The sequence below is a fragment of the Ochotona princeps genome, chromosome 16 (assembly GCF_030435755.1).
Source record: "Ochotona princeps isolate mOchPri1 chromosome 16, mOchPri1.hap1, whole genome shotgun sequence".
Classification (NCBI taxonomy): Eukaryota; Metazoa; Chordata; class Mammalia; order Lagomorpha; family Ochotonidae; genus Ochotona; species Ochotona princeps.
Genome location: NC_080847.1, coordinates 48,037,274 through 48,179,422, shown reverse-complemented (window position 1 = coordinate 48,179,422; position 142,149 = coordinate 48,037,274). Strand labels below are relative to the sequence as shown.

General features: G+C 45.2%; 6 protein-coding genes across 18 annotated transcripts; 3 read left to right on the top strand and 3 right to left on the bottom strand.

Moving 5' to 3' along the window:
- Positions 1-5,009: 5,009 nt before the first annotated feature.
- ZNF260 (zinc finger protein 260) lies at positions 5,010-7,319 on the bottom strand. Its single transcript, XM_058674414.1, has one exon. It carries the CDS (start codon positions 7,135-7,137, stop codon positions 5,899-5,901), a length of 1,239 nt encoding a protein of 412 aa, XP_058530397.1. The 5' UTR covers positions 7,138-7,319; the 3' UTR covers positions 5,010-5,898.
- Positions 7,320-35,670: 28,351 nt separating this feature from the next.
- Positions 35,671-52,470, top strand: ZNF382 (zinc finger protein 382). Of its 3 annotated transcripts, none has more exons than XM_036492502.2 (4): positions 35,671-35,864; positions 38,735-38,861; positions 39,178-39,270; positions 50,081-52,470. In XM_036492502.2, the coding sequence occupies exons 1-4, from the start codon at positions 35,691-35,693 to the stop codon at positions 51,493-51,495; spliced, it is 1,809 nt and encodes a 602-aa protein (XP_036348395.2). In that variant the 5' UTR covers positions 35,671-35,690; the 3' UTR covers positions 51,496-52,470. The 3 variants fall into 3 exon arrangements, with proteins under 3 accessions (XP_036348395.2, XP_012785245.2, XP_058530381.1); XM_012929791.2 differs by having other exon boundaries at positions 35,788-35,864; positions 38,710-38,861; XM_058674398.1 differs by lacking the exon at positions 35,671-35,864 and adding an exon at positions 36,102-36,198.
- Positions 52,471-53,203: 733 nt separating this feature from the next.
- On the bottom strand, positions 53,204-119,091 carry LOC101527925 (zinc finger protein OZF). Of its 4 annotated transcripts, XM_058674410.1 has the most exons (7): positions 68,865-68,940; positions 67,380-67,474; positions 66,598-66,724; positions 64,465-64,560; positions 62,370-63,461; positions 61,826-61,880; positions 53,204-54,590 (listed from the first exon to the last, which is right to left on the bottom strand). In XM_058674410.1, the coding sequence occupies exons 2-6, from the start codon at positions 67,440-67,442 to the stop codon at positions 61,855-61,857; spliced, it is 1,404 nt and encodes a 467-aa protein (XP_058530393.1). In that variant the 5' UTR covers positions 67,443-67,474; positions 68,865-68,940; the 3' UTR covers positions 53,204-54,590; positions 61,826-61,854. The 4 variants fall into 4 exon arrangements, with proteins under 4 accessions (XP_058530393.1, XP_058530396.1, XP_058530394.1 ...); XM_058674413.1 differs by lacking the exons at positions 53,204-54,590; positions 61,826-61,880; positions 62,370-63,461; ... (2 more) ...; positions 67,380-67,474; positions 68,865-68,940 and adding exons at positions 105,167-106,364; positions 109,235-109,318; positions 118,937-119,091; XM_058674411.1 differs by lacking the exons at positions 53,204-54,590; positions 61,826-61,880; positions 62,370-63,461; ... (2 more) ...; positions 67,380-67,474; positions 68,865-68,940 and adding exons at positions 105,167-106,364; positions 109,235-109,318; positions 118,608-118,681.
- ZNF567 (zinc finger protein 567) lies at positions 72,236-95,264 on the top strand. 7 transcript variants are annotated; one of them, XM_058674390.1, is made up of 7 exons: positions 72,236-72,348; positions 73,890-74,163; positions 79,540-79,612; positions 83,990-84,118; positions 88,320-88,452; positions 89,994-90,080; positions 93,534-95,264. In XM_058674390.1, exons 4-7 carry the CDS (start codon positions 84,107-84,109, stop codon positions 95,249-95,251), a joined length of 1,950 nt encoding a protein of 649 aa, XP_058530373.1. In that variant the 5' UTR covers positions 72,236-72,348; positions 73,890-74,163; positions 79,540-79,612; positions 83,990-84,106; the 3' UTR covers positions 95,252-95,264. The 7 variants fall into 7 exon arrangements, with proteins under 7 accessions (XP_058530373.1, XP_058530372.1, XP_058530376.1 ...); XM_058674389.1 differs by lacking the exon at positions 83,990-84,118 and having other exon boundaries at positions 73,890-74,082; XM_058674393.1 differs by lacking the exon at positions 83,990-84,118.
- Positions 119,092-128,345: 9,254 nt separating the features above from the next.
- On the top strand, positions 128,346-130,122 carry LOC101528179 (cytochrome c oxidase subunit 7A1, mitochondrial). 2 transcript variants are annotated; one of them, XM_058674342.1, is made up of 4 exons: positions 128,346-128,477; positions 129,016-129,149; positions 129,242-129,326; positions 130,003-130,122. In XM_058674342.1, exons 2-4 carry the CDS (start codon positions 129,063-129,065, stop codon positions 130,056-130,058), a joined length of 228 nt encoding a protein of 75 aa, XP_058530325.1. In that variant the 5' UTR covers positions 128,346-128,477; positions 129,016-129,062; the 3' UTR covers positions 130,059-130,122. The 2 variants fall into 2 exon arrangements, with proteins under 2 accessions (XP_058530325.1, XP_004595086.1); XM_004595029.3 differs by having other exon boundaries at positions 128,355-128,477; positions 129,063-129,149.
- Positions 130,123-130,768: 646 nt separating this feature from the next.
- CAPNS1 (calpain small subunit 1) lies at positions 130,769-138,593 on the bottom strand. Its single transcript, XM_004595030.4, has 11 exons — positions 138,441-138,593; positions 137,632-137,836; positions 136,948-136,981; positions 136,569-136,658; positions 136,340-136,397; positions 136,179-136,243; positions 134,875-134,943; positions 134,708-134,786; positions 134,490-134,606; positions 131,435-131,493; positions 130,769-131,300 (listed from the first exon to the last, which is right to left on the bottom strand). Exons 2-11 carry the CDS (start codon positions 137,817-137,819, stop codon positions 131,274-131,276), a joined length of 786 nt encoding a protein of 261 aa, XP_004595087.1. The 5' UTR covers positions 137,820-137,836; positions 138,441-138,593; the 3' UTR covers positions 130,769-131,273.
- Positions 138,594-142,149: the final 3,556 nt, after the last annotated feature.

Genomic DNA, 142,149 nt, shown 5'->3' with positions numbered 1-142,149 from the left:
TAAGATACACAGTATGTGGGGACTGGCATTGTGTCTGATCTGGTTAAGCCGCCACCTGCAATCTGATATGCCATATGCGCACTGGCTAAGCAGCGGTTCCACACCACCTGTTCCTTATCGTGATTTATAATGAAAGATGAACTGAGATTTTCAAATTTGAAAAAAATCACCAAGGGAAACTTCATTTATTACGAAATGTCAAAACACAATAAGCTTAGTAATAAATGTTTGCTAAGATGGTAATAGCATAGGAATAGCAGCAGTGAAACAATGAGAACATGAAAGTTTAATATAAGAGTTTCAGCTGATTGTCAAGCAATCATGTGGGTAAGAAATTATATGGCATAGCTGCCATTTGAATAGGAAAGGAATGATGTCAGTAAAACAGTAAGAGTACTAGAACACAGAAGCCTAAATTCGAAACATGTGCAAAGCTAGAAGATAGGTTGGTAGCCTCCAAACATAAAGGAAAGCTGATGTGGCTGGCTGCCTGGTTTGGTCAGATGAAGCTATTCAAATGTGTTAAGAAGCTGCATGCGGTGTGATTCTTAGCAATGTGTAAATATTACACATCAATATAAATGTGTTGCCTTGGGAGACATACTAGCTCCTCTGGGCTTTAAGCTGTCATCACCCACATCTCTCACAACTGTGCCCTGAAATGACGGTGGCCTTAGAAGACAGACTATTTTAAGATGTTCCAGATAAGAATATTCACTATTTCCCAGTGCAGAACTGAACCACACTCTCCCAAGCACAGTGCTAGGGACCTGGAAACTATGCTTCAGTGTCAGCAGGACTGACAGAAATGCTGTCAAGGTGTGTTTTTGCCCTGATAAATCAACGTGATGCTGTGGTAACGCTTTTTCTATTGTATTTGCCTGCACTCCACATCTGTGGCTGTTGATGGGCATGCAGAGCTGAGGTGATCCGAAGCCAGGATCCAGGAGACTTCTCCAGGTCTCCCACACGGGTGCAGGGTCCCAAAGCTTTGGGCCGTCCTCGACTGCTTTCCCAGGCCACAAGCAGGGAGCTGGATGAGAAGTGGAGCTGCTGGGATTAGAACCTGCACCCATATGGGATCAAGGTGTATGCAAGGCGAGGACTTTAGCTGCTAGGCTATAGCACCAGGCCCCAAAATCAAAAGATATTTGAAACCAACATGAAAATTTAGGAAAACTTACCACATTTTGGTTGCATAGAAATTTGACCTTTTCAGTGGGAATCTCATTAACAAAACTAGACCAATTCCTAATGTCTAATAAATGAAGACATCATCAAACGTGGCAAAAAGATATTTTTATAGGAAATGTAATATAAAATTCACAAAATAAAGTAGGTTTATACTTATTCAAGCATACATTCACATCATTTAATAAAATATATATAGCAAGGCTGCAGGAAGTAGTCCCTTGGAAATGACTGACAACATCTTAAAATTTTTGACACAGTAATCTCTTCCCTGTCATCTATCCCACAGAAACAAAAACATCCGTAACTTTAAGGGCCAATTACAAGTATTTTAATGTATATTTATGGTAGCAAGTGAGCAACGGATGAATCAAAAGGTGGTGACTAAATAAACGTACAATATACAGTATCATAGAACACCATACAGTAATTCCTTATTTTACTCCATTTGATCATTACAAACACTTCTGTTTCTGAGTGCAGGACCCTGGTCAGCACAAGGCACCAAAATATAGTTGGTCTCAAGTTCCGAGCTGTTCTGGTGACTGCTTCATGAGCAGAAAACACTGGAATTATGAAGAAGTCTCTATTGTGTTACCTCAGAAAATTACCCTCTTCCATTTTCATTCAGCTTTGAACAGCAACATTCAAAGATGCTAATATTAGGCAGTGCAGTAGTATCAATAGCATCTTATAACTGGGTTTAAAAGAACTAATACACTGATAATTTTTTTTTAAAGATTTTATTCATTTTTATTACAGCCAGATATACACAGAGGAGGAGAGACAGAGAGGAAGATCTTCCGTCCGATGTTTCACTCCCCAAGTGAGCCGCAACGGGCCGATGCGCGCCGATCCGAAGCCGGGAACCTGGAACCTCTTCCGGGTCTCCCACGCGGGTGCAGGGTCCCAATGCATTGGGCTGTCCTCAACTGCTTCCCCAGGCCACAAGCAGGGAGCCCGTCCTCCACTGCTTTCCCAGGCCACAAGCAGGGAGCTGGATGGGAAGTAGAGCTGCCGGGATTAGAACCGGCGCCCATATGGGATCCCGGGGCTTTCAAGGCGAGGACTTTAGCCGCTAGGCCACGCCGCCGGGCCCACTGATAATTAATTAGTGATAAGGGTCAGTGATAAAAATGAATATGTTATCACTATTCAAAAGCAATATTAATGGCACTCTATTAAAAAAAAGAAGGAAAATTACTCATTAAGATTTGTTGCACATAAACAGTGTGCAAGTCAAGATCGCCCTTTCTTTCCAGCACCATTTCCCATAAAGAAACAAACCAGAGAAGAGAGGGTATTATTTAGCGTATATGGTAGAATAGAGAAGAAAATTAGTTTGCAGGTTACAACTGAAACTAAAATCCAAAAGTTGATGTTTTACTCAGTAGCGTACAAAATACTTTTGAGAAACAGTGTTATCACTTAAAGCTAATAATACCAATGCTGATTATGTGGAATATTATTTCTGACTTCTGCAAAACTCTTCAGTTTAGCAAATATCTTCTGTGATCCAAACTGCTGCAAAATGATGCGTCCTAATGGAACATATGGGAGGAAATTGAAGCAATTGAATTTGTCTCTTCAACTTAAAACTAACATTTCGTATTTTATTGGTAAAGATATGATTTGTGGGATAGTCATCACTTGGTAACTATGGAAACACATACTAAATCCTATATTCAAAATCCTTCATATAATATGGCATAGTATTTGCCTATAATCTATGCAATATCGCCCATATACTTTATCTTTAAAATGTTTGTCAATATACTTTATCTTTAAAATGTTTGTCAATGGGCCCGGCGTCATAACCGAGTGGCTAAAGTCCTCGCCTTGAATGCGCCGGGATTCTGTATGGGCACCTGTTTTAATCCCTGCTGCTCCATGTCCCATCCAGCTCCCTACTTGTGGCCTGGGAAAGCAGCTGAGGATGGCCCAGGGCCTTGGGACCCTGCACCCGTGTGGGAGACCTGAAGGAAGAAGTTCCTGGCTCTTGGCTTCAGAACAGCTCAGCTCTGGCTGTGGTGGTCACTTGGGGACTGAATCAACAGACGGACGATCTTCCTCTCTGTCTTCTCTCTGTATATCTGACATTGCAATAAAAGTAAATAAACCTTAAAAAAAATGTTTGTTAATACCTGATACAATTTAAATGCCATGTAAATAGTTGTTATACTGTACTATTGAGGGAATAACCACAGGAGAAAAAAGGTCTGTACATGTTCATTACCGATGGCTAAATATTTTTAGTCATGACTGTCTGAATTTACAGATGCAGAATCTATGAATGAAGGGCTGTTTTCTGTAAAATATTAACATCTGACTGAGAATATAAACTGTCGTTTTGATGAAATCACGTAACATCCCGCTCCATCCCAGACATGACATGATCCAACAATCCGAGCCATATATGCTACCTGCCTGTATCACATGCAAGGTGCCTCATATACCTTGACAATCACCACAGTACTACACATTTGCTCTGTAGCCTTTATTTTACTTCATAACAGCCCCGAAGCACAAGGGCAGTTACATTAGCAGTTTGGGTCAAAGAACAGCTGTAAAGTGCTTCCTGTAAGTGAAAAGATAAAAGCTCCCAACTTAAGGAAAGGAAAAAAGAAATCATGCTAAGGTTGTTAAGATCTATGGTAAGCTATTGTTGTTAATAAGTGGGTAGGGGAATATATCATAGAAAAACATAGAGCATACGTGTTTATTTGTATAGGGTTCAGTACTACCTGCAGTTTCAGATTATCTACTGGTGGTCTTGAAACCTATCCCCAGTAAATAAGAGGCACCACTGTAATACATACTTGAGGTACAACCTCCTCCAATAGCTAGCTAACATTTATATCTACATACATGTAAGAAACAGCACTGAGAAGAGTAAATATTTAACCACATCCCAGAAACTAATATTTTGTGACACTAACTTGAAATCTTCCTTTTTAAAAAATTTTTTTATTGGCAAGTCAGATATAGAGAGGAGGAGAGAGAGGAAGAGCTTCCATCTGATGATTGACTTCCCAAGCAGCCGCAACAGCTGGAGCTGAGCCATTCCGAAGCCAGGAGCCTCCCCTGGGTCTCCCATGCAGGTGCAGGGTCCCAAAGCTTTGGGCCATCCTCCACTGCTTTCCCAGGCCACAAGCAGTGACCTGGGTGGGAAGCAGGGCTGCTGGGACTTGAACTGGTGTCCATATGGGATCCCGGCATGTGCAAGACAAGAACTTTAGCCATTAGGCTATGACGCTGGGCCCCAAACCTTCCTTTTTAATGAAAATATATTTAGAGATAAAGCTGAAGTATGCTTTAATTACCATGCTTGATGATATTGGCCAACCATCCACCTTCTTTCTATAGGCAATCACTTTAGGAATTGAGAGTGTGCCCCTCCAATTCATTCTTTGTAGTTTTACGTTAAAATGCATACCCATAGGCTGTTTCAATTGGCTAATTCTCCACATCCAAGTGCCAGGATCCCATATGGACACCAGTATGTCCCAGCTGCTCCACTTCCCTTCCAGCTCCCTGCTTGTGGCCCAAGAAAGCAGTAGAACACGGCCCAAAGCCTTGGGCCCCTGCACTCACATGGGAGACCCAGAAGAGGCTGCTGACTCCTTGCTTTGGATTGCTCAGTTCCAGTCATTTTGCCCATTTGAGAAATGGGTGGAAGATCATTGTTACTCCTCTCTGTAAAATCTGCCTTTCCAATAATAATAAATAAATATTTTTAAAATGCTTATCCATAATCAATGCTTAGTACTAGGATTGCTTAGTATTGATTTTGTTCAAATCCACACAGGTATCATTACAGTATATCTACCACTTCATGATTTGTCTCAACTCTATTTTTCATAATTTTTGCTGCTAATACAGATATTTGTTGTACCTAACTGATGGAGAAATATATAGGATTTTATTAATCTATTTCACAAAGAGATAGCCATTTGTTGCCACTTGTGGACTATGATATTTCATGCTGCAATAAAAAGGCTGTTACATGACTCCCTGCCTATGTGTCAGTTTCTTGGGTGAATGTATAAACATCAGTGACATTAATACGATATTCTGGAATCAATTTTCAAAATATTTTACTATACCAAGTTTTTTTTTATTTTAAATTCTATTAGCTTTAGCTCTGCATTCCAGCTTTCAGCATTCATTATATTCTTAACTGTCAGTATCTCAGGGTACAATCACAGCAGAGTCTACTCTCTATCCAGATGAGGAAAACTATACCGAGACTTTTTAATAATTATCCTTGATTTCCCCAAGTGGGAGGCCCCCACCATCACTCCCATTCATGCATAGTTCAGATTCAACATTCTACCTCAATCTCAATTTCCCAGGACTGCCTCAATTTTGATATATTTTTCAACAAGTTATACATGTAGCAAAACATAACAGAAATAACCATTTCCAATTCTTTCCTTTTTTTCTTAGATTTTTCTTAAAGAATCTGACAATCTTCCAGAACATGATGATTAATGTCCATGACTGGATCCTAACTTCATTGAGAACGTTCCTCCAAGTATACCATTTATATTTCTTGTCACAGTTTTGATGACATACTTTGATTATAGTGTAACACTTCTTATGAAACTTTACATTTTTAAAGTTTTCACCTGGCTGCTGAACAATGTTCCATATTCATTAAGTATATTCTGAAGGTCTTCATAAATCCATGGCACTTACAGACCTTTAATGGGTATGAATTCTCTGGTGTCTAATGTGATGTGACTTCTGGCTGAAAGCTTTGCCACATTCACTACACTGATAAGGCTTTTCACCAGTGTGGATTCTCATATGCAGGGCAAGTGTTGAGAACTGAGAAAATGCTTTTCCACATTCATTACAACCATAGGGTTTCTCACCTGTATGGCTTCTCATATGTACAGTAAGAGATGAACTTTGACAGAAGGCTTTCCCACATATCTTACATTCATAGGGCTTATCGCCTGTATGTATTCTCACATGTACAATAAGCGATGTGATTCGAGAGAAGGCTTTTCCGCATTTATTGCATTCATAGGGTTTCTCTCCTGTATGAATATTGTGATGTTTAATGAGATACTGCTTCTGTCTAAAGATTGTCCCACATTCATTACACTTATAGGGTTTCTCTCCAATATGAATTTTTTCATGTTCAGTGAGATTTGATTTGCCACTGAAGGCTTTCCCACATTCTTTACATGTATAGGGTTTCTCTCCAGTATGACTTCTCTGATGTCTAATGAGGCTGGACTTCTGGATGAAAGCTTTCCCGCATCCTTTGCATTCATAGGGCTTCTCTCCAGTATGGATTCTCTGATGGATAATGAGGTTTTCCTTCTGGCTAAACGCTTTTCCACACTCATTACACTTAAAGGGTTTCTTTCCACTGTGAATGTTCTGATGTTTTATGAGGTATTGCTTCTGGCTGAAGGCTCTTCCGCATTGACTGCATTCAAACGGCTTTTCTCCAGTATGAATTTTCTCGTGCTCAGAGAGATACGATTTGCCACTAAAGCTTTTGCCACATTCCTTACATGCATAGGGTTTGTTTCCCGGGTGGTGTCTTGGATGCCTAATGAGGGTTGGCCCCTGAACTGAAGCTTTCCCACATTCATAAGGTTTCTCACCAGTGTGAATTTTCTGATGAGAAAGGAGGTTTCCTTTCTGGCTGAAGGCTTTTTCACACTTACTACATTTGTAGGACTTCTCTCCTGTATGACTTCTCAAATGCAGAGTAAGGGATGAAACCCGAGAGAACACTTTACCACATTCAGTACATTCATGTGATGTCTCTCCACTATGCATGTTCATATGCTCTGTGAGGTTCCGCTTCAGGCTAAAGACTTCTCTGCATTTATCACACTCGAAGGGTTTCTCTGCAGTATGAAGCTCATCATGCGGAAGGAGAGCTGATTCATGCTGAAGGCTCTCCAACATTCCGATCATGTGTATGGATTTCCCTTCCAAGAGAGTTTCTTATTATTATACAAGGATGTTGTAAAGATGTTGGCTTTTCCACATTCATTTAATCCATGTATACTTTCTAATGTAAACTCTCGGGTATCTAATAATCTTGTATGATGTGAGACATTTCTTACATGGATTATCCTGAGATGAGGTCGTTTTGAAAACATACCATCTTCTTCTTGTTCCCAGTGGCTTTATTACACAGCCTCTCTTGCATTTCCATATAAATTATGTACAAATGCTGTTTCCAACTCTTTTAAACTTATCATGCAGAAGTACAGTCTTGAAGAATCAATGTCTGCTTAGAGGAAAAGCTTTCCTATTTCCTAGGTATTCACAGTTTTTCCCAGTCTGTATTTTCAGTGAGAAAGATGGTATTTAATTCACAACTGTTTCATGTTTCATCTTTTTCTGTTTATAAACTTCTCGGGCTTCTTCTAAAGGGAATAAAAAAAAGCCATCACTGAAAAACTTATTGACATGTAACAGCCTCCAGTGAAACAACTTACCATGAATTTTCCTACTCCTAGTAATCAGATTTCAGAAATGTAAAGACTCTGCAAGTGTAGTGTCTTGGTATAAAATAAACCTCAAATACAAATAACATTGAAAGGTATATTTAACTGCTTTTAAATACGACCACACAGAAATTTCATAAACCAGTAAAATAAGACAAAAATGAAAGAGGCAACAAATTGGATGACGACAAGGTAGATGAGAATACCCAAATGCTTTCATTATAAGCGATGAAGGGCATGAGCAAACGTTTACATACAGGGTAAGGGACAATCCCTTTCTGCTGTTGGATTCCAACAATGCTGATGGCTTCTCAGTACTAGGCAATAAGCTTCTTTTATAGAAAAACTCATGAACATGACACTATTCGTAAATAAGTAAATTAAGTCATATAAAAGAAACAACTATTGCTACATTGAAGGGCAGTGTTACAAACCCCAACCATGCACACTGGGGTTACAACACTCTTTGTTACACTTCAACAGTAATTAATTGTGTCCAATCATCCTGGCTATAGCATAACTATAAAAATTTTCATTGAGCAATAAATATGTCTCTTACCAAAACTTAGAAATACATTTTTAAAAAAATATTTATTTATTTGTATTGGAAAGACAGAAGGAAAGAGATACAGAAAGAAAGATCTTCCGTCCACTGATTCATTTCCCAGGTGCCCGCAACAGTCAGAGCTCAGCTGATCCATAGCCAAGAGCCAGAAGCTTCTTCTGGGTCTCCCATACAGGGGCAGGGTCCCAAGGCTTTGGGCCGTCCTCGACTGCTTTCCCAGGCCACAAGGAGGGAGCTAGATGGGAAATGGAGCAGCTGAGACACAAACTGGCACCCGTATGGGATCCCAGCACAGGCAAGATGAGGATTTAGCCACTAGGTTATCACACTAAGCCTAGAAATACATTTTTTTAAGAGTTCTATTCTTTTGAGAATAGTAATAAGTGAATGATATTATGAAAATATTTTTAAATGATAAAAATGGCATAAACACACACACACACACACACACAAAAGGCATACACATTACTGGAAAAGTTACTTTTGAGGGCTGGTGTTGTGGCTTTGTAGGATAAGCTACCTCCTGAAATGTTGCCATTCCACAGGAGTTTTGACTGGCTGTTCCACTGCTGATGCAGCTCCCTGCTAACAGCCTCAGAAAGCAGCAGAAGAGCTCTAGCTGCTAGAACCCCTGCCGCCTACATGGAAGATGTGGATGAAGCCCCTGGCTCCTGGTCTTGGCCTGGCACAGCATTGGGAAGTGAGTCAGCATATGGAAGATTCTCTCTTTGTTGCTCTTCCTTTCCAGTAAATACAACAAATTCATTTAAGGTTTGAAAATATCTGTTATATAAATAGGACATTGGGACAATGAATATGGAATACTAATGTGTAGTATAGTACAGTAGTGCTTCACAAACTAATGTATTGCTACTTATCGCTAGTTGTTGTAAGGGAGTTGTTGCTGTTTATTTATTTGAAAGATGGAGCGAGCCTGGGAAAGACAAATCTTTCACTGGTTGACTTGTCAAATGCTTACAACAGCCAGGCCCGAGCCAGGCTTATGCCAGTGGCGATGAACTCCATCCGAGTCTCCTCAGGTAGGTGGCAAGCCCGAACTGCTGGGCTATGTTTTGATGATTTGCCAGGTATGTTAGGCATAGAATCAAAAGCTGAGTAGCCAGCACTTGGGAACTCTCCTCTGGGATGTTGTCATCACAAATGCTAGCATAACCTTCTGTGCCACAACGCTGCCCGCTGCAGGAAGGTAGTTCCATGACGACTTCGAGTGAATATAAAATCCTCATTAACACCAGCTTCACTTTGCCCTTACTGTTCACTTTTATCAGGTCTGTTACACTGGAACCCAAGCTCTTCTCTTCTGCAGAGCCTTTTGTTTTTTGTTATTGTTTTAACTCGTTTTTCTTCTACCCACTAGCTGGAAACTGCCAGTACTGATCTTGAAAAACTTCTTCTTAATATTTTACCCTAATTTCCTTATAAGTCATTACAAGATAAGACTCTAGTAATACAGTTAATTTTATCAATTCCATCATTTCTATAATTAGAAAAATGCTTCAGCTCCTCTGAATAGTGTAAGCAAAACTTCACCCAAAATGACAAGAATGCTAATAATATCAACATAAAAGAAAAAAACTAGTAGACTTCATGCGGCCAAGTGCCTGGCCTTATATTTGAGACAACACAGAAGCACAAACATTTGGCCCAGCAGTTAAACTGCAGCTCGGCAGGCCCACATCCAATACTGGAACGCTTAGGTTGATCCTGGCTCTGCTCTCAAGTTTGTTTCCAGGAACTGTCCCCCAGGAGGCCAGCAGGTGACAATTTGAATAGTTTGGTTCCTGCTGCCATGGGGTAATATAGCTTGGGTCAGCGGCTGCAAGCTCACAACACTGGCCTAGCCCCAAACTAGCTGTTGAAGATACATGGAAAGAAAACCAGTGGAGGAGAGCTTTCTCTATGCTCTAAAGTTACAACAAAATGAAACAAAAACTATGTCCCATACTAGAGTTCTTGGGTTCAGCATCTGCCTCCAGCTCCTGACTGCAGTTTCCGGCCAATCAATGCAGAGTGGAGCCCTGTGCAGCCCGGATGCAGTTCCCTTCTGGAGAGAAAAGACTAAACAAGCAGATTTGGCAGCATTTTCTTATCTAACAAAAATCAAAGAACAAATAAAAGCTCCACAACAGGCAAACCACAGACAGAAAAGTGATAAAAATCATGTATGTACACAGAATTCTTGAAACTCAATAATGAAAATTAAAATTACAACTTTTCTAAAATGGGCAAAAACATGTGCAAATATTTTACAAAATAAGATGGAACAATAGCCATTAAGTGTATTAAAAAGAAGTTCATCTAAATAAATAATCATGAAAATGCATATAAAACTGCTATGAAGATGCAACATTGAAGTTAAAAGAATTGTCAAACTGGGCGCGGCATGGTAGCCTGGTGGCTAAGACCTTGCATTGCATCTGCCGAGATGATAAATGGGCGCTGGTTCTAATCCTGGCAGCTCCGCTTCACATCCAGCTCCCTGCCTGTTGTCTGGGAAGACAGTGGAGGATGGTTCAAAGTCTTGGGACCCTGCACCCACAAGGGAGATCCAGAAGAAGCTCCTGGCTCCTGGTTTCAGATCGGCTCAGCTCTGGCTGTTGTGGCCACTTGGGGAGTGAACCAGCAGACAGAATATATTTTTCTCTCTCCTCCACTCCGTAAATTTGCCTTTCCAATAAAAAAGGACTACAATAGGATCATGCTGACAGCTTTCAGGCCACACCTCCTGAATCAACAGATCTGAGGGTAATACCCATGGAATCTGTATTTAATATGATTTTGATGGAAACCTATGTCTATCAGCAAATAGTACATCAAAGTATCACCAACTAAACAAATGTATATATATATATATATATGTATGTATCTAAAACAGTATGCACCAGAAATGCTAAAAACAGAACACAGAATAAAAACAAAATAAAATAATGGCCATCCATGAGTCAAAATGTTAATAACTGAGAAGACAACCTCTGAACCAAAGAAAGCAAATCCTTAATATATAAGAATTTAAAATATTAATATACTAATATATAATGCAGAGCTAATCATTTTATTTTTTCTTTAAAATGGCTAATACTTCACCTTTTTAAATGCAAAAGAACATTCTCTAAAACAGCTCATGGAGCAGATGTATACTACAATGTAGACAGGAGTACATAAAATACTTTCTAACCCACCACACGCACACCAAAAAATAGAAATGACAAAACTCTTCAGCTTACTACTTTGAAACTCTGCTAATTCACAGCCTAAGAAAAGAGCACAATAAATTGAGAGTAGTCAAAAAACTATTTGTAAAAAGACAACAGCATAAAAAAAAAACTATTATCAGACCTGTGCCACAGATCTGAACTTCTGACATAAATATTTACATCATTTGAAAAAGAAATACTGGACCTAGCATGACAGCCAAGTGGTTGAAGTCCTTGCCTTGCATGTGCCAAAATCCCAGATGGGTACCAGTTCATGTCCCAGCTGCTCCACTTCCCATCCAACTCCCTGCCTGTGGCCTGAGAAAGCAGTCAAGGACGGCCCAAAGCCTTGGGACCCTGCACCTGCGTGGAAGACTCAGAAGAAGCTCCTGGCTCTTGGCTATGGATCAGCTCAGCTCTGGCTGCTGTTGCCACTTGGCGATGAATCAGCGGATGGAAGATCTTTGTGTGTCTCCTTCTCTCTGTAAATCTGACTTTTTAATAAAAACAAATAAATCTTCAAAAAAAAAGTGTCTTCTAAAAAAAGAAAGAAAAGGAAATGCTAAGTTTAGCAGTGGATTGAAGTACTTAAATAAGAAAGGTTAGGGCGGGTGTTTGCCTCCTGGTTAGGATGGCTAGGGCCCCCACTTCTCCAGCTGGGAGTTCCTGGCCTGGACACCCAGTTCTGGATATTGACTCCACACAGTCAGTGCAGGTCCTTGGGGGCAGCAGTGATGACTCTGGGGAGACGCGTTCCTATCACCCACACAGAGCTGGGTTGAATTCCTGGCTCCTGATCTCTGCCACCTGGGGACAGTTACAAGAACGTTGGGAGTGAATCAGTGAATACTACCTAACTATTCTGCGTTTCCAACAAATAAATTTTAGAATCCAGTTTTTAAGTAAAAAAAAAAAATAAATAAACAAAACAAAAATTTATAATAAGAAGAAATAAAATAAGGGGCTGGTACTAAGGCTCAATAAGCTAATCCTCTGACTACAAACGCCAGCAACCCATCTATCAATATCTTGGCTACTTCTCTTCCAAGCCAGCTCCCTGCTTGTGGCACGGGACAGAAGTACTGAATGGTCGGTCCAAAACCTTGAGACCCTGCACCCATGTGGGAAGCCTAGAGGAGGCTCCTGGCTCCTGATTTCGGACGAGCTCAGCTCTGGCCATTGTGGCCATTTGGGGAGTGAACAAGTAGAAGGAACATGCCTTTCTCTGTCTTTCCTTCTCTCTGCAAATCTGCCTCTCCGCCCCTCCCCACGCAAAGAAAAATCTTTAAAAAAAGAAAAAAAATCAATGTAAAAAATAAATTAATTAATAATTTCATTTTTAGGGAAAGAAAAGGAACTAAAGGACAAACAATACTCCAAAAGATTATCTTTAAATGGCCATAAATAGTAAGAACTGTGGCGAATATGTTCAACCCATACAAATAAATTAGAAAATGAAGCAGATAAGGCAACTTACTTGAAAATGAAAACTAGGAAAAGGAGAAAATCCTAAACAGAAAAAAAAGCTGAAAACTGTTATAACCCACCTATGTCTAACATATGAATGCTACTGAACTTCTTACAAAAGATTTTTACAATTTATCTGAAAAACCTAAAGAGAGAGAAAGGAAAAGAGAGTTTCAGGGGAAAGGCCACCCCAAAGACAGGAAACTAGGACTCCATTCAGGTCTCCTGTATGACTGCCCGGCGTTCAAGTGCTTGTCACAGCATCCAGCGCTTTTCCAGGCACGTGAACAGGGAGTTGGGTGGGATCATAGAGGCCAAGGCTTGAACTGACATTTGTCTCTTGGTTCATTCCCCAAGTGGCTGCAATGGCCAGGTGTGGACCAGGCTCAAGTCAGGAGCTTAGAGTTTCTTTTGGGGCTCCCATGTGGGTACAGGAACCTAAGCCTTTGGGTTACCTTCTGTTGCTTTCCCAGGTCCTAGCAGGGAGCTGGATTAGAAGCGAAACAGCCAGGACTTCGACAGGCACCCACATAGGATGCCGAGGTCTCAGGCAGCGGCTTTATTTGCTACACCACAAATACTACACCTGCTACTGAATTTTTTTTAATTTATTTCAGTTTTGTTGGAAAGTTAGAGACAGAGAAGAAGATCTTCCATCTGCTGGTTCACCTCGCAAGCAGCCCTCTTGTTTACTGATAAAAAAAAAAATCAGAAGTGTACAAAAGATAGTTTTAACATCAGTACCCGCTCCTAAAAAACAAATAACAGAGTGCCAAAAATAATCATTTTTAGCTTTCTACTAAATATAACATTAAGATTTAATAGTATTAATTCCTTTTAAAAGTAATAGAGGTCAACTAGTAGGAAGTCAATATTAACTTCTAGGCCTGCAATATTGTTAAAAAGCAGGAAGTGGGGAAATGAACTCTGATGGCTAGAGTTAAGATAAAATAAGACAAAAGGGATAATATTCAACTCTGAGGAAAAGAGCAAGGAAGTGAGGGAATGTTGATAGAAAGCTAAATTTAAAATGTGATTTGGGGGCAGGTGTATGGCCTGGTTGTTGACACGTGCATCCCATACCAGAACAAAGTCTGATTCCAAGCTCTGGCTCCTGCTTTCGGCTTCTTGCCGGTGCAGAGCACGGGAGGCAGCCGGTGGTGGCTCAAACATCTGGGTCTCTGCCGGCCCATACGGAGTTTCCAGCTCCAAGATCTGGCCTGGACTAGCCTGACCCCAACACTGCACAACATCTGCTCCCTTTCTTAAATAAGTAAACCAATAAACAGAAACTGTATATTTGCTTTTGAGCAATTACACCTTAAATTCTCATTTATTTATTCATTTTATAGATGTATTTGAAATGCAGAGAGAGAGACTGCTGAGATCTTTAGCCTGCTGGTTCATTGGCCAAATGCCCACAATAGCTGGGGCTGGGCTACCCAGGTACCCTGATACGTGATGCAGGCGTCTCAACCAATAAACACACTTACCCCTAAGATCTTTTTTTTTTTTTTTTTAAGATTTATTTTATTTTCATTACAAAGTCAGATATACTGAGAGGAGGAGAGATAGAGAGGAAGTGGAGCTGCCAGGATTAGAACCAGCAGCCATATGGGATCAAGGCGAGGACCTTAGCCACCAGGCCACGCTGCCGAGCCCACCCCTAAGATCTTAAAGAAAAGCATGATAGCTCCATTGGCTAATCGTCAGCATGCCATAAGCATCCTGGTTTAGCTCCCAGCTGCTCCATTTCCTGTCCAGGTCTCTGCCTAGGAAAGCAGAGGATGGGCCAAAACCCTGGGACCCTGCACCCACCCAGAAGTCCCAGAAGAGGTTTCCGGCTTTAGATAGACTCACTCCAGCCACTGTGGCCATTTGGGGAGTGAACCAGGGAGTAGAAGCTCTCATACTCAGTCTCTCCTCCTCTGTAATCTGCCTTTCCAATACAACTAAAGATTTATTCAGAGTTTAGAAACTTTCACTGAATCATTATAAGGAGACTTCATCTCACTGCTATCTGACAGGTTCTCTTTTATTCACCTGGAGAGAACTTTACATTTCTTTACCAGTCATCTATTGATCTAGTTTGAATGGGTGGCTTTGGATTTGTAAATGAAAACAGGATTTAGGTATGACAGTTGGGGTCAAAGTAGCAGCCCAGAATTCAGGCTGGGTCCTCAGAATCTTTAGAGGTGTTTAAAGGGTTAGAAATGGTATCTCTTGGAGATGTACCAGGAAGCTGGCCTGTGAAAAAGAACAATCACAATGACCCCTTGGTTTACACTTGTGACCAAGCAAAAAAGGATTTGTACTTTGTACCTCAAGCCAAACCAAATATGTTGTTTAATGACTAGATACACATACAAACACTCCAATTAAAAAAAACAAAAAACAAACAAACAAAAACCCTTCCATGCACTGTGAAAAATGGGAAACAGAGGGTATCTTATTTTCTTTTTTAAGATTTATTAATTTTAATTTTTATTGGAAAGTCAGATTGACAGAGAGGAAGATCTTCCGTCCAGTGATCCCCTCCCCAAGTGGCTGCAACACCCAGAGCTGCGCTGATCCGAAGCCAGGAGCCAGGAGCCTCCCCCAGGGTATCTCACGTGGCTGCAGGGTCCCAAGGCTTTGGGCCATCCTCCACTGCTTTCCCAGGCCACAAGCAGGGAGCTGGATGGGAAGTGGAATTGCCAGGACACAAACCGGCGCGCATATGGGATCCCAGCAGATGCAAGACAAGGGCTTTAGCCACTAGGCTATGGCACCAGGCCATACCTTAGTTCCTGAATTTAGATTACCTGGAGACATGATGAGAGCGGGCAGAGTTCTAGCGTAGGTTCTTTTGAGCAGGTTGCCACTTGTGAGCTTGCTACTAACTAAAGTCAGACTTCTGAACATCATTTCCCATGCTAACATGTTTTTTCAAAAATGTAGAGTCACTGATCTTAGAACGCACAAAATATATAGGATTATCTTCTGATAATATTCATAAATTAGAGTTCTTAAAACTCTCAGAGGGCAGGACCACTGTTGTGGCATACCAGGTAAAGCTGCCACCTGCGATGCTGCCATCCCACCTGAGGCCCAGGTTCACATCCTGCTGGTTCACTTCTGACCCCACTCTCCACTAATGTCCTGGTGAAAGGCTGTACAAGGTAGCCCATGTGTCTGGACCCTACCACCTATGGGGGAGAACCTAGATGAACTTCCTGCCTTGCATCTGACCCAGCACTGGTCACTGTAGCCACCTGAGGAGCAAACCATAGAGATGTCTCTCCCTCTCTGTCTCTCTCTGTAACTCTTTCAAGATAAATCTTTCTTTTTTTTTTAAAGATTTTATCTTTATTTCTATTGGAAAGGTGGATATACAGAGAGGAGGAGAGACAGAGAGGAAGATCTTCTGTCCGATGGCTCACTCCCCAAGTGAGTGCAACAGCTGGAGCTGAGCCAACCCGAAGCCAGGAGCCAGGATCCAGGATCCAGGAGCTCTTCCGGGTGTCCCATGTGGGTGCAGGGTCCCAAGGCTTTGGGCCATCCTCAACTGCTGTCTCAGGCCACAAACGGGGAGCTGGAAGGGAAGCGGGGCCACCGGGATTGGAACCAGTGACCATATGGCATCCCAGCAAGTGCAAGGCGACAACTTTAACCACTACACTATCGCTCCGGGCCCAAGATAAATCTTAAAGAAAAATTTTAGAGGCCTACAATCTTACCTAGGTTATATTACTCTAGGAGAAAATAAATACAGTAAGTGTTCTATACTGAAATGCTCATTGATTCATCAAGTAAATGGTTATCATTCATTCTGTGTAATGAAGAATACTTGGTTTCTCAGGAAGAATAGAAAGATTAGAAGCAGTTGTCTCATCCACTTTCCCCCATTTCTTGACCTTTTCCAACCTAATCGGTGGTTCACATGCACATGCGTCCTCATCAAAAATAAAACACATCTATTATGAAAATAAAAAGAAAATTTGGTTTCTATTTTATAATGTGATTTGACAGAGCAAAGAATCGAATTTAATCACAGGGGCTCCCTTACTTAGAGCATTAGAACCTGGCTGGACAAAGCTATGAACTGCTGACACAGGTAATACAGAGGGAGAATGAATAGAGGCAGAAGCAGTAAGAACAAGTTGTCAGTGCAACATGTTGGACATAAAAAGTCTGAAGTTCCTGTAGAACTTTCAGGAACAGTTGCTCCCTACACATCCAGAGATCAGGACCAGCCTCTAGTAGAAACAGAAATCTGTTAGCTGAAAGGGTTAATTGTAAAGGTGACTGTATTCCAGGAAATTTGGACTCTCCAGAGACTTGCCTGCACCCTGTTTCAAGAACACTCTGCTTCTTGAAACACCAGGAAGCAAACAGGAGCTAGGTAAGGTCCTGGAGTGTTTAAGTTTTGCAGGAGAGACAGCTACCTCCGAGGCATGCTGTTTTACTACTGTCTGCACTGAAGGAACAGGATCGGAATCCCAAGGCTATGCCTAGGAAATTTTTATTGCCTGCTTTGTTCTGTGTCCTGACAGAGCCCCTCATCACGTACTTGTCCACTGTCACATTAGCTATCCATTCTTACACAGATACTTGCTATAAACTCCTCATCCCATTTATCTTGTTCGACACGCTTCTTGTTCATGGCAAGAAGTTGCCGCCTGACTGAAGAATAAAAACATTTCACTCGTCTTGGAGTCTCGCTTGATTTCTTTGAGCCCCAACAGTTAGCCATCTGAGTCAGATGAAGTCATAGTAGAATGTTATTGCTTTTAAGTACTCAGAGGTGGAAACACATGTTCAAGGTCAGAAATGCAGGAATCAATGGCCAGGGACAACCAGAAATTAAAATTCCATCTTCTTTATACTTTACTATATCAAAATTATTAGTTCTGTATCAGTTTTTGTATCCTGGCACTTTACCCTTTCCTGTTACATAACAGCAGGTGGAGAACAAGGGTCATGCTACAGCACAGCATGTTATCTGCTGCCTACAACAGCAGCATCCCACATGTGTGCCAATCCAGGTCCCCACTGCTTCTTTTCCACATCAACTCCCTGCTAAAATGTTTGGGAAAGCAGTGGAAAATGGTCCATCTGCTTGGGCACCCATCATCATCAGGGAATATTTAGATGGAGTTCCAGCCCGGGCCACTGTGGCCAATTAGAGTGTCAACAAATGAGTGGAAGATACCTGTCTGCCTCTCTCTCGATCTGTAACTCTCCCTTTCAAGTAAATAATAAAAAACAAAAAAACAAAGTCTGGCCCAGCATGGTAGTCTAGTGGCTAAAGTTTTTGCCTTGCACATTGCCAGGATCCCATACAGGTGCCAGTTCTCATCCTGGCGGTTCTGCTTCCCATCCAGCTCCCTGCTTGTAGCCTGGGAAAGCAGTTGAGGATGGCCCAAAGCCGTGGTAGACCCAGAAGGGGATCCTGGCTTCAGACTGGCTCAGCTCAGGTTGCTGTGCCACTTGGGGAGTGAATCATTGGACAGAAGATCTTCCTCTCTGTCTCTCTTCCTCTCTGTATATCTGCTTTTCCAATAAAAATAAAATAAATCTTAAAAAAAAAGTGTGTGAGTCCAGCATAATTGCTAAATAACTAAATTTTTACCTCATTTGCCGGCATCCTATATGACATTGGTTTGTGTCCCGGCTGCTCCCTGATTGTGGCCTGTGAAAGCAGTACAGCATGTCCAAAGCCTTAGGACCCTAAAGCCAGGTGGGAGACCAGAAAGAAGCTCCTGGCTCCTGGCTTTAGATCAGCTCAGTTCAAGTGGGTATGGTTATCTGTGCAATATACTAGTGGATGGAAAATCTTTCTGTCTTTCCTTGTTTCTGTGTATCTTATCTTCCTTTCTAATAAAAATGAGTAAGTCCTTTTAAAAAATAGGTGTGACAAAACAGTGCCATTCTACATCTAAATAAAAATCGTTTCACTACTTTACAAAACACATTTCGTTGAGAGAAAATCCAGACAAATTAGGAATCTGATTGTCATGGTCAACAACAAGGGTGTTTTGACTTCTGCCAAAGCTAGGCCAATCAGCTGCCCAATTTTGCCTGCCCTACTGGAAACTAACTCTTACAGCTGCTCAAGACTTCTCAAAGCAGCTCAACCCGTTTCTCTAAATTATTAAGAAAAATCAATAGCTATGGTAGATCTAGGCAGCCAATAACAAGTTTTGTCTGAAATAATTTCTGCTAAAAAAAAAGTCAGGATCATTTTCTCCTGTCATGGGTCTGCTTTTACATAAAAGTCACTGTTGCAATCACTTGTCCACTCACTTCCTCAGCTTTTTGTATTTTCCAGAAAAGCACATCCTTCCTACGATTAGGTTAAAAGTGAGAAAAATGAAGCAATGAGGTTATGACTTCCTGGGGCCAACTGCCTATGCTCTCAAACTTGCCACCAGTTTCTCACCCACTGCACACCCTAATACCCCTGAACCCATCGGCCACCCACCCACGACCCCACTCGGCTCCTCTAACATCCCTTCACCCCTCCACACGAGCTCCGAACAGTATACATCATGGGGCGATTCCTCTACGTCAGCCTCCCCAGCCCAGTCGTCGGCGCCACAGGTTCTCCCCCACAGACTCGAGGGCCGCGTCCCGGGGCCCAGAACTCCAGCTCCGCAGAGCCAAAGGAAAACTCACCATCAGACAAAGACGACCATGGCGAGACGGACCATCTGCGCCTGCGCAGTCCTCTGGAGGTCTGTCGTTCCCAGAGGTCTCCTGGGCGCCGCCACGTTTGGGCTCGGCCGATCAAAGCCAGACTTCCAAATTATTATTTTTCTTTTGGTGGTGACTATGGACTACGTTTCCCAGAAGGTTTAGTGGTTCTTGTCAGACTTTCGCGTTTTTCTCTTCTAGAAGTTGTGGGAACGCTTCCCTGTTGGGGACGGGAGTGTGCGTAGGGAACTTGGAACTTTCCGTGTTTACCTTATGGAGAGGGGTTGTATGTGCCAGAAGGTCTAATAAGGTGGGATGGATGCTGGGCCACTTTCCCCAGGTGACTCCCTGGAGCTTTGAGGAAAGTGAAGCGAGGCCGGAGGGCGGGACACTGCGTCAGAGCGGCTGCTCGCGGGCACCGTGCAGGGGCTGCGGCACTGAACTACATTTCCCAGAAGGTATCGGGCGCTCGGCGTCAGCCCTCAAGGAAAGCGATTCTGGAGAGAGCTGTCCTGGGCTGGAGTGCTGGTCTCGGAGCCTTATGGTCCAGCGACTGCAGACTGACACAATCCAGGGAGGATGGAGGTGAAGAGTTCAGAGCCAGGGGCGAGGACTGAGACTTCAGAGTTAAATCTCTTTGGACAAAGCAGGCTGAGAAAGCACGGTTTTGAAATTGTGATCGTGTGCTTGTTAAATCCCAGCGTTGTGTGTGTGTGTGATTGTGACACCTGGCGTGTGGATGTGGGGAGCGTCAAGTTGTGTGCTGCAAACCCCTGTGTGATTGTTAACGTGTGACCAGGTGCGACACCGTGAGTGTGGTTGAGCTGTTACTGTGTGTGACTGTGTACGCCTGAGAAGGATGTGATTGCTCATCGTGCGACCGTGCCTCTGCTGTGCCTGGTGAAGGGCGCTTGTTGACAGTCCCTGAAGGAACTGCGACTGTGTGCAGAGCCATACGGAGCCTGGAAGGAGGGTGCTTGAAACCGGGTTCAGTGGTTGCTGTATACCCACAGCAGCACTGTGTGGCTGTGGACTTGAAGAGACTGGGACTGGGTTATCAGTAACTATGTGTCCTATGTAGCCACTTCTAGAGGTATGAACTTAATGGCATCAGCCCTGGTCCAGCCTCACGCATTAGGAGCATTTGGGGAATAAACCAGTATTTGGGAGATTCTCTCCCCACCCTGTCCTTTCTCCCCTCCTCCCGCTCCATCCTGCTTCTGCCTCTCCAGCTGGAATAATGAGTACAATTGTGATATACAAGAAACATAATGGTGGCCTAGATGTGCTTATTGGTCGTAGACATGTGGAGAAATAGCTAAACTGTAAATACGATCACAGGTAAAAATATTAGAAATTGCTAGTTAGATGAAATAAATGAAATATGACACAGGTTTCTGAGTTTAATGCTTCAGATAGAGTTGATCTACAAGCAAAGCCTGGGGAGACCACCTTCCCAGCAGAGGACTGGTGGCGTGGCAGACGCCTCTGGTTTCTGTACTGAAGTGGCTAGACAAAGTAACTTCCTACTGTCAGCCAGTTTTGAGTTTGAATCCTTCTAATGATAATCATATGAACTATTAGTTCATTAAAAAAAGATTTATTTATTTTTATCGGAAAGCCAGATATAGAGAGAAGAGAGGAGACAGGGAAGATGTTCTGTCTGATGATTCACTCCCCAAGTGGCTGGAACGGCCAGAGCCGAGCCAGGAGCCAGGAGCCAGCAGTCTCTTCAAGGTTTCCCATGTCGGTGCAGGGTCCCAAGGCCTTGGGCTGTCCTCGACTGCTTTCCCAGGCCACAAGCAGGGAGCTGGATGGGAAGTGGATCAGCTGGGATTAGAACCCGCGCCCTATGGGATCCTGGCGCATGCAAGGCAAACACTTTAGCCACTAGGCTACCGTGCTGGACCCCTATTAGTTCATGTTTATACTCGTTCATGAAAACATTAAAGGATCTTGGGGCATAACAGACTAATGTCTCTTCTCAGGATTAATTGGACAGACAACGAGAAGATGCCTAACAAAGATGTGATTTTATTAATCTACACCATGCCATCATCCACACATTCAGGAATACACACTTTATTTAAGAATACACAGACTTGGGCCCAGCGCCATGGCCTAGCAGTTAAAGTCTTCACCTTGAACGTGCCGGGATCCCATATGGGCGCCGGTTCTAATCCTGGCAGCTCCACTGCCCTTTCAGCTCACTGCTTGTGGCCTGGGAAAGCAGTCAAGGACGGCCCAAAGCCTTGGGACCCTGCACCCTCATGGGACACCTGGAGGAGGTTCCTGCCTCCCAGCTTCGGATCAGCTCAGTTCTGACTGTTGCAGTCACTTGGGGAGTGAATCTGTGGATGGAAGATCTTCCTCTGTCTCTCTTCCTTTCTGTATATCTGTTTTTGCAATAAAAATAAATCTTTAAAAAAATACACAGACTTTTATACCCAAAAAGAACCTATGTGTCACACAAAAGCTTTCATTCATCCTTATGAAGCTAGCAGTTCTTAAAATAGTTTTTCTTATGTTAACTAAAACTGAAAAAAGTAAGAGAGAAGACATTAAGACAGCGTCTTGGTAAGTTTTAGTTCATTATTTACAGCTCAAAGAAAACAAGAAGAAAAGATAGTATTGAGGCCAGCGACACTCTCTTCTGTGGTTTTTAACCAGAGGAAGGCACAAAGGAATGATAGATAGTACCAAGGGATTCAGTCTTCTGTTTGGTGTTCCAAGGTTAAGTCACAACCCATGTATTCCTGTCCTGTGAAGTTCCCTCGTCCACAACACACTCAGCTCCTTCACTCTGAAAAAGATGGGCCCAGATCTGGCTAAATCAAAGAATTCTACAAGACATTTAAAGGAACCTCCTCCAGGTCTCCCACGCGGGTGCAGGGTCCCAAAGCATTAGGGCCGTCCTCGACTGCTTTCCCAGGCCACAAGCAGGGAGCTGGATGGGAAGTGGAGCAGCCAGGATATAAATTGGCACCCATATGGGATCCTGGCATATGGAAACCAAGGATTTTAGCCACTAGGCAATCTCACCAGGCCCTCAACATTCAGGTTATAAAAAGATTCAGTAAACTATATAAAAAGCAAAAAGCAAAAAACAGAAATTACTCAAAACTTTATCAGGAAAATTTAAGAGAGTATCACAATTAAAAACAACTATTCCTTATGCAACAAGGTGGAGGAATCCACCATGGTGGGAGGGTTTGGGGAGGGGTGGGGAGAACCCAAGTATCTATGTAACTGTGTCACATAATACAATGTAATTACTGAAGTTAAATAATAAATAATTAAAAAAAAAAAAACAACTATTCCTGGAACTGAAAACAACATGAAAAATGAATAATACAATAAACGGCATCAATAGCAGAACTGTTCAAGAATAATCAGAATCAGTGGGCCCGGCACAATAGCATGGTGGCTAAATTTTCCCCTTGCATGCACTGGGATCCCATAGGGGCACTATTTCGAGCCAGGCTGCTCCATTTACCATCCAGCTGATTGCTTGTGGCATTGGGAAGCAGGAGAGGACAGGCCAAAGCCATTTGGACTTGGCTTCCTACCACATAAATACCCTCCCAACAGTCTGTAATGTAGGTCCCTCCAGCAGAAATTGATCGCCACTCAGGTTCTGCATGTTGGTTGCTATTAATTCCATCTCTTTCTTTTTTCCTAGGCTCTGTTTGTCCCTGCACCCATGTGGGAGACCTAGAAGAAGCTCGAGACTCTGGATTGGCTCAGCATTAGCCATTGCAACCACTTGGGAGTGAATCAATGGGTGGACAAGCTTTCTCCCTGTCTCTCCTCTCTATATAAATCTGACTTTCCAATAAAAATAAATAAATCTTTAAAAAAGAATAATACAACAAATGATATCAACAAGCTGTTGAAGAATATTTAATGGAAAAATTATCAGTGAAATGCAAAAGAAACATGTTATTTGAAAAGAGAATACAGGAGAGGGAAAGAAAGGAATCAAGAAAATATATAGAATGCATAGAGTATTACCAAATGTAATTGGTAGAAAAGAGGGTTTTAGAATGAAAAATAAAAGTATAAATTTTAAGAAAAAAAAAGGAAAAAACTTTCCAGACCTGGAGAAAGTAGAATCTGTGTGAAGGTAAAATTCACTGATGGGACCCAGTCAGGATAACACCTCCCACTACATGTAATATACAATATTCATATGACAAGACATTGGGAGGATTCTATACAGCAATAAGAGTTTTAATATACTTGTAGTTGGATGATGCATTCAAAATGCAGAAGAAGAAAGAGAAAAGCAGCCAAGAATACTGTACCCAACAAAGCTTTTCTTCAAAATGGTGGGACAAGGGCATGGTGCAATGGCCTAGCGGCTAAAGTCCTCGCCTTGAACGTGCCGGGATCCCATATGGGTGCCGGTTCTAATCCCGGCAGCCCTGCTTCCCATCCAGCTCCCTGCTTGTGTCCTGGGAAAGCAGTCAAGGACAGCCGAAAGCCTTAGGACCCTGCACCCGCGTGGGAGACCTGGAGGAAGTTCCTGGTTATCGGGTATATGGTTATCTGGGAGACCTGGAGGAAGTTCCTGGTTATCGGAGGGAAGAGCTTCCTCTCTGTCTCTCTTCCTCTCTGTATATCTGACTTTGTAATAAAAATGCATTTTTAATTAAAAAATAAAATTATTACCTTTAACATCCATATTGCTAATACTTAAAATTCTAGATTTTCTGCTCATTATCAGTTCTACAATCCAAACTTCCATATTTTTAGGTATTTGTCACAGTACCATCCTACTCCACAGTACCTACACCTGTCTTACGCTGCCTAGGAGGCTGTAAAGCCAGGTTTCCATGGCTTAAACGAAACCATTGTTCTTCCATAGTACTGGAGGCTGTGGAGACTATCATCAAGATGCTGACAGACTGAATTTCTGTCAGTTTCTTTCCTTGTATCCTTGTATCCTTGACATGGTAAGTGAACAAGAGACAGAGAAAATCTGCTTTTCTTCCTCTAAGATCAGCATTCCTACCAGATTAGGACCAAAGCCTTACATCATCTTTCTTTTTATAAAGATACTTATTTATTTGCTAGAAATGGAAAGTTACAGAGAAACAGAGATCTTTCATCTACCGGTTCACTCCTCAAATGTTCACAACAATCAGGGCTAGACCAGGCAAAAGCCATGTACAAAAGGACTTCTTCTGGGTCTCCCGCATGGATGTGGGGCCCCAAGCACCCAGGCCATCTTCTGCTGCTTTCCCAGGCACTTAGCAGAGAGCTGGATGGCAAATGGAGCTGCTGGTACTCCAATCAGTGCCTATATAGGATGGTGGTGCTTCAGCTGGCTGCTTAATCCACTGTGCCACAATCTGGTCTCCTTATATCATTTAAATTTGGTTACTACCTAAAAGTTCTATCTCCAAATACAATCACATCAAAGGTTATAACATTAATTTTAGGAAGGTCAATCAGTCACAACTACAGATTTGCTGCATATTCCTGATACACATTTCTTAGACTATAACAGTAATTACCATTAAATATATTCTTTTGCTGGGAGAAACTGATGCAGCACAGTGATAAGCTGGAATCCTTAATTGGGAAAAGAAAAAGTTTCCAAGTAAACTAGGAAACCTAGCAAGGATAAAAGGGTAAGTTAAGTGGGAAAAAAAGGTTACATTAAAATAATAGTAAATATGTAAGAACAAATAAAAATTATATTGTGACTTGCTGGGGTAATGGTTTGTGAAAATGTCATGAGTTCATAACAATATTTGAAGGAAAATGTTAATGTAAGACATAAACATAGCTGTAATCAAAGGAAAATTTAATAAGGAAAAGCTTTACCTATCACTTATTAACAATTTCAAAAACTAAGTACCAAGACACTTAGGGTTATTTGTTTCTGTCATTCATTTTGTCATTTGTACATATGCTTTAGGTAGCTCACTGTTTTAATTTCTTTAAACTGCAAAGACAAAAAAAATAACAGAAAGATATATCACAAAGTAGCCATGCAGGACTAACTGCAAAAGAAAAAGCAGCAGCACTGATAGTAACTCAGAATAAGGAGGTAGAAATAAAAGGGGTTGTCACTTGGTGCAACAGTTCGGGCTGCAACCTTGATGCCAGCATCCAATACCAGAGAGTCAGTTTGTGGATGCTGTTTCCCATCCAATTTCTTGCTACCACAGCTGGGAAACAAGTCCAAGATGAACTAAGCATGTGGACTTCGATTCCGTTCAGCCCTGGTCATTGTGGCCATTAGGGGAGTGAACCAGAGGACAGAGGATCTCGTACTTTGTTTTTCCCTCTCTCTGTCACTCTGCCTTTCAAATAAATATCATGTTTAGTGGTTGGTGCCATGGTGTACTAGGTTAAGCCTCTGCCTGTGGTGCTGCCATCCCACATGAGCACTAGTTTGGGTCCCGGATGCTCCACTTCCCATCCAGTTCCCTGATAATGCACCTGGGAAAGCAAGAGAGAATTGTCCAAATGCTTGGGTGCCTGCACCCACATCAGAGACCCAAAAGAAACTCTTGGCTTTGGAATGGCTCAGCTCTGGCCACTGTGGCCATTTAGGAAGCGACTAACCAATTGAAGATCCTTCTTTCTTTCCTCTATAACTCTTTCAAATAAAAAGGAATACATCTTTTTAAAATGTATAAAAATAGGACCCCACACAAACAGCTAGTGGCTAATCATTGACTTGCATCCACTAGATTCCATATTCCAGATGCTCCACTTCCCTCCCACTCTCTGCTTGTCGCCTGGGAAACCAGGCCCAAAGCCTGGAGACCCTACATCCACGTGGGAGACCCAGAAGAGGCTCCTGGCTTCTGGATTTGGATCAGCTCAGCTCTGACTGTTACAGCCACTTGCGGAATGAACCAGCGGATGGAACATCTTTCTGTCTCTTTGCCACTCTGTAAATCTGATCTGCCTTACCAAGAAAAATAAGTAAATCTTTAAAAAAATATGATCAATATCAACAGTTTGGTTATGGTTTTTCCTTTTCTTCCTATAGTAAAAGCCAAATAATATAAATACATGTCTCATCCTTTAGAGATAACCATACATCATTTCATATTTCATAAATAGGTTTTTTGAGGACTGGTATTGTGGAATAGCAAGTTGAACTTCAGCCTGCAAAGTCAGTACCTCGTTTGAACACCAGTTTGAGTCTCAGCTGATTTACATCTGATCCAATTTCATGCCAATGCACTTGGAAAAGCAGCAGATGATGTCCCAAGTGTTGGGGCCTTGCCACCTTCATCAGAACCAAGAGGCACCTACTGGCTCCTGGCCTCAACCTAGCCCAACCCCAGGAGGTGTAACCATTTGGAGCGTGATCAAGCACCAGTTCATATCCTGGCTGTTCCACATGCCATCTAGCTCCCTGCTTGTGGCCCGGGAAAGCAGTCAAGGATGGCCCAAAGCTTTGTAACCCTGCACCCACATGGGAGATCCAGAGGAAAGTTCCTGGCTCCTGGCTTCGGACTGGTGCAGCACCGGCCATTGCGGTCACTTGGGGAGTGAATCATCGGATGGAAGATCTTCCTCCTTTTGTCTCTCCTCCTCTCTGTATATCTGACTTTGCAATAAAAATAAATTAATTAAAAAAATGATCTTGTAAACTTCTGTGGAGTAAACCAGCATTATTTGAAATCTTTGTTTTTCAAATACAAATTGAATAAATAAATAAAAGGTAATATTAACACTATGCCAAGTAGCAAGACACAAAGGGCAGAGTTTTCAAAAGCAAACCTTTCAGCCGTTCTCTCTCAGTGGAGTACAGATGCTGCATGCCATCATGATGTGGCACAGTATGGTACGCATGGACCTTGCCACTCAGGAGGCTTAGCTGGACCTCAGTGGCCGCAGTTTCTCCCAGGACTCATTCACGTGACCACGGCTGATCATTCACAGGAATGACCTTAGCTTTTAACCTTCTAAACATCAATCAGTTATCCCAAGACCCAAATCCTTACTCCCCCACACAAAAAATGATTGTGTTAGACTACCCAGTATTTACCTGAAGTACACAAAGGTACTTATCAGGCAGGACATTTTAAAAGGTTAAAGATCAGCTCCTAGAAACGAAGGGCAAAGGCCGGATCTTTCTCTGGGTGTAGTTAATTCTCTACTACACAAGAATAAATATTGAGAAAATTCTACAATAAGTAAAAGAATTAACATATACGGGTATCAGAAAAGCTCAGAAACTCAGTGAGTGAATTAGAAATAAGTTTGTCAAAAGTAAAGACAAAAAGCAAATAAGAATAATAATCAATGAAACAACTTCTACTCAAAAGAAAGCAAATTTGAAAAGATAACCAACCTTCAAAACAATAAAGATGTGAGCGGGGCAGTAGGATGGTTCAACTGGCTACTCCTCCACCTCCAAGAGCTGGCACCCCATATAGGCATCAGTTTGTGTCCCAGCTGCTCCATTTCCCATCCAGATCCCTGCTTGTGACCTGGGAAAGTAATGGAGGATGACCCAGACTCTTGGGATCCTGTAATCACATGGAAGACCCGGAAGAAGATCCTGGCTCCCTTCTTTAGACTGCCTTGGCTCCAGCCATTGCGGCCATTTGGGGAATGAACCAAAGGATGTAAGATCTTTCTCTCTGACTCTCAAATGATTTACAAAAAAAAAGAGAGAGATGAGCAATGAAGAGGACTATGTGTCTTCCACTAGAATGTAGAGTTCTAAAATAAAGAGCATGAATGACTGTACTGTACATGCCTACCATGAAAATGGTTTGTTAGTACTAATCAGAGCCTTGTATGTTTTTTTTCATTAAAACTCCAAAATAAATAGACATGAAAAGAGAAGGTGTTTGGTGAAAAACCTCCATACCCTATACCTAGCCTTAGTTTGAAAAAAAATTTTATTTTAACTTATTTATTGGGCCCAGCACAGTAGCCCAGTGGTTAAAGTCCTCGCCTTGCATCCAAGGAACCCATATGGGTGCCAATCCGTGTCCTGGTCGTCCCACTTCCCATCCAGCTCCCTGGCTGTGGTCTGGGAAAGCAGTCAAGAATGGGCCAATGTGGGGGATTTGGAAGAAGCTCCTGGCTTTGGATCGGAGTAGCTCCAGTTGTTGCAAGCACTTGGGTAGTGGAACAGCAGACGGAAGATGTCTCTCTGTCTCTTCTTCTCTCTGTAAAATCTGACTTTTAAATAAGAATAAATCTACAAAAATTATTTTATTGGAAAGGTAGATCATATATACAGAGAGGAGAGTCAAGAGAGAAAGACCTTCCATCTGAAGGTCACCGAGTTGCGACAACACCGGAGATGAGGCGGTCCAAAGGAGGAGCCAGGAGCTTCCTCCATTCCTCCCAGGCAGATACAGGGCCTGAAGGCCTTGAGCCGTCCTCTGCCGCTTCCCAGGCTACAAACCAGGAGCTGGATGGGAAGCAGAGCATCTGGGACATGAACTGGTACCTGTACGGGATACTGATGCTTACGGGAAGAGGATTGGCCATTTGAGCCAATGCAATGGTCCCTAATAATCTTAAAGCATAAAATGCATACAAAAAAAGACTTTGGAATAACCCAAAAATTTAATATTTCTGGGTTCTGACACTATAACTATGTTTCTATTTGACAAATCAACTAAGGTTACTGATTTTTTTCCCATAAGACTTCATCAATTTAACCATCAGAAATTTATAGTAAAACCTACAAATATTTGAAGTACTTTTATAGAGTTAGGATAGAAAGCTATCTTCTGGGCCCGGCATGATAGCGTAAAGGCTAAACTCCTCGCCTTGAACGTGCCGGGGTCCCATATGGGCGCCAGTTCTAATCCCGGCGGCCCTGCTTCCCATCCAGCTCCCTGGCTGTGACCTGGGAAAACAGTCGAGGACGGCCCAAAGCTTTGGGACCCTGCACCCGTGTGGGAGACCCGGAGGAGGTTCCTAGCTACGGATCGGCTCAGCTCCAGCTGTTGCGGTCACTTGGCGAGTGAATCATCAGACAAAAGATCTGTCTGTCTCTCCTCCTCTCTGTATATCTGCTTTTCCAATAAAAACAAATAGATCTTTTTTTAAAAAGAAAGCTATCTTCTACTTATCACAAAAATTATGAACCAAAATTGTGACAAAATGGGTCCTGCACAGAAGCCTAGTAGCTAAATCCTCGCTTTGCATGATCTGGGATCCCATAAGGGCACCAGTTCATGTCCTGGCTGCTCCACTTCCCATTCAGCTCCCTGTTTATGGCCTAGGAAAGCAGGAGCTGAGCCAGTCTGCAGCCAGGAGCCCAGAGCTTCTTTCGGGTCTCCCACATGGGTTCAGAGTCCCTTAGGCCATCCTCTACTGCTTTCCCAGGCAACAATCAAGGAGCTGGATGGGAAGCAGGGCTGCTGGGATTAGAACCGGTGGCCATATGGGATCCTGGCAGATGCAAGGCGAGGATTTAGCTGCTAGGCTACTGTGCTGGGCCCACTGAATGACAAATTAATGCATCAGCTTAGAGATAACCCTTCAAAATCTATTAATAGGGCGCGGCGCGATAGCATAGTGGCTAAAGTCCTCGCCTTGCATGCGCCGGGATCCCATATGGGCGCTGGATCTAATCCCGGCAACCCTGCTTCCCATCCAGCTCCTTGCTTGTGGCCGGGGACAACAGTTGAGGATGGCCCAAAGCCCTGGGACCCTGCACCCATGTGGGATACCTGGAAGAGGTTCCTGACGCCTGGCTTGGTATATTTAGCCTTAGAAGTTTTGATAAAAAGAGAGCCACTTATGTGGGAAGCTGGGAAGAAGCTCCTGACTCCCAGCTTCAGATCAGCTCAGCTCTGGCCATTGGTCATTTGGGGCGTGAACCAACACAAGGAAAATCTCTCCCTCTCTTCTCTCTATATAAAAAATCTGCCTTTCAAGTAAAAATAACTCTTTCAAAGAAAAGAAAATTACAAAAAAAAAATAACCCTAACACTGCTAAACCTCACACAAGAACAGTTTGACATCACATAAAAATCCTAAGGGATCTTTGGGGAAAAAAACAAAACCTGTCCTTGACAGATCTCTCTGCACCGCTCCCAATAACATTCTTCTTCCTAATGGCCTCCAACGAAGAAGAACTGCTAGTTCCTAAAGGCAAGTCAGACCATCTCCTACACTGCTATTGTTTCACCATGTCTCCGAACACATAAAGTTTTTAAAATGTGTAATTCCAGTAAGCACACCTCTTCCCTCCCAAGTCACCCTGTAAAAGGTAAGGCAGCGGCCTCCTTGTAGTACTTTCAGGCTGTATAAGTGAACCCAAGGTAACTGAAAGAATGGCCGAGTGGTTTATTTGAAAGTGAATTTCAAGAAGGGTCTTTGATGTAGTTCTAGGAGAGAGGGTGATCCATCCTCCTGTCACTATGTCATTCGCAGGGAAACAAACACCTGGAGACTAGGAAAATGCGTCAGACCCACGTGGCGGGACATTCCAGATGAAGTTAGCCTACATCTTGAAGAAACATTAATGCATTTCATAAAGCAAAGAAAATAACTCCAAGTGACCTCTAGTTTGGTTTAAGCTGTGCAACTGCAATGCTTTCACTGCCCAGGGCCCTTCTCTTGGAACACCACAAAACATGGAGGAAGGAGGAGGGAATCATTTCCAGGCCTTTCTACCCAGGCAGCTAAATAAGGACATGTTCCTCACCTCCAGCCAGCCCCTATCACCATGTTAGATACCCCCAGAAGGAAGGATGAGAAATACTGGAATACTGCCAGCTCTTCCTGTTACCATAGTTTAAAAAACAGTGAGTAACTAACGCCTGGACCCCACATCTGTGTTCAGTCCACAGAGTTTCCTGTGCGCAGAGCTGTGACAATGCGGTGGATCAGCCCCCAAGATTTTAAAGAGGGATCTCTAAGTGAAAGATTTTCAACCCTGCAATATCCTGTCTTCCCAGGATTCCCTCCTTGGCAACAATTTCAGGTCTAAAATCCAAGGCTGTGCTTTTTAAAAAATTCAGTTGGAAACTTAAATCCAGGTCTACAATACCCAATGTGTTTGACAGCCATTTGACTGTACTCTCTGCAGTGTGGCTAGAGGTAAAAAAAAAAAAAAAAAAAAAATCCCCAGGGGTCAGCATGGTGGCTCAACAGATCAATCTTCCACCTGCAAGTGCCAGGATCCCATTTGAGAACCTGTTCATATCCAAGTTGCTCTATTTCCCATCCAGCTCCCTGCTTGTAGCCTAGGAAAAGAGTAGAGGATAGCCTGACTTAGGAACTTGCACTTGTGTGGGAGACCCAGAAGCTGCTCCTGGCTTCAGATCAGCTCAGCTCCGGCTGTTGTGGCCACTGGGCCAGTGCAGTGAACCAGCAGATGGAAAATCTTTGTCTCTGTCTCTCCTTCTCTCTGCACATCTGCCTTTCCAATAAAAAGATGTAAATTTTTAAAAATTCCAATGTAGCATGCTGCAAGTGACCAGAAAACCTAATAATAATATTGGTCTGGAGACAGGCTACACTGCACCCCGCTGGAAAGTATTAAGCACTGATGAGGGGACACTAAATACAAAGTATATTCATGAAGGCAACAGGAGGCCAAGCTCCACAACAGGAGGCCTCAGGGTCTGCCACAGTGAGATGGAGCCACATACATCCCTCAGGCCCCAAACTGCAAAAACCAAACAAGGAGTTAGAACAGCAGCAGCTACAAACGGCACTAGGGCAATTCGGATTCCTGCATGGTAGCTGACAGACACATCGGTCGCTGTGTCACAGCACAGCTCACCTCACAACCTCACAACCCTGCAACCCAGGGTCGGTAAGCAGGGCCCCCCCCCCCCCAGCCCGGTCAGCCGCACGGACACACTCACACTGCCACACGGCACCGAGGCACCCACGGACACACTCACACTGCCACACGGCACCGAGGCACCCACGGACACACTCACACTGCCACACGGCACCGAGGCACCCACGGACACACTCACACTGCCACACGGCGCCGAGGCACCCACGGACACACTCACACTCCCACACGGCACCGAGGCACCCACGGACACACTCACACCCCCACACCGTCACCGAGGCACCCACGGACACACTCACACTCACACTCCGAGGCACCCACGGACACTCACACCCCCACACCGAGGCACCCACGGACACACTCACACTCCCACACCGAGGCACCCACGGACACTCACACCCCCACACCGAGGCACCCACGGACACACTCACACTCCCACACCGTCACCGAGGCACCCACGGACACACTCACACCCCCACACCGTCACCGAGGCACCCACGGACACACTCACACTCACACTCCGAGGCACCCACGGACACTCACACCCCCACACCGAGGCACCCACGGACACACTCACACCCCCACACCGAGGCACCCACGGACACACTCACACCCCCACACCGAGGCACCCACGGACACACTCACACTCCCACACCGAGGCACCCACGGACACTCACACTCCCACACCGAGGCTCCCACAGACACTGTCATCCTCCTCAGGAGGTCACTCAGTGGGCCTGGCCCCATCCGCTTCCCAGGAACTCAGGGTCCCTGGGCGCGGGCTGCCTCTAGCACCCTGACCCACGTCACCTCAACACCGGAAACGATGTTGGTCGCAGAGTCTGCAGGGAACGGTCCAGAGGCCGAAGTTCGGCGGCCTGAGGGAGATGAAATCCGAGCCCCAAGCAGCCGGGGGAACAGCCGGCCGACGACCCCGCCGCGCCTAACGGGCAGCCGCGGAGACTCCTGGGAACTCGGGGCCGCTAGCCAGCGCGCAGGCGCACACGACTAAACCTGGCCCGAGGGTAAGCCTGGTGGGTTTTAGGGTCTCGGAGGAGGCGGTGGAGGAACTGGTCAGCTCCGACCTGGGACAGCAGATTAAGATAAGGGAACCGGACTGCAATGCCAGGCAAAAAAGAATCCGGAGTCTGAACTGAGCTTGGTGATATCGGTGGCGGGAACCGGGACCGCCGGGTACAGAAGCTCACGCAGCTCGGTGACGAGCGGGGCCTCCTCGGGCGTGGTCCGTGGGCATGACCCTGAGGGTGACCGCGAGTGTGACCCGCAGCGAGCTCCGCCGAGGGGGCCTGGGCCTCTTTTGACCGGGAGGACGCGCCATCGCAGGGAGCAGGGCTGCGGGCGCTGCAGGGTGTGCGGCCCCGGTGGTCACCTGCCGCGTCGTGGGCGCGTGCCGCTCGTGGGGTGCTTCGTGTCGCGTGGCCGCGGGAAGGTGCCTCTGCGTGTATCTATGTTTAGGTGAAGTGTGAGTCTTTTGGGGGCCTGTTTTGGAAAATTCCAAGTTGGACGCTGTTTATGAATGCGAGGGGACTTTGCCTGGGGTTGTGCAATGTGCCTGCAGCCTGTCCAGCGTTGCATGCAACGTGCGCGCTGTGAGTTGGGGGTTTGCTAAAGAGTGTTTGATTCGATATGAACGTGAATGAGTTGTTCCCTCTGTTATTCCTGATGGTTTTGTCATCCTGCTAAAGTGAATACTGGAATGACTTAGGAATTAGGTATGACCATGTCTGGTTGGTTATGTAAAATTTGATCTTCTGAATGGGGGGCATTTAACCTGCTTCCATGAACTTGTAATTAAATAGCAAATTTGCAAGTAAGATAGAGATGTAAGTATTGGAAAGGAAAAGCCAGGGTTTTTCGGGAACACCATATTAACTGGAACTAGTGTGTTGGACTCACTGGGGTTCCGTGGTAAACATGGAGGAATAAAGTTTGTAGGTGTAGCTGCCATTTTCAGTACTGTCAGGGATGAGACTAGCTGCTTCCAGATAAAATCAGTGGCAGCTCGTAGCTTCTACAGGCATACTAGTCAAAGTACTTGGTACACTTTTAAGGATAAAGTAGTCTCATTTCGGTGAGTAAAACATTTTTCCCCCCAGCTAAAATACTCATCGCAGCAAGCACTACTTTACATTTAGCAGAATATCCTCTCTCAATCCTACCGAGTGCAGGGGACCCAGTCAGTTTCCATTCATACCTAGATTCCTGTAAACTTCTATTCCATACTTCACCTTAAATTAGTTATCAGTAATTTAATCATAAATAATGCTTAATTTCAGTAATTGTGCTGCTTAATTATTGTGACAGGTAAGTAAGAGATGGAGTAGAAAATTAAGAACTCCAGACATTCTGCAACATATATGGAAACGTACTACAGGATAAGGATGGCATTTCCTATAAAATCAGGATATACAGATGATACAATATGTGTTGCTGATAAACAATTTATAGGGGAGAAATCTTGACAAGGCCATATCACACTAATAGTCATATCAGAAACAGAAGAAAAAATATCTGCAAATTGAAATAGAGAAATGATTAATTTCCTAAGTTGAAAAACAAGATAATGTCAACTACTTAAGAAAACAGACATGGTACAAAGTCTTTTCAGTGTTAGTGAAAAGAAATAAGGAATATCTCTAAAGTTATTAAGGGCTTATTCTTTCTTAAAATAAGAAATGTGTATATTAAGACTACAATGCAGATCTAATAGGTAAAGGTTGTATTCATCAGGACATGGGAATGTATTCACATGAGTGTAAATTGCCAGGAAGTCCACAAAGAGCAATTTGGAAATACAGAAGCTATGCTCTGTGGGAGATGGTACAACTGCAGTGAAGAAAACACAATGTTTCCTCTCTGCACACCACAGCAGGGTCCCCCAATCCATCCTACCTTACCTAGAGACATTCCTTGCATTGGGGAGTGAGCAGGGTTTGTTCATTTTCCCATTAACTTGGATTTCTGAAGATTAGGCAGGGTTGGTGAGTGCTGAACAGTGAAAATTATTCTGGGAGATCTAAGTAGAGTTGGCTTCTTTTTAAAAACATTTATTTATTTTTATTGGAAAGACAGATATACAGAGAGGAGGAGAGACAGAGGAAGATCTTCCATCCAATGGTTCACTCCCCAAGTGGCCACAACAGCTGGAGCTGAGCCAATCCAAAGCCAGGAGCAAGGAGCTTCTTCCGGGTCTCCCACACGAGTGCAGGGTCCCAAAACATTGGGCCATCCTCGACTGCTTTCCCAGGCCACAAGCAGGGAGCTGGATGGGAAGTGGGGCCACCAGGACACGAACTGGCGCCCATATGGGATTCCGGTGCATCAAGGCGAGGACTTTAGCCACTATGCTGTTGTGCCAGGCCCTAGAGTTAGTTTCTTACATTCTTCCTTCTTTGTTTTTTTTAAGACTCTTCCCTTCTCTCAAAGAAGAACTCAGAAGAGAAGGGACTTCCCTTACAGGTCTCCAAGCCATGCCTCTGGTGAGAAGATGTTTCCTTTCTTTTTATCCTTTCTTTCAAGGTATGTGAGCATTTGTATTCCTGTCCTTCAATCTGTTTATAACAGGATTTGCTTCCCTGAAGCTGGTCTCCTTTAAGGGCCCAGCATAGAGTTGGGTGAGCACAGGGTGTGGGGTGCAACATCTGCGGAGTACTCTTAGGGTTGCTCCGCACTAAATGTTGTACCCTGGTACCTCACTGTTCCTAACTTTGTTCCTGGTTTGTGCATCTGGAGGCATTTCTGGAGTGTACCTTGTGCTTGGTGCATCATTCATCTTCCTCAGTCTTCTCATGAAAAGGCAGCTGGAACAAAATGGTAATATCTTGATTTAAACGGGAATAGGGTGTTTGAGTGAATGCACCTTGTTCAGCACACATTTGGGATTAACTGACCAGTCAAGCAGCAGTCATGGAAATACTTCAACTCCACTAACCTAGGCTTTGCAATAATACAATAGGAAGTAGAATTAGTAGATCATATTATTTGTTTATTAGAAGATGTCCTGTTTTGTTTTCAGCATAAAGATTTGGCTGCAAACTTGTAAAGAAGACTGACATTAAAAAAAAAAATTTTTTTTTTAAGAAGACTGACATCTTATGTTTCCTTTCTAATTTTCCTGTTTTATCCATGCCTGCTAGCAATTCCTGCAAATCATGGCTTACCAGTAAAAACTTTTCCAGTATTCCAATGCTATAATAGATGTGTCCTTTTTGGTTTAATTTTTATATGCCAGTGCAGGATATTCTGATCTTGAAATAATCTACCTTATATTAAAAGTGGTCCTATTTTCATATCTTTCAGAAAATTCCTCTTGAACTACCAAACTTGAAGCTATTGATTTTTTCTGAATACTAACTCAGTCTCTTCATGGTCTTCTCTATGTACAATGTTTGTTCTGAAGGCCACATGTATCTGATTCTAGTGACTCTCAAATATTGCTGTCCTTTCTAGACTTCCGTCCAATGTCTTAGAACCATACATGAAACCTGCGTTAGCTGTCTCGACCTGTGTGTTCTATACATTTCCAAGGTTGACCTCATTACCAGTTTTGGTCCAACCTGATCTTTCTTCTGTTTCCCATTTCCCTTTTATAGTTTCACTGACCATGCACTTGCTTAGATAAATAACCCAAATGCCAGGGTGAGTATTCAACCTAGCAATTAAAATGCCCACATGCCATATTGGATCATCTAAATCCCAACTCCTCTCCTAATGCTAATTCCCTGCTAATGAGCCCTGGGAGGCAGTGGGTGATGGCTCAAGTGGCACACAGTATTGGGATTCAGCCACCCTTGAGGGAAGTCCGGATCCAACCTTTGCTGTTGCAGACATTTAGAATGTGGACTGACAGTTGGGAGCTCTCTCTACACTTCTCAAATCAATGAATATCTTAGAAAATAGTGACTCCCTATAACCATGCCTCTCCTTTTTGTCCGCACAACCAATTTATACCTAATTCTGTTGCAGAACTTTAAATACAAACTAGCTGTCCACTGTCAGCTCCGTAATACTACCTTCATCTAGAAGGCAGCTTGAACAGTGATTACACAATTGTCTTTCCCATTGAACAAACATTAAGCTTCCCCTAGTTTTCTTGATTTTTTTTTTTTTTAATTGCAAAGTCAGATACACAGAGAGGAGGAGAGACAGAGAGGAAGATCTTCCATCTTTTGATTCACTCCCCAAGCGGCCGCAATGGCTGGAGCTGAGCCAATCCGAAGCCAGGAACCAGGAACTTCCTCTTCTGGGTCTCCCAAGAGGGTGCAGGGTCCCAAGACTTTGGTCCATCGTTGACTGCTTTCCCAGGCCACAAGCAGGGAGCTGGATGGGTAATGGAGCCACTGGGATTAGAACCGACACCCATTTAGGATCCTTGTGTGTGCAAGGTGAGGACTTTAGCCACTAGGCTACGGCAACAGGCCCAATTTTCTTGATTTTTTTTTTTCTTTTAAGATTTTATTATTTCAGGCCCGGCTCAGTGGCCTAGGGGCTAAAGTCCTCGCCTTGAATGTGTCAGAATCCCATATGGGATCCGCTTGGGGAGTGAACCATCGGACGGAAGATCTTCCTCCCTGTCTCTCCTCCTCTGTATATCTGTCTTTCCAATAAAAATAAATAAATCTTTTAAAAAGAAGATTTTATTATTTTTATTGGAAAGGCAAATCAGATTTAAAGAGAGAAGGAAAGACAGAAAGATCTTCCATTTGCTGGTTCACTCCAGATGACCAGAATGGCCAGAGGTGAGCCAATCCAAAAACAGAAGCCAGGAGCTTTTTCTGGGAGTCCCATGTAGGTGCAGGGTCCCAAGACTTTGGTCCAACCTCTACTGCTTTCACAGGCAATAAGCAAAGAGCTGAATGGGAAGTGGAGCAACCTGACACGAACCAGTAGCCATATGGGATACTCGGGCTTGCAAGTGGAGGATTAGCCTGTTGAGCCACTGCACTGGCCTCTACTTTTCCTTCTTTAAGCCCAAAGACTGTTTCCTAACTTACTGTACTTTTTGCTAGTTCTTGATTTATTAACTGTGGATTTTTAAAAAGTTGAAGCCTTATATTCCTACTCAAATAAAATTTCATTGTGAATATAAAACTGCTTTATAAGCAAAGCTTTATAATTTTGATTTACCAAGCAACTAGATACAGTCAGGAGACAGTGTGATCTTGCTATTTATTTTCAGCATGAGATAATAAATAGTGAAGAATGCATTTTCAGAGAAAATCTTCCACAGCATGAAACACAGACTAAGAAAACCAGTCTGACTACTGAAGATGGTCAGAGCTAGATCTCCATTATCGAGTTCTCACCCATGTCCGATCACTTTAGGATGAACTAGAGTATGCCCTTACAGGGGTCGGTGTCATTCAAGGACGTCAGTGTGGACTTCAGCCAGGAGGAGTGGCAACAGCTGGACCCCACTCAGAAGGCCCTCTACAGGGATGTGATGTTGGAAAACTACTGGCATTTCATCTCTGTGGGTAAGAAATACTTCTTGAACATGTCTGTATCATGCTTCTGCCTTGGAGGATTCCTCAAACATGTAGCACTTTGAGTGGCTGGAGTTAGAGATGATGAATCCCCCATGGCCACGAACCATCTGTTGCTGCTTTCCCAGTAGCCTTAGCAGGGAGCCGAGAGGAAATGGAGCAGCAGCTGGGAATTGAATGGGCACCCATCAGGGATGCCTGCATCACAAGTAGTCATTTAATTTGCTACACCAACAACGCTGGCCCCAGCAGTGTGTTCATTTCAATAGTTTTGAAGCTGAGACCAAGTGTAATTTTCTGTTATCAGGGTTTTACGTGACTGAGCCTGATATGATCAGCAAGTTGGGACAAGGAGAAAAGCTGTGGGATGAGAGAATCTTCCCAAGCCAGAGCCACCCAGGTGAGTCTGCACAGATAACGTCCAGTGACCCTTCAATCTTGGGTAGCTAAATCTTAAATATTTCTAGGGATCAATTTGTTTTTAAGTTGTGGTAAAGCATATATTTGTTACTATTGCAAACATTTTTAAAAACAGGGTTCAGTGGCATTGAATAATTCACGTTGTAGGACTGCTGTCACCTGTTTCGCAACTTTGAAAGCATTTCACAGTAACTTGCTTTACTCACACACCTTAGTCCCTACCAACCATTATTCTACTTTGTCTCTGTCCTTTTGACTGCTGTTAAGTATCCCTTGCATGTGGGGGACTATCTTTTTTTTTTTTTTCAAAGTTTTAGTTATTTTCGTTGAAAGACAGATTTTCAGAAAGAAGGAGAGGCAGAAAGGAATATCTTCTATCTGCTGGTTCACTCCCCAAATAGCTGCAATGTCCACAACTGAGCCAGTCTGGAGCCAGGAGTCAGGAACTTCTTCTGAGTCTCCCATGTGGGTGCAGGGTTCCAAAGCTTTGGGTCATCCTGTGCTGCTTTTGGGAAACTATCTTATTTCCAAAAATAGAATGTCTTTCCTTTTTTTAAGATTAATTCACAGCCCTCTGTATGTGTATATTTATATACATACAAGTATCATGAGTTATGTAAGTATCACATAGAAGCATATATAGAAATTATACTTTGCTTATCTGTTCATCCATTGGTGGACACATAACATGGGCTACCCTAATCATTTGACTACTAGAAAGAATATTACTATGAGCAGGAATGTACAAATATCGGTTTGAAGCCCTGCTTTCAACTCTTTTAGGTATACACCAAGAAGTAGAACTGCTGGATCATATAGTAATTGTATATTTAGTTACTGAGGAATCACCATAGTTTTTTACTTAGCAGTTGCACCATTTTCCCATAATAGTGTAGGAGTCTAACTGCTGCACATTTTCACCAACACCTGTCATCATCATCATCATCATCATCATCATCATCATTATTACTAGTAGTAGTATTAGTAGTAGCCAGGCTAGCCGTGCTGGGAACATCCTTTTCAGATCCTGAAATCTGTACATAGAACTGGTTGCCATTTATGCCTGTGAAATCTAAATGACAGCTTTGTATCTCAATTCCTGTGTTAACTTCTTCTGTATTTGCCTTGTGCTTATAAAGATATTGGCTGCTATTACCTTGCCAAGCATCTCTTACACACTTGGTCGGTATCACTCACAGAGATTCTAAGTGTAAAGTCCTTAGAGTAGAACAGAAGTATAAACTCCTGTATCCTTACACACAAGTCAAACCCAAGAATGCTTCCATGAACCCATTTAGTTGCTTCACACCTCTCCCAAGTCAGTCTCCATCTGTGATCATCATGGCTGTGATTTTTGCCAGTGTAGGTTAATTTCTTCTATTCTAGACCTTCCACATGTCTGCTTTCTTTCCCTGAACTTAATGTCTAGAGATTTACACACGTGCTTGCATGAATAAGTAGTTATTTTAATTGTGGAATAATATCCAGTTGTATGAATTCACTACTCTCTTTTTGTACCTTTGTTTGGTAGACATTTGATATGTTTCCAGTTTGGGGCTTATAATGAATTAAAGTCTATAAACACTCTCATAAGGATCTTCTTGGAGATATGTTTATATCTCCTCCATAAATACCTGGTGATGATATTGCTAACTTATAAGGCAGGTTTTGGGGGTCCCTCTTGGGGGGACTTAGACTCGAGGTGTGATGATAATGCCAAGAAGAATCAGGACACAGGGGATGCAAAGGCAAGCTGAACCAGTGCACACTTTATTGAGTTTTTCTGGGCATCTTTATACTAAGATTTTTGCAGGGCAAGCAGACAGGTAAAAGTTACTAGTTAACTAAATAGCATACAAGTCACTCTAAAGACAGATCACAAGGAATTTGGGAGACCATCACCAGGCTTCAGGCAACAGTATAGCAAACGTGAGTTACAGAAACCAATACTGGTAAACAAACAGATCTAATAAGAAAAGGAACGTAACAAACTTGTACTCAGATACATTTAGGCCACAAGCACTAAAGGAAGACAAGAGAGAGTGAGGTGCCTCCCACACCCCCAGTCATGCTTTGCCAGGAAGGCTGCCCACAGTCCCAGGAGGAAGTTTGTTCTCCTGCAGCATTTCCAGTCTGCTGTGAGTGTCTGAGACCTTGGGTTCACAGTGTTTCATGGATATCCCCACAGGCATGTGTAGATTTCAAGCTGTGTTTTTTTTTTTTTTAGAAGCTTCCAGTTTTAAAACATTATTGCATCATTTCGGACTTTCACGCGTAGTATGTATGCCTCACATTCTCTTTTCCATTTATTGTTATTTTCTTTCACACCATTTTGATAGTGTATCTTTATGATTTTAATATATATTTCCTTAAGACAAATGATGCTAATGCTTGCTATATCAAAATTGTTCAACTGTTTTATCAATCTAACTGGGTATTACAATTTTTCTTTGAGTAGTCAGAAATCTTAATATATTAAAATAAAAATATTTGGTTCCATCTATGTGTACTTCAAATATGTCCCCTAGTCTGGTTTATTCATTTTAGTGTTATCTTTGGATGAGCAGAAGTTTTTTACCTTGATGAAGTCTGCATTTTATAATTTTTTTTCTTGTACAATTAGCTTGATGTCTCAAAGAAGTTTCTGTCTATTCTAGGTTGTGATGACAGCTCCCTGTATTTTCTTTTAACAATGCAATATGTATACATTTTGCTCTTATTATTACTTTGCTGTTTTACCTCTTGTTAAATTTTGTTTATGCCATGAAGTAGGATTTCAGAATTTATTTTCTTCCAAGAGAAAGAAATTTGTTCCATCACCATTTGTGGATTGCTTTAGTGATCATATATAAAAACTGCTTGAGGGTCATTTTTATCTTAATCTATTTTTGGAATCTCCATTCTTTCCATTGATGCATTTTAAGCCATACTGCTAATACCACCTGGTCTTTGATTTTTGTAATCTAATAATAAGTTCTGAAGTCTAAGCCAGTCTTTGAGTTTATTTTCAAAATTTGATTTGGCTATTCTAGATCATTTCATTTTCAAGTACATTTTATAATCAACGTCTTGAATTTTTTCAAAGAATATGCTGAAAGTTCTATTGGTAAAAGCTGACATTTTAGCAAATTTGAATCCATAACCATATAATAGCTTTTCATTTCAATCCACTTCTGTTATATTTGGCATCAGTATTTTATTATTCTCAGTATACAATTTCACAAATTGTTCATTATCTCTAAGCTTTTAATATTTTTGATACTATTGTATATGTTGACTTTTTAAAATTTTTTTGAGTTTGTTATTTATAACAATTATTGATCTGTATGTACTAACTGAATAATTCTGATTGTGCTAGGTTTTATTTTTAGGTATATTTCTTTAGATTATCTACATAAAAATATGTCTTCTGGGGGAAATTTTTCACTATACTTTTCCAAACTTTATTACTTTTACTTATTTCCTTAATATATTGCATAGGATCTACTTTAAAGTGTTAAATAGAAGTGGTGAGAGTTAATAGTCTTAGCTGTTCTCTACATTTGGAAGAAACAAATTCAAAATTTTTTCCTTATGTTTAGTACTAACTTGATTTTTCATCAATTCACTTTTTTAGATTCTGGATAGTCTTTCTTACATAGTTACAGTTTTTATTGAGAATGCTATGGATTTTTTGAATATTTATTTTTATTGGAAAGGCAGATTTACAGAGGTAAGAGACAGAAAGATCTCCAGCCTCTGGTTAACTCCCCAAGTGGCTGCAAGGCCCTGAGCTGAGCTGAGCCAATCTGAAGCCAGGAGCCAGGAACAACTTCTGGGTTTCCCATTCGGGTGCAGGGTCCTAAGACTTTGGGACATCCTCTACTGCTTTCCCAGGCCACAAAAAGGAAACTGGATGAGAAGTGGAACAGCTAGGATACGAAGCGGCCCCCATATGGGATCCCGGCACATACAAGGTGAGGACTTTAGCCATTAGGCAATGGTGCTGGGCCAGGGCATGGATTTTATTTACATATATATAAAACATATATGTTTTATTGTAAAACATGTGTTGTAATTTTTATGTATAAAGGCAGATATACAGAGAGAAGGAGAGAAAGCCATAAAAATCTTTTGTCCACTGGTTCATTCCTTAAGTGGCCACAACGGCAGGAATTCGAAGCCAGGAGCCAGGAGCCTCTTCTGGGTCTCCTGTGCAGGCATAGGGTCCCAAGACTTTGGGCCGTCCCCTGATGCTTTCCCAGGCCACAGGCAGGGAGCTGGATGGGAAGTGGAACTTCCAGGATTAGATGGCGCCCATATGGGATCCTGGCATATGCAAGGCAAGGACTTTAGACACTAGGCCACTGTGCCAGGCCCAATTTCTTTTATTTATATTTGAAAGGCAGAGTTACAAAAAGTAGGAGAAACAGAGAGAGAGCTTTCATCCACTGGTTTACTCCCCAAATGGCCATAGCATCCAAAGCTGAAATGATCCAGAGCCAGGAGCCAGGAGCATCTTCAGGTCTCCCACATAGGTGTAGGGACCAGAACCAACACTCATAAGGGATGCCAGCACTGCAGGCAGAGGATTAGCCTGGTGAGTGACCATGCTGGCTGAATAAATAAATCTTTATTTATTTTTTTTAAAGATTTATTTATTTTTTTTTTTTATTACAAAGTCAGATATACAGAGAGGAGGAGAGACAGAGAGGAAAATCTTCCGTCCGATCATTCACTCCCCAAGTGAGCCGCAACGGCCGGTGCTGAGCCGATCTGAAACCGGGAACCAGGAACCTCTTCCAGGTCTCCCACGCGGGTGCAGGAACCCAAAGCTTTGGGCCGTCCTCGACTGCTTTCCCAGGACACAAGCAGGGAGCTGGATGGGAAGTGGAGCTGCTGGGATTAGAACCGGCACCCATATGGGATCCTGGTGCGTTCAAGGCGAGGACTTTAGCCGCTAGGCCACAGCACCGGGCCCAATAAATAAATCTTTAAAAGCAAAGATGCCACTACAGATATTTACATCCCATAGCAGAATACCTAGGCCTATACCATGGCCATGCCTGCTATTCAGCCTCCTGGTAAAGTGTACACAGGGAGGCAGAAGTGATGGTTCCAGTAACTCGATCCTTGCCACCCACATGGGAGACCTGGATTGAGTCCCTGGGTCGTTACTTTGACCTGGCCTGCCCCTTGCTATTGTGGGCATTTGAATAGTGCACCAGCAGATGAGCTATCTGTAAGTGTTTGTGTATGTCTTCTTACATCATAATCATTAACATAAAGCACAGGACATTGTTCTGACACAGAATCTTTATTTTTTTAGGCAGGTTACTTGTAAAAAAACATTAAAAGATATTTGAATAAGATCAGGTCAGTATTTCAAAAAATGGTCATTGTGACCAAATTCTAGCATTCATGCTGGTATATTATTGATATCTTCATTTTCAAACCTCATAACAAATCCATTAGGTATTAGCCAAATAGGCTATTCAGGATAATAAATTAAGATACGCTCTTTCTTGCTGTATTTTCCCTGTGGAAACAGTTTTTTATATCCATCCAGGCACTGCTGTCATACAGAACTGCTCTCTCACTTAGTAAAAATCCATCCTTTATATTTTGAGTTATTTTGCATAACAAAAACACATTCCACTTTCCCTGCAAACTTTATAGATTCTTTTCCTTTTCACTCTTACTTCTTATAGTTTTAACTACATATATTGACAATAATTTTTGAGCATTTTTTAACAGTGAAACTACAAACATCATGGTGTGTAACAGCATGGTGGAGTAGACCAATACTTGTTATGGATTATCGTCTTGTAACTTTGTTTATTCATAATACACATTTTTAGTGTTTAACAGACCCCGACATATTTAACCTGCCTTATTTTTATAAGCCAGAAGTATGTAAACTTAAACTTCAAAAACCAAAGTTTCAGTAGTTTACCTTCTATATAAATTATAAACAAATGTTTATCGCTTTGCATGACTCTGAGGTTTCAGGTTATGAAGAACATTTGGGGAACTATCTTTAGGCAGATAATTATGAAACAATTACTGTTCCAAATAAATTCATAAAGCTTTTTTCCCCCACTTATATCAACTTAACACAGATAGTCTTAATTATTTTATGATTACTCATGAAAATTTCATAAGATACTACATAAACCTTGCCATGATCTCAAACTATTAACTGTCTACTTCTAGAACATACAGTATTAACATTTACTCAGAAGATTTTAAATAAGATAATCAGTAAACATTGACTTCCAAAAACATAAGTTTTAGTTGGGAAAGCAGTAATGTTATCTGAAGCATTTTATATAAAATAGGAATGTTAAAATTTCAGGTTGCTAGAAGATTTCTTTTAGAAAAAAAATTGGCTGTTGGGCCTGTTCAGTGGCCGAGCAAAATAATTCCTACCCATCATGCTGGCATCCAGTGAGCACTGGCTTGTGTCCTGTCTGCTCCACTTTGGATCCAGTTCGCCCAGCTCATCGTCTGGGAAAGCAGCAGAGCATGGCTCAGGTGTTTGGGTCACTGCACCCCCGTGGGAGACCCAGAAGAGACTTCCACCTCCCTGCTTCGGATCAGCTCAGCTCTGGTCATTAAAGCCATTTGGGGAGTAAACCAGTGCATGGAAGGTCATCTCTCTGTGTCTCTCCTTAAAAATCTGCCTTTCAAAGAAGTCTATAAGGCAGAGAGACAGAGAGAGAAGTATCTTCCATCCAGTGATTCACTCTCCAAATGGTCCATCCAGGTCTGCCAACATGGATGGCAGCAACGCCACTACAGGAGCTGTCATCTGCTGCTTTGTCAGGTGCAACAGTGGGGAGCTGAGTGAGCAGCCCAGGCTCAGGCCTGGGAGTCAGCTACGGGATGCTGCTGTCACAGGCAACAGCTCAACCCGTCGCTCTAGAATGCCAGCTGAAAAGATTTCTGGAAATGGGGGCTTGGCATGATAACCTAGTGACTAAAGTCCGTGACTTACATGGGCCAGTATCCTATATGGGTGCCAGTTCATGTCCTGGCTCCACTTTGCATCTAACTCCCTGTTAGTGGCCTGGGAAAAAAGTAAAGGATGGCCTAAGGCCTTGGGACCCTGCACCTGTGTGGGAGACCTGGAAAAGGCTCCTGACTCCTGGCTTCAAATCAGCTCAGCGGGTTCTTCGGCAGCGTGGCCTAGTGGCTAAGGTCCTCGCTTTGATCCCATATGGCCGCTGGTTCTAATCCCGGCAGCTCCACTTCCTCTCTGTCTCTCCTCTTCTCAGTATATCTGACTTTGTAATAAAAATAAAATAAATCTTTTAAAAAAAAAAAAAAAAAAAATCAGCTCAGCGCACGCCATTGCAGCCACTTTGGAAGATCTGTCTCTCCTCTCTGTAAATCTTACTTTCCAATGGAAATAAATAAATCTCTAAAACAAAAACAAAGGTTTCCTGAAATGGATAATTATGACCATAATTATATGCCCACTTAAAACAAACCAGATAATAAAGGGTAGCATGTGAAGGCTCTATGGAAAAATGGACAGTCACATGTTCTTGGAAGTATTTGAGGTTCTTAGGAAAGTATTGTAACCTTACCAATACAGATTAGTTATCTGTTTTCTAGAACTGCACATAAGTGGAATTTTGCAATATATGTTCTTTTGCATAAAGGTTACATTCAGATTGTATGAAGTTTCTCCCTGTGATCACTGTGTATCAGTAGTATTCTTTTTATGACCAAGGTGTTGTTCCATTGCATAAATATATGTGGATCAGTATTACCTGTCTACCTTTTGAAAGACACATTGACTATCTCCAGCCAGTACAGGTCTATTAGAAAAAAAGAGGCAAATAATTGCTAAGACAAATTTATCTTTAAAACTGTCACATCAGATATGGGTGGCAGTAAGCTAACAATAGTAAAATATGGGCAAGCATTTATAATAAAATAGTATTTAAGGTCAATCAGTACCCTACATAAATTAAACAACAGCAGAGTTAACATATGTTGCTATATTTGAAAGAAAACTTGAATTCATCTTTTTTTTAAAAGACTTATTGAGAGGAGAGAGAGAGAGGAAAATCTTCCGTCCGATGATTCACTCCCCAAGTGACCGCAACGGCTAGTGCTGTGCCGATCCAAAGCCAGGAACCAGGAAATTCTTCCGGGTCTCCCATACGGGTGCAGGATCCCAAAGCATTGGGCCGTCCTCGACTGCTTTCCCAGGCCACAAGCAGGGAGCTGGATGGGAACTGGAACAACTGCAATTAAAACCAGCGTCCATATGGGATCCCGGCACATTCAAGGCGAGGTATTCAGCTGCTAGGCCACACCGCCTGGCCCGAATTCATCTTTTGTAAAGACAAAAAAATAATTTGGGCCTGTTAAGGTGGTTCAGTGGCGAAATCCTCCCCCTTCACATTCCAGGATCCTACCAGTTTGTGTCCTGGTTGTTCTATTTCACTTTGTGGCCTGGGAAAGTAGTTGATGGCCCAAAGCCTTGGAAACCTGCACCCAAATAGGAGACCCGGAAGAAGCTCCTGGCTCCTGGCTTTGGATCAGCCCAGCTTCCGGCCATCATGGCCACTTGGGGAGTGAACCATTGGACAGATGATCTTAATGTCTGCATATCTACCTTTACAATAAAAATAAGTAAATCCTTTAAAAAAAAAAAAAAAAGTGGGCCTACTAGCATGGTTACCTAGGGGCTAAAGTCCTTGCCTTGCACGCACAAGGATCCCATATGGGTGCCGGTTCTAATCCCAGCCGACCTGCTTCCCATCCAGCTCCCTGCTTGTGGCCTCGGAAAGCAACAGTTGAAGATGGCCCAAAGCCTTGGGACCCTGCACCCACGTGGGAGACCCGGAGGAGGCTCCTAGCTCCTGGCTTCGAATCAGCTCAGCTCTGGCCATTGCGACTGCTTTGGGAGTGAATCATCGGATGGAAGATCTTCCTCTGTGTCTCTCTTCCTCTATATATCTGACTTTCCGATTAAAAAAAAAAAAAAAAACAACAATTACCTTTAAAAAAGAAAGTAACTCAGCAAATTGGAAGGAAAAAAAAGATGGGACAGATAGTCATTCAATGTATAGAATTTCATTACTGTTTCTGGAAGAAGAAAATTTATAGTAGCAACACTCAAAATGTAACAGTGTTAATATTTATGTTTTAACTATACTTTGTCTTCTGGTTTATCTTATAATTCTGTTTTTTAAAGAATCTAAATCATTTTCTTTGAAAGTTGGTTTTACAGAGACAAGGAGGGAAAGAAAGGAAGATTTTCTGTCTGCTGATTCACTCCCCAAATGATCGCAACACCTGGAGCTAAGCCAATATGAAGCCAGGAGCTAGGAGCTTCTTCCAGGTCTCTCATGAGGGTGCAGGGTCCCACAGCTTTGAGCCATCCTCTACTGCTTTCCCAAGCAGGGAGGTATGATGGGAAGCGGAACAGCCAGGACATGAACTGGCACCCACATGGAGTCCCAGCAGGCAAAGCGAGGATGTAGCCACTAGGCTATTATGCCAGACCCTTATTTTATAATTCTTAATGAAAATTTCTTTTTCTGATTAACTGTTTTCCAGAGACAACAAATCATAGAATATGAATAGTTAAGAGCTAGAGTATAAGGCCAGGCCCGATAGCTTAGCAGCTAATGTCCTCACCTTGAAAGCCCTGGCATCCCATATGGGCTCCGGTTCTAATCCCGGCCCACCTGCTTCCCATCCAGCTCCTTGCCTGTGGCCTGAGAATGCAGTCAAGGACGGCCCAAAGCCTTGGGACCTTGCACCCGTGTGGGAGACCCGGAAGAGCCCCTGGATCCTGGCTTCAGATCGGCTCAGCTCCAGGAGTTGCGGCTGCTTGGGGAGTGCATCAATGGACGGAAGATCTTTCTCTGTGTCCCTCCTCCTCTCTGTATATCTGACTTTCCAATAAAAATAAATAAATCTTTAAAAAAAAAAAGAGCTAGAGTATAGATTAGTGTTTCTGTAAATACTATACAATTAGCTTTTTAAAATTCATTTGTGATAGTTGAGTCAAATAGGAATAAGAAAAAAATGAATCTTACAACATGGGCCTGGTGCAATGGCTCAGTTGGCTAATCATCTCCTTGAAGGCACCAGCATTCCATTTGGGTGCCAGTCTTATTCCAGTCTGTTCCACTGTTGATCCAGTTCCCTGCTTATGGCCTGGGAAAGCAGTGGAGGATGGCCCATAGCCTTGGGACCCTGCATCTGTTGGGGGGGACCCAGAGGAATTTGCTAGCTTCCAATTAGGTCAGCTATAGTTGTAGCAGCCATTTGGGGACTGAACCAGTGGATGGAAGATCTCTCTCTGCTTCCTCTTTCCAGTAAGAATAAATATTTAAAAAAGAACCTTACTATATTAGGAGATATACAGATTTTAGTCTGCCTAAATTTTCTTAGGCTTTTGCTTACTGTTTACACCCTTGAAATGGGCTTGTCTTTTTATCTCTATATTCTTACTTCTACAAATGATCCCCTTATTCATTATTTTCTGTCTTCATTTATCCTTGTGACTATTATCATTTTTTGTTGTAGTTTATTAAATGCAACAGGTCAAAAATTTGCGTGTTCTTTACTTACACCTATTTTTCTTTACTAACTATGTAGCAATATTTATTTATTTTTGTTTATGTAGTATGTTTTCCCTGACTCAAGGTAATTTATTCTGGACTTTCTGTAGAACACAACAGCAGGACAGATTGTTCCACCTTGGGTTGTTGGTGTAAACATCCAATCTAGAGCATGTATATGGAAATTTACAGTGCTGTTAATTTTATTTTTTCTAGAAAAAGATGGGAAAGCTGAAGATGTTTTAGTGAAGTTCAAAGAATACCGAGACAAACTGTCTAGATCGGTGATACTCATCAACCACAAAAGAATTAAGGAGAAAAATATTTGTGAGAAAATACTTACTGCAGGCAAAACCCATATTATTTCCAAAACACTTTGTGAATGTCTATCTGATAGAAAAGTTTTTAAAAATAATTCAGAATTAACTATTCGAAATATAAACCCAATTAGAGAGAAATCTGATGAGAGTAATGGATGGGAGAAATCACTCCTGAGTACTAAACATGAGCAAATGGCAGCTGTGGTGAGTCAGCACGGACAGACAGGAAGGGATCACAGTGGTCAACCAGAGCCTGTTCCCCAGCAGAAGGTTCCAACTTTAGAGCCACAGTTTAAACATAATGAGTGCGAAAAATCCTTCCTCATGAAAGAAATGCTACTTACACATACTAGAGTTCACAGAGGAGAAAGAACCTTTGAATACAATAAAGATGGAATTGCCTTCCTAGAAAAGCCAAATCTTGGCATCCATCCACACAATCTTACGGAAAAGAAGCCTTCTGCATATAACAAATATGGGAAATTCCTCTGCAGAAAACCCATTTTTATTATGCATCAAAGATCTCAAACAGAAGAGAAGCCTTTTCAATGTCCTTACTGTGGGAATAGCTTTAGAAGGAAATCATACCTCATAGAACATCAGCGAATTCACACAGGTGAGAAACCTTATGTTTGCAATCAGTGTGGAAAGGCCTTCCGTCAGAAGACTGCTCTCACTCTTCATGAAAAAACACATATAGAGGGGAAACCCTATGTTTGTATTGATTGTGGAAAGTCCTTCAGACAGAAGGCAACCCTCACTAGACATCACAAAACACACACAGGGGAGAAGGCCTATGAATGTACTCAGTGTGGAAGTGCCTTTAGAAAGAAGTCATACCTCATTGACCATCAGAGAACTCACACAGGGGAGAAACCTTATCAGTGTAATGAGTGTGGGAAGGCATTTATCCAGAAGACAACCCTCACTGTGCATCAGAGAACTCACACAGGAGAGAAACCCTATATTTGTAACGTATGTGGGAAGTCCTTCTGCCAAAAGACAACACTCACTCTCCATCAAAGAATTCACACAGGGGAGAAACCTTACATATGTAACGAATGTGGGAAGTCCTTCCGCCAGAAGGCAATTCTCACTGTTCATCACAGAATACACACAGGAGAGAAATCCAATGGATGTCCACAATGTGGGAAAGCCTTTAGTAGGAAATCAAACCTTATCCGTCATCAGAAGACTCACACAGGAGAGAAACCATATGAATGTAAAGAATGTGGAAAGTTCTTCAGCTGTAAGTCAAACCTCATTGTCCACCAGAAAACACACAAAGTAGAAGCCATGGGAATTCAATAAGTGATGTGATTGGGGGAGGATGCTTTTAAGAATTAACCTTGTACCAGATGTTGTCTGCAAGTGTAATAGTATTCAACAGTTTAAGGTATTACCTATTGTTTGCTACCCAATAAATACAGACACAAGCCACAGCTGCATTAGATAAAGGACAAAGTCATGAAAATGAAAACCCCAACTTTAATATTAAATTCAGCAAACTAAAATCTCCTGGGTCAAATTGCTAGACTTAAAAATTGCTTTTCCACTTCAATATGTATGTGTGCCAGTAATTGGCCAATTGGCAGCTGGTCCTGTATTACACTGTGACTAGAAGTGCTTTCAAGGAATATGTTAACTGTATTTCTTATTGCAAATATGTAAAAAACTTGGTTGTCAACTCCTCAAAATTAACCAACTCTGATTTCTAACATTAACTTTTAGATATGATAAATCTTCATATTAATTATGTGTCATGTATTCATTGATATGGCTTATTTCATTTGTCATTATTTCCCTAATCATCAGTGCATGTGGTCAGTGTTCATTTATTTTTAATCTGTCTAGAATCCCATTATTTGAATGTGTCACAATCTATCCACTCTACTACTATTGGACTTTTTACATTGTTTATGGCTTAGGATCATGAATATTGGTTCTGAGAACATATTTGTCTTTTGGTGTACATGTACCTACTTCTCTTGTTTATGGCTAGGGAGTGGAATTGCTGGATCTAAATGCAGATGTGTGTTTAGTCAGCTTTGGTATAGGCGGCAGAAAACCCAGAGCTTCCACCTGCATGAGATAATTTAGTCTATAGGGGAACAACTATGAATATTATCAGCATTTGCTCAAACCAGCAAATCAATGCTGAGGAAAGCTGTATCAATGGTATTATGAAAACTGGAGTTATGAATATAATACACTTATGAAGGGCTTGTAACCATAGCCCAAGCATTTTTTTTAAAGTTCTGAAATTTGATCCTGATAATCATGCAAATATTTAAGATTTTTTTATCAGAAAGATTTACAGAGAGAAGGAGAGACAAAGATCTCCCATCTCCTGGTTCACTCCCCAAATGGCCACACAACAACCGGAGCTGAGCTGATCTGAAGCCAGGAGCAGGTCTATCATGCGGGTTCAGGGTCCCAAGGCTTTGGGCCCTCCTGGACTGCTTTCCCAGGCCATAAGCAGGGAGCTGGATGGCAAGTGCAGCAGCTGGGATATGAACTGGCACCCATATGGGATCCTGGCATATGCAAAGCAAGGACTTTAGCCACAAGGCTGCCACACCAGGCCCAACCCCAATATTTTTTAAGATTTATTTTTTCACAGCAAATCTTCATATAGTATCACAAATAAAATAAATATATGGTTGCCATTTGCCACAGTTAATAGCTTTTTTAAAATCAGAAAGTCACACAAAGAGGCAGCCATTTGGCCTAGTGATTAAGAAAAAAGCACTAATAGATCAGGGTTTATGTATGACATGTAATCACCCATGTATATGACCCAGATGTTCTTCAGCAGTTAAATGGATATGCTGTGAAACATCCACACAAGGGGATACTCGTAAACAAAAGTAAAATTATGAACTTATACATGCAACAACACGAGTAAACTTCAAATGAGTTATGGTAAAGCAACCCAATAAAAAATTACATGTTAAATGATGCGGATATGACATCCTCAAAAGGGCAAAAAATTCAAGAACATATCAGTTGTTGCCTAGTGTTTGGAAGGGTGGGGAGCTCTGATTACACAGGGTGCATGAGGAAATTCTTTGAGGTATTGAAATCATTTTGTATCCTGCTTGTGGTCATAGATACAAGAATCTATGCATGTGTAAAACTAGAAGTATACATATACAGTAAATTGTAATGCTTGTAAACTTTTAAAAGATAAATAAAAACTCTAGGTTTGTTTTAATCTCCATTATCAGCAAGACCTCCTGATTTATGCCCCTTTGAAAATGTCTTTGGATTCACTTCTGAATTATATGTGCAGTAGCTCCTCCTCTCTTACCCCCAATGATACCTATTAGCCATGATCACATGGAGTACTTACTTGTTCCTCAATTTACCTCAACCTCAACACCAGTAACACATTACACTTCACTCATCTTTGTATCTTCCAAATGGTCAGCACCCACTGCAGCGTAGGGCTTCACAACTGGCTTGGAGAGCACATTCATGCCAGATACTGGAGTTAACTTGCTTTTTTAAAAGATTGTTTATTCAAAAGGAAGAGTTACAGAGGGAGAAAGGGGCAGAAAGATCTTCCATCTGCTAGTTCACTCCATACATGGGCTAGGCTTTCAGGAGCCTGGAATTTCCATGTAGGCTTCCCACATGTGTGGCAGCCATCTGCTAATTTCCGGGATGCCTTAGCAGGGAGATGAATCGGAAGTGAAGCAGCTGGGACTTGAACCAGTGCTGTGTGAGATGCTGTCTTTGCAGATGACAGCAAAACTTGTACTGTGACATTCACCTTGTTAATTTGCCTTTACCTCTTGATTCTCAAACAGCATTCTTAATGCAACATAGTGGTATAAGAAGACCTCTAAGTGTGTACATACTGCATTCTAGAGGATAGTACTCCTTCCTCCTAAATATGTTCTTTGAGGGTTCACGCTGGCTGTACTTTCAGAAGGCTATTCCAGTCCTTTACATAGGAAATCTCATGTGCTAACATCCGTTCATCTCATTGTCACTGGCCAATTTCTGCACTTGTTTTTTTGTTTTTATTTTTTGCTGCCAAGTAAAATGCTATGTCCTGTAAGATATCATATACTTGTTATTTGCATCCTGTAAGTACCCAGAAGTATGGTGCTTGCTGAGAACTTGTGAGCAGAAAAGGCAAACCCATTCACAGAATAGCTGTCTGCTCCTAAAGAAAACTTAAAAACAGAACAGGTCCAATCTGTTCAACTCAACTGACAATATGTGACTAACTGGTATTCTCAAAAATCACTGTCCACGGAAGCTCTGGTTACTCCTGCTGGAAGGTGGCACATTCAGAACCACTGGGAGCGACACCACCTTGGTAAGTCTGTGATAGTAACACCATTCATACTCTTCATCTTTGCAGCTGTAACCAATTTATGTGCCTGTGATGCCTGCACAAGAAGACAGATGATGAAGGCTCGTTAATAACAACTAAGTCATTTCACATACTTGAATTCTGAATAATCCTCATGGTTGATACTGTTTAAGACATTAGGACCCTAGGCAGTAACTCAGTGGCTAATATCCTCGCCTTGCATGCGCTAGGATCTCATATGGGTGCCAGTTCGAATCCCGGGCTGCTCCACTTCCCATTCAGCTCCCTGCTGGTGGCCTGGGAAAGCATCAGAGGACGGCCCAAAGCCTTGGGACCCTTCACCTGAGTGGGAGACCTGGAAGAGGCTCCAGGCTCCTGGTTTTGGGTCGGCCCTTCTCCAGCCGTTGCAACTGCCTGGGGAGTGAACCGCAATGGGCTGGTGCGTGCCGATCCAAAGCCAGGAACCTGGAACCTCTTCCCGGTCTCCCACGCGGGTGCAGGGTCCCAAGGATTTGGGGCATCCTCAACTGCTTTCCCAGGCTACAAGCAGGGAGCTGGATGGGAAGTGGAGCTGCCGGGATTAGAACCGGTGCCCATATAGGATCCCGGGGCGTTCAAGGTGAGGACTTTAGCCGCTAGGCCACGGTGCTGGGCCCAATAAAAATAAATCTTAAAAAAAAGATATTAGTGAGATAGGGCTCAGACAATGTCTCAGTGGCTAAATCCTCACCTTGAATGCAGAAAGATCTCGTATGGCACCGATCTGTAACCTGGCTGCTCCACTTCCCGTCTAGCTCCCTGCTTATGGCCCCTAAGCCTTGGAAACCTGCACTCGTGTGGGAGGCCTGGAGGAGGTAGCTGGATCCTGGCTTTGGATCAGCTCAGATTCAGATTCAGTCGTTGCGATTACTTGGGAATGAACCAGTGGATGGAAAATCTCTCCTCTGTAAATCTGCCTTTCCAATAAGAATAAATCCTTAGGGGCCCGGTGGCGTGGCCTAGCGGCTAAAGTCCTCCTGGCTTCAGATTGGCTCAACTCCAGTCACTGCGGCTCACTTGGGGAGTGAATCATCGGACGGAGGATCTTTCTCTCTCTCTCTCCTCCTCTCTGTATATCTGACTTTGTAATAAAAAATAAATCTTAAAAAAAAAAACAAGAATAAGTCCTTAAAAAAATTAATGAGAAAGGTAACACATGCTTATTTCTCACACATCCATCTATACGCTCTTACTCTATATGTTATCTGTCATTGTAACAGTTTTATTCTTTCAGCTTGACTACGTTGTGGTTCCTAGGTATGTAAAATCTGGTATTCTGGGTTCCGGTGTAGTAGCTTAGTGGCAAGTCCTTGCCTTGCATGCGCCGGATCCCATATGGGCACCAGTTCTAATCCCGGTGGCCCCACTTTCCATCCAGCTTTCTGCTTGTGGCCTGGGAAAGCAGTAGAGAATGGCCCAAAGCCTTGGGACCCTGCAACCATGCAGGAGATCTGGAAGAGGCTCCTGGCTTTGGATCGGCTCAGCTCTGACCATTGTAGCGGTTTGGGAAATGAATCAATGGATATAAGATCTTCCTCTGTCTCTCCTCCTCTCTATATATCTGACTTTACATAAAATTAATCTTTAAAAAAATGGTATTCTGCAGATAAGAATGAAGCCGATAAAAATCCGGTCCCAGTGTGGTAGCCTAGTGGTTAAATCCTTACCTTGCATGTGCCAGGATCCCATGTGGGCGCCAGCTGGTATCTTGACTGCTCTACTTCCCATCCAGCCTCCCGGCTTGTGGCCTGGGAAAGCAATAGAGGATGGTCCAAAGCCTTGGGCCCCTGCACCCATATGGGAGACCCAAAAGAAGCACCTGACTCCTGGCCAGCTCCAGCTGCTGTGGCCATTTGGGCAGTGAACCAACAGATGGAAGATCTTTCTGTCTCTCCATAATCTTACCTTCTAATAAAAGGGAATAAATCTTTAAAAAAAAAAATAAGGAAGGAAGGGAGAAAGAGAGGAAGATAAAGAATCTGCAGAGTAGCCCAGTATTGCTTGAAATTAGGAAACAGTTGATACAAGAGGTCAGGCCTGTGACTGCTGAGCCAAGATAGTCGGACAGTGAATTTCCTCCACTGAGAGAAATCAGTCTGGATGCACCCATATGTCAGGAGTAATCTGCTTTATTCAAAGTCCACTGATTTACATATTATTCAAGAAAAAAATATTTTCAGAAAACATTTAGAATAGCGCTTGACAAAACACGGCCACTGTGGTTTACACAAACTGACACATAAAAGTAAAAACCATAATGATGTATCAGCTCTCCAGGCACATGGCATAATGTCAGCTGCAGGGATTCTGAGACCCTTTCCCTCTGACAAGAGAGCGCTGATCCATTATACCCTCATACTACGCTGACTGGACCTAGGGAACAGCAGGTGATACTGGCGAGAAGTTCTTAGAGACTGGGAAATAAGTCTGGCACAAATTCAGGGACTTCTAGTGAAATTTCAGTGAGTCAGTGGTGCAGTGCATGTTGAAATTCTCTTTCTTCAGTGAAGGATAAGTTGCATCTAGCCCCTTCCACAATCAAAACAGAACCACAATACCTGGTAGGTCACTTTGGATGTCTGATACAGACTTCATTTGGGTGTGCTATTTCTGGCCCACTTAATTAATAATCTGAAAGCTGGTAATTCTGAGTGATGCTCTGAATAAACCTCTTCAACAGAGCTGGTTTGCTGTGAGAGCTGCTTTCCCACTTGGTCCATATGACTCCATGTAGCTGATGGTGCTAAACATAATTAGTGGCAGATTTTAATGCTGTTTGGAGTCTGTGGGAGGCTTCTGTAAGTCAATTGGCACATACTTTTCAGATTTTGGAGCCCAGTCATTCTATCCACTGAGGATTACTCTCCTTTTGAGAATTAGCATTTGGCTTGCTACTGTTTTTAGTAGAGTTTCAACACTTAAGCACAGGCCACAAGAAAGGCGACTTCCACTGTGTAAGGAACTAGCTATTGTCTCAAGGACATCAAGTTCAATAGCAGGACTCCAGCTTGAAATAGAGGTATGTAGAAGATGTGGCTCAGGGCTGTCACTGTGGCATAATAGGTTAAGCCTGTGATGCCAACATCCCTTATAGATACAGGTTAGCGTTTCAGCTGCTCCACTTGCAATGCAGATCCCTGTTAATGTTCCTGAAAGAACAACATAAAAGGACCCAAGTCCTTGGGACCCTGCACCCATAGGGAGACCCAAATGAAGCTCCTGGCTCCTGGCCATTTGGGGAGTGAACCAGCAGACAGATTTCTCTATCCCTCTCTGTAACTCTGCCTTTCAAGTAAGTAACTTTTAAGTTACTCTTACTTTTAGGTAAGTAAGACTAAATCTTTTTTTTTTTTTTAAGATTTATTTTACTTTTATTACAAAGTCAGATGTACTGAGAGGAGGAGAGATAGAGAGGAAGTGGAGCTGCCGGGATCAGAACCAGCGGCCATATGGGATCAAGGCGAGGACCTTAGCCACTAGGCCACGCTGCCGAGCCCAAGTAAGACTAAATCTTAATAAAAGATCCAGCTCAGGCAAATCTAAAGACACAAGTTTCTTACAGAAGTGAATCAAATAATGCATATTATATCTTCTCTCAGTTTACACCAATGGCTTCATGGGGAGGTCAGTTGCCTGAGAAAGTGAAAATAATGGCCTGGTTTCCAGAAGGTTCTGCACCGTATTCAGGAATCACCCAAAAGGAACAGCTAGGAGATCCAGATGGAAATCTGGATTCCTAGCTTTGGTCTGATTCAATCCTGACTTTTGTGGGTACTTGGAGTGAACCAGCAAATGGACTATCTCCCCCTGCCACATCCTGTATCACTCTGCATTTCAAGTAAAGGATAACAAACATTTTTTAAATGCCAACTATATTTTGCAAATGTATACATACAAAGGCCCTTCAAAAAGTATATGGCAAGTGTTATGAAAAAAAACCACAGATTTCAATTTTTTTCTGCACTGAAAAAAAAAATTTTTTTGTTGCCACTAAAGAGACATTTTAAAATTCCATCTCCTAAGAACTTTTGTAAAATATCCCTGGCATGGCGTGGCCTTCACAGAACACTGGAATGATTTTCTGAAACCTCAGTTGGTAGATCCAGGCTTCCAAATCTGCTCTCTATCAGCATACCATATATAGTACTATTTCTCCTGCAGTCAGGAAGCAAGGAGTGTAAATTGGAGTGATTAAAAAAAAAAAAAAAAAAAGAGCTATGCCACTGATGAATACTGAAAAGAGTAGGGAAAGTGAAAGGCAAATTTATTCAAAATATCTAAACTAGACAATTTCATATATACAAAATTGTATCAATAGTTTCAAGGGGATAAGGGGGAAAATATTTATCTAATGATATAAAAATAAGTAATTAAAATGTTTTAGAAATATATAATGGAGATAGCTGCATATTACATGTAATAAATGCCACTGAGTTTACATGCTAAAACATACAAAAATAAACACAATTTTAATACAACCACTAAAAACAGCTATTGTACATACACACTAGAAAAATCTAAAACAATTGTGGCACAGGTTAAAAAATGCAAAGTAAACAAGCATGTTACAGTAAGAGTACGATTACAAAAATTAAAGTGTTTCATTGAAAGAAATATTGTGCAATACTATAAAGGAGGAACAAGATCCAAATGCCCAAATTTCTAGAACTATTGATTGAAATAAGATTTTGGATTGTATGAAATGAACATTATGTAACATTTAAAAAATATTTTTAAAAATACACTTTTACAAAAAAAAAGGACAGACTCAGAGACAAGGAGAGAAAGAGATTGTTCATCCACCAGTTCACTCCCCAGATGGCCACTGTGGCCAGAGCTGAGCTGATCTGAAGTCAGAGAAAGGAGCTTCTTCTAGGGCTCCCACGTGTGTGTAGGGGCTCCAGGACTTGAACCATCCTCCACTGCCTTTCCAGTTCACATGCAGGGAGCTGGATCAGAAGTGGAGCAGCCAGGATACAAATCGGTGCCCATACACGATGCCAATGCTGCAGGTAGAGGATTAGCCTGTTACACCACAGTGCCAGCCCCCAGACTAGGTAAAGTTATAAAATCTACACATAAAATTTTGTTTCTGGCAATATAGTTGGATAAAATAACTCAAAGGCCTTTTATATTATAATAAGATTCAAGATACAATCAAGAATAAGGGCGTGGGAGAAGTGAGCAGATCATGAAGGAGACACATTAAATAGTTCACAGCTGAGAATTTTCTGTAACTAATGATTAAACTCTATATTCAGGAAGCAAAAAATCTATAGTATAAATACAGATGGATCTACCCTATAATACAGTATTAATGAAGCTAGTGGTTACTCTTTGGTCCAAAGCATTTACACATTTACCTGTAACACGCCCGGAACACTAAGGAAACTGCTAACAGTGGTTGGCTCTGGGAAGACAAAGTATGGACGAAAGCACAAAACATAAATAACCTCTTCTGCCACAGGGCCAAGGTCCAGGACTTGTTGCAAAGAGCACAGTTTTGGCTCAGTGAATAACACAGAAGTGGGGTCTGCCTAAAATTAACACAGTGGATAGCTGGGCCAAGTTTCTTCACAGAGATAGCAGCACACAGCAGAGCCTGCTACAAGGCCATCCTACTGCATGGAGGTTGGTGCTGCTGGCTGTTGCACATCGTTCCACTGTCAGGATGCTGATGAAAGCGAAAGCTCTACAGGAAGCTGACAAGAATGAAACACTCTACTGACAAGCTCAATGTTATGCAAGCCAGCAAGCAGCAATGTCTACAGAACCAGTTTCAGTAGTGCCTATCAGCACACAGAAAGGAGTCAAGGCAGAGGGAGGCAGTACAGGGAAAGCATGCAAAGTTTGAAAAGTCCTGTGATATTTAAAACATAGGTGAAAGTGAGGCCCAATTTAGGCCAATAACGAGACAGTGTCAGAAACTGAGGAGTGTTCTTATCACACTTTTGTCCAAGAATTTTACATGGAATATTCTTGGAAGAATACAAAAAGAAACTGGTATCTCTAGAGGAAAAGTAGCAATGGGAATAAATATTAAGGAATATTTAAATTTTTACTTTTTCCAGTAATTTATGTCTTACTATAAGTGCTTCTGTTTGTTGTTATCCTTCTAACAAAATAACTGAGGCAGACTAATTTTTATAAAAGAAAGATTCATTCAATCTTCAGTTTTGGAAGATCAATGGCACAGTACTGACACTGGCTAAAGTCTGGTGGGAGCTTTCTTGACTTCATTACCTCATGACAAATGGTAACGGCAGGAGTGTGTGTGAAAACACAAGAATGCACCTGGACACAGGAAATCAGAGAAAGACTGGGTGGGCCCAACTCAGGCTTTTAATACTGCTGTTGTTAGAACTAACCAGGGTCCCATAAGAAAGAACTTAATCGTTTTAAGGGCTAGCCCTCAACTGATTTAGGATCTCCCACCTGGTCCTACATTAAATATTGTATCACCTTCAAGTACCACCACTATAGGGACCAAGCTCCCAACACATGGAAATTGAGGAAGGCTAAACAACTTATAAACCCATAGTATTACTTAGATAAATATTTTAAAGTATTTTGTAGAAGATTGGGATAACATCAAAGCATACACAAATACTCCAGATACTCTAATCCTATATCGGGAATGACTAAATGTAAATAAAAATTAGCATGTGAGATAGTTTCAGATAAAAGAGCAGTAGAAAAAACTTGCACATCTACATTAAGAAATGGCTCAAAATACTAATATATAGCACAAGCATTAAGTATTCTGAAACTTTAAAAACCAGTTAGATCTTTAGGGCCTGGCGCGTTGCCTGGCACGTGCCAGAATCTCATATGGACACCAGTTCATGTGCTGGCGGCCCCATTTCCCATCTAGCTCCCTGCCTGTGGCCTGGAAAAGCAGTTGAGGACAGGCCAAAGCCTTGAGACCCTGCACCCGTGTGGGAGACCTGGCGGAGGTTCCTGCTCCTGGCTTCAGATTGGATCAGCTCAGGCTGTTGTGGTCACTTGGAGAGTGAGCCATCGGATGGAAGATCTTCCTCTCTATCTCTACTCCACTCTGTATATCTAACTTTCCAATAAAAATAAAATCTTAAAAAACAAAAAGAATGAGCTAGATCTTTATGTGCTGGCCTGGAATATCTCATGACTTCTCATAAGTGAAATGGACAAAATGCTATGAAATGTCATAACAGGGGGTAAAACCTCCTTCACACACATACTTCAAATACTTTATGTTTGCATGTTGTTTGACCACAATCATACATTGCTTACCTTCGAGGACTTGTGGGAGAGAACTGTTTTCATTTCTGCTGTACTTCACAGGTTTCTGTGCAAACATTATGTAATGTCAGCAAATTCATTTACAATGGTGATTAATATAATCAAACATTAAAATTGAAATTATTTTTACCCAGTAATTAATTTTTTCATTTTCTCATGTCAAAAAGATCATTTGATTTTCAACAGTTAATGAAACACAGAAATGAAATAATGTTTTATCAACTCTGAAAGAAATGAAATCTATCGTTCCAGGAATAATTTCATGATACTAGGCTAAGATGCAGAGAGGAGGAAACCTGACTTCTTACCAATATTAAGTGTCTGCCACAGATTAAAATATAAGCCATGACTAAATATCTTCCATATTCATAAGGCTTCTTTCCAGAATGGATTATCTGATGATGTGAATAACAGCTAAAGGCTTTCTCACATTCCTTACATTTGTAAGGCTTCTCAACTATATGCATACTCTAAGATTGAATAAAATATGAATGGAATCTAAAGGCCTTACCACATATCACATTAGGTTTCTCACCTGTATGAGTTCTCTGATGTCTTCGGAGGTGTGAGCATTGTCTAAAAGTCTTCCCACATTCCTTACACTCATATGGCTTCTCTCCGGTATGAATCCTCCGATGTAGGGTAAGTTGTAAGCCATCACAAAAGGCCTTTCCACATTCATTACATTCAAAAGGTTTCTTGCCAGAATGAATTTTTTGATGGTGAGAAAAGCTTGAGTGATAACTAAAGGTCTTTCCACATTCCCTACATTCATAGGGTTTCTCACCAGTATGAATTCTCTGATGAATGGTGAGGTATGAGCGATGCCTGAAAGTCTTTCCACATTCTTTACATTCAAAGGGTTTCTCACCAGAATGGAGTCGCAAATGTTCAGTAAGTTGAAAGCCACGAATAAAAGCTTTCCCACAATGCTTACATTCATAGGGTTTTTCACCAGTATGGAGTCTCTGATGTTGAGTAAGTTGTGATCTTTGTCGAAAAGCTTTCCCACATTCCTTACACTCATACGGTTTCTCACCAGTGTGAATTCTCTGGTGTAGAATAAGTTCTGAACTATAATTAAAGGCCTTTCCACATTCTTTACATTCATAGCGTTTTTCACCATTATGAACTTTCAGATGTTGTTTAAGTTGTGAACACTGAATAAAGGCCTTCCAACATTCTCTACAGTCATTGCTTTTGTCACCATTTTGAATCCTTTGTTGACTTGTAAGGAATGATTTATTAATAATTCCCATGCATTCCTGGCATGTAGAAAATTCTTCTTTACAATGATTTCCTTTATCGTTACCAAAGAATAAAGGGCAACTGAAGTTCTTCGTATGCTTTTTACACTCAGAGATTTCTTCTTTATTGTAAAATTCTTCAGTGAGTAAACTATGTTGTCTAAAAATAGGTATGTTTTCATGGTTGTCCGGAAAATGACTGAAATAGCCTTGTTGTCCCTGTTGTACAAAATGACATCTGCATTCCCAAATATCTTTAAGAATAGATGTCTCAGGGTTGTGGCTTTTAATTTGTTGCATGATAACCCACTTGGATGGCTCTGTTTCATAAACATTCTTTTCTGGCAATAATTTCATAGGCTCCTTGTTGAATGCCAAATCTGAAATATGAGAAATAAATTTAAATTAATAGTTTCTAAGAGTCTAGTTTCTAAAATACAATAATGATGAAACATGATGAAAAAATTTACATAAGAAATTAAATAATAATCTTCAGTTCTTAAATTTCTCATTGTTCTGTTTATTCCTATATTTCCTGCAATGATTTAATACATAGACATAGTTGGGCCTGGCACAGTGGCCTAGTGGCTAAAGTCCTCACCTTCAATGTGCCAGGACCCCATATGGGCGCCAGTTCTGATCCCGGCAGCTCCACTTCCCATCCAGCTCCCTGCTTGTGGCCTGGGAGGGCAGTCGAGGACGGCCCAAAGCTTTGGGACCCTGCACCCATGTGGGAGACCTGGAATAAGCTCCTGGTTCCTGGCTTCGGATCAGCTCAGCTCCAGCCACTGCGGCTGCTTGGGGAGTGAATCATCAGATGAAGAATCTTCCTCTCTGTCTCTCCTCCTCTCTGTATATCTGACTGTCCAATAAAAACAAATAAATCTTATAAAAATTTGAAGCTTTTGCTAGACAGAGACTATGTTTAAAAGGTAAAATGACAAATTACAGACTGGGAAAACATATTTGCAAATCACATTTCCAACAATGGCTTTATATCCAAAATAGACAATTAAATTGGAGAAAACTGAAAACACACACATGCACGTAAGTAAACACATATAACTAATGAAATAGTTAAGAGTAGGTTCTATGGATTATAGCAACATCAATTTTTTTTGCTCTGACATTGTAGTACATAGTTGTGTAGGGTATTAACATTGGGGGAAACCTCACAAAAACCTAAAGGGTCTCCCTATATATTTCTTTGCAATGTCCTGTGAATCGATAATTACTTCAAATAAAATTTAAATAATTAATTACATTCATGCTAAAGCAAAAGAATTGGCCACATGTATGAATTTTTAAAAAGATTAACAAACACCCTATTAAATGTGTTCTCTAATAAAACAGGTTCCTGCTTCTGGATTATGGCTCACTCACCTGGGCGCGGTCTTTCTGGCACAGCCCTCACATCAATCCACGGCTCCTTTCCTTGTTCCAATGAGGAGATCACAGGTGGCTTAGAAACAGAAAGCCCTAATTATAAGAAAGGCAATGGAGATGAGATGGAAATGAAAGTGCTCAAAACAGTGATTCAAAATTAATTTAAAAAACAACAGATCACATGTCAAAATGGCATTTGATAAAATCTACAGAGGAACTAAAGAAGGTATAAAATTTTTATACTGAGATGATTTCAGCATCACAAGAAATAAACAGGTGATGAAACGCTCCTTACATTTATGTTTTCTCTCTTGGATATGGTGCAAGAGTTTTCTGAGTTGTAACCAGATGTTTTTAATACTAAATGTAAAGTTCTTAGAACATTTGAAAAGAAGCACATTTGTTTTGTGAAATGGGACGGCATTCATTTGAGCTATAAATAGCAAATTATATTTCTTGATCCTTTTAACCATATATATTAATTAAAAAAGCAAAAACATCTGGAACCCGTGTGTTTAACTTCATCTATTCTAACGCTCTGGCAGGTTTAGCACACAGAAGTGAAACAACAGACAAAACCAGGTTTCTTTGACAATGTTATGCGTTAACACTGCAGAATTCCAGGAAGAAAGTATGGTAAGAAAGGACCAGATTTCATGCATGCACCAGTAGCTATGGTTGCTTAGCTCAGCCTGCCTCCCCCTAACCCAGCTCATATACAGGCCAATGCTTTCTGTAGCCCTGCCCAGCCTAGTGTGCCAGTTCTCACGCTGCTAGTGGGAGCTGCGGCCCAGCAGGAGAGCCCCCACAGTCCTTTACCAGGCTTGCATTCCACAATTCCCGGGTCTCACGTGTGCTGGTGGGTGTTGTGGCTCAGTCTGGCATGGCCTGCCTCACCTCAGCATCAACCAGAAGCTGCTGCTACCTGGCTTGGCCCAGTACGCCCCCAGTTCCAGCTCATGCTGGTGGGTGCTGCAGCCTAGCAAAGCCCAGCCAGCCTCCAGGTGCAGCCCTAATAAGAACTGGCTGGCATTGCGGCCCAACCCAGCCTGCCCACTTGTGCATGAATGAGCCAGAGGAAGTACAGGCTGGTTGGGCTTGGCTGCAACATCAGCTGGCAGGTGCTGGGACTGGAAGCAAGTCCTGTCAGATCATACTACAGGACCTCCTGGAAAGTGCAAAATCCAGGGTGGGAGTGGGCCCAGGAGGGAAACTGTGGATACCCCCCTAATAGGGTGCAGCTCCCACGGGCAGGCATGGCTAGATATGCAGTTGCACCTGCTGGCATGAGTGTGGGCTGGACAGTGGGGTCAGCTGGGTTGAACTAAGCTCCAATGACCATTGTGGTGTATGGTAACTGAATGAGATCTAGGCCAGACTAGCATATCAGCATGCACAGGAACTAGGGCTGGGGGTGGGCCTAGTGGGGGTTTCTAGGCGCCACTCTGACTAGGCTGCAGTTCCCACTGGTATATGTCAGGGAAGAGTGTGTGGTGGGTAGAGTTAGGCTGAGCCGCAGCATCCACTGGTTCTCATGTGACTTGGGACTAGGGACACAACTGATCAGGTGACTGCAACCAGAGTGTGTAGGCTGATATGGATGATGGACTGAGTTGGACCTCACACTCATTGACACACACAGGAGTCACTTCTGGGGTCACCTCTGGCAAGGTTTCTTTGGGAACTCCAAAAACTGGGTCACTGGACTCAGACTTCCAACCATGTGAAAATCACATGATATGTGGTCTGACTGTGGAGAGCATGTGTCAGAACTGGGTCTCCACGGTTGCTGAGGCCTGTGCAGTGGACAGCATGCCCAAATGTTTATGGGGGACATGACAACCAGTTTACCGAGGCCTGAAGATGATGTCTAGCACTATAGAGGGCAGAACAAATTGGACAGTTCTCCCAGACAAGAATCTGGGAGAATCTAGACTCTAAGGTAAACTATGTCAGCCAATTATTTATCTAAAATAAATAATTATTTTTTTTAAAAGACAGGACCAGAAGGACTTTCATCCAGCTATGCTTATTTTTGCACATAGAAAAAATTCAACAGAGGAGAAAATCCAAATTCTGAGAAGTAGATTCTGAGTTGTGAGAAGCATCTACATTCTGAGATAACTTTACCAAGTGAGACCAAGTTGCTATAGTTTTCCAACATCACATCTTTGTACAAATTCCTCTGTGAAGGATTCAGGCATTCCCATTCTTCCTGAGAGACATCTATGGCCACGTCTCTGAACATCACCAAACCCTAAAATGAAAAATCACAGTACTGTCTTAGAAATTAAAAAGAAACATGAAAGAAAGAAAGAAAAGATTAAAGAGAGTTGCTAAAGGATGGCACTGTAGACTCCAACCCAGGCACCCTGGCATGGTACGCTGGCACTCTAACCAGCTGCATAACTGTCAGACTAAATGTTCACCCCTCTGCCACATCGTATCCAACTTAAATTTCATGCTCAACTAGTTACTAAATTTTGTATTCACTCTCCATGAGTGTATAGATTAAACCTATGACAGAGATCTAAAAGAATCAGTGTGACTGGGGCTGGCGTGGTAGCCTAGTGCCTAAACTCCTTGCCTTGAATGCACTGGGATTCCATATGGATGCCAGTTCTAATCCCGACAGCCCCGCTTCCCATCCAGCTCCCTGCCTATGGCCTGGGAAAGCAGTTGAAGATAGCCCAAAGCCTTGGGACCCTGCACCCATGTGGGAGACCCAGAAGAGGTTCCCGGCTCCTGGCTTCGGATTGGCTATTGCGGCCACTTGGGGAATAAACCAGTGAATGGAAGAGCATATTCTCTGACTCCTCTCTGTAAATCCACCTCTCCAATAAAAACAAACATATATATATAGAATGTAAGTATTCATATATCAAATTAGAAAGAAGAAAACATCAACTTACATGGTCCATGGCTTGGCTTATTTTAAAATCAAATGTATTGTTTAATCCTCTTGTTGTTTCCATCTCAGAAGAAACTCAATCCACAAAAGGTGTTGCTGGGTGACAAAAGGTTCAGAGAGACATGAACTTTGAGCTCCCAAATGCTAGGTTAGCAAGTCATTTTCTTCTTTCAAACGCCCTACTTCCAACCCCCAAACATACAAACACAAGAGGAAGATTTTGTACAGATCCTAGTTCTCCGCCAAACCGTATGAGAACTGAGCTATAGCAGAATGAAGAAAAACAGGCTCATGCTCTCCAGTAGCCAGACTAACGCAACACTGATGAAGCAGACAGGGGCAAACTGCTCATAAATATCTTGAATAGACTATCACCACATTTAGAGAAAAATGGAAAGGAAATGAACATAATGAGAAGAAAAAAAATCAGGTAAATAGAAAGCAGACCCCCACACCCAATGCAGCGGCATTTTTCAAACTTCAAGGCTAAAACAACACAGATGAAAGAACGGAAATAAACATTTCCAAAACCAAATTAAAATACCTGAGGCTTTAAAGTACTCCCAAGAAGTAAAGAATTAAAAGTCTTTTAGTAAGAAATCACAGGTCGGCGCCACGGCCAATCTAGCTTAGCCCCCACCTGCTTTCTCCCACATGGATGCAGCTTCGAATCTTGGCTGCTCCACTTCTGACCCAGCTCCTTGCTAATGAGCCCGAGAAAGATGTGGAGGCCGGTCCAAGAGTTTGGGCTCCTACACCAGCATGGGGGGCTGGGAGGAGTCTCCCGGCTTCTGGCTTCCAGCAACTCAGCTACAGCCTATATGGCCACTTGGGTCATTACTGGAACCAGAGGATGGAATTCTCTCTCTCCCTCTCTGTTTTTCTCTCCTCCTCGTCGTCTGCTCTACAACTCTGCCTTCCAAATAATACTAATATTGATACTAAAAATAACTCTTTTCTAAAGAGCAAGTCACAAAATCTTGTTTATTATAGCCTAATCTTTGAAAAAGAATATTAAAAAGTACACATTACATGTGGCTTTTCTCGGGGCTTTGGTAATGTAGGGAGGATATCACTGTGGCTTTCATTGTGTGTGTGTGTGTGTGTGTGTGAGAGAGAGAGAGAATGAGTCTACAGCTGAGAGAGAGAAAGAAAATGAGTCAGAGAGAGAGAATGAGTCTCCAGCTGCCTAAATGCCTGGCTGTGTACGCCTCAGCAGAACCATCTGGGCTGTGACTTTCTTTCATTTAAGTAAACGGGGCTCACAAACCGGCACCGACCACGGTCAGAGCCCCAAACTCCATTCCCACAAACGGTCCCGCACACAATCACAGCGTCGCAAAGCTCAACAACCATGCTCCCAGCCGAGGCCACAACAGCCCCCCTCACAACAGCACCCCACGACTCTGAGGGCAGCTCTCGGCACTCGGAGGCCTAAAACCACAGCACTCCTACTCCAAAACCCTGGTACTGCAGCCCTCCTCACCTTCAGCATCCTCACGACGGCATCCCGCTCAAGCTCTGCCTCGGATTGCAGGCGAAGAGACGAGCTCCGAACCAGCCTCCTCCACCGGTCTCGTCACGCCCTCAACCAGCCTCTGCTGCCCACGGAGCAACTACCGGAAGTGGCTTTGGACACCAGTGCCCTCTGGGAAACGTAGTCCGAGTGGCACCTGGAAAGGCCTCTTCCCAGCATCCCTCAGCAGCAAGTGGTTTGCCCCAGAGTCGGCGATGCCACCTTGGGGATCGTCTGTGGAATCAGCAACTTCAATTCCTAAGGACGGATTTCAAAGCTGACGCAGTGGTGGCTCCTAGCCCCTCAAAGTGAACTGCCGTGTACCCTGAAGGGGATGGTGGTTGGCTGATGCGTAGGGATCTGAACTCCGTCTCTGAGTTTGTGACACCCACAGTGAGGGCTCTGGCTGTGAAGAAGTGTGAAATCAAACTGTTTGGAGACCATCGGGGGGAGTTGCGGAGCCGTCCGCCTGCGTGGGCTGAGCTGCTGCTCGGCCACACTCGTTCAGCCGTGTGAGGGGTTAGACATGATGCGGCTTAATACCATCCGAAACTGGGATCATACGTTTTTGCAGGAGCTTAGCAGGCGTAAGCAAGCTGCCTGTATGAGGATGGCTTTGACGGAGGCACATGAGTGCAAGCTGAGTTCAGAGCTTGGGAACTAAGAAGTGAATTGGAGCCAGAAGTATTGAGATGGATGTATGACAGATCCCGGGAGACGGTGTATCTATACACAGCAGCGGTGTGAAATCATTTTCTGTGTTTCACTGCAAATGAGACCAGAATAGACTTAGGTATAAACGCAGCAATAATAGCTTCTGGAAAACAACACATTGTGGTAAAGATCTTCTTGTTCAGGTATTGTGAGGTGCCTTGTGCTTCAAACCGTCACTGAGGGTGCTCCCTTCGACAGCACATATACTAAAATTAGAACAAAACTGTCACTGCTGGAGAATGCTGAGTGAACTCAAGAAAATGATAGGGCTGGGCCCAGCACCATAGCCTAGCAGTTAAAGGCCTTGCCTTGAATACCCAGGATCCCACATGGGCACTGATTCTAATCCCGGCAGCCTTGCTTCCCATCCAGCTGCCTGCTTGTGACCTGGGAAAGCAGCTGAGGACGGCCCAAAGCCTTGGGACCCTGCACCCCTGTGGGAGACCCAGAAGAGACTCTGGGCTCCTGGCTTTGGATTGGCTCAGCTATGGCTGTTGTACGGCCACTTGAGGAGTGAATCATTGGACAGAAGACCTTCCTCTCTGTCTCTGCTCCTCTCTGTATATCTGACTTTCCAATAAAAATAAATAATAAGAAAAAAATTAAAAGGCTACAATATCATTGACTACCACAAAAATTTGAAAAAGAGAAAAATGTCTGGAAAGTTAAAAATCTTATTAGCATTACCCTCTACTATGTAACACAAATTTGTAGATTAAAAAAAAAAGTAGCTAATTATGCTGGTGTTTGGAATTTGGGTGTTGGGCTGGCCTGAATGGTTCTCCTGATCTCATTCTTGTATTTGCTGTCAGCTGTTGAATAGGTACCACCTTGACTATCTGGCAGTTGTTGCTGTCAGTTGGTCCCCTCCCCCTCCAGCAGTCTTTGGTCTTCAAGCAAGCTGGCCTTAGCTCTCAGGAACACAAGGGAATTCATGCCGAAAGAAGATAGTAGTAAAAGCAGCAAGACCATATTCTATTCCTTTTTTAATGTTTTATTTCTTTTTAAAAAGATTTATCATTTATTTTGATTGGAAAGGCAGATATACAGAGAGGAGGAGAGACAGAGAGGAAGATCTTCTGTCCAATGATTCACTCCCCAAGTGACTGCAATGACTGGAGTTGAGCCAATCTGAAGCCAGGAGCTTCCTCTGGGTCTCCCACATGGGAGTGCGCAGGGTCCCAAGCTTTGGGCCGTCCTCGACTGCTTTCCCAGGCCACAAGCAGGGAGCTGGATGGGAAGTGGAGCTGCCGGGATAAGAACCAGCGCCCATATGGGATCCCGGGGCGTTCAAGGCGAGGACTTTAGCCGCTAGGCTACCGTGCCGGGCCCTGTATCCCATTATTTAGGGTACATCACAAGGCCCTACCTAACCAGCCATTGACTAGCATTTGAGGATAACAAATTTTCCCTTTTCTGAGAAACAACATAAAAGCTGACCCTGACCTTGGCTTTGTGATGTATTCAGTGCTTCCATTTTCTCAGGGCTCTTAGAGAAGAAACTTCAGGGAACGGGGAAAGGCAACGCGAAGTGTAAGAAATCATTTGGCGTGGAGATTGGGTAAATTGTAAGAAATTCCTCAACTCACAAATTCTCATAATCTACCACACACATACTTACAAGTAAAAGGGAGCTGGGTGTACTGCTGACCCTTCTTAGGAACAAGGGAAAAGAACAGGTCACTGATCGAGGGGACTAGAAACTTTCTTACATTGACAGCAGTTGCCTGGGGTGGCAGCTCTGGAGTACATCCAAGAATTCCCAAGGGAGATCCTGAGGCCAGAATACTTGTTACTGCTGCGGTCTTCCTGGGACTTTGGCTAAGGCCCAGTGCCAACTCGGAAAGTCTCATTCCAAAGACAGTTTTGGGCTTTTCCGCTTGTAACGCTGACTCCACCACTTCAAACACCTGAATTCCCTTTTGATTCTCATTGCTCCACGTGTGAGCTTCACATGGCAACAAAGCAGGAGAAAGAGAAAGAGGAGGAGACAGAATCTAAGAAGAAACACAGCCTACTGCTGGTACATAGACGGATGCTCACCCCAAGGGCGGACCTTCCACATGAAACCCCAGGGCAGAGGTGCCACGCCAGGCTTTGCTGTGTAACACGGACATCCAGGGGTGTCGTCTCAGGCAGCCAGACCCTTCGAGAGAGCCCCAAAAGAGCTCTCAGACCCTAAGCCCAGGGTTGCAGAAAGGAAGCTCTATCCTGTTATACAATGTCACTGAATTAAACTGAATTAAAAGTCTCTTCCACCTAGCAGAACAGTGCTGCTGTATCAACTCTACAGTGTCACACACCTCACAGTGAAGACCAGCCACCCCGAAGGGCTCTGCCTCTAAACAGGTACACACCCCGACCCGGTCTGCCATCGCGCACACACTCCTGCCTCGTCAGAGCCACCGAAGACTTCACACCTGACACCATAGACGCGCCTACAGATGTGGGCTTTGGGCTACACACGCCAGTCTCTTGTCTTGACAGCTGGGTACTTGCTCACCTGGAGCGCCTCCCCCGCCCAGACTCCAGTCAGGGAGTCAGTCACTCAGTCAAGTCTCTGCCGAATAAATTCCAAAGCGGCGCGGGGCGTTGTGGGAAGTGTAGTCCAAACGTCAGAAAAGCCCGGATATCAAGAAGCCCGACGCGTTGCCAAGGCTCCTGAGGCTCGCACCGCACGGAGTACTGGGAGGGACCGACCGCTCTCGAGTACGCAGGCGCAGGCTGCCGGTGGCCGCCGGTGAGGCTTTGGGGCCCTCCTGCTGGGCTGATGGTGGGACCCGCGGCGACGCGCGAGGACAGAGGCGGGATCCTGGGCTAGAGAGAGAAAGGAAGGAAAAGGGAAGCTAGGGCAGGGAAGGCAGCGAGCGTCCGGGCCCCAGAAAGGGCGGAGAGGGAGAGCAGCAGCTGGGAGCGCGGGCCGCGGAGGGCTGACGGGGGTCGGGAGTGCGGGTCAGTGGCCAGCGCCGCATGGGCAGGAAGGTTGTCTGTTCCCCGAGCGAGAGCCCAGCGCTGGGAGCCGGGCCTGGCACCCCACGGGCGATCCGTTCTGGAGCCTTTTTGTGCCAGTCCTGGCTTAGAGGGGGCGGGGGTGACGTTTTGTTACTCTTTATAACAGACAATAGCAAACTGATTGCTTTAGAAGTGATAGGACTTCTCTCTGTATATCTGACTTTACAATAAAAATAAATCTTTTTTTAAAAAAAGTGATAGGGTCTTCGTGTATGTGAGTTTTAAGTTAGGTGCAAGTTGATTTGTGTTGGGGACTGTAATGAGCTTTAAGAGAAGGGGGTTGTGAATAGAATTTTGTTACTTTGTGTAAAGTATGTTATGGGCTTTGGAGATTCTGCATGCTAGCAGGCCTGCATGATGAGTGACAGCTGAATAGGTTTTACTTTTGGAAGCTGTGTGAGCAATCCATAATGACTATGAACGTCACCCATCCATGATTGACACACAGTGCTTGAGAGGTGCTAACTAATTAACATACTCTTCGTGGGTTTTTTGTTTGTAAGATTTGTTTATTTTTATCGGAAAGGCAAGTGTACAGAGAGGAGGAGAGACAGAGAGGAAGATCTTCCATCGATGGTTCACTCCCCAAGCAAAGGTTGGAGCTGAGCCAGTCTGAAGCCAGGAGCCAGGAACTTTCCTCTGGGTCTCCCACACGGGTGCAGGATCCCCAAGCTTTGGGCCGTCCTCAGCTGCTTTCCCAGGCCACAGGCAGGGAGCTGGGTGGGAAGCAGGGCTGCCGGGATTAGAAATGGCGCCCATATAGGATTCTGAGGCATTCAAGGCGAGGACTTTAACCACTACCTCGCTGGGCCCTACTCTCCGTTTTTTATGCTAAATAGTTTGAGTATGACAGCTAAACAAGTAAAAAGAAAGTGCAAGTTTTGAAGTGGAAGAGGTAAAATAATTTTCACATGGGGAATCCATACTGACTGAGAAGTAACAGTTTGGAATGGATGGAACACCATTGAAAAGTGCAACAAAAACCTCCTGTAACTGCCACTACAGATTTTCTATTTGGGTGTTTTTTATTTAACATCCAACTGCTGTTGGATGAATTCCTGGGAGCCTTAATCATTTCACGCCAGTAGGAAAAACTTTTAAATCCATTGAACATTTAAGTTCACTATCATAACAGCCATTTAGATAAATGTCTGCAGTATAAATCAAGCTTGTTTTAAAAGCAAAAATGTCTCTCTCGTGAAGGGGCACATGATTAGTTTCCTCTCTAATTCCCCAACCTCTGTTTTGTCTTCTCTTTATTCTCTGTAGGTGGATTATCTCCAGCTCAGATGGACTGGGAGCTGAGAAAGGGAAGGCATGTCAGAACGCAGGGCCAGGTGGAGGCTGACATGACTGCTGTCATGATCAGGTAGTGTGCCTCCTCTGAGGCAGCCTGCCTGCTGCTGGAAAGCTCCAGCTGCCTCCTCACTTTTTCAAGGCATGTCATGGCACACACACTCTGGTGGGTCTTATTTTTCTACTTGGCTAGGATCCAAGAAAACTGAGGCAGCCTTCATCCATGGACTCCGAATCTAGTGCTCAGGTGAGAATTAGCTGTCACCTTATCCTCCCAAATCCTACAAATACGTACATTTTAGCCAAAAATTCATTCCAGCTTTTGGTTCCTGTTAGTATTCCTAGTGGTATTAAGGTAGAAGGGGATCCCCTCACCCCCTTTTAAGATTTATTTTTTCCTTGGAAAGGTAGAGATACAGAGAAAGATCTTCCATCTACTGGTTCACTCCCCAAATTGCTGTAATGACTGGGCCCAAGACCTTAAGCCATCCTCTGCCTGTATAGGATGGCACTGCTGCAGAGGATTAGTATGCTATGCTACCATCCTGGCCCCCTTTTATTTTTTAAGATTTATTTGTTTCAAAGGCAGAGTTACACAAAGCAAGAAATAGTGAGGTCTTGCATCTGCTGTTTCACTCCCTGAATGGCTACGACAGATGGAGCAGGGCCAGTGTGAAACCAGGAGCCAGGAGTTTCTTCCCGGTGTTCCACGTGGATACAGAGGCCCAAGGATTTGGCCCAATCTTTGCTGCTTTACCAGTCCCATCAGCAGGGATTCAGATTGGAAAGTGGAGCAGTACTCCATCCGGAGCCCATATAGGATGCCAACACTGCAGGCATTAACCCAGTCCATCCCAGTGCCAGCCCAAGGAGACCCTTCTTTAGGAGGAAAAGAGAAGGACCCACTGTCCTTTGTCCTGACGGTGCGGTTCTAAAACCAGTTTACTTCCCAAAGAGACACTGCGCTCCCTCCAGGTCTTCAGCTTTTTGAGGACAGAGTTGATTTAATGCTAGCAAAGCTGTGGCCAACGGCTTTACAAGATCCTATATCAGGGCCTGACGTGGTAACCTAGTGAATAAAGTCCTCACCTGGCATGTGCCAGGATCCCACATGGGCACCGGTTCTAATCTTGGCGGCCCCACTTTCATCCAACTCCCTGTTTGTGGCCTGGGAAAGCAATCGAGGATGGCCCAAAGCCTTGGGACCCTGCACCTGTGTGGGAGACCTGGAAGAAACTCCTGACTCCTGGGTTTGGATCAGCTCAGCTCTTGCTTTACGGCCATTTGGAGAGTAAACCAGCATGTAGATCTCTCTCTATCTCTCCTCTCTTTAAATCGGCCTTTCCAATAAAAAAAAAAAATAAATCTTAAGACTTATTTTAGAATGAGGGATTGTAAGAATTTTGTTTATTCAGGGCCCAGTGCTCAGTGGTTAAATCCTCACCTTACATGCATCGGGACTCCATGTGGGCACCAGTTTGTGTCCCGGCTGCTCCACTTCCCTTTTAGCTCCCTGCCTGTGGCCTGGGAAAGCAGTGGAAGATGGTCCAGAGCTTTGGGACCCTGCACCGTGTGGGAGATCCAGAAGAAGCTCCTGGCCCCTGGCTTCAGATCGTATGAACTCTGGCCATTGCAGCAACTTGGGGAGTAAACCAGCCGATGGAAGATTTTTCTCTGTCTCTTTCACTCTGTAAACCTGCCGTTCCAATAAAAATATATAAATCTTGGGCCCGGCGGTGTAGCCTAGCAGCTAGAGTCCTCGCCTTGAACACACCGGGATCCCGTGTGGGCGCCGGTTCTAATCCCGGCAGCTCCACTTCCCATCCGGCTCCCTGCTTGTGGCCTGGCAAAGCAGTCGAGGACGGCCCAATGCATTGGGACCTTGCACCCGCGTGGGAGACTTGGAGGAGGTTCCTGGTTCCCGGCTTCGGATCGGCCCATTGTGGCTCACTTGGAGAGTGAGTCGTCGGAGGGAGGATCTTCCTTTCTGTCTCTCCTCCTCTCTCTGTATATCTGACTTTGTAATAAAAAAATAAAAATAAAATCTTTTAAAAATATATATATATATAAATCTTTAAAAAATTTATTTCACTCAGCTAAGATCTTTAGTATGATAGTAGAGACTGAGGCAGAATTGTAAATTACTATCCCATTAAATATGAGTAATGATAGTAAAAACCCAGAAGTTTGCAGGGAAAATATTAATAAATCACAACGACTTCACATTGTGTGTGTGTGTGTGTGTCTGTGTTTACTCAGAACTTTTTGGGCTGGCACTGTGGTGTGGTGGATAAAGCATCAGGATTCCACATGGGTGCTGGTGCCAGCCACCTTGAATCAAGCTCCCTACTAATGCGCTTGGGAAGTGGTGGAGGAGGGCACAAGGTCTCCTGCACCCGTATTGGAGATGCGGAGAAAGCTTCTGGTTCCTGGCTTCAGACCAACCCTGTTCCATCCAGGCCACTGTAGCCATTTGAGGAATGAGTCAGTGGAAGGAAGATCTCTGTCTACTTTCTCTGTGTAACTCCACCATTCAAATATATTAAAAAAAAATAATGAACCAGTGCGTATATGGGTTGCTGGCACCTTAGGTGATACTTGTCCCCAAATAAATCTTTTTTTTTTAAAAGATTTATTTATTTTTATTACAGAGTTAGATATACAGAGAGGAGAGATAGAGAGGAAGATCTTCTGTCCGATGATTCACTCCCCAAGTGACTGCAATGGTTGGTGATGCGCCATTCTGCAGCCAGGAACCAGCAACCTCTTCCAGGTCTCCCACGTGGGTGCAGGGTCCCAAGGCTTTGGGCCGTCCTCGACTGCTTTCCCAGGCCACAGGCTGGGAGCTGGATGGGAAAGGGGCTGCTGGGATTAGAACTGGCGTCTACATGGGATCCTGGCGTGTTCAAGGCAAGGACTTTGGCCACTAGGCCACGCTGCTGGGCCCCAAATAAATCTTTAAAAAAAAAGTTTGCACAAAAAAACTTCACTTTCTATCAAAAAATATAAAAAATGAGGGCAGTGATGATCAACTGCATGATACATTGCCAGGGGCACATGAAAAAACAAACAAAAAAACCCCAAGGGTCTGACGTGGTAGCCTAGCGGCTAAAGTCCTTGCCTTGTGCACACCAGGATCCCATATGGCGCTGGTTCTAATCCCAGGTGCTCCACTTCCCATCCAGCTTCCAGCCTGTGGCCTGGGAAAGTAGTTGAGGACAACCCAAAGCCTTGGGACCCTACATCTGCATGGAAGACTTGGGAGGACGCTCCTGGCTCCTGGCTTCAGGTAAACTTAGCCCTGGCCATTCTAGCCTCTCCTTCTCTGTGTAAATCTGACTTTGCAATAAAAATAAATCTTAAAAAAAAAAAACAAGCTGTAGCAAAACTCGTTAACATTTTATGCTGTTCCATTCAATTTCAGTAATACATTTGAACTTAAAGTTCTTACAAGAAAAATTGGGGGAAATAACCCTTGTAAATGCTAAAATCTGTTCTAAATCTGTAATAACTGCAGGGTGATTGTGATAATTTACATCATGAAATGATCTATGAAGTCCAAATTTACTCAAATGTAAGAAGAAGGGGCTGGCATGGTGGCACAACAGGCTCATCTTGTGTGGTTGTCGATTTATTTTCTCACTGCACCACCTCCTTTCCAGCTCCCTGCTTATGGCCTGGGAAAGCAGTTGAGGACGGCCCAAAGCCTTGGGACCCTCCACCCATGTGGGAGACCTGGAAGAGGTTCCTGGCTCCTGGCTTCAGATTGGCTCAGCTCTGGCCATTGTGGTCACTTGGGGAGTGAATTGTGGACGGAAGATCTTCCTCTCTGTCTTTCCTCCTTTCTGTATATTTGACTTTGTAATAAAATTAAAATAAATCTTAAAAAAAAAAAACTAGAACCAAAATGTATACCATTTAAATAGGGCAAGCATGAAGAGATTAGAATTAATAGTATTTCTTGTGGTGACAGGTATTCTTATCTGTGAATGATAATAGTAAAAATAATGCACCACTAAAAATAATAATAGTATTATAGCGTTAGAGGAGGCAGCTTAGAAGTAATTAACAGTAGGATACTTCCCAAAGCAAAGATCGTTTTTGAGCCCAGCATGATGACTCAACTGGTTAATTCTCCACCTCCAAGTGCTAGCATCCCATATGGGTGCTGGTTCGTGGTTTGGGTTTTTTAAAGATTTATTTTTATTGCAAAGGTACACTTACAGAAAGAAGGGGAGATGTAAGGAATATCTTACATCCACTGGTTCACTCCCCAAATGGCTACAATGGCTAAAGCTGAGTTGATCCAAAGCCAGGAACCAGTACCCACATGGATCCGGCACTGGGAGGTGCAGGCTTGGAGGATGCACTTGGAGGTGTATCTGAGCCAACACACTGGCCCCGGGGGCACTGCTTCATGTCCCAGCTGCTCTATTTCCCATTCATCTCCTTGGTTATGACCTGGGAAAGTAGCAGAGTGGCCCAATGCCTTAAAACTCTGCACCCATGGGACCCTGGATCCAGAAGCTCCTGGCTTCAGATTGGCTCACCTCCAGCCATTGTGGCTATTTAGGGAGTGAACCCTCAGATGGAAGGTGTTGCTGTCTTTCCTTCTCTCTAAATCTGCCTTTCCAATAAAATAAAATCTTTAAGAAACAAGATGGTGCTTGAGGGGAAAGGATTTGGTCCCAGATACATCCTGCTGCTCCAGAAGCCTGTATCTCTGGCTTTGGGGAAAAAACGGGATTTTTTCCAGGTCATTCTCCCCTAACCCCTCATATTTATGGACGATATCCCAAGTACAGAAGAGCCCAGAAGTAGACCATTTTAATTGAGTTGTGTGTCATAAGATGTGTGTTCTCCCAGACAGGAAACGGTCAGCGTGGACCCACATATGCCTTACTAAGTAGGACACAATGATTAGTTATGTCTCGCTAGGGTACTGAAGATTTCTCTGCACTCCCCTCCTAAAACTGTTCTGCACCTCAACTGATGACAAAAGCCTTGTTAGATTTATAAGCCAGCTTAGACTATCCTAAAATCTGCCAAGTTCAGCAAAATTATGCTTCAACACTATAAACTGCTAAATACTAAAATGAAAATAGACATGAGATAGCTGAATAGTACCCTATAGCCACTTTAAGGTGTATAGCAGCTGGTTCTGTGTATAAACAAAAAATGAAATGTCAATGAAGTAGCCACAGGATATGGTTAAGAACTTGCATGGTTTTAACATATTGATTATTCAATACCATGTCAATTAATTCCAAAATATTGTAAATTGTTGTTGATGATGCGTTGGGGTTTTCAATTGACCGGGATGATATTCTGCCAACTCTAACTTTAGACCAGAGATGATCTCCCCAAGAAACAGTTGAATTTATCTGGACAATAAGATGCTGGACTCTATGCTTGGTATATGTTTGCAAAGAAAGAATCTGGACTTAATTTGATCTGTAATACTACAACAAGGTGGAGGAATCCACCATGGGGGAAGGGCACGGGGAGGGGTTGGGGGAATCGCAGGGCCTATGGAACTGTGTCACATAATGCAACGTAACTAATAAAAAAAAGATGTGTGTTCTCATGTGGATTTTTTCTTATCTTGGTTTTATATTCTTAGGAATCGCCCCTTTTCTAAAGAAGACAATAGGAAGACAGGTAATCTCTGGAAAAATCTCAAAACCATGGATCAGGTGAGGTAACTGTTCCTCTTTCCTTTCTGAAAGTCTACTTTTGTAAAAGGATATTTGGGGCATTTGATTTCTTATCCTCAGGTCTCTCACCAGTCTCCCAGCTAAAACCCTCCTCTGCCCAAATGGGACCAGACCAGTCTCTGTTTCCATTTTTTAGTTTTTTTTGCAAACATTATGTTAAGACAAAAATAAATGTACTTCCTTAAATTAAGTGGGAATATATTACTGTGTAACCCTGTCTTGTGTAGTTAAAAATAACATAAAGCTTTTTTTTAAAAAAAGATTTATTCATTTTATTACAGCCAGATATGCACAGAGGAGGAGAGACAGAGAGGAAGATCTTCCGTCCGATGATTCACTCCCCAAGTGAGCCGCAGCGGGCCGATGCTGCGCCGATCCGAAGCCGGGAACCTGGAACCTCTTCCGGGTCTCCCACGCGGGTGCAGGGTCCCAATGCATTGGGCCGTCCTCGACTGCTTTCCCAGGCCACAAGCAGGGAGCTGGATGGGAAGTGGAGCTGCCGGGATTAGAACCGGCGCCCATATGGGATCCTGGGGCTTTTAAGGTGAGGACTTTAGCTGCTAGGCCACGCCGCCGGGCCTGACATAAGGCTTTATGACAGCCACATTGTTACGTAATGGTGGAGGTGAATTGATAGGTTAATTTTAGTAAATTGCACGAAATTTGATTGAGACTTTGAGGACTGGGATGTGACTGGCAGCTTATACAAAGACCTGAGAATCCGGTTTCTCTTATCTGAAATTATTCCTAAAAATCTCAGCCGTTTAAAGCTATTTTTCTGGGATACTAATCATACAGATTTATATTTTTAATTTTTTTCTAGTTTTATATTTAGATATAGAAGAAATAAATGTACATACATAGACCACCATATGGAACTGTAACTCTGGAAATAATTCTGTTTTTGATTTCAAAGACATTACTGATTCTTTTTCCTTCAGAAAATCAGGCTCTATGTGAACCTGTTAAACTCCGGTGGTCTCCAGATACTGCGGTGATTCTTTTCTCTTTGTAGACTCTGTCCCCTGTTCATCCCATCATTACTTTAATGATGTACAAATACTTTGAAGCCTAAACTTCAGAGAATCAGAACCATATATCCAGCCTCCATATCGCATAGATACTTCATGTACACATGTGAGATTTACCTCATGATCCCTTTCTCGTCCTCCTGTCGTTGTGGGAGCCCCAGCCCTCACTCCTGCTCATTCATGAGTGAACACAGTGATGAGTCTTGCTCCTCATACCACAGTGCGCTCCACCCCCAACGATGCCGTTTGTTTGAAGCACTTCGCATGCGGACCTAAAGCTTCATTTCATTTCCAGTTCTTCAAGTGCTCCCTCTGCTGCTTGTTTATCTAGGCATTTCTTGTGCTTTATGGTTTTACTTTTCTTTGTTGCAAATATATAAACTTATATAAAATTTACTATCCTGAACCTGGCGCCATGGTCTAGTGCCTAATGTCCTTGCCTTGTATGTGCTGGGATCCCATATGGATGACAGTTAGTATCCCAGCTGCTCCACTTCCCTTCACCTTGGGACCCTGTACCTACGTAAGAGACCTGGAAGAAGCTCTTGGCTTCTGGCTTCAGACTGGCTCAGCAATGGTGGTTGCGCTCACTTGGGGAGTGAATCATTGGACAGAAGATCTTCCTCTCTGTCTCTCCTCCTCTCTGTATATCTGCCTTTCCAATAAAAATAAATAAATCTTTAAAAGAAACACTTATTTCAAATATGAAAAACAAAAAAGAAGAAAACCCTGTCATACTCTTTCAAATAAATATATATTTTAAATGTATATACTTTGTTTTTTTACTTGAGACAGAGAGAGAGCTCCTATCTGTTCGCTGTCCCAGATGGCCTGCAATCTAGGTAGTAAGGAACTCGACCACTCATGCCATCACTTGCTACCTCCCAGAGTCTGCACCAGTAAGAAGCTGGAGTCCTGAGCCATGCCAAGAATACACCTGCGGCGGGCGTCCCAGCTGCCGAGCTGCCGCCCAGCTGTTCTTTCGGTGTCGAGTCTGTTGTACTGCCCTTCTTCCACTCTCGTTGGTAGCTTGCATCTCTTAACTCTTCTCACTAGTCCTTTATCAATATTGTTGATCCTTTCAGATTACTAGCTTCTGATTTCATCTTACCTTTTTTATTACCTTGAAGGGAATTCGCTTCGTGTTTTGCATAAATGACAGCCTGCATCATTGATGCAAGGAATCTTTTTCGAATGTAAGCGTATGCTGCATTTCACAATGTGACACACCAGCTAAGTAGCCTCTAATAAATTCTCCTATGTTAAAATCCATCTTTTTGCATTTTTTCCTTCTCATTCAGAATTTTTTAGTGTGCCTTTTGGATTTTTTTTTGACCAGTTATTTCAAAGTCTGTTAAATTTCCAAATATTTGACAGTTTCTTCAGATAGCTTGCTGTTACTGATCTCTAGTTTAAGTGTTCTAAGCATACTGTATGTGACTTTAATCTTAAACCTGTGAGGACCGGCGCCATGGCCTAGTGGCTAAGGTCCTCACCTTGAAGGTGCCAGGATCCCATGTGGGCGCCGGTTCTAATCCCGGCAGCTCCACTTCCTCTCTATCTCCCCTCCTCTCTAGATAACTGACTTTGTAATAAAAATAAAATAAATCTTTAAAAATAAATAAATAAATAAATAAATAAATAAATAAAATCTTAAACCTATGGAGACTTCTTCTATAGCACGTAGAGTGTTTGAGCTTAGGGAATAACCTGTGTGCGTCTGAGTGAATTATATTCTGGGAACAAGTGTTTAGATTCGGGGGTAAGAAACCTGAATCCCATATTACAGTATCTGGGGTCCATTCCTGGCCCCAGCACCTGATTCCAGCTTCCTGCTGATAGAGACACTGGGCAGCAGCGTGACTGGCTACAAAACTGTTTTCCTGCTAGCCCTGGGAGACTTCATGTGTTCCCGCCCCCTTTGGCCCTCATGCGTTCCTGGCAGCTGTGGGTTTCTGCAGAATGAACCAGTTGATCAGCTTCTGCTCTTTCTATTTTTCTGCCTCTCACATAGTAAATTTTAAAAGTTATATTTGCAGTTTTCTTAAAAAGCATGTTCTAGTGTTCTTGGGTAGATTCTCAGTGAAATCAGCTTGCTTGGTTGTATTGGTTACATTTTCTGCATCCGACCAAGTTTCAATCTATATGTTATAGCAATTACTAAAAGAATACAGTTGTAATCTTCATTATTTTCATTATAAGTGCCATCTTTTCTATTTTTCATTTTAGTTCTCTCCAGTTTTTACTGACATATTTTGAAATTATGTTACATATTCATATTTGGGATTTTTGGTCCTGTCATAAAATGATCTCATTATGAAATGCTAACTTTAATCTCTGATAATAGTCTATATTCTGATCATATCCAGTTCTTCCAGATATTAGCCTTTTGGCTGGATAAAATTTTCTGAAATCTATTTTGTTAAATAATTCTTTTTTTTTGAGTTTTTTTTTTTTTAAGATTTATGCAGTTTATTACAAAGTCAGATATACAGAGAGGAGGAGAGACAGAGAGGAAGATCTTCCGTCCAATGATTCACTCCCCAAGTGAGCCGCTACGGCCGGTGCGCCAATCCGAAGCCGGGAACCAGGAACCTCTTCCGGGTCTCCCACGCAGGTGCAGGGTCCCAAGGCTTTGGGCCGTCCTTGGCTGCTTTCCCAGGCCACCAGCAGGGAGCTGGATGGGAAGTGGAGCTGCCGGGATTAGAACCGGCACCCATATGGGATCCGGGGGCGTTCAAGGCAAGGACTTTAGCTGCTAGGCCATGGCACCAGGCCTAATAATTCTTTTTATTGCTTTTTTTTTTAGTTAATTTATTTTTATTGGAAAGTCACATATACAAACAGGAGAGACAGAAAGGAAGATCTTCCATCCAGTGATTCACCCCCCAAGTGGCCACAAAAGCCACAGCTGAGCCCATCCAAAGCCAGGAGCCTCTTCCGGATCTCCCACATAGGTACAGTGGCCCAACGCTTTGAACCATCCTCTGCTGCTCTCTCAGGCCACAAGCAGGGAGCTGGATGGGACTGGAGCAGTCAGGGCACGAATCAGCACCCATATGGGATCCCAGCATGTTCAAGGCAAGGATTTAGCCACTGAGCCATTATCTCAGGCCCTGTAATATTTCAACTGGAAAGCCTCCCCTGTGGGTGATGGCAGAGGCCAAGCACCTGCTTTACTGTCTTGACTTCACCCATGCTTCTGGAATCTAGCCCTTGCCGAACTAGTTGTGGGTGTCATCCAAAGATAATGCCCAAAGTGTATTCAAAGTCCTTGGACTGCCCACCTGGCTTTCATTTTGATATTTTCCCCCTTCTCTTCCAGGTATTGTTGCCCTGCACTCTGTCCTTTGCTTCTTCAAACTAGTAAAACTCTTCAGTTTTCTCCTGAATTTCATTTGCCATACATGGTGTCTGCCTGGGACCTGCACACAGGCCAAGAATGTATACATTGGTAATTCTCTTTTGTTCTGTTCTTCCAAGTATAGACCCTGCCCTCTAGTACATGTCTGTTTAGGACACTTTGCAGCACCTTCAGAAAGTTGTGTTTTTTTTAAAGATTTATTTTTATTTTTATTACAAAGTCAGATATACAGAGAGGAGGAGAGACAGAGAGGAAGATCTTCCGTCCGATGATTCACTCCCCAAGTGACCACAACGCCCAGAGCTGATCCAATCCGAAGCCAGGAGCCAGGAACTTCTTCCAGGTCTCCCACGTGGGTGCAGGGTCCCAAAGCTTTGGGCCGTCCTCGACTGCTTTCCCAGGCCACAAGCAGGGAGCTGGATGGGAAGTGGAGCTGCCGGGATTAGAACCGGCGCCCATATGGGATCCAGGGCGTTCAAGGCAAGGACTTTAGCCGCTAGGCCATGCTGCCGGGCTCCAGAAAGTTGTTTTTGATGTTTTGTTGCAGTTAGTATTTGTTATTTACATGGACGTCAGTCTGGTAAGACCTGCTTAGCCATTTTGAAGCATTCTCTTATTTTATTTTTTTTTATATTTTGATTGGAAAGTCAGATATACAGAGAGAAAGATCTTCCATCTGTTCATTCACTCTCCAAGTGGCTGCAATGGCCAGAAGTGCATGAATCCGAAGCCAGGAGGCAGGAGCTTCTTCTGGGTTTCCCACGAGAATGCAGGGTCCCAAGGCATTGGGCCGTCCTCCACTGCTTTTCCAGGCCACAAGCAGGGAGCTATATCCTGGAAGCAGGGCTGCCAGAATACAGTCTGGCATCCATAAGGGATCCCGGTCCATGCAAGGCAAGGACTGCAGCCACTAGGCTGCTGTGCCAGACCCTGAAGCACTTTATTGTTTTTTTTTTCTGTTCTTATTTATTTTTTTTAAAGATTTATTTTATTTTTATTGCAAAGTCAGATATACAGAGAGGAATATCTTCCATCTGATGATTCACCCCCCAAGTGACCACAACGCCCGGAGCTGATCCAATCCGAAGCCAGGAACCAGGAATTTCTTCCAGGTCTCCCACGCGGGTGCAGGGTCCCAAAGCATTGGGCCGTCCTCGACTGCTTTCCCAGGCCACAAGCAGGGAGCTGGATGGGAAGTGGAGCAGCCGGTATTAGAACCAGAGCCCATATGAGATCCCTGTGCGTTCAAGGCAAGGACTTTAGCCACTAGGCCATGCCACCGGGCCCTTTTTCTGTTTTTAGAGGGAAGGGGAAAGCGCCTCCTGAGAGCAAACTGGGAAATGAGGTGCCACTTGAAAGGAGAGTGGGAGAGACACCCTCTTGAAGCATTCTTAAACTCTTTCCCCAGTAAAACAAAAGCTTCCTTTAAATGAGATACTGAGAGAAAGACTCTCACTCCCTAGTTTACTTTCCAGATGCCTGCAATGGTCAGAGCTGAGCCATGCCAAAACTGGGACTGAGGAATTCAACGCAGGTCCTCTGTGTGGGTGCCAGAGACCCAGTCACCCAGGCCATTACTTACTGCCTCCCAGGATGTACTTATCCGAAGTGCAGCCAGAGCTCAAACCCAGCACTCGGAGATGGGATCCAACCAGCAGCTTAGCCATTATGCCCAACACCTGCCCCCTTCATATTCTGGTCCACTTTAATGTATACAGTTTATGTTACAATAAGGTAACTATTTTAAATGTACAGTTCATTAGCTTTAAGAGGCATTTAATTCTGTGTAATCATAATAACCAAGAGTATAAATTTTCAGTACTCCAAAATTTTCCTAATATTCCCAATGCTTCACTCTTAATTGCCAGACTTCAGTAATCCTGTGTCGCCTTCTGTGACTATAGCTTAGTTTTCTGGCTTCTAGATTTTCATACAGCTAGAAGCATTAAATACAGTCTTAATTTATCCACAGGTTATGTGTTCTGAGACATCCCACCGGATGCCCAAAACTAGATAGTTCTGAACCATATATTAATTGCTATTTTATTTGTCTATATATACACACACACACATACACAAACACAATGTTGTTTCTGTCAGAAGCGCAAGCTAGCATGACTTTCTTTTAAAGCAATTTCATAGATTGAAAGATGCATTTGTACTTTAGATCTAGCAACCTTAGCTTTTTTTTTTTTTTTTTTTTTTTTTAAGATTTGCTTATTTATTTGAAAGAGTTACAGAGAAAAAGAGGGAGAGACACAGATCTACCATCTGGTGCTGGTTCACTCCCCAGATGATCACAACAGCAAGGGCTAGAGCGGACCACAGCAGAGCCAAGAGCTGCTTGCAGGCCTCTCATGTGGGTAGCAGGGGCCCAGTCACCCAGGCCATCTTCTGAGGACATTAGCAGGGAGCTGGATTAGAACTGGACCAGCTGGCCTGGCATGGTAGCTTAGTGGCTAAATCTTGGCCTTGTAACTACTGGGATCCCGTATGGGTGCTGGATTATGTCCCGGCAGCTCCACTTCCCTTCCAGCTCCCTGCTTGTGGCCTAGGAAAGCAGTGGAGGATAGCCCTAAGTCCTTGGGACCCTGCACCCCCGTGGGAGACCTGGAAGAGCTCCTGCTGCAGATGAGCTCAGCCCCAGCTGTTGTGGCCGCTTGGGGAGTGAACCAGCAGATGGAAAATCTTCCTCTCTGTCTCTCCTTATCTCTGTAAATCTGCCTTTCCAATAGAAATAAAAAAAAAAGGGGGTAACCAAGACATGAACCAGGACACATATGGGATGCCAGTATTACAAGTGGCACCTTCACTTGCTATACCACAATACCAGCCCCTTTTTTCTTTAAATTGGTAGTTTTCATCTTTTCTAAACAATATATTTCATGAATTTTCTTTGTCATTCATGAGTTGCCACTATTAAGTAAAATGAAGGTGCCTTGAACACAAGTAGTACAACATCAATAGAAGTAATCTGACAACCACGGCAGCTCCTAAGTGACTTAACAAGGAGATAGCATTTACCTCACGGGCATGCAATACAAAGGAGTGACTGACAGCCCACTGGAACAGGACTAATGAATTATTTCACCATAGTACTCACAAATTTCCATAATTTAAAATTCAGAAATTTGGGGAGCAGGAGTTAGGTATAACAGTTAAAAACATACTAGAGTGCTTAGGCTCCACTTCTGATTCTAGCTTCCTACAAATGTGTATCTTGAGAGAGAGCAGATGACGCCATGAAAAGTTAGACCCACACTGTCCACGTGGGAGATGTGGTTGTAGTTCCTGGTTCCTGGCTGTGCCTGTTCCAGCCTCTGCTGTTGTAGGCATAAGTGAGTGGATGAGTAGATAAAAGCTGTTTCTCCACTGTTTCTTTTTTCTCTCTTGTTTTAAAGTTTTATCTATCTTTATTGGAAAGGCTGATCATATTTACAGAGAGGAAAGACAGAAAGATCTTTCATACACTGATTCACTCCTCAAATGGTCACAACAGCTGGAGCTGAGCTGATCTGAAGCCGGGAGCCAGGAGCTTCATCCTGGTGTTCCACACAGGTGCAGGGTCCCAAGGCTTTGGGCCATCCTCGACTGCTTTCCCAGGCCACAAACAGGGAGCTGGATGGGAAGTGGTGCAGTTGGGACACAAACCTAGCACATATTCAATTCCTCTGCTTGCAGTATGAGGATTAGCCAGTTGAGCTTTGCACTGTCAACCCCAAGAATTATTATTATTATTATTTTAAATCATTTTCTTTGGATTTCTTATGCATTCAAGAGGCAGAGATAAAAGCAGCTCTGTCTTGGTTCATTCCCCAAAAGCACAAAATAACTGAGGGAAGGCCATGGCCGACTGAGACCAGGAGCCGGGAACATAATCAGATCTCCTGTGTGGGTAACAGAAAGCCAATCATTTGAATCATGACTGCTGCCTCCTCGCAGGAAGCTGGGCAAGAAATGAATCCTGGCATCTGGTCTTAGCAGGAAGCTGGACAGGAACTGGATATAGGATGTGGCTAACATAATTGGAAGGTTAAAATGAAATTCTTTGTTGCTACAATTTTGATACGATTCACTTTTTCATGTTCTCTTATTCTTGTTGTTCTCTTTAGATTTCTTTTGTTTTTTTTTTTTTCTTTTAAGGTTCATCTATTGAGTTTTTCCATGCAGTACAAATCATTAAACAGGAAAAATGATAATCTTTCATTTACAATTTCATATTAAAGCCATAAATGAGCAGAATAGAAAGTGTTCCCTACTATCTCATTGATCTGATGACATTAACAATCAGTTACAGGGATCCGTGTCATTTAAAGACGTGACTGTAGACTTTACTCAGGAAGAGTGGCAGCACCTAGATCCTGCTCAGAAGACCCTCTATATGGATGTGATGTTGGAAAATTATGGCCACCTCATTTCTGTGGGTAAGAATAGCCCCTTAACACCGTCAGTACCACTCATTTCCTCTCACAGTACCTAAGTGCGTAACCTTGAATTTTAGGGATATAGGACATGAATTCCTTTTGGAGCACAAAAGATTTTTGTGTCTCCTCTTCCCACATTGGGGTCTGTTAAACATCATCAGATGACCATCCACACATCCCTGGGTCCCGATATAATCTGACAACAAGGAACAGCCCGCTCCCGTTCCCTTAAAATGAACACAGAAAACAAAATCCTGAAACATTTGTCCCACCCAACTTCCTCCACAGCGAGACCCTTGCCCTGCTGCAGACTCACATGACCATACACCCCTCTCACTATATCGAATATACTGAAAAAAAAAAAAGAAAAAAGAAAGACTGTGTCTTTTTTTTTAAAAGATTTTTTTTTTTTTAATTACAAAGTCAGATATACAGAGAGGAAAGACAGAGAGGAAGATCTTCCGTTCGATGATTCACTCGCCAAGTGACCGCAACAGCCGATGCTGTGCTGATCTGAAGCCGGGTGCAGGGGCCCAAAGCTTTGGGCTGTCCTCAACTGCTTTCCCAGGCCACAAGCAGGGAGCTGGATGGGAAGTGGGGGCACCGGGATTAGAACCGATGCCCAAATGGGATACCGGCGCACTCAAGGCGAGGACTTTAGCCGCTAGGCCACACTGCTGGGCCCCGAAAGACCGTGTCTTAACTTCTCTTATGCAAGCTGTTCTCTTTATGTTACCAAAAACTCAGTACTGGGGCCCAAAGTGGTAGCCTAGTGGCTAAATCCTACCTTGCAACCACCAGGATCCCATATGGTCTCTGGTTCGTGTCCTGGCTCCTCCACTCCCCTTCCAGCACCCTGCTTGTGGCCTGGGAAAGCAATACAGGATGGTCCAAAGTGTTGGGACCCTGCACCCATGTGGGAGACCTAGAAGATGTTCCATGCTCCTGGCTTCTGGCTTTGGATCAGCTAAGCTCCAACTGTTGCAGCCACTTGTGGAGTGAGCCAGTATATGGAATATCTTTCTTTCTCTCCTTCTGTCTGTAAATATGCCTTTCCAATTAAAAATACATAAATAAATTTTTTTAGAAAAATTAGCATAGGGCCCGGTGGCGTGGCCTAGTGGCTAAAGGCCTCGCCTTGAAAGCACCGGGATCCCATATGGGCGCCGGTTCTAATCCTGGCAGCTCCACTTCCCATCCAGCTCCCTGCTGGTGGCCTGGGAAAGCAGTTGAGGACGGCCCAATGCATTGGGACCCTGCACCCGCGTGGGAGACCCGGAAGAGGTTCCAGGTTCCCGGCTTCGGATCGGCATAGCACCGGCCTGATGCAGCTCACTTGGGGAGTGAATCATTGGACGGAAGATCTTCCTCTCTGTCTCTCCTCCTCTCTATATCTGGCTGTAATAAAATGAATAAATCTTTAAAAAAAAAAAAAGAAAAATTAGCATAGTAGTTTGCAGTAACTAAACATAACTCCTTCGTCATTTTGTGAAGATGCTGAAGCAAACTAACTTCAGTCAAGTTTTATTTTCCCCCATCAGGGTGTCACATGACCAAGCCTGACGTGATCCTCAAGTTGGAACGAGGAGAAGAACCGTGGGCGTCTTTTGCAGGTCACACCTGCTTAGGTGAGTTTCTGGCTGCCCAGCAGACGATATCTAATGAATGCTTTGAAGAGGTCACGTTGAAGTTGGTACCTTTGAAATGTTTTAGGAGGGTCTATTTAAATCACCTTTATAACCACAAAACTTACAACTAGATTCACTCTCCCCATATACATCCTTTTCTAGTTTGCATAGTGTTGCCACAGTCTAAAAGTAGGCTTGAGGGCCCGGCGGCGTGGCCTAGCGGCTAAAGTCCTTGCCTTGAACGCGCCGGGATCCCATTATGGACGCCAGTTCTAATCCCGGCAGCTCCACTTCCCATCCAGCTCCCTGCTTGTGGCCTGGGAAAGCAGTCGAGGACGGCCCATGCATTGGGACACTGCACCCGCGTGGGAGACCTGGAAGAGGTTCCTGGTTCCTGGCTTTGGATCGGCATAGCACCGGCCCGTTGCGGCTCACTTGGGGAGTGAAACATCGGATGGAAGATCTTCCTCTCTGTCTCTCCTCCTCTCTGTATATCTGGCTTTCCAATAATAATAAATCTAAAAAAAAAAATTAAAAAAAACAGTAGGCTTGGGCCCGGCGGCGTGGCCTAGCAGCTAAAGTCCTTGCCTTGAAAGCCCCGGGATCCCATATGGGCGCCGGTTCTGGTCCCGGCGGCTCCACTTTCCATCCAGCTCCCTGCTTGTGGCCTGGGAAAGCAGTTGAGGACGGCCCAATGCCCAATGCATTGGGACCCTGCACCCACGTGGGAGACCTGGAGGAGGTTCCAGGTTCCCGTCTTCAGATCGGCACATCTCCGGCCCGTTGCGGCTCACTTGGGGAGTGAATCATCGGACGGAAGATCTTCCTCTCTGTCTCTCCTCCTCTCTGTATATCTAGCTAATGAAATGAAGAATAAATCTTTAAAAAAAAAAAAAGTAGGCTTGAGGAGCCAGGGTTGTGGGATGGCATCCTAAGCCACAATTTTTGATGCTGGCATCCCATGTGGGTGCCAGTTTGGCTCACAGCTGCTCCATTTCTGATCCAGTTCTTACAAATGACCTGGAAACTACCTCCTCACACACATACACACACCCTCTTGAGTAAGACTAATTTTGGGGCCCAGCGCATTAGACTAGTAGCTTAGGTCCTCCTCTTGCATGTCCAAGATCCCATATGAGTACCAGTTTGTATCCCCGCTGCTCTACTTTCCATCCAGCTCTCTGCTTGTTGCTTGGAAAAGCAGTAGAGGACAGCCCAAAGCCTTGGGATTCTGCACCTGTGTAGGAGACCCAGAAGAGGCTACTGGCTCCTGGCTCCAGGTCTGCTCAGCTCCAGCCATTGTGGCCACATAGCGTCTACTGATGGAAGATCTTCCTGTCTGTCCTCCTCTCTGTATATCTGACTTTCAAATAAAAATAAATAAATCATAAAAAATCAAGGCTAATTTGGGACTACTGCTATAATGTCACCATCATGCCATACGGGCGCCAGTTCTTGTCCTGGCTGTTCTACCTCAGATCAGCTCAGCTGATCTGTGGCCATCTGGGGAGTGAACCAGCAAGTGGAAGCTCTCTCTTTGTAAATCTGCCTTTCAAATCAAAGTAAGTTAAAAAAAAAAAACATGTAATTTGACGCCATCTAACATACACCTTATGCTTAAGGATTTGTTCCTCCAAAGATACTTTGTTTGAATTTTATTATGCTCAGTAGTTACTTCATTGTGACACTTATGTAGGGAAGATGTATTTTTCATCAATTCAGAAAACATATGATGATTAAGATCCTTTTAAATAAACCTGACTCGTGCTATGACCCTAAATATGCTGTTATAAATGGTTGGAATCGGGATCCCATATGGGTGTCAGTTCTAATCCCGGCAGCCCCACTTCCCATCCAGCTCCCTGCTCAGGTGCCTGACGTCAGATTGGCGCAGCTCTGGCTATTGTAGCCAGATTTATTTATTTTTATTATTGTGGTCGATTTATTTATTTTTATTGCAAAGTTAGATATACAGAGAGGAGGAGAAACAGAGAGGAAGATCTTCCGTCTGATGATTCACTCCCCAAGTGAGCACAATGGCTGGTGCTGCGCCGATCCAAAGTCAGGAGCCAGGAACCTCCTCCAAGTCTCCCACATGGGTGCAGGATCCCAAGGCTTTGGGCCGTCCTCAACTGCTTTCCCAGGCCACAAGCAGGGAGCTGGATAGGAAGGAGCTGCTGGAATTAGAACCGGCGTCCATAATGGGATCCCGGGGCTTTCAAGGCAAGGACTTTAGCCACTAGGCCATCACTCCGAGCTCAAAAATAATCTTAAAAAAAAAAAAAAAAAAGTTGGATTCTCTCCTGTGATACACACTAATAATGCAAACTCAGAAATATTCAAAGAAGAACTGTTACTTTCTCTGTTAAAGGACTGCTTCCAAGTCTGTATTTTTCAGGAAATATTTGGCAGTAGACAAGACTGTTAAAATTATTCTCTAGACCATAAAGATACTCAGTTTAGGGCCTGGTGCAGTAGCCTAGCGGCTAAAGTCCTTGCTTTGCATACACTGGGATCCCGTATTGGCACCGGACCATATCCCAGCAGCCCCACTTCCCATCCAGCTCCCTGCTTGTGGCCTGGGAAAACAGTTGAGGACAACCCAGAGCCTTGGGACCCTGCGCCTGTGTGGGAGACCTGGAGGAAGCTCCTGGCTCCTGACTTCGGATTGGCTCAACTTTGGCCATTATGGCCACTTTAGGTGTGAATCAGTGGATGGAAGATCTTCTTCTGTGTCTTTTCTCTCTGTATATCTGACTTTATAATAAAAATAAATTTTAAATATTTCAAAAATAATTTAAAAAACCTCAGAAAGTAAGTCAGGTAAAAGAGAAATAATTGAATAATTATAGTTGATGGTCATCAGAGTTTTGTTACTGAAGGATTGTAAAATAACTAATGTAGCACCAATCTGAAATAGCAACTGAATATGTTCTAGTCTGCTTAAAGATTCCTTCTGGAAGTATTTTCATAAGGATTCTCCACCTCATAAAGATTCCCAGCTGTTTCTAAATGTAGGAGAGTAATTTATACCAAAATAGATTAAGTTGGCAATAACAGCAACATGAAAACGGAAGGTGTGTTGAATGACTGAAAACCTTTTATCTCGGTAACCTAGGTGTTCTGTATACTTCAAAAGTAATCCTTCCTTTAATATTTTTTTCAGGAAAAAAACACTTCTGCAACCTTTTTGTCTCTTTTAAGATTTTACCTCTTTCTCCAAATCCACATGTAGAGCATCAATCCGTTTTCCACCTTCCTCTGCTTTAATTTCTACATGAAGTTCTGTTGCAAGGTGGAAAAGGGTTTTCAAGGTTCATTATTTATTTTTCACTTGCTTCCCACTGAAGCAACAGTGTTTGGTGTAAGCATAATGTTTATTTTCCAGGTAGGGAATAATTTGTTCCCAAGATTTGTATGATAATTCTAAACTTGTTATCAATTATTTCCTAGAAGAAAACTGGAAAACTGAAGACTTTTTAGAGGAATTCAAGGAACATAAACATTGTAGATCAATTGTATGCATCAATCGCAAGAAACTAATGAAAGAAAAGAATAATGCATATGAAAAACCAAAGTCAATTACTCTAGGCAAAAGCCCTGTTAATTCGAAATGTCTACCTCCTGAATGTGATCCTCATGGAAAGGTTCTGGAAAGTGTTCCAGAACTGATCATGAGTCATCTAAGTCCTGCAAGAAAGAGACCTATCACGTGTAATGGAAATGGGAAATTGCTCCTCAGTACCAAACAAGAGAAAACTCATGTTCAAGTCAAATCCCATCATCAAAGTGGCAGGACATTCTGTCCTAATGAAGTTCTTACACAGTATCAGAAGACAGGAACTTCAGCTCAGTCATTTGGATACGGTAGTGAGAAACCGTTCCTTAAAAGGGGAGGCTTAATTACACATAACAAGGCATACAGAGGGGAAAAATCACCTGCACACAGTAAAAAGAGAACAACAGTCAATATTGATAAAAAGCACACATGCTCTGAGTGTGGGAAATCCTTCTGCAGGAAGTCTGTGTTGATTCTGCATCAGGGGATTCACACAGAGGAGAAACCCTACCAGTGCCATCAGTGTGGAAATGCTTTTAGAAGGAAGTCCTATCTCATCGACCATCTGCGAACTCATACAGGAGAGAAACCCTTTGTGTGCAATGAATGTGGCAAGTCTTTCCGCTTAAAGACAGCCCTCACTGACCATCAGAGAACACACACAGGGGAGAAATCATACGAGTGTCCTCAGTGCAGGAACACCTTCAGACTGAAGTCACACCTCATTCGTCATCAGAGAACTCACACAGGAGAGAAACCATACGAATGTCATGACTGTGGGAAGTCCTTCCGTCAGAAGACAACACTGTCTCTACATCAGAGGATTCACACCGGAGAGAAACCCTATATGTGTAAAGAATGTGGCAAGTCTTTTCACCAAAAGGCAAACCTTACTGTCCACCAGAGAACTCACACAGGGGAGAAGCCATATATTTGTAATGAATGTGGGAAATCCTTCTCCCAAAAGACAACCCTAGCTCTTCATGAGAAAACCCATAATGAGGAGAAACCTTATGTTTGTAATGAATGTGGTAAATCTTTCCGCCAGAAAACAACCCTTGTAGCACATCAGAGAACACACACAGGAGAGAAATCTTACGAATGTCCTCACTGTGGGAAGGCCTTTAGAATGAAGTCATACCTCATTGATCACCACAGAACTCACACAGGAGAAAAGCCCTATGCGTGCAATGAATGTGGAAAGTCATTCAGTCAGAAAACAAATCTCAACCTACATCAAAGAATTCATACAGGAGAGAAACCTTATATCTGTAATGAATGTGGGAAGTCCTTTCGCCAGAAAGCAACCCTCACTGTACACCAGAAAATACATACAGGGCAGAAGTCCTATGAGTGTCTTCAGTGTGGGAAAGCGTTCAGTAGGAAGTCATATCTCATTCATCACCAAAGAACCCACACAGGAGAGAAACCATATAAATGCAATGAATGTGGAAAGTGCTTCCGCCAAAAGACAAATCTCATTGTACATCAGAGAACTCACACAGGTGAAAAGCCCTATGTTTGTAACGAGTGTGGAAAGTCTTTCAGTTATAAGAGAAATCTCATTGTCCACCAGAGAACTCACAAGACAGAAAACATGGAATTGCAATAAATGATGTGATTTACTTGTTATGTCTTCCCAAGTTATTGTTAACCTTCAGGTGTTTTTTTTTTAAGGAAGCATGTTTTACGTGTATATGTAATGTTAATCACAAATGTAATCATGATTACTAAAGTAACATACCACATGACTATTCTTTACCAACATATGAAATGGAGGGAATCATTGTTACAACATGAACTCTGTCAGCTATGGAGCTATGTTTTTTAAAGTTTTAGCTGATCTTGCTAACTCATACTTTTTTAAAAGACATATAGATGACAATTAAAAAATGGCTATACCTGTCAGTCTCCATAAGAGAAAGTTTCTCTGAGTTCTGTTTCTCATTGTACTCTGTGTAATAAGGAGTAATTAGTTTACAACTTCCCTGGCTTATGATGTCCTACCTTTTGCATGTTTTATATATAGACATACATCATGAATTGTGTCTTCAGTGTACATTTTAAAGACATGTACATTATTGCATGTGGCAGTAGTGTATTCATTTTAATTTTGTATGCTATTCCATTTTAAGAATATATTTCTATTTATCCTATTGCTGGATACTTGTATTTTTATAATTTTCTGTTACAATAAAAGTAATGCTATAAATATTTTTGATGTTTTAGTTTTTGTGTACTTATTTTTAATGTACACCTAACTCTGGATTTGTTCAGTCAAGGGCATACTTTAGTCATTTCAGCTATAGTAGTTACTGCCAAACAGCTTCTAAGTTTCTCAACATGAAACTGCTCCAAATATAATCAACATAGACAAGTCATTTGTAGTGATTCAGACTGGAAAATTCTAACTTTTTAAAAAAAGAAACCTAGGGCCCGGTGGCGTGGCCTAGCGGCTAAAGTCCTCGCCTTGAATGCCCCGGGATCCCATATGGGCGCTGGTTCTAATCCCGGCAGCTCCACTTCCCATCCAGCTCCCTGCTTGTAGCCTGGGAAAGCAGCTGAGGACGGCCCAATGCATTGGGACACTGCACCCGCGTGGGAGACCCGGAAGAGGTTCCTGGTTCCTGGCTTTGGATCGGCACAGCACCAGCCCGTTGCAGCTCACTTGGGGAGTGAATCATCAGACGGAAGATCCTCCTCTCTGTCTCTCCTCCTCTCTGTATATCTGACTTTGTAATAAAATAAATAAATCTTTAAAAAAAAAAACAAATAAAAAGAAAAAAAAAAGAAACCTAGTAATATTAATTATACAGAAGACTATCCAGAATATATGGACCCAATAAATATAAAAGCCTTTAGGTGTCACTTTATGTAGTCACACCTACGTAAAACCAGGTAATTCATATTGAAAGAAAACCCTATAGTCCTTATGATAGTATAAATACATTTAGCCATAGCCTGTATCTTACTCAAATATCAAAAGGAAAGGGATTGGGGCCTGGCACGGTGGCCTAGCAGTTAAAGTCCTTGCCTTAAATGCACCAGTATCCCATTTGGGTACCAGTTCTAATCCCGGCATCCCACATTCCATCTAGCTCCCTGCCTGTGGCCTGGAAAGGCATTCAAGGACAGCCCAAAGCCTTGGGACTCTGCACCAGCGTGGAAGACCTGAAGAAACTCTGGGTTCCTGGCTTCAGATCTGCTCAGCTCCAGCCATCGCTGTCACTTGGGGAGTGAATCATCAGATGGAAGATTTTCCTCTCTGTCTCTCTGTATATCTGAATTTGTAATAAAAATCTTTTTTTTAAAAAGACAGATGATTTCCACTTTAAAAAAAAATTACTTGGTTCCCTAGAAGGTAGGGAAACTGGGAGAGCATTTAAAGAAAGCTTTATAGACAATGGGTAAGCAGGCCCGGCGCAGTGGCCTAGCGGCTAAAGTCCTAGCCTTAAACGTGCCAGGATCCCATATGGGCGCCGGTTCTAATCCCGGCAGCTCCTCTTCCCATCCAGCTCCCTGCTTGTGGCCTGGGAAAGCAGTCGAAGACAGCCCAAAGCCTTAGAACCCTGCACCTGTGTGGGAGAGCTGGAGAAAAGTTCTTGGCTCCTGGCTTTGGATCGGCGCAGCTTCAGATCTTCCTCTCTGTCTCTCCTCTCTGTATATCTGACTAGCAATAAAAATAAATCTTAAAAAAGAAAAGAAAAGAAAAGAAAATGGGCAAGCCAGAGTAAGCAGGTAAGTAGGTTTGGAATCAGCTAGTTTGAAAAAAAAAAATCCCAGTAGGCTGTGGTATGGGTGCTGCCCTTAGATGTCTCGTAACTGACCAAAGGAAAGGTGGCCAGGGCTGCTGGGGAGGAGGGAAGAAGGGCTCTGGCATATGAAAAGTACATTATTTTTTATATTTATTTATTTTGTTTTGGAAAGTCAGATATAAAGAGAGAAGGAGAGACAGAAAGATCTTCCGCCTGATGGTTCACTCCCTAAGTGGCCTCAACCGCCAGAGCTGCACCAATCCAAAGCCAGGAGCCTCTTCCAGGTCTCCCACATGGGTGCGGATCCCAAGGCTTTGGACCATCCTCGACTGCTTTCCCAGGCACTACATGTGGAATCCATCATTGAGTTTGGTTTCCTGTACTAAATGTTCTTTTTATACTTGCTTGAATTCTAGCATTAACATTAATTTTTCCACCTAGTCTATACATGTTTTAAGAACCTGTGTAGGTATCTGGCTGCCAGTCCAACTGTCCAGTTTTCAGGTTTGGGCAGAAAACTCAAGTATCATCCTCCTTCGCAAGATTCTTCATGAAGAAGGGTTTAAGAGATTTCTAGGACTATTAATGCCTACTATCCTTGCATTATTGTCATCACTACGACTGCCACAGCTGCAGCGGCTGCATTCCATCCATCGGTACAAACAGCTCACGTCGTCCAGCAAGAGCATCAATATTCAGAAGCTTTGTGGAACTGATGACGAAAAATTGGTGGACAATTGTATACAGAACTCACAAATTTGGAATTGACCATGCTGCTCTTGTGAGATCAATTACAATCAAAGACTTTCGTTAAAGTGTGACTGGAATTGTACCTCCTTTTGTGTTACCCCCTACTCCTTGGAATCAAACTTTGTTCCCTTGAGATAGTGTAAAACATCATTTGTTGCGCCATGGAAATCTTTCTGGTCAACTGTTTGAATTAGAATGAGAAATTAGACCTATATTTTCAGAAAACTTACATGAGGTTTCAGGGTTAAGTCTTTTACCTGATTTTACTGGACATATGTCCTCTATTAGTTTTTACCAATGGCTATTTCATGGGAAACTAAGAAATATTCTGATTATACTAATATTATGTCTTTTTGCATTATGGCTCTGTTTATTCTAAAAAAAAAAAAGGATCCAAAAATACCAAGTAATAATGCAATGTTGTTATAGCGTCAGTATGTTCACGCTTCATAATTCACAAAATGGGGAAATGAAAGGGTTAATTGTAAAGGTGACTGTATTCCAGGAAATTTGGACTCTCCAGAGACTTGCCTGCACCCTGTTTCAAGAACACTCTGCTTCTTGAAACACCAGGAAGCAAACAGGAGCTAGGGAGGACCTTGGAGTGTTGAAGATTTGCAGGAGAGACAGCTACCTCCGAGGCATGCTGTTTTACTACTGTCTGCACTGAAGGAACAGGATCGGAATCCCAAGGCTATGCATTGGAAATTTCTACTACCTGCTTTCGCCACTTCATTTTATTCAAGGCACTTCTTACTCATGGCAAGAGCTGACTGCCCAGCTAGACATTAAAATCATTTCACTTGCCCTGGAATCTTTTTTTTTTTTTAAGATTTATTTATTTTTAGGCCCGGCGGCGTGGCCTAGCGGCTAAAGTCCTCGCCTTGAACGCCCGGGATCCCGGTTCTAATCCCGGCAGCTCCACTTCCCATCCAGCTCCCTGTTTGTGGCCTGGGAAAGCAGTCGAGGACGGCCCAAAGCTTTGGGACTCTGCACCCGCGTGGGAGACCCAGAAGAGGTTCCTGGCTCCCGGCTTCGGATTGGTGCAGCACCGGCTGTTGCACTCACTTGGGGAGTGAATCATCAGACGGAAGATCTCCCTCTCTCTCTCTCCTCCTCTCTGTATATCTGACTTTGTAATACAAATAAATCTAAAAAAAACCAGTAAATATATAGGCAAATGGAGACTGTATAGTGGGCTGTTGTCCTTGAATTGTTTCCTCATCCTTGGATCAGCGAGATTGACAGCATTTCAGAACTATCGAAACTACTGAGGCAGAATCCTTAAAACATGCTTCACATTGACAACCATGGAAGCTTGGGATGACACTGGGTGGCTAAAGCCCATCCTAGGGTAATGAGGCCACTGGGAGCAGGGTGTGGTGTCTCCAGTTACCTCCTCCATCCCCCACAAACAGCAAGAAGAAGAAAAAATTTGGAAACAGTGGTTTAACCCACTTTCCCCTATCCCTCATCCCTTCCAACCTAATCAATTAAGTAAAAATCAGCAAAAAAAAAAAAAAAAAAAAAAAAAAAAAAGAGGTTAACAAGAACCAACACAGTTTCTAGCAGTATGCCAGGACAGATCCCAACCAAAACCTGTCCTGGACCTGCACCCTTCAGGGTGTGGAAGCACTGTGGTGAAAACAGAGGGTACACCTGAAGAGAATCTGGGCAGGCCACCTCTATCCACCCCACACACACCAAAACAACACTCTGTACCCATCCCCTTCCTGCTGCTGCCACAGTCAGCACAACATCCCTCACAGACTCACGCTAAACCTCCACAGAAACACCCCGCCACACCCAACAGCGATCCTAGAAACCCTCCCACAGCCACCCACCTCACAGCCACACTCCTACCTGGCTTCCCACAAACAGCCACCACACCGCCACCGCCACGAGCTGCGCACGGACTGGTACGTCAGAATCACGCCCAGTGTGACGCAGTCAGAAGACGCGCACACGCATGCGTGCATACGCTTGCAGCTCGGACTCAGCCACACGGCGCTCCCCGCTTGGAGGTCCTCACCTGGTCCTGAGCCTGGGCCAGCCAACCATGACACCCTGCAGGCCGAGCTGCGTGGGCAGAGCATGCAGCCAGGTGCTCCTGGGCAAAGGCTTGCCTCAGCACAAGAGGCCCCTGGGAAAGGAACTCGGGGACCCCACAATTGTGGCCAGCACCACGGTGGATCACAAATATAAACTGAGTCAGTCAAGGTGCCCTCGACTGCGTGTCCTTAAGGGACTCTGGGAACACTCAACCCCACCACCACCAGAGTTCCACCAAAGCTTTGTCCTGGAGCATTTTCTGAGATTCCCTTGGGTGTCTCGACATTTTGTGTTAAATGTAATAAAACAATTTTTAAAATCTACTAAAATCTCCAGCAAAAAATGTACACACACAAAAAAATCAAACTAGTTTTTTGTTGTTGTTTTTTTGCAGGTGAGCACATGAACCAAGACAAGGTCAGCTCACAGCAGGTCAGGCTACCACACCTGCTGGCAAATCCTGAGGTGAGGCATGCCAGCGCACAGTGGGCTGCAGCTCCCAGCAGTACACGTGAGACCTGGGGGAGCAGTGCGGGCGTGGTAGAGGAACAGCACAGGCTTCCCTTTGGGCCACTGCCCCACTGCGAGCTTTAGAACTGGGACTGGGGGCAGAGCAGGTTGGGCATGCCTGCAACATCTGTTAGGTGCATGTCAACTAGGTTAGGGGCAGAGCCAGGCTGGGCTAACAGGCTGTATCCTTTGATGCATGCAAGAGCCAGAGTAAGTGCAGGTTGGTCGAGCTTAGCCACAGCATTGGCTATCAAGTGCTGGGGCTAAATGCTGTCAAGCTAGACCGCAAAACCACCGGGAGAATGCAAGACCCGGGTGTGGTGTGTGTTTGTGGGGGATCTGTGGAATGGCACAGGTAGGGGCTTTCGGGGACCTGGGGTCTCACATTCAGGATGGGTGGTCTGACTATGGAGTATATGTGTCAGAACAGGGCCTCCTTCAGTGGAAAAGACAGAGCAGTGGACAGCATGCCCAGATGCACATGAAGGATAGCCCATCAGCACCTGCAGAGAACATCTGGTATCAGCGAAGGAAGGACAGAACAAATTGGACAAATGATGACAGTAAATATCCGAGTGGAGGGAGACTCTAAGGTAAACTATGTCAGCCAATGGACAATGGAATGGTTTAATTCTTGGATCGGCAAAATCGATAGTTTCAAAACTATTGAAACTACTTGAGCAGAACGCTGAGAGTATGCTCCATGTGGGGGACACTGGATTGATTTGGTGGTCTTTCCCCATCCCCAGGTACTGGGGTGGTTGGGAGGCTCAGTGTGACTTATCCCTTTATCTCCAGATTCACCCAGATACAGGAATAAGAAATAGAAATTTTGGAAACAATGCTCTCACTCACTTTCCCCTAACCTGATAAAATATGTAAACATCATTAAAAATAATTTAAAAAAATGCATAAAAGTGAGGTTAAAGTAGATGAAGGTGGGTCCAGTGCAATAGCCTAGTGGCTAAATCCTTGCCTTGTAAGAGACAGGATCCTTTTTTTTTTTTTTTAAAGATTTATTTATTTTATTACAGCCAGATATACACAGAGTAGAGACAGAGGAAGATCTTCCGTCCGATGATTCACTCCCCAAGTGACCGCAACAGGCCGATGCGCGCCAATCCGAAGCCGGGAACCTGGAACCTCTTCCGGGTCTCCCACGCGGGTGCAGTGTCCCAATGCATTGGGCCATCCTCAACTGCTTTCCCAGGCTACAAGCAGGGAGCTGGATGGGAAGTGGAGCTGCCGGGATTAGAACCGGCGCCCATATGGGATCCCGGGGCATTCAAGGCGAGGACTTTAGCTGCTAGGCCACGCCGCTGGGCCCAAGAGACAGGATCCTAATGGGCACCAGTTCTAATCCTGGCAGCCCCATTTCCCATCCAGCTCTCTGTTCGTGGCCTGGGAAAGCAGTCAAAAACGACCCAAAGCCTTTGGACCCTGTACCCACGTGTGGGAGACAGATGAAGCTCCAGGCTCCTGGCCTCGGATTGGTACAGTTCTAGCCATTGCAACCACTTGGGGAATCAATAGACGGAGGATCTTCCTCTGTCTCTCCTCCTCTCTATATCTGACTTTGCAGAAAAACTAAATCTTAAAAAAAAAACAAAAAAAAAACCCAAAACCATTTAGCTCACATTTCAGATTCCCACATCTCATGCTGTAGTGTCTGGGTTTAATTCCAGCTCTGGCTCCTCATTCCAGCTTCTGCTTCTAGACCCTGGGAAGCTCAAGCTCCTGCCACCCACACAGAAGACCTGGCTGAAATTCTTGGCTTCGGGGCTGTTGCTGTGGTATAGCAGGTCACACTGCTTGGGGAGCCAACATCCTCTGAGTACAAGTTCAAGTATAAAGTGCTCCATTTCTATCCTGCTGACGCACCTGGAAAAACCAGCAAAAGATGACCCAAGCATGTGGGATCCTGCCACCCATGTGGGACACTAGGAGTACCTGGCTTGGCCCTGGCCAGTGCAGCCATTTGCAGTGAACCAACATGTGGAAAATATTTCTTTCCTTCTTTGCTTCTGCTTACAGGACCAGCCTATTAACCTGCCTCTGTATAAAATTTAATACCCAGGACAAAACTCAAAATTTACTGGACAAAGAACTAAAAAAATGTGATCCATTATCAACATATGCCAAAGATTACAGACCGTTTAACTATCAACAGAAAAAAAATTTAAGGTGTTTATCATCACTATGCCACGTTAGGCAAGTACGATCATGCCTGATTCTATGGAAATACGGAATCTCCTGAAATACACTATAAAAAGATGAGAATCTTTGGCTGGTGCAATGCCTCTATTGGCTAATACATTTCCAACAACCCTTATCCCACATGGGTGGCCAGTTTCTGTCCTGGCTGCTCCACTTCCCATTCAGCTTGTGGCCTGGGAAAGCACTGTGGGACGGCCCATGCCCTTCGCTCCCTGCACCCATGTGGGAGACCTGGAAGAAGCTCCTGATCAGCTCAGCTCAGGCCACTGGTACCATTTAGGAAGTGAACCAGCAGAATGAAGATCTCTCTGTAAATTTCCCTTTCCAATAAACGAAATTTTTGAAGATTTACTTATTTTTATTGGAAAGGCAGATATAGAGAGAGGAGAGACAGAAGGAAGATCTCCGTCCGATGATTCACTCCCTAAGTAGCCACAATGGCGGAGCCAATCTGAAACAAAGAGCCAGGAGCTTCTTCTGGGTCTCCCAAGCGGGAGCAGAGTCCCAAGGCTTTAGACCATCCTCAACTGCTTTCCCAGGCCATAAGCAGGGAGCTGGATGGGAAGCAGGGCAAGGGGGATTAGAACCGGAGTTCATGTGAGATCCCGCTGCGCTCAAGGTAAGGACTTCAGCCACTAGGCCACTGCACAGGGTCCCAATAAAAACAAACTTTAAAAAAGATTATGAGAATCTTATAAATGAAAAATATAAGATTTACTTTTTTTTTTAAATTAACATGGATTCAATAGTAAAACTGACATAATGGAGGAGTTACTTGAGGCGAGCAGTTTGGCATAGTGGGTAAATCATTTCGGATGCTGGAATCAAACAGCCACCGTACATTTAGCCCAGCTTCCTGCTAACACACCGAGGAAGGCAGAAGATAGTCAGCTTAAGTAATTAGACCTCTGCCATGTTCCTGGCTCCTGGTTTTCACCTGACCTAGAACTGGCAATTTGGTGAACATCTCTCTCTGCTTTCTAACCAATCAACAAATCTCAAGTTCACAACAACTTTTAAGCCAAAACGATGTGTTGCAAATATTACAAACATGAAGCTAAAGTACCTTTAGAATACCCCATGTTGAAATAAAAAAGAAAACAGATTTGGAGTATGCTGTCATTTTTCATTTTAATAAAATAGACAATTTCATATTACATAGAGAGCAAGTCAATTCACACATTATTGATAAAACTTTAGAAATATATTCTATAAAAAGTTTAGTATTGGGGAATTAACCCACCATAGCATGATTTCTACAGGTACAGTGTTCCCATTTTCACCCTCATTCTTTTTGAGAAATCTTAAAAATACAGAAAGGTACAAAAAATAAGACAAGATATCCATATACCACACTCCAGAATTAGCCAGGATTTTCGCTTCTTGCAGATCTTTAACAGAAATGCTTGTTTAAAAAGTCAAAGTCCCCTTTAACCACCCACCTCCCATACTCATCCCCTTCCCCTTTCCACTCTTCATAGGTGACTACTCTGAGGTCTGTATCCTTCCAATTTACTTCAAAAACAATTACACCCCTTATGTGTGTGTGTGTGTATATATGTATATATATGCATTACCAATGTAAATTTCTGTTTTATCAGGATAGTTTTAATCCAAATTTACAAAGGCATTGTATTATATGTAACCCACTACAACTTTCCTCCCTCAATAACTTTTAAAATGCTCATGTTTATGTATGTTAATATTGCGTTGCATTTTACAAATATATATGTACACAATATTACCTTCCAAGAATTTCCTGCTCTGTCCCCAAAAGGCATTTAAGTTATTTCTAATTTTTGGCGATGATAAATCAAGCCACAGTAAATAATTTGGTACATATTTTCTCAGCATACATACAAGCAGAATTGTGAAGTCTTTTTGGATTTCTTTTAAGCAATGTTTCCCTACTTGTAAGGTCACTATTATAGTTTTAGTACTTCAGTCAGTCCTCGTAGATGTTACTTCTATGTATAGTTCTGTTATTTTTTCCCATTAGAGAACAAATTACCTACAAATACTTTCCAAAATCACCTATTTTCTCATCCAACAATTTCAGTTCTAGAAGATTCCTTCTACTCTGCTGAATCAGTGCCACAAGAGTTTTATTTGTAGGTAATCATCTTTGTCTCTTCATTTCTTATGCTGGTGAAGAGCTCCAAATTGATGCTGATAACAAAGTAACAGGCAGCTGTAACAAGGCAGCTGGTTCCGCTCCCAACTTGAGTGGAAATGTCTGTTTCAGTATTACCTTTGCTATTTGCTGTAGCTTCTCTGTTGCTGGATACAGTATTTTTACTATGCAAATGTTCTTTGCTTCAGCATTAATTCTGCTATTATCCTCCAAGTTTTCCACACTGGTTAATTTCATCTCATTTGCAATGCAAATTCATGATCAAAGTATTTTCAATTTCAAGATATTTTACAGGATTTTTAATGTGTATGAATTTTCTGATGCCTAATGTGGTGTGACTTTTGACTGAAGGCTTTCCCACACTCACTGCACTGATAAGGCTTCTTACCTGTATGGATTCTCAAATGCAGAGCGAGGGTTGAGAACTGAGAGAAAGCTTTCCCACATTCATTGCAACCATAGGGTTTCTCTCCTGTATGGCTTCTCACATGTACAGTAAGAGATGAGCTCTGAGAGAAGGCTTTCCCACACACATTGCATTCATAAGGTTTATCACCTGAATGAATTCTCACGTGTACAATAAGCGATGTTCGCTGAGAGAAGGCTTTTCCACATTCATTACATTCGTAGGGTTTTTCTCCAGTGTGAATGTTTTGATGTTTTATGAGGTACTTCTTCTGGCCAAAAGCTGTTCCGCATTCGTTGCATTTAAAGGGCTTCTCTCCAATATGAATTTTCTCATGCTCGGTAAGGTTGGATTTGCCACTAAAGGTTTTCCCACACTCCTTACACACAAAGGGCTTTTCTCCCGTGTGAGTTCTCTGGTGTCTGATGAGGTTGGACTTCTGAATAAATGCTTTCCCACAGTCTTTACATTCAAACGGTTTCTCTCCAGTATGAATTTTCTGATGGGTAAGCAGGTTTTCCTTCTGGCTAAAGGATTTCCCACAATCATTACATTCGAAAAGCTTCTCTCCTGTATGGGTGTTCTGATGCTTAATGACATACTGCTTTTGGCTAAAGGCTTTCCCACATTCATTACATTCAAAAGGCTTCTCTCTGGTATGAAAATGCTCATGCTCAGTCAGAGTTGATTTGTGGCTGAAGACTTTCCCACATACCTTACAAGCAAAGGGGCTTGCCCCACTATAACCTCTCTGCTGACTGCTGTGTGACATCTGCATGGAAGCTTTCCCACATTCACAAGGTTTCTCGTCAATAATATTTCTTTGTTGAATCAAGGTTTACTTTTGGCAGAAGGTATTTCCACATTTCTTGTATTTATAAATCTTCTCCATGGATATGACCTAAAGGAAATGCATAGAAAAAATGTTGGAAAAAATTTTATCACATGCAATACATCTGAATTTGCCAACATGAAATGAAATTTTGCTACATTCACTGGTTATTCCTTGTTCAATGGGATTTTATCTAACTTAACACTTTTCTTCAATATTCCTTAGAAGCACAGAATTTATTTTCATGTTTTTTTTAAGTTCAATGAGACATAACATGTAAGGAATAATTTTTGAACATTCAGTATATTCATACAATTTCTCACCAGTACAAATGCTCTGGGATTACAGACACAAGATGCTTTAAACTGAAGGCATTTCCACAGATTTACACTTAAAGAGGATTTAACTATAAAAGGGTAAACTATGCTGGAGAATTTCTAAACACAATGGTGAAATCTCAAAACTAAGGACGTCTCAGAACTATCAAAACCACTTAAGTAACACCCTCACAACACCCTTCCACACACTGAGTGTCTAAGGTGTTATCAAATGTCCATCCCCCATGCTCAGGTGCTGATGTAATTGATAGCAAACAGGAAAGAAAAAAAAAAGAATTGAAACATTTGTCCCACCCACTTTTCTTCCACACTTCAATCGCACCCACTCTAATCATGACTGACATGGGTAAATAATTCTAAAATTAAAATGAAAAAGGTGGCACAATGACTGAGTGGCTAAATCCTTGCCTTGCACTTGCCCAAAACCCACATGAGCACTCCTTCGTCTCCCAGCTGCTCCACTTCCCACTTAGCTTCCTGCTCGTGGCCTGCAAAGGCAGTGGACAATGGCCCAACGCCTTCAGATCCTACACCAGAGTAGGAGACCTAGAAGCAGCTCTTGGCTCCTGGCTTTCGATCGGCTCAGCTCCCGCCATTATACCACTTGGGGAATGAACCAGTGGATAAAGATCTTTGTCTCTCCTTCTCTCTGTAAATCTGCCTTTCAAATAAAAAATAAATCTTTGGAGATCAATGCATACCTTCTAAGTCTTATTGCCTCTTTATCTCCTCATCATTTTCTAAGGCTTCACCTAAAATGGAATTTACACAATCATCATTTAAAGATATTAAAAGCACGAAAGTGCTCAGAACCATGGCTGATACTTGGTAAGCACTCAATATAAACAGAATTCCATGGTGCTTTTAGGAGATTACTAATAGCAATCTATCAGTATGGAAAAATATATATGACTAAGGTCCCCAACTACACTTTGGAGAAGGAGAACATTTTAACTAGTGGCTGACAAGGTATCCTTTCAGAGAGCCTTGACACCTGCTTCTTTAGCTTCCTACTAACACAGTCCTCGAAGACAGATGACAATGATGGTCCAACCGGTTGCGAGACCTAGATTGAGTTTCGCAGCCACAGCAGGGAATCAAATAAACCCTGCTAGGCTTTATGCAGCTCCTGCTAGTGAGTGCCAAGAGCTGGGTGCAAGCTGAGCTAAGCCAGGCCCAGGGCTGGCTGGCACACACATGAGGCAGGACAGGGTATCAGAGAGCAAATTCATATTCTGCCATAAAACGAGACTTTGAAAAGAAAGGAATTACATTTGGTTAATCTTCTTAAAGGTATCACATCATATATGGGCACGAGTTTGAGTCCTGGCTGCTCCACTTCCCATCCAGCTGGCCTGGAAAAGCAGCAGAGGACAGCCCAAAGCCTTGCGACCCTGCACCCGCATGGTGATAATGCACCTGGAAAACCAACAGGCGAGGACCCCTGTGGGATATCAGAGGGTATTCCTGGGGCCTTGGCAGCAGTCTGGCCCATCCCTGGTAACTGCGACCATCAGGGAGTGACCAGTGGACAGAAGATCAATCTTTGACCCTCCCCTCCGTGTTCCACGTTTCAGATACATAAATCGTTAAATAGACTCATTTCTTTAGAAAACAATGTACCTAACTTCAAATTTATTAGCATAACTGACAGCATTTCCAGTTAAATTGTAGCTGCATACTTTTGAATATATGTACTTGTGGTTTCTAGGTAAAGGCCTAGAAATGGTCTAAATATTCACCAACAGGAGATAAGTGAAGCTGATTATTTGCTGGCAGGAAATTTTCCAAGAGAAAAATTACATATGTCCTTTAAAGGAAAATGGAACATAACACACACATACTGGTTTATTCATAGAGCACCTCAAAAAGAATATATGTGAAATTTGAAAGTGAGCACGTTTAGGGTCTTAAACTAGAGATACTTCTTATTGCTTAGCATGCTGTCTAAAACGTTCACAGATTCATGAATTTTACCAAAATAGCAAAAACACACATGCACACACACAAGAAGTCTAACGGCAGCACTAATGTCAAACCACATCATGAAAGAAAGAGGCAAAGAGGCAGCAGGGAGGGAGGTGAAGGAGTGTGCCGATCTTGTGGCCTGGGAAAGCAGTCAAAGACGGCCCAAAGCTCTGGGACCCTGCAGCATGGGAGACCTGGAGGAAGTTCCAGGTTCCCGGCTTTGGATCGGTGCAGCACCGGCCGTTGCGGCTCACCTGGGGAGTGAATCATCGGGTGGAAGATCTTCCTCTCTGTCTCTCCTCCTCTCTGTATATCTAACTTTCCAATAAAAATAAATAAATCTTAAAAAAAAAAAAAAAAAAAACATAGAAACATCTTTCAAAGAAATTTAAGGTATTGATGTTAACTGCACAACTGTGTCCTGCCTGGCTGTAATTCACATACCTGGACACACCTGCTTCCCATTTTTCCCTATACCATCTAGTTTTTTTTTGTTGTTGTTTTTCAATTTGCACTTTTGATTTAATTCCATTTATTTTTCTTGCACTAACAGAGGATCAGGTACAATTAAGTCACCATACAGCCTACTCTGAGGGAAATTACCCAGCACTACAACGTTGATGCTGGTCCTACCTTGAAACCGAGGTTGCGTCCAAGGACCTCCCAGCCTTCTGGATGAGCAAGGTGCAGTTTCCAGGGATGCACAAAGAAGCGGCCCTGTGAAACAGAACAAAGGAATCACCTTTGGCTTTGGAGACTAGAGCACAAGCAAGCATGTGGGCTGAGACTAGCACTACCAAATCCTCAATTTCAAAATCTACTCATGAAACTGTTTAAAGGGGTTGGCATTTGGCCGGGCAGGAAATGCTACTCGAGGTGCCTGTGCTCAGGCGGCTGGGTCCCTGTTACCTATGTGGGAGCTCCTGGTGCTCGGGTTCAGCCCTGCCCAGCACCAGCTACTGCAGGAATCTGAGTAGGCCAGTGGATGAAAACTGTGTGTGCTTTAGGAGTTAAAGAAAAACCCATATTTAAAGTCTCTACATAAATAGAAATGGAGGAAGAGAGCAAGAACAAACCTCAGAGCTTCACTTACACAGGAAAACCTTTCACTGCTTGCATAACTGGTCACTATTTTTCTTCGGCACACATCCATAACAGGTTTCTGAATGGGTTTTGAACACATCCCTTATTCTTGGATGCATTCAATACATGTATCTGACTAAGCCATGTGACTACAGTGTCCAGGAGGCTGTTCTGACTGTAAGGAGCTTGGGAAGTAGCCGATAATGTTCCAAATGTCTGGGTTCCTGCCACCCCTGAGGGACACCTGTGTGGAACTCCACGCTTCAGTGGGCTCGTTTTGGCTATTGCAGGCATTTGCAGAGTGAGTCAGCAGATGGAACATCTCTCTGTCACTTGCCTTTTCAAATAAATTGATACATAAAAATTATTAAAACCTGTCAAAACTAAAGGCAGGAGGAAGGACTAGCCAATGCATCCACTGTACCTTTAATGAAACTGGTAGACAGGAAATGTTAGCTCTAAATTACAAGCAAGAGTGGCCCAGAACACCCACAATGGCAGAAGTGGTGCAGGAGCCCATGGAAGGAAGAGAGAAGTCCACCAGGTAACAGATCCCAAGAACAATTAGCAAATTTTCATTCCCTAATTACTAGGACCTGGTGCGACAGCTCAGTGGCTGAATCCTTGCCTTGCATCTGCGGGGATCCCATATGGGTGCTGGTTTGTATCCCAACTGTTTCACTTCCCATCCAGCTCCGTGCCTGTAGCCTGGAAAGGCAATAGCAGATAGTCCAAAGCCCTGCGACCCTGCACCTGTGTGCGTGGGAGACCTGGAAGAAGCTCCTGGCTTTGGATTGGCTCAGCTCTGGCCATTGTGGCCATTTTAGGAGTGAACCAGCAGACAGAAGATCTTTTTCTCTCTGTAAATCTGACTTTTCAATAAAAATAAATAAATGTTACCAAAAAATAAAGGGAATAGTTATAACCGAGTTTAAAAAATACAACAAAACCAGAGACAGAAACAAACAAACAAAAAACACAACACACTGCATTGTCTAATACAGAATCCTAAACAGGAATCCTTAACAGGATGCTGCAAAGCCTCAAAAGAACTGGGAACACTGGGAAAGAAGGGTTCCAAGAACTTGAAGAGATCAGAAGCCTAAAAGGGAACAAATGAAAAGCAGAACCTAGACTAAAGAGAAAAGGACTCCAGGAGGAAGCATAAAACACAAGCTTGAAAAGTGCTCTGCGGCCCGGCAGCGTTGGCCTAGCAGCTAAAGTCCTCGCCTTGAACACGCCAGGATCCCATATGGGTGCCGGTTCTAATCCTGGCAGCTCCACTTCCCATCCAGCTCCCTGCTTGTGGCCTGGGAAAGCTGTCGAGGATAGCCCAAAGCCTTGGGACTCTGCACGCACATGGGAGACCTGGAAGAAGTTCCTAGATCCTGGCTTTGGATTGGCATAGCACTGGCTGTTGTGCTCACTTGGGGAGTGAATCATCAGACGGACGATCTCTGTCTCTTCTCCTCCTTAGATATCTGACTTTCCAATAAAAATAAAACAAATCTTTAAAAAAAAAAAAAGAAAGAAGGAAAAGTGCTCTGTTATGTGACTCGGAGATGCCAATTGCAGCCCAACCCTGGGGAGCAGAGGGCTTTGCGAAAAGTCAGCTTCACCTAGGGCAGGCTCCGGAAACCCGGGGGTGGGGGGCAGAAGCCTGCCATGACAGCACCAACCAGGAGAGCCCTGCAAGCCCTCATGCGCAAAACACTATCTTTGTCTACAAACATACAACCCTGAACGCGCCTGATCTCGTCTGATCTCGGAACTAAGCAGGGTCGGGCCTGGTTAGCACTTGGATGGGCGACAAAACGCTATCCTTTTCCCTCTTGTCTAGGGAAATCTCTCACACAAACAAGAGTAACACAAAATAACTTGCTTGTCCATTCAGATAACTTATTAAAAATGATGGTGACTAGTATAATTTCCGAATAAATGTGCATCTTAGAACCTTCTAGGGTCCGGCAGCATGGCCTAGTGGCTAAAGTCTTCCCCTTGAACACCCGGGATCCCATATGGGCACCAGTTCTAATCCCGGCAGCCATGCTTTCCATCCAGCTCCCTGCTGGTGGCCTGGGAAAGCAGTTGAGGATGGCCCAGGCCTTGGGACCCTGCACCCGCGTGGGAGACCTGGAAGAAATTCCTGGTTCCCGGCTTTGGATCGGCGCGCACCAGCCATTGCGGCTCACTTGGGGAGTGAATCATCGGACGGAAGATCTTCCCGTCTCTCCTCTCTGTATATCTGACTTTGTGATAAAAAATAAATAAATCTTTAAAAAAAGAAAAAAGAAAAAAAAAAAGAACCTTCTAGTGCTACAGTAGCGAAAGACTTCTGTCCTTCACTGCTCAGTGAGCCCAGACAGGTTCAGGCAGACTTCTGTCAGCAGCCTGGTCTCCTGGAATTCACTTTTACAAGTTGCTAAATTTGGCATTTCTGATTCCCATTCTCAAATCCTTTTCAAGCCTATTTCCTGCTTGTCCCTGCAGATTTTTACTGAGAAATCTAAAATCAATTCTAGCAAATTCATCTAAAATATAGTCAATGCAGATTAAAACTGAACCACAATGTAACTAAATGAACTTAAAAACTTTAAAAAAGACAAAGAAAGTAAAGAAATGGCTGCCAATAAGGAGGGAATGAACAGGAAACAGAAACACGTCTTACTGGGAATCTTGGCTTTGTTCCAGTGAATTTTTTCTTGTCATTAAAGAACTGTTTATTTTTATTGAAGATGCAGATTTACATAGAGAGGAGAGACAGATCTTCCCTTTACTAGTTTCTCCCCAAGTGGCCACAACCGTTGGAGCTGAGACAACCCAAAGCCAAGAGCTAGGAGCTTCTTCTCTCACGTGGGAGGCTTTGGGCCGTCCTCTACAGTTTCCCAGGACACAAGCAGGGAGTTGGATGGGAAGTGGAGCAGTGGAGACAGGAATCAGCACCCATACAGATCAGGGGATGTACAAGCTGAGGATTTAGCCACTGAGCCATCGCAACATATCTCCCACCCTGCCAGTTTATCTTTCAACAACTGTAGCTATTAATCAAACTGCTTGTGATTAACCATGTTCTTTCCTGGCTGTTACATGCTGGGTACAGCACTGGCCTCAGTTTTAAAACTTTATACTTCTAGGACATGCGCTGTGGAATATAAGGCTAAGCTTCCACCTGTGGCACCTGCATCTCATAAGGGTGCTGGTTTGAATTCAGGATGCTCCACTTCCAACCCAGTTCTCTATTAACAGTCTGGGAAAGTAGCAGGGAACGGTCTAAGCGCTTGGGCCCCTACACCCACATGAGACCCCAAAGAAGCTCCTGGCTCTGTACAGGCCCAAATCCAGCTGCCATGGCTTTAGGAAATGAACTAATCATTCTCTCCCTTCTCTGTTACTTTTTCAAATAAAAATAAAGCTTAAAACAAACAAGCAAAAAAAAAAAAAAAAAAAAGCCAAAAAACCCTTTACACTTTCAAGGACCCAGTCAGTGGGCAAGCTCTTCTAAGTGTCTATAGATAGTCATAGTCTATACCTGATCACAAAATCCAGCACCTTAACTAATATAAAAACAGGGGAGGCATTTGTATTAAATTCTAAATAGACAGTGATGCCACTTGCCTCAATTACTATTTAATGCAGTTACAAATATCACCTCTCTTCTCCTTCTGGCTTCCCTCCCACCACTTCCTCCCCCCTTCCCCTTGCCTTCTCACCAGCCCGTCCAGTTCCTGCCCCGCTATAATTTAAAAAAATATATATATATATTGGGCCCGGCGGCGTGGCCTAGCGGCTAAAGTCCTTGCCTTGAACGCCCCGGGATCCCATATGGACACTGTTTCTATTCCCGGCAGCTCCACTTCCCATCCAGCTCCCTGCTGGTGGCCTGGGAAAGCAGTCGAGGACAGCCCAAGGCTTTGGGACCCTGCACCCGCGTGGGAGACCCGGAAGAGGTTCCAGGTTCCCGGCTTCAGATCGGCACAGCACTGGTCCATTGCGGCTCACTTGGGGAGTGAATCATCGGACGGAAGATCTTCCTCTCTGTCTCTCCTCCTCTCTGTATATCTGACTTTGTAATAAAATAAATAAATCTTTAAAATATATATATATATATATATCACAGCAAGTAGGGAATTAAAATTAACATAGAAATCAGTAGGCTTTACATATTTACACCAAAAATGTTAAAAACATCTGGAAATAAACTCAGTATGAACTAATTAAAACAAGCTATGATATTTTAAATACTCCAGAAAACCTAAAAGGAAATTAAAATTTATAGAATACTTTTCACATATAGGGATAAGAATATTTAACATCATAAAGCTATTCCTTTTTCCCATTTTTTTTTTAAGTTTAATGCAAAAACACAATCTCCCCTTGGGGGCCAACATTGCAGAGAAGCACATGACACTGTCTTCTGCGACACTGGCACCCACATGGATGCAGAGTCCCAGCTGTGGGCCCAGCACGATGGCTAGCAGCTGAATCCTTGCCTTGCACCCACCGGAATGCCATATGGGCACTGGTTCATGTTCCAGCTGCTCCACTTCCCATCCAGCTCATTGCCTGTCGCCTGGGAGGCCAGTGGAGGAAGGTCCTGGGTCTTGAGATCCTGTACCTTCGTGGGAGACTCACGTGGAGACTCCTGGCTCCAGAGTTGCCGTGGCCACATGGAGAGTGAACCAGTGGACAGATTCTTCTCTATAACTACGACTTTCAAATACATTAACTTAAAAAAGTCCTTAGAGGAAAAGAAAACTTACATGAAAAGGATATAAACAGTTCTCAGTTGCCCCTAAAAGCATAAAAAGCCACTCAACAGACCCACGGCTAAAGTCCTTGCCTTGAATGCACCAGGATCCCATGTGGGCGCCAATTCCAATCCCAGCGGCCACACTTCCCATCCAGCAACCTGCTTGTGACCTGGGAAAGCAGTCAAGGATGGCCCAAAGCCTTGGGACCCTTCACCCACTTAGGACACCCAGAAGAGGATTCTGGGTCCTGCCTTTGGATTGACTCAGCTCCAGCCATTGCGGTCACTTGTGGAGTGAACCATCAGATGTAAGATCTTCCTCTCTGTCTCTCCTCCTCTCTATATATCTGCCTTTCCAATAAAAAGAAATAAATCTTAAAAAGATACTCAACACCTCAATCGTAGTAAAGTAATGTCAATTAAACCTACAATGAAACACCAATTTTCATTTATGCCGTGGGCACAACAAAACCAAGACAATCCAAACTGTTCTATCTATGCAAAAAGGTCTCTTTGCACACTGTTGTAGGAGTCTAAGTACCTACCCACTGGGCAATTTCACAAGGAGCAAATCTACTTGTAGAGACAATGCTAAGCACAAAATGACATGGGTAAATGATGCTTTACTTGCACTAATGGCAAAAGATCAGAACTAACCCAAACGTCCAAAAGATGATCATGGTACAACCACCCAATAGCATTTTATTTACACGTCATTTGAGAAAAACTTTTTTTAATTAAAAAAAAAAAGCGCGGGCTCGGCAGCGTGGCCTAGTGGCTAAGGTCCTCGCCTTGATCCCATATGGCTGCTGGTTCTAATCCCGGCAGCTCCACTTCCTCTCTATCTCTCCTCCTCTCAGTATATCTGACTTCGTAATAAAAATGAAATAAATCTTAAAAAAAAAAAAAAAGCGCATCCTTTTCACTAAGATCAAGTGTTAAACAAAAAAACAAAGAGGTGTTAATAAGCTGCCTTATACATAAGGAACAGAACTGAAGAATAAACACTTACTAGTGGCTAAACAAAAAGTCCACTTAAAAGATAAGTGGCAAATTAAAGACAGAGGACAGAACAAGTCAGTCAACTCCCTCAGCCATATGCTCGCAGTGATAAACTGGGCGAACGGAGACTCTAAGATGGACTATGTCAATCAGTGGATTCTTCAGCAACCTCATCGTGCTTGAAGTGGTGAGACTGGCAGCAATTCATAACTGTTGAACTATCAAAACCACTTGAGCAAGACCCTCGGAGCACATCCCACATCAGAGACCTGGGATGAGTGGGAGACTGGCTGGGGCTTCTCCCTTTATCTCCCCCTTAATCCCAGATACATGACAAAAACAATGTGGAAATAATAGTCTTACCCACTTTCCTGTAGCCCTTGAACCTTTTTGCCCTAATTACATATGTAAAGAATGTCAAAAATAAAGAAAAAAAAAGATAAGTGGTGAACTAGAGCTGGCTCTAGAGTATCCACAGGCTAAAACCATGCACAAGTACTCAAAACAAACAAACAAAAAGAAAAAACCTAGTGTGTTTAACACACAGCTTATCTATACAACTTTAAAAGCTAACTAAAACAAAAAACAAAACAAAACAAAAAACGGGCCCGGTGGCTTGGCCTAGTGGCTAAAGTCCTTGCCTTGAACGCCCCGGGATCCCATATGGGCGCCGGTTCTAATCCCGGCAGCTCCATTTCCCATCCAGCTCCCTGCTTGTGACCTGGGAAAGCAGTTGAGGACGGCCCAAGGCTTTGGGACCCTGCACCCGCGTGGGAGACCCGGAAGAGGTTCCTGGTTCCCAGCTTCGGATCAGCGCACATCGGCCCGTTGCGGCTCACTTGGGGAGTGAATCATCGGATGGAAGATCTTCCTCTCTATCTCTCCTCCTCTGTGTATATCTGGCTGTAATAAAAAAAATGAATAAATCTTAAAAAAAAACAACAGAGAAGATAAAACTGCTAATATTTGAATTATCAACTCAACGTGAAAGGGATGGAAACACTAGGACCGCTTCTTTCCAGACGGGCACCCATTAGGCGTTCAGGTGTTCAGTCTCCAATTCAGCTCCTTGTTAATGACCCGGGAAAAGCAGCAGAGGATGGGCAGGTGTTTGGGACCCTGCACCCACATGGGAGACTCAAAAACTTGGCCTTTTGGGGAGCCCACTAACTGTGTTGGAAATAAATTAATAAGTAATTTAATAGAGGCCAGTGTACTTGCACAGCACACCAACCCTCTGCCGGTGATGCCTTGACAACTCAAGTCCCAGCTGCTCTACTTCCAACCCAGCTCCCAGGTAATGCACTGGGCAAGCAGCTTAGATGGCCCAGGTGCCTGGACCCCTAAACCCACATGGCAGATCTGGACAAAGTTCCTGAATCATGGCTTTGGTCTGGCCCATGCAACCATGTAGGGAGTAAAGCACTGGATGGAAGGTTCTCAATCTCTCCTCATAATTCTTTCAAGTAAGTAAAAAATAAACCTCAAATAAATATGAGTCTCTCCCTCTGTGTGCCGCACACACACTATAAATCCTCATCTCACACATTTCCCTTCTTAGCAAACCTTCTGCCCTTGAGCACACAACCCAAGTTACATCTTTGAATTCTTTACCTGGTAAGCTTTAAAAAAAAATGGATATGAAAAAAATCTTAAAATAAACAAACCATTCATTAAAAAGCTGATGGGGGGTCCTGTGTGGTAGCCTAGTGGCTAAAGTCCTCACACTGGGATCCCACATGGGTGCCAGTTCTAATCCCGGCAGCTCCACTTCCCATCCAGCTCCCTGCTTGTGGCCTGGGAAAGCAGTGGAGGACGGCCCAAAGCCTTGGGACCCTGCACCCGCGTGGGAGACCCGGAAGAGGTTCCAGGCTTCAGAGGGGCTCAGCTCCCGCTCTTGCAGCCACTTGGGGAGTGAAATCAGCAGAGGGCAGACCTTCCTATCTTCTCCTCTGTGTGCATCTGCCTTTCCAATAAAAATAAAAAAAAAATCTTAACAACGGATGGGGAATGGAGGCAATCAGAACACAGTATTTTGCTCAGAAGGAAAAACACAGTAATGCTGACAGACCAGCCACATAGTATCTCTTCATGTGATACAAAGTACCGTGGTCTCCAGGTCCCCTCACATCTTCACGTCCCCCCTCGCCTGGTAGTTGCACCATTACAAAGCTTCAAAAGTTTTGCACACTTGTCTACCTGCAGCTTCCCAAACGAAAGGCTAGCAACAGATGTTCCCATGTTAATCTGCTACCTTGTCACTTTACTTAACTCCTTCTTTACTTCAAGCTCCCTGAGAGAAGACTGAAGTTTTCAGAAAAACCAGCTGAGGAATTGGACATAGTTTTCTCCATTACTTCAGAAAATTCATGCAAATTGAGAACACCTCCACTTACTAAGGCATTGCGTCACCCAGGATGTCGTCCAGACTCACGGTTGAATGTTCCAACAACAAATTTTCTCCAAAAATATGAGGGTAACTGCTAACGTGGAACCCTCGACTCTCCCCTCCTTAATCCTGGGCTTCCAGGGTTGTACAACGACGTTTTAAAATACACTGTAAAGAAACCTATTTGCAAAAAAAAAAAAAAAACAGACACTAATCTAGGCCTTGGCCTAGCAAACCTTACTAAAATAACTCAAAAACGGAGTAAGAAGCTAGGGACATTAAGCAAGGTCCCCCATAACAACAACAAAAAATTTTTCTAATGCTCTTCTTCAAAAGAATTAAAGAAATTACGGGCAACTTGCATTCCACTCAAACTAAAAATGCGTCTCTAGGTAAAAAAAAAAAAAAAAAAAAAAAAACTTTTAAAAAATGATTCTCTCCCAATTTTCAAGTCAAACACGGGCTGCGGGAAGATGGCACCGTTATAACTGTCGCCACCTCAGGAGAGGAAGACGCTGCGCATCAATGCTAGACCCACTCTCACACACACACACTCCAGCACCCTCCGTCTCACACGTTTCAACCATCCCGAACAGCAGGTCAAACTTTGCGGTCAAACACACTCGACCCCTCCTCAGAGGCCTCCACGTCTGCCCCACCAGCAGGCCCCGGGCGCTGAACCCCACTCCCCAACCTCGCGCCGCGCCCGCAGAGATGGAGAAGCCTCCCCTTCCACCGCCCCCGGCCCGACCGACCCCAGAGGCCCAGAGCCCACCTCCTACTTTGGCGCCACGTGGACCCCGGCGCCGTACTGACCCGCGGACAAAGACCAAAATGTCCACTCGGTGCGCTACGCCTGCGCACTCGGAGGGCGAGAAGGCCCTCCCAGAAGTCCCCGCGACGCGGCCCGACTCGGGGACGGGGCCCAGGCCGAGGCTAGGACGTAGTTACCGCTATTTCCATCTCGGACTACATTTACCGACAGGCTTTGCTGCCCGATTAGCTGTCCTAACCCCACCACCGCCCCGCACACTAGGCTGCCTCCTCGTATAATGACGGGATTCGTAAGAGTATGCGGCCCTTCGCTGGTCTCAGACGGGCTTAAGCCTACCGGGAGTTTAGGAAGGCGGATCGCCTCTTTAATGGCTCTGGGCCTAACCCAGCCTCAGTTGTTAAGAAAAAAAAAAAAAAAAACACGCCATCTTGGCCGCGGTCGGCTGGCATGTGGACTACGTGTCCCAGAGACCACCGCGGCCGGCGCTGCTTCTGCGTGGACGTCGTGGCGAGCTTGTCAGCGCTGAAGGACCCGGACGCACCAGGGGAGGCTGAAGGTGAGGGGTCTGGGAGTTCGGGGCGGAGACGGGGCGTGTCCGGAGGCGGCAGCTGAGGATGCGCGGTTCTGCACGCGGCTGTGAGCGTGCGCTCCTGCCTGTCTGCAGGGTTTATACACGTGGTTGTTTGTGGGAGAGTGTGTGTTGTGCTTTGTGTCGGGGTGTGGGGTTCCTTTGACGGGGGCGAGGGGTGATGTGGCGTGTTTGTTCGTGCGCGCGCGTTTCTACACCCTGCTTCCTGAGGAGTGCGAGCACAGTTGGGACTGACTGGAGCTGGCATCTGTGTGGTTATGATGGCGACGCTCCGACGTGGAGTCCTGTGGGGTCGGTGACTGGTGATGCTGCGTGGGTACCCCGGTGTGTAAATTTGTGAGTGTGTGCGTGGGAGAGAGATGGTGAGGGACAGTGTGTGGTGCTGTGTTTGGAGGTGCGCGAGCAGAGCTGAGAGGCACTGTGTGTCTTCCTTGGTTTTTCATTCTTTACTGGTGTGGAAGCAATACCAAATAGGTAGCTAACTTTAGGGTCGTGACTTGGAAGCCGCCTTCCCACACCCTAAATCCTTCTGTCTGCCCATCTGTCAGTCAGAGGACTCCTTCTCATACCTGGCTTTGTAATAAAAAACTGGTGCCCGTATGGGATCCTGGTGCATGAGAGGACTTTAGCCGCTAGGTTATCACGCCGGGCCCACATTTTTAAGGGGAAAAGATAGGGGTAGAGACAGCACATTCCTTTTCAAAATAAAATAGATATAGATGAAATTCCACTTTTTTTAAAGATTTATTCAGTTTATTACAAAGTCAGATATACAGAGAGGAGGAGAGACAGAGAGGAAGATCTTCCGTCCGATGATTCACTCCCCAAGTGGGCCAGTGCGCGCCGATCCAAAGCCGGGAACCTGGAACCTCTTCCGGGTCTCCCACGCGGGTGCAGTGTCCCAATGCATTGAGCCGTCCTCAATTGCTTTCCCAGGCCACAAGCAGGAAGCTGGATGGGAAGTGGAGCTGCTGGGATTAGAACCGGCGCCCATATGGGATCCCGGGGCGTTCAAGGCGAGGACTTTAGCCGCTAGGCCACGCCGCCGGGCCCGAAATTCCACATTCTTAGGTTAACCTGCCTTAAAACTCTGGCAAAAGAAAATTTCACAAATCATTCCAAAGAGTTTGCATGTCGATGTGGACACATTGTTTTATATTATATCTCTGTTAGATTCACAAACAACATTAGTGACACAACAGTGTGCTGTGCTACCACACCTAGAGATTCCTCAGGGATCTCAAATGTTATTTACAACTAAAACCAGACTTGTGAGTTCATTCCTCCCATCTCACACCTCCAAAATTCTCCTCTTTCCTTTTTGTGTTCTCAAGGTTTATTTATTTTTATTTGAAAGGCAACTTTTACAGAGAAAAGGAGAGATAGAGACAAAGTCTTCCACCTGCTCGTTTATTCCCTAAGTAGCCAGAGTAGCCGGAGCTGAGCCAATCCGAAGCCAGGAGCTTCTCCTGAGTCTCCCACGTGGGTGCAGGGTCCCAGGGCTTTGGGCCGTCCTGTACTTCTTTCCCAGGTTCGTTAGCTAGGAGCTGGATGGGAAGTGGAGCCACTGACTGATGCTCTTAACGTGCTGCACCACAAGCCTGGAAACTGAAGATCACTCAAAAGCCTGGTGGGGGTCTTCAGAATGCCACCACACCATATCCACGAGCGATGAACCTGCGTTCATGAACTCCTGGCCATGACCCAAGCTGCCACAGGCACAGATTCTGATGCCTCAGGGAGGGCATAGAGTCACCTGCAGCTCACACGAATGCTTCACCAACCACTCCCCCAGGAATTTCAGAGGGCCTCTTCTGAAGAGGAAAGAAGTTGTTTTGCCTTGTGCTGGCCTAAAGTGCATGTTTTAGAGCTCTCCAAATGTCAGCGGGAGAAGAGAAAAAAAAATTGTGCATATTTTGGATCACTTGACAAGGATGGTTTTCCCCAACAGCAAACAGAAAGAAAGAGAGAAGAGCTCTGTAAAATTTAAAAGTTCTGGTTGGTGTGTTGCTAGCAACCTTTACTTAATGAGCTATAAAGATGAGGTAGGTCATCAATCAAAAACCTACAGAGACAGAGGCCAGAAAAGCAGCAGAAACAAATGAGCTAAGCACATGAATGAACCATGCCAGGGGGTGGGGTCTACCCGGAAGAATATGTCCCACCCACAAGGACACACTCAGCTCCAGCTCATGGTTGCCATACAGGGACAAACACCAGAAGTTATAACCCGTGATCCTGAGATCAGGGAGCCTGTTGGCGTAAGGGGCCCCTCCTGACCAGGTCGCCCTATCTGGTCTGCTCCACAGCAGGAGCTTCAGCCTGGTCCCAACAGCTAACTGCCCTATCATGTATCTGGTGGCACGGGGAGCAGGGTAAAAAGGGAGTGGAGCGGGATTTGACATAGATGAGAGCTGTCCTCAGGAGCCCCTTACGAGGTCAGCTCCCAGTCCAGCTACTGTGAGCCCAGTCCACCCCAGCCCAGGTTCTAAAGCGTATCAGTAGGTACAGTGGCTCAGTGGGGGTGACCCCTTGAACCTCTAGTAGGTTGCTCCGCAGACCCAACTCTCCTGGGCACCAGCAGGTGCAACAGTTCAACCTGGTCCTCCCGGAGATCCAACTCCTGGCCCTCATCGAGGCACCCCAGGAGTCCTACCAGGCCAGCCCCCAGACACGGCAGTGGTCTGTACCTCTTTATCTCTTTCTCTCTTTCTTTCTCCCTCCCTCCCTTCCTTCCTTCCTTCCTTCCTTCCTTCCTTCCTTCTTTCCTTTCTTTCAGTTCAAAATTATTTCCAAGTTATCATTACATGGCTTAGCATTAAATAAAGGAGAATGGGGTGCCTCCACTTTTTAAAAATATATATATATATTTATTTTTATTACAAAGTCAGATATACAGAGAGGAGGAGAGACAGAAAGGAAGATCTTCCATCCGATGATTCACTCCTCAAATGACCACAATGGCTGGTGCTGCGCCGATCCGAAGCCAGGAGCCAGGAACTTCCTCCAGGTCTCCCATACAGGTGCAGGGTCCCAAGGCTTTGGGCCATCCTCAACTGCTTTCCCAGGCCACCAGCAGGGAGCTGGATGGGAAGTGGAGCTGCCAGGATTAGAACTGGCGCCCATATGGGATCGTGGCGTGTTCAAGGCAAGGACTTTAGCCACTAGGCCACGGAGCCAGGCTCAGTGCTTTCACTTTCTTTCTTTTTTTTTTTTTTTAAGATTTATTTTTATTACAAAGTCAGATATACTGAGAGGAGGAGACAGAGAGGAAGTGGAGCTGACAGGATTAGAACCAGCGGCCACATGGGATCAAGGCGAGGACCTTAGCCACTAGGCCACGCCGCCAAGCCCAGTGCTTTCACTTTCAATCCAGTTTTTTGCTGATGTACACCTTGGAAGATAGTATGTGTTAGCTCATGTGTTTGGGTCCCTGAATCCCACATGGGAGACCCTGGTGGAGTTCTGGATTCCTGCCTTTGACCTGTCCCAGCAAGCATCTAGGGAGTGAACCAACAGATGAGCCCTCTCCTTTGCCATCCCCCTCCCCCTCCTCCTCCCCCTCTTCTCCTGGCTGGCTCTCTATTGTTCTTCCAAAGAATTAACAAATTCAGGTTGGAGGGGAAGCGGGTTTTTTTTTTTTTTTTCTGTTTTTGGGACGTGGTTTCGTATCTGCCACAAGGTGGCAGTAGGGTGACACCAAAGTCAGGTTCTGGCAGGAACAAAGCTTTCAGAAGTCAGTCCCATATGCCTCCACCACCATCACCAGGCCAGTTCCTGCTGGTCCTGGCCCAGTTCTATCCTGAGTCATACGACAGTGACAACACTAAACCATCCCTAGATACACATCTACAAAAAGTGTGAGGTATTTATTTTTTTTTAAGATTTATTTATTTTTATTGCAAAATCAGATATACAGAGAGGAGGAGACGGAGAAGATCTTCCATCCGATGATTCACTCCACAAGTGGCTGCAACATCTAGAGCTGAGCCAATCCGAAGCCAGGAACCAGGAGCCTCTTCTGGGTCTTCCAGGAGGGTGCAGGGTCCCAAGGCTTTGGGCCGTCCTTGACTGCTTTCCCAGGCCACAAGCAGGGAATTGGATGGAAAGCAGGGCTGCCAGAATTAGAACCGGTACCCAAATGGGATCATGGTGCACTCAAGGTGAGGGCTTTAGCCAGTAGGCTACTGTGCTGGACCAAAAGATTTATTTATTTTTATTGGAAAGGCAGATCAGATTCACAGAGCGAAAGATCTTCCATCCATTGACTCATTTCCCAGGTGGCCACAACGGCTAGAGCTGAGCCAATCCAAAGCCAGGAGTCATGAGTCTCTTCCAGGTCTTCCACATGGGTGCAGGGTCCCAAGGCTTTGGGCCATCCTCTGTTGCTTTCCCAGGCCACAAGCAGGGAGCTAGGTGGAAAATGAAGCAGCTGGGACATGAACTGGCACCCATATGGGATTCTGGCACCTTCAAGGTAAGGACTTTAGTCACTACTGCACCAGGTCCATTTAAATTTTTTTGTGAAGGATTTATTGATTTTTATTGGAAAGTCAGATTTACAGAGACAAGGAGACACAGAGAGAAGTATCTTCCATCTGCTGGTTCATCCCCTTGTGGCTGCAATGGCCAGAGCTGATACCCATATGGGGTCCCGGCACTTGCAAGGTGAGGATCTTGCCAACGGAGCATCATGCCAGGCCCATGGGTGCTGGTTTGAAGTCCTAGCTGCTCTACTTATGATCTAGCTCTCCTGGCCCATCTATCGGGAAAAGCACTGGAAGACGGTTCAGGAACTGAGGCCCCTGCCACACACCTGGGAAGCTTGGATGAAATTGCAGGCTCCTGGGTTCAGCCCCTGGCTTAACCTTAACCATTGCAGCCATTTGGGGGAGTGAAGCCACCAGCCGGGTAGGTACCTGCTGCATTCTCTAAAGAAAGATTCCTTGCCCTTTTGTATATATCTTGGTAATTTTTCATAATGTGATATTGAGGGAAAAGTCAGACAGTTCAAATTTCCAATTATTTTATACGTTCTTTAATTCAACTGGCAGTTTATATCAGTAATCAAATCTGACTCATACAGTCGGGCGATTGTGTGAAACCACAGTAGTTGTCATGGCAACAAAATCTTCATGAGAAGCTGTATAGGCAGTGGAGTGCTGGGCTGCGGCACTAGACCTAATCCCATTTGTCCCGCAAGTTGACAGAACCACACCCAAGGGGGAACCTGAGCGATAGTGACAGCTGCCACTGGACTGGGCCTTCCGGGTTCAAGATCACAGGGGCGGGCCCGGCACCATGGCCTAGCGGCTAAAGTCCTCACCTTGAACGCGCTGGGATCCCGTGTGGGCGCCGGTTCTAATCCCGGCAGCTCCACTTCCCATTCAGCTCCCTGCTTGTGCCTGGGAAAGCAGTCGAGGACGGCTCAAGGCTTTGGGACCCTGCACCCGCGTGGGAGACCCAGAAGGGGTTCCTGGTTCCAGGCTTCAGATCGGCGCAGCACCGGCCGTTGCAGTCACTTGGGGAGTGAATCATCGGACGGAAGATCTTCCTCTCTGTCTCTCCTCCTCTCTGTACATCTGCCTTTCCATTAAAAATAAATAAATCTTAAAAAAAAAAAAAAAAAGATCACAGGGGTATGGTTTACACTCTGTCCCTGCAGGCGCAACTGAAGGGCCAATACCTTGCTTCCCAGGTAGGGCTTTGTTCATCAGCCAGCTGGGTGTCCAGTGCTCGCACAGGAGCGCCCCCACGCGGCAGGGCCCTGCCCTAGGTTGGAAAAACCATCTGCAGTTGCCTTGCAGGCAGTCAGCCATGCTGTGTTGAAGTCGTGCCCTGCTGTGAGATACAACGGAACAGGGTGGGGCACACACTGGCCACTTGGTGCAGGCTCTCTGGCAGTGCTCTGCCATCTTGAGACACATTCCTGGCTGTTCTCCTTCCTAGGAGCTTGTGTGTGCACAGGGAGGGCCCGAATCTAGCACACACACTCCACAGACACTCAGGTAGGTACCTGCTGCCTCTCACGCCTGGCCCTCCATGGTAAGCAGCCCTGGGCTGAGGATCTTGCCTGCTTTTTGGTCCAGTTTCCCACTTCTGCTTGGCACAGAGATTGCATTACTCAGGGCAGCAAGTCCACCTCTCTAGGTGCCTGGTTCAATTTCTCTAACCCTGGCCAGGGCTTGAGTATCTGGCAGCCAGTGGGCAAGACTTGAATATTTGTTTTCACCCCAACAGTACCACCTGTGGTCTTAGGGAACACAGTATTAAACAGCAAACTGAAAATGCCCTGGGCCCAGCACGATGGCTCAATGGAGTATCCCATATGGGCACCATTTCACATCCTGGCTGCCCCACCTTTGACAAAAGTTCTTTCTCTGTGTCTCTGCTCTCCATAATCTGCCTTTTCAACAACAACAACAACAACAAAATCTTTCTTTTAAAAAAAAAAAAAAGTATATTAAAAGAAATAAACCCTTGGGCCGGAGGTGTGGCCTAGTGGCTAAAGTCCTCACCTTGAATGCCCTGGGATCCCATATGGGCACCGGTTCTAATCCCGGCAGCTCCACTTCCCATCCAGCTCCCTGCTGGTGGCCTGGGAAAGCAGTCAAGGACGGCCCAAAGATTTGGGACCCTGCACCCGAATGGGAGACCCAGAAGAGGTTCCTGGTTCCCGGTTTCAGATCGGCGCAGCACCGGCCCGTTGCGATCACTTGGGGACTGAAACATCGGACAGAAGATCTACCTCTCTGTCTCTCCTCCTCTCTGTATATCTGACTTTGTGATAAAAATAAATCTTTAAAATATATATATATAAAAAGAAATAAACCCAAAGTCCAGTTGCATTTTGCCGAGTCTGACAAATTTTGTAGGTAGTCTGGGAGAACACAGTCCTTCCCCGTTCCCAGCAGCTTGAGAGTGGTTTGTCCCTTCTAAAACCACTGTGACAGTGCTGAACCGAGTAGGAGGAGTAGGTTATCCAGAGCCGTTGATGCCTTTATCAAGGGAGTGAATTACAAAGGGAATTGCTTCCTGGGCTTGTCCTCTCCCGCAGGCTCACTTCCCCTGGGGTTCCTCTGCCAAGCTGAGCTGCAGCTCCACACCCTGAGCAGACGTCAGCACCACGCCCGGGATTTCCTGGCCCCCAGAACCACAAGCCGAGTCAAGGCTTCCTCTCTGAATGACTGAGTCTCAAGTACTTTGCTAAAGCAACAGACTAAGATATCAAACCTCCAGCTACCCACTGCCTAGATTTTTTACCTCCCTCCCCACCCCCAAACACAGATGGCACAACTGTAGCTCCTAAGGGACAGGCGAGGGCTCGCACACACCCACAGCCACTCAGTGAAGATGCCTGGAAATCTCCCCGAGCCCGGTATGAGCTAGAAGCATGAAGGTTCTGCTTCCTCAAGAGGCGGGCGTGACCAAGACAGAAGACCTCCAGCTTGTCTTTCCTTTAGCAAATATTGATCATGTCCAGCCCTATGCCAGGCGCTGGGGTTGCGGCAGAGTCTAAAAACAACCACAGCTGGAGAACTGAAGCAGCTACTTTAGTTTCTACGGTGGGGGGGGGGGGGCGGAGGGAGTGGGTCAAACCTGAGGGAGGCAAGCCAGATGGCGTGCATGTGGGGCAGTCACTCTGTCTGCAGAATGAACTTGTAAACAGTCAACTTCACGCATTCCCCACGAGCCAAAAATTAAAGTTGAAACATGCATTTTGTGAAAACAAAGTCCCTCCCTTGCAAGACTGGCATGGTGGCTCAACAGCTAATCTTCCATCGACAAGCATCAGCATCCCATAGAGACGCCAGTTTCATGTTCCTGTCACTCCAGTTCTGATCCAACTCCCTGTTTATGGCCTGGGAAGGCAGCTGGGGATGGCTAAGGGCCCTAGGAGCCTGTATCCATTTGGGACACCTGGAAGAAGCTCCTAGCTCCCGACTTTGGATCTGCTTAGCTCTAGCCACTGTGTTGGCCATTTGGGGAGTGAACCAGCAGATGGAACATCTCCCTCTGTCTGTCTCTCCTGCTTTCTGCAAATCTGCCTTTCAATTAAAAATAATTTTTTATTAGTCCTTCCTTCACCCTCAGTGAGTAGCATATGGCCAGATGAGCATGGGCTCTGGGATATGATCTACTGTTTCCCGTACGGGAGGAATCTTCCTCTCTCCCATCAGGAGGGTCAGGGCTGTTGTTCCTACAGAAAACAAGGAGCGGCAAGGAGAAACCAGCACGTTGATTGAAGTGGAAGTTCACAAGGATGTAGGTGTGTTGAGAATTGAAGAGCCAGTGCCCCGAGGGAAGCTGGCTCCAGGAAGAACGGACACAAGGGGCTGATGTGGTGGCAGGAAAGGGCATCCATCTTTGGGAATAAGGCAGGATCCCTCGGGATTGGGGGTCTTATCACCACCTTTCAGGGGAGGCAGGTCACAAAGGCAGGGTGAAGGTCAGAGCGCAACCTCCCCACTCCGTTTCTCCCTCCTTCCCTCTCTCTCCGTTTCAACCTCCCCGTTTCTCTCAGTTGCCCAAGTGCCACATGTGATTGCCTCAGTACTTGGTTCTCATTTCTCACCCGGATGACTTGGATATATTTTCTTTTATATATATAATATATAATAAATATATATATATATATTTTTTTTAATTTTTTTTTTTACTTGAAAGGCAGAGTTTTACAGATAGAAGGAGAGAGAGGTCCTCGATCTGCTGGCTCACTACCCAAATGGTTGCAATGGCGGGAACTGAGCTGATCCGAAGCCAAGAGCCAGGAGCTTCTTCAGGGTCTCCCACATGGGTGCTGGGTCCAATTCCCATATAAAAATAATGGCTTCTATTCATCCTGAGCCCTTAAGTTAGGCTGTCCCGCTGCAGACACTGAAAGTGAGGTTCGATCTTCGCGAAGATAAGACATGGAGCTCGAACCCTGGCTTCCCTGGACCCTTGCTCCCTTGAGCCTGGAGCGAGAACCCCGGAAAGGACTCGCACTTGCCCTAGGATCTCCTCGCCTGTCCTCGCCCAGCAATCCCAAGGCGACAGGTGCGTTTCAGAGGTGCCGCCAGGCGCCAGCACGTCCCCGGGCGCGCGGCAAGCCGGACGCTCCCCACAGGCGGGGCTTCCTCTGCGCCCCTCCCCGCGCCACGCCCCTGCAGCTGTCCACCCGCGCGGCGGGCGTGGCCCGGGATTCCCGGGAGGGGAGGGCAGGGCGCCGGGTGTCCTTGGGCCGGGAGGGGAGGTGACTCGGGTGGCGGCGGCCGAAGAGGACGACGCAGGATGAGGGCCCTGCGGGTGAGGGCTCTCAGCGCTGGGCCCGGGGCCCCCACCTCGGAAGCTCTCACCTTAACACGCGACTCCCTAAACACCCGGGACCAGGATCTGCCACCCCAGTCCCCAGTCCAAGCTTCTGACCGCTAACACGGGGTAGCTGGGACCCCTAACACGGCCGGTACCCAGGATTTAAACCTCTAGCCTTCCCCTAGACGATTAGCGCTGGGAGCTTAATACCCCTAACCCTCCTGGAGGCTTCATGGGCAGCCTGGAAACCCTGGGGTTGGGGACCTCCAGTCCAGCCCCCACATTTCAGGGAGGTGATCTCTCATTATTAGTCCAGGGAGCCCCTCTGCCCAGAAACACCAAGATTTGAACTCTTAGAGCATGGGACTCGCTGCTGGGTCCACTCCTCTTCGGGACAGCCTGGTAACCTTTCCAGGGACCTTCTTTCCAAAAGCCCCCCTCCCCACCTTCCCTAGCAAGTGGAATCTCTCTCTGAGAGGACCCATGTCCAGGCCTCAGCGGTCCAAGCTTCCCTGTCCATCCCCACCTCTAGATACCCCTCCAGGTGCCTTAACAACCACGTGCTCTCCACCCTCCCAGATGCCCCAGGTGCTGATCCGCTCCTTCGGCTCAACGTCCCGGAACCACTTTGAGAACCGAGTTGCAGAGAAGCAGAAAATTTTCCAGGTAGGGGGTGGTGAGGGTAGAGACCTTGGCTAGAGGGTTGCAGTGTGTCGCAGAGGCTGCACCCCTGTCTCATTGGCCATCCCCACCTCCAGGCCAACAATGACCTCCCGGTGCACTTGAAGGGCGGTGGGATTGACAACCTTCTCTACCGGCTGACTATGGCCCTGACTCTGGGAGGTGAGTGCAAATGCCGCCTGGGCTGCCTCTGGTTCGGTTGGAGTTTCAGGAGGAGACCTGATGGCATTGGGGTTACAGAGGGGTATTGAGGGAAGGAGGTTGAGTCCTGAGCTGGCTAGACTTGACCATGAGTGGCAATCAGAGAGGAGGGAGCTACCCAGATCATGGGCTGCTGTTCCCCAAGAGGGAAGCTGAGTCTAGGGTCCAGGTCCGAATGCAGAAAGCACCCAGCCCAGTCTACATCCATGCCACGGGATCCCCACCTGGAGTCTAGCATTGTTTGTTTTGTTTTTGTTTGTAAAGATTTTTATTGGAAAGGTGGATTTACAGAGAGAAGGAGAGACAACGATCTTTGCTGGTTCACTCCTCAAGAGGCCCCAATGGCTGGAGCTAAACCTATCTGAAGCCAGGAGCCTCTTCCGGGTCTCCCACTTCGATGCAGGATCCCAAGGCCTTGGGCCATCCTCTGCTGCTTTCCCCGGCCACAAGCAGAATTGTAGGGGAAGTGGAGCAGCTGGGACATGAACCAGCACCCATATGGGATACCTGTGCTTGAAGGGAGAAGATTAGCCAATTGAGCCAGTGCACTGGGCCCTGGAGTCCAGTTTGGAAAGGAATTTGGACATGGGGTTCAGGGAGGAGTTTAGGGTCTCAGTCTGTACCCCCCTCCTTCCAGGTACTGTCTACAGCTTGTACTGCCTCGGCTGGGCCTCCTTCCCCCACAAGAAGTGAGACCAAGAAGCATGGAAGACCTGGGGGACTTAAACATCAATAAATGTGCTAGCTTCCTGGGGAATACAGACCAGCTCTGGTTTCTCCGTGTGTGTGTGTGTGTGTGTGTGTGTGTGTGTGTGTGTGTGTGTTCCAGGCCATGCGACCATCAGCCAGGGACCTCTGCCCCGTGGACGGCCCATTACCCCAGCCCTGGCCCCTTCGTGCCAGACCAGGTCTCCTCCCAGGATTTTGCTGTCACTCCCCTGAGGTCTCCAAATACCCCTGGGCTGTCCCACAAGGCTCAGGGACCTGCAGTGGTGGTTTTGAGCGGGACATGGTTCTGTGTCCTGCTGTAGCAACCTTCCCGCTGCAGAGGCTGGGAGAGGTGAGGGCAAGAAGGGAGACCATGACACACTAGAGGCAGAGGCAAGACACCCAAGGCCTGAGACTGAAAGAGTGGCCAGCAAGGCCTCAGGGGACTGAGCCAGAGCCCACCCTGAGCCCTCTTGACAGCCTGGTCGCTGCAGCAAAAACCACGCAGGCTCAGCCGCCACGGGATCTGAGCAAGAACCAGGCCATAGATCACCTGAACCCCGGGAGGAGAAAAAAGATGCAGAGAAAGGACGTGGAAACATGCAGATTGGGTCCTGAGGATAGACAGGGGACCAAGAGAAGCCAGCCTGGCCCAGACCACCATTTCCCTAAGCTTGAGTCACACAAGAAACCCCTTAGACAACAGCAACAGGGGCTACATTTATTTCCTGCTAGGCCTGGCAGGCTGGGGGAGAAAACAGACAAAGGCACTGGGGTGTGCAGGCCCGCAGTGGCTGCCTGGGGGAGTGACTGAATCTGTCAGAGTGTGTCAGGCCTTGCGTGATCCTTCCAGGGCTGAGAGAGAGCCCGTGGGTGTGGAAGTCACACAAGTGTTGGGTTTGGCACAGGTATAGGCCAGAGGTTACGGAGAAGGTATAAGATGGGTGTGGCAGGAGTGGGTGACCCTTGGGCAGCATGTGCTAAAATGTCCTGGAGCTGGGGGTAATTAGGGTGTGGCACGTTCAGGCATGTTGCCTGTTGCCTGGGAAGCTGGATGCTGAGGGCTGGGAGAACAAAAGGCCTGCAGGTTCACAGGACCCCCTGAAGACGTGACTGCAGCCAGGGTCAGCCGTGGGGGAGACCAGGGGTCCAACGTGACTTGTACAGCGAGGTATAAGGGGACAGGAGTGCGGCTTCTGCTCAGGAGTACATGGTCAGCTGCAGCCACTGGGGAGAAGAAGGCAGAATGTGAGGAGCAGGGAACCCAGACACCAGAGCCCTTCTTGGCCCTTGGCCAGGAGCTGTGTGGAAGTTGGGGTTCCCCTGAGGCACCCATGCCCCAGCAGGAGTGGCTCGCTCACCTCCTGGATGTTCACCTGGATTTGTCCAGTGCCGTCTTTGTCAAGAGATTTGAAGGCGCCTGCAGGGGAGGGGAGGAGAGGGGAGGAGAGGGGAGAGGCTGCTTCTTGGATACCAAATGCCCCAGTACGTGGGAAGTTGGTGATAGCCATGGCTGGCATGGCCTTGAGTTTCTACCTTGTGCCAAGGGCTCTCCACGTAAACCTGCATGGCCCAGCTGTGTGCCAGTGTCTTTTTTATAAAGGAGGTTGGCAGGGAGTGATGGTAAGAAAGGGAGCAAGGTGGCATTGAAATCAGGCTGTTACTCGGCTCAGTGGTAGACTCTGCTGCTGGCCTGCATCCCTCAATGTCTTCTGTCCTAGCACGCCCCTCCGGCCTGTGCTCTGTCCTCTCAGGGTCTAACCCAAGCAGGCTGCTGCCTAGAGGGAGTTCGGAGGACTCCATTTCCTGCCCCTGGAGTCTGAGTGATCCCCAGCTTGCCCTGAAACGTGACTCCATGTTCCCAGCCACAGCCAGCCTCCCTAGGTGCTGCTGGCACTGCCCCTGCCTCCTCAGATACACACATACACCCGCCCTGGACACCCCAGGATACACACACACACCCGCCCTGGACACCCCAGGATACACACACACCCGCCCAGCTCTGGACACTGCCCTGGCTGATTTCTAAGGTCTTCTCACTGGCTACTCTTAGCATCACCTGCTCTGCTGTCCACCCCCCCTTCCCCATGTGGCCTGACGTCTCACACGGCTGTCTCCTTTCCTGTCACACACATTGCACTGACTGCATTGTCCTCCCAGAGGATCTTTCTACAGTCAACCTTCTTCTTTCTTTTTTTTTTTTTTTTTTTTTTCCTTCTTCTTTCTTTAATCCTTTTTTTTTTCCTAAGATTTATTTATTTGACAGAATGGCCACAATGGCTGGGGCTGGTCCAGGCCAAAACCCGGAGCCTGACGCTCCATGTGGGTCTCCCCCGCATGGGTGGCAGAGGCCCAGGTATTAGCTGCCTCCCAGGTGCATTAGCAGAAGCTGGATTCAAAGCAGGGCAGCTGGGACTCCAACTGGCATTCCACTGTGGGATGCTGGCATTGCAGGCATCAGTTCAGCTTGCTGCACCACCATACCAGCCCTTCTTGAGCTAAACTAGATCTGATTGCTTCTTTGCCTAGTGTCCATGGCTCTCCAGTTCCCCAGTCCAGTCTGAGCACCTGTCAACTTGGAGCTCACAACCCTGTGCAGTACCCACCTCCTGGCACTCCCAGCCCTGCACGGCACCTGCCTCCCGGTGCTCACAGCCCTACATGGCGCCTGCTTCCTGGCACTCAGCCCTGCATAGCACCTGCCTCCTGGCATTCCTAGCCCTGAATGGCACCTGCCTCCCAGCACACACAGCTCTGCATAGCACCTGCCTCCTTGCACTCAGAGATCTGCGTAGCACCTGCCTCCCAGCACACAGCCCTGCATGGCACCTGCCTCCTGGCACTCCCAACCCTGCATGGCACCTGCCTCCCAGCACACACAGCCCTGAGTGGAACCTGCCTCCTGGTACTCACAGCCCTGCATGGCACCTGCCTCCCAGCACACACAGCCCTGAGTGGAACCTGCCTCCTGGTACTCACAGCCCTGCATGGCACCTGCCTCCCAGCACACACAGCCCTGAGTGGAACCTGCCTCCTGGTACTCACAGCCCTGCATGGCACCTGCCTCCCAGCACACACAGCCCTGGGTGGCACCTGCCTCCCAGCGCACACAGCCCTACGTGGAACCTGCCTTCCAGCACACACAACTCTGCATGGAACCTGCCTCCTGGCACTCCCAACCCTGCATGGCACCTGCCTCCCAGTGCACACAGCCCTACGTGGAACCTGCCTTCCAGCACACACAAGTCTGCATGGCACCTGCCTCCCAGCACACACAGCCCTGTGTGGAACCTGCTTCCTGGTGCTCACAGCCCTGTGTAGCACAGCACCTGCCTCCTGGCACTTCCAGCCCTCCATGGCACTTGCCTCCTGGCATACACCTGGCACTCACAGCCCTGCGAGGCACCTGCCTCCTGGTGCTGACAGCCCTGCGTAGCACAGCACCTGCCTCCTCGCACTTCCAGCCCTGCATGGTACCTGCCTCTCACTTTACTCAGCCCAGGTCTCAGACAGATCCAAGTTCAAATTCCTTCCCAAGTTCCTGGCTGGATGACTGTGAGCACGACATTTTGTCTTCTTAAATCCTGAGTTCCACCTCCATAAAGTAGGGACAGAAACTCCTACCTTTCAGGAATGCCTTGAGAGTCCAGCACATTGGCATGGTAGCTAAGAAACCGCTGGGGACGCCTGCAGGCCATATAGGCTCACCTGAGTTCCAGTGGTGGCTCTACTTCCTACTGTAACACTGGGAGACAGTGATGATGGCTCAACTAACAAGATCCCAGAAGCCCTCACGGGAGCCTCAGTTCAACTTCTTCCCCGCTTAGGCCTGGCCCAGCTGTAACTAATGCAGGCATTTGGGGACTGAACCAGCAGTTCAGCAGTGAGATCTTTGTCTCATTCTCCCCGCCCCCTTTTACCTATCTAGTAAAATTAATACTTTAGAAAAAAAACCCAGCATGTTAACAGCTATGAATGCCCTCATGGCTTAGTCCCTACCAGCCCATCCCAACCTTAGGCTTCCTCACCCACTCTCCTCGCACTCTGAGCAAAGAATCCAACAGAAAACACCCGAAGCACCACCTTCTCTCTGTAGGCCTCTGCACAGGCTGCCTCCTTGGCCACCAACACTCTTCCCTCTCACTGAGTTCATTATGCCTCAGGTCTCAATCTGCATGTACTCTCCTCCAGGAAGTACCCCTGGATCCATCAAATGCTCTCTGGGCTTCCCTAGGTACAGCCTCAACACCCTCTGCCTCTACCTCCCTTGTGTGTCCCCATTGCTATGTCCAGGTTTCCCCTAGCCCAGACAGAGCCAGCCGGCACTGTCACCCAGGGTGACAGATATCTGTCATGTTTAGAGATTTTGACCAACCAAAGCTTCCCACCAGGGAAGAAAGTCGGAGAGTCACTTACGGAACATGGCGTCCAGCCTGACCAAGCAGCTGATGAAGTTGTCAAAATCCATGTTGCCGCTCTCGTCGGAATAGCGCCGGATGATCATGTTGTAGAGATGTGTGTTCAGGTGGAAACCTGAGAATGGGTGAGCATTCAGGGGTGTACTTATGGGAGAAGCACACACCTCCACTCGCTCCCACACCCCCGTTCTCCCCCGAGGTCCCTGCCAGGCACACCTGCTGCCTCAAAGGCACCCGGCAGCTCACTGCTGCAGATGGTCCCTGATCGGTCCATGTCAAACTGTTTGTATATGGCCTGTGGGGACACAGAGGTCAGGGTTCAACTGCGGGTCCTGAAGCAAGAGATTGCCAAGGATGCGGATGGGGGTCTGGGTGCCACACACCTGCCACTTTTTGATGTTGTTCCATAGGTACTTGAACTCCTCGAAGCCCAGCTTGCCTGTGGTGTCACTCTGGTGGCAGCTTGTCAAGAACAGTGTGACTGTGTACATGATGATGAGGCTGCGAGTGAGGGGACCCAGGCTGCAACTCCTGCTCCTGCCCCACCCACCTCATGTCACTCAGGCTGTGGCCTTATTATCTGTTTCAGCCATGTGCCTTCGCGATTATGTTTCCAAACAAGAATTCTCCTCAACGCCATCAAATTGTGCTGGACTCCAAACTCCAAATGCCTCACCTAAAAAATTAGCCTCACTGCTATGCTAGTTCCTCATTTATAACATTCTTGATATTGACTCATTGAATGTTAAGACATAAGGGGAAAAAAAAAAGAGTGTCTTAAAACTCTAAGGAAGGAAGTCAGCAAAGTTAGCAAGAACCTGCTGGGTTTGTGGTGAAACTGAATGAGAGACTGGCAGAAAGCACTGGACCCAAGGTCTGGCCTTTAATAAGTGCTCAATCACTGTGGGCCATGGCCAAGCGTCATCAAGTCACCGAGTATGGGCGAGAGGCTGGGCCAGACATCTCAGGAACACCCCACTTCTCTCAGCTCTGAGGCCCCACTGGAAACAGACCCAAAGCTCAACGTCCCTGCCCAGTGAGATCCTGGCCACAGCTGGTGTGCATGCCCACGTGGGATGCGCTGGCCTCAGCCTTCTGCGGGGGGCGAGTTTGTGTCACCAGGATTGCAGACTCTAGTGCGTGGACAGGGAGAGCACACAAGGTGGCTTGGTCACCTGGGCTAGAAGCGGACCTCTTTCCCCCTGTGTGGATTCGAGTGACCACACACCATGTATGTGTGTGTGTGTGCGTGCAGCGAAAGCTGTCTGCATACATACGTGTTTCTGTTTCTCATGACCATCCTTTCATGTCCCTTCCTGTGTGGGGTGCCGTGAAAGGGTACAAGAGTATTGTAAACTTCTCCCCTCAGTCCAAATGCCCGTTCTGCTGCTGACTCTTCAGTTCTAACCTCCGACAAATGGCTGCTTCTCCACGAGCCTCCATGCCCTTGCCAAACACTGGAGCCCCCCAAATCTGCCTCTCCAGTAGTATGGCTGCAAAGGACCCGTTGGTCAACATAAGCAGAGGGCTAGCTGCCACATCACCAACTGTCATGTGTCTGTAGGTGGGGACGGGGTCTGACGTACGCAGGCTTACGTCAGGCTGTGACAGCTAGGTGTGGTCTCACACACACCCTCTGAAAACCCTCTGTTCACCCAGGGCCTCCCCAGACGGCCCCCAAGGATACATCCATCACGGCCACCATGCTGCGACACGTGTCAATGCCGAAGCCATCGGTCTTGAGATCAGGGTCTGTGGGGAACAGTTGAAAGATAAGAGGACAAAGGTCATAGTCACCCCAGCCCCAGGCCTCTAGGCCCGCCCCTCACTTGGACCCCAGGTACTCACGTCGGGTCACAACCTTGTTGAGAATGTTCATGAGTTCTGTGGCGCTCACCTCCATGTCCTGTGGGCAAAAGCACAGGACAGGTCAAGGGCGGCCGAGAGGGGATCTGGGCAGGTAGGGAAGGAGAATGGGACCTCAGGGCCTGGCTTGACCAGACACATATGCAAGGGATGTCTGGAAAGGCGTGGAAGGCTCAGCGCAGGGCCAGGGTCTTGGAGTGGGGTGACTCACATCTCCGGCCAGCTGGGCAAACAGTTTCCGGAACTGCCGGACCTCTTCACTCTCGTTGGCCTCAATGTTGGAATAATGGCTCCGTGGGGGCTGCCGGCAAGGGGAGGGAACTCTCAGAGCAGGTTAGGGGAGAGGGACCCTGTCCCATCCCCCAACACCTTTGGTAACAAAGTCAGAGAGGCTGGGGCAGCGGGTGATCAAAGGAGGCTGAGAAAGGAGCAGAGCAGTGTGGGTGAGACCCGGGGTAAGTTTAAGAGTAAGGCAGGGATCGCCCTTCATGGCGGAAGAATGGTCACAAACACGCTCAAGAGGTCAGGGAGGGACGGGACTAGGAAGGTCTCGGCGCCAGAGGGGGAGCTGGCTGCAGCGGGCAGCTTACCGGGGGCTCCGGGTTGTACTGCGCAGCTGCCTCGCTGGGAAAAGACAAGGGGGAGTTAGCCAGGGGGCGTGGCCACCAACGGGCAGCGCGCGGAGCTGGAACTGCCCGCTCGGGACACCCCTCCTTGGCCCGTCATACAGTCTGCACCGGCTTCCCAACACTTCATCCCCGCGAGTCCCACCTGCTGGGGGCTCTACGCCATCACCCCTTGGCGGAGGGGCTGGCTCCCCAGCATCCCGGCCTGAGGTCCACTAGCACTCGCCCATTTCAAGGGGATGAAATGATTGATTGCTGACCAATTAGATCCTAAAACCTGCCTTACCCCTGCCAGGGTATTCTTCTCCATTAATACAGCTAATTAATACAGCTAATTCCTGGCTAGATTTGGGCCTTTTCCCCTACCCCATGAAACCTCAGCGTTTCTGGGAACCCACCTAGCTCAAACTGCTGGCACGAACGAAGGTGGCACCCACTGACGTTCCTCTCCAGCTTGGCAGGACCGACAGCACCCCCATTCCCAAAAATCCCACCTGCCCAAATGGACTCGGGGACCATCCTCGCGATGGTCCCCACAGCAATCCCAGTCCCCATGAAGAGGCGCCCAGGGGTCTTTCCTCTAGCAGAAGGAAAGCCCCGCCCACGCGCCCACAGGCCCCGCCTACACTCCCACAGGCCCCGCCTCACCTGATGGCGCTGATGACCCCGCCCAGGATGCGCATGGCTGTTCCACCACCGGCCGCGCCGCCTCCTCCGCCGCCGCCGCCCCCGGCCCCGCTGATCAGGCCTCCGAGTACATTCCCTAGGCCCCCGCCCAGGCCCCCGCCTCCCCCGCCGCCGCCGCCGCCCTTTAGGAACGAGTTAACCAGGAACATGGCTGCGCCTCAGGCTCCTGAAGGGGAAAAGGGGGACAGCTGTCCAGCCCGAGCCTTGCCGCTCCCCCTCAACCGCCCGGTCCAGCAAAAACGTGCATTTCCGGGTGTTGGAAGACCCCGCGGCACTGTGGGTGGGGGGCGGCTCCTCACACGGTGCGAGGGTGGGACCCCGCAGTCAGAGTAGGGGTGCAGGCTAGTGGGATTCTGTAGATGGGGAGACCCCCAGAGTGGCATGAGGAATGCCTGACGTGTCTGGGAGCTCCCCTCGTGGAAGTTAGGGGTCCTGCGCCGGTCAGCGACGGGGACAGGAGGTCCCGGCCTGATGGCTTTGGGCGGGGTTAGGAAATCTGAAATGTGGGTTAGGGCAGCTATAGGATCGTAATTATGAGCTCCGGAGGCCCGTGATAACAGGGAGTCTCCACTGGAATCCGGGGCGCCGATCTGGCCGCCCCAGGCAAGAATCTACCGGGTCCTCCCTCGGCCTCTCTGGGCTTGTACTTTAGATCGTGAGGCGCAGAGGGTGTCCCGGGGACAGGACCGCGGAGTCGGGCAGGTCCTGCGGGAGGAGGACCGCGAGGCCGGGGGTCGCGGGGTGCCGGGCAGTCCGGGCAGGGCGCTCACCGCCTCCTCGCTCGCGCGTCCAGCGCTCCTCCGGCCTGTCCGGCAGGGCGCTCACCGCCTCCTCGCTCGCGCGTCCAGCGCTGGCCGCGGTCTGCGCCGCCCGGGCCTCCCGCGGCGTCCGGCTCCCGAGGGCGGGGCCGTGACTCAGGCGGACACTTTGGGGTTAAACGCCCCGGGCGGCGGGGCCACCGTCCGTCCGCACGGTCCTAGAGCCTGGCACCGAGCGGGACCCCGGGCTCCGCCCCGCGCGCTTCCGCCGCCGCAGGCGCTCTCCGGTCTTCGCCTCAGGAAGTGGCCTCTGTGGGCGTGGGCACCCAGTGATGATTGGCACCCAGGCTGGGGGAGCTGTGGCGAGGACTGAGTCCACGCGGGTTTCCCTGACCCCCCGTCCAACTCTGCTCAGCGGCCCCGTCGTCAGTGGTCACTAGAAGCATGGGCCCCAGGTGCCTAAAGAGGGCCCTGACACGGAAGAGTTCTCTGGCCATGACCTCGCTCCTCAGACCAGATGTTCCTAGTTCCCTGAGGACGAGGAGGGGGACAAAATGGAACAGGGGCATGGCGGCCTCTGGTGCAGGCTTCCACCCTGGGCATGCCCCTTCGCCCTCACCCCCCAGCTCCTGGGGCCTGCCTTCTGGCCCTCAGCCCCTCTCCGGGCCTCTGGCTCCGCCCCACAGAGCGATCTACTCCTGACATTGTGAGCAAGATGCTCCCCCCATCCTAGGCACCTGTCAGGACTAAAGGGAGTGGCAGCTGTCAGCCTTTGCCTCTTGAGCTCACTCGAACCTTCCTAATGTAGCCCGATGATTGCCAGACATTCCAAGCGCTTCCTACGTCACAGCCTTCTGGGGCAGATGCTGTTTTTCATCTCCATTTTTACAGTTAAGTAAACGGAGTGTTCAGCCCGGGCAGCCAGGGTTCCGTAACCACTATGATGCAATAAGGCCAATAGTGTAATTAATAAGATCATCATGAGACCACACCCTGCAAGTCTGCAGTGGCAAGCCAGGCTTTCCGCAGGGCTCGCTGGGGCCAGGCCAAGGCAGCTAGCTGCCTCACGGGCTTGTCTGTGAGGCAGGAGCCCAGGAACGGGGAAATAGAGGCTGTGAGCGTCAGGGTCACAGAGGGTAGCAGGCCCAGGTCTGCACCTGGGCTTGGCTGGTGACACATCTCTGGGAGATGACTCATCCGAATTCCCTCCCTGGCACTCTGAGCCGCTTCAGTTCACTGTCCTCCCCGCCAAGACTTGCTTAGGCTGTGCCCTCAGCCAGGAACACTCCCACCTTTGTTTCTGATTTCCCTTGTGACTCTGGCTTGGGGTGTCAGCTCAGGAGACTCCTCTTTCAGGAAGCCTTCCCTGCCTTCACCCCCACCTGAAACCTGATAGATACGGTTTTCTTTTGCATGCTATCCAAATAACTTGCACTCTGTCTCATAGTGTTTGCTGCGCATGACAGCTCGCTCTGTCTTGTTGACCTCTTAGCCCTGTGCTGCCAAGGCTTCGGTTTCTCTTGGTTTTCTGTCTGTCCCACATCTGCCAGGAATCCCACCTCTACCCAGGTCTTAAATACCATTTTTCTTTTAACTTTTTTTATTTAAAAAAATTATTTAAAAAGCAGATTTACAGAGAGAAGGGGACACAATATGATCTTCTATCCACTCTCCCCAAATGGCCCAATGGCAGAATTGAACTAATCCAGAGCCAGGCACTGGAGAGCTGGGCCCCAAGGTTCCACCTTTTCTTTTTTTTTTAAGATTTTTTTTAAGATTTATTTATTTATTATTGCAAAGTCAGATATACAGAGAGGAGAGACTGAGAGGAAGATCTTTCATCTGATGATTCACTCCCCAAGTAACTGCAATGGCCGGTGCTGCGCCAGTCCAAAGCCAGGAGCCAGAAACTTCCTCCAGGTCTCCCACGTGGGTGCAGGGTCCCAAGGCTTTGGGCCGTCCTCGACTGCTTTCCCAGGCCACAAGCAGGGAACTGTATGGGAAGTGGAGCTGCCGGGATTAGAACCATGGCCCATATGGGATCCTGGCGTTCGAGGTGAGGACTTTAGCCACTAGGCCACGCCGCTGGGCCCCCAAGGTTCCATCTTGACCTCCCTCCTCCATGACCTCTCCAGCTAGTCAGCAAATCCCTGCAGACCCCATCTCCAGAATCCAAGGTCTCTTCCCATCTGCTGTCCACCACCCTCACCCTAGTCCTGCCTCAATCCCTTCCATGAGGGGGATATGGAAGTGTGTGTGGATACCAATCTCCCGAGCCCCCACACCAAACTAAAACTCTTCATTGAATTTTCCATGAACTTGAATTGCCCACACACAGCAGCCTTCCTTTTGATCCCTGTCTCCCCCAGGCAGCCGGGGCTTACAGTGATTGGATTAGGGTTCCGCTGACTTGGCCCTGCTGCCCTCCCTCCATTCTCCACGTCCCCCGTGATACCCATCTCTAGCCTCTTGAGGAGTGGGAAACAGGCCTCCCAGCAGCCTGGCCCAGTGTTCCCAGATGGACTCGGACTGGCAATGTGCAGCAAACAGCCCCTCCTACCTTAACCAAGACTGCCCACGGCCAAGGCCCTCTCCCGCTCTCCTTAGGGCTCACAGCCAGGGACCCCAGGAAGGAAGGTCCTCTCAGACTTCTGATTAGCCCCATCCCACCCCACGTTGCTCCTGTCATACACTGCAGGCCAGGCTCACCCGTCCAGTTGGTTGTCTCCACTACAGAGTGAGCTCCCAGAGGCGGCAGGATCTCCATCCAGCAGGCCTGCCACATCCTAGCTGCTCAGTAAACCCTTGTTGACTATAAAAAGGAAACCTTTCTTCTGTCTGTCATTGGATTTTCAGTGCCACCAATGAAAGGGTACAGCAGTAATGGGCATAATGCCCTCCTCTGTTTCCCATACTCTCATGAGTTCAGCCACGGTGATACCAAATGTTCTGGCTGGTACGTGGGTGTGCAGGCATTGAGTGTGGCCAGAGAAGCTCCGGGAACAGCATCCTATCCCATGTTGTCCATGTCTGGACACCAGAGGGCACTGTACAAGCACAGAGGTGTCCCAGGAAGGAAGTGGGCTGGGTGGCTGTGCCATGGCATGGAGAACATCCACCCTGGACAGTTATCCAGAGCCACCGCCCGCTTTGTCTGAGCAAGAAATAACTTTCAGGGCCTTTCCCTGTGGCACAGTGTGTTAGGCCACTGCTTACAGTGCCTGTCTCCCTGCAAGGATCAGCAGTTCCAGTCCTGGTGACTCCATTTCCAGTCCAGTTTCCTGCTAATGCACCTGGGAAGGCAGCAGAGGATGACCCAAGTGTTGAATCCTGCTACCCATGCGGGAGTTCCAGGCTCCTGGATTTGGCCTGTCCTAGTCCCTTCCTATGTGCTGCATTTAAGCAGTGACTCAGCAAATGAAATATCTACCTCTCTCCACCATTGGATGGAAGATAGCTCTCTCTCCTGTCTGTAAATCTGCCTTTCCAATAAAAATAAATGAGTACATCTTATAAAAATAAAAGGCTGGGAACTTCATAGTTCATTAACCACCACAATTTGCTGCCTCGGTGACATGTATATTCCAGGAGCACCAACTAATAGACTTCTGAGAGTCATCACTCCCCTGGCTAGTGCACTGGGGGCCCCACACAGCCAGGCTGGTGTGACTGCTTTATTGGCACAGCTTGCCAAGGCCTGTAGCATCCCTCCGCGAAAGGA

Excerpts from the sequence above, each read along its gene's own strand:
- LOC101528179 (XM_004595029.3), top strand. Across the intron at positions 129,150-129,241 it reads AGAAGCAGAAAATTTTCCAG|GCCAACAATGACCTCCCGGT; the intron begins GTAGGGGGTGGT and ends CCCCACCTCCAG. Across the intron at positions 129,327-130,002 it reads TATGGCCCTGACTCTGGGAG|GTACTGTCTACAGCTTGTAC; the intron begins GTGAGTGCAAAT and ends CCCTCCTTCCAG.
- ZNF260 (XM_058674414.1), bottom strand. The coding sequence starts at position 7,137 with ATGATCGGAATGTTGGAGAGCCTTCAGCATGAATCAGCTCTCCTTCCG.
- LOC101527925 (XM_058674410.1), bottom strand. The coding sequence starts at position 67,442 with ATGGAAACAACAAGAGGATTAAACAATACATTTGATTTTAAAATAAGC. Across the intron at positions 66,725-67,379 it reads TAAGCCAAGCCATGGACCAT|GGTTTGGTGATGTTCAGAGA; the intron begins GTAAGTTGATGT and ends TTTTCATTTTAG. Across the intron at positions 61,881-62,369 it reads ACATCAGAGAACTCATACAG|AAACCTGTGAAGTACAGCAG; the intron begins GTGAGAAACCTA and ends ATGTTTGCACAG.
- ZNF567 (XM_058674389.1), top strand. Across the intron at positions 88,453-89,993 it reads TGGCCACCTCATTTCTGTGG|GGTGTCACATGACCAAGCCT; the intron begins GTAAGAATAGCC and ends TTCCCCCATCAG. Across the intron at positions 90,081-93,533 it reads TGCAGGTCACACCTGCTTAG|AAGAAAACTGGAAAACTGAA; the intron begins GTGAGTTTCTGG and ends ATTATTTCCTAG.
- CAPNS1 (XM_004595030.4), bottom strand. The coding sequence starts at position 137,819 with ATGTTCCTGGTTAACTCGTTCCTAAAGGGCGGCGGCGGCGGCGGGGGA. Across the intron at positions 134,944-136,178 it reads GCATGGTGGCCGTGATGGAT|AGTGACACCACAGGCAAGCT; the intron begins GTATCCTTGGGG and ends AGCTGCCACCAG. Across the intron at positions 134,607-134,707 it reads GGGTGCCTTTGAGGCAGCAG|GTTTCCACCTGAACACACAT; the intron begins GTGTGCCTGGCA and ends ACCCATTCTCAG.
- ZNF382 (XM_036492502.2), top strand. The coding sequence starts at position 35,691 with ATGGGATTCCGGTGCATCAAGGCGAGGACTTTAGCCACTATGCTGTTG. Across the intron at positions 35,865-38,734 it reads GTCTCCAAGCCATGCCTCTG|GGGTCGGTGTCATTCAAGGA; the intron begins GTGAGAAGATGT and ends ATGCCCTTACAG. Across the intron at positions 39,271-50,080 it reads CCCAAGCCAGAGCCACCCAG|AAAAAGATGGGAAAGCTGAA; the intron begins GTGAGTCTGCAC and ends TATTTTTTCTAG.